This window comes from Fringilla coelebs (assembly GCF_963513975.1).
Source record: "Fringilla coelebs genome assembly, chromosome: 16".
NCBI lineage: Eukaryota > Metazoa > Chordata > Aves > Passeriformes > Fringillidae > Fringilla > Fringilla coelebs.
Genome location: NC_140042.1, coordinates 14,999,073 through 15,138,650, shown reverse-complemented (window position 1 = coordinate 15,138,650; position 139,578 = coordinate 14,999,073). Strand labels below are relative to the sequence as shown.

The window sequence follows — 139,578 nt, the reverse complement described above, 5'->3', positions numbered from 1 at the left end:
AGGCTCCGTGCGCCCCTGAGCGTCCCCGGCGCTCCCCTGAAGGCGCCGTCGTGAGGGGATAGAGGATCCGGGCGTTCCCTGCGCGGATCAGAGCCCGCGGCTGAGCCAACCTGGGCAGAAGCCGCTCGTAATTACAGCTTTAATGACCTGGCGGCACATGAAGCGAAGGTGGAGCCGGCAGGGATCAGCTCGGCGCTGCGGGCGATGTGCAGCCGCGGTTCGACGTGGGACGGGGGAGCGGGGCCGGGCCGGGCCGGGCCGGGGCCTGCACCCACCCAGCCTCGGAGTCCTGACCCACGTCCCGACCCTGCCCAAGGCCAGACTTGCCGGGTTAAGAAGCACTTTCACATCCTCCCACCCCACAGAGATGAGAGCTGGGAGCAGTTCTACTCTCCGTGCTGGGCTGCTCCCTCCCGGAGCCGCGAGGGAAAGCGGGGAGGGGGCCCCAGATGGGACCCAGCCCAGCTGGTCCGGCACACCCTGCTGGGAAGTCGGGGGTCGTTGTTCCAGCAAAAGCAGCATCATTTAAGCGACCAGTCTTGGAGGGCGATTAGTGGCTGCTAAGTGGAACACGACAGTTGCTAAAGAGGGAGAATGTTCTCTTCAGACTGTTGGACCCTCCCCAAAGGGCAGCCCAGGCTTTCTCTGTGGGGTGCTAAAATGGCAAATGTTCATGAGACCTTCTGAAGGACAATGCAGGGGCCAATAGCTGATGAAGAGCTTGGGCTTCCCTTCATCCCTCTGTAAAATGTGACTGCCAGTCATGTCAACACATTTATTTGCAGACATCTTTTCTAGAGGCTGCAGACACAGTTCTGCTGCTGTTCTTTGGGGTGGCCCCGGGAAGGAGCAGCCCCATGCTGCCCTCACTCACAGATGGGATTCCTGGTCTGGGGAAATTATGGGCTTAGTTCTCCAGCAGTGCCTGAAGAAAGCACAGAGCAGCTATCTCCAAAATCACAGGATCATGGAATCCCAAGCTGGAAGGGACCCACCAGGATCATCAAGTCCAACTGCTGGCCCTGCAATGGAATCCTGCCATGGCCACTGGGGCTGCCTTGCCCATTGTAGGGCAAAATCTCTCAGAATCCACCAGGGAATGGGAGAATTTGGGCTTAAAAGAATCCTCTGGCTCCACCATGGTGGGTGTTTCCAGTAAGATCTGTCACCAGCTATGGAGCAGTACCTGGAGTAGGAGCTTGGGCACTCGGGGACATTCTGTGCTGCACTCTGGTGCCACATGAGCTCCCCTCATGTGTCCAGGTCCTGGCCCCAGAGGTCACACGAGAGCTGCTGGGTGCCTTCATCCCTGATCTGCTCAGCCTTATGGAGTAGCAGGTGGCTCCTCAAAGCACCCAAAACAAGCTCATGTGTGGAGAGTTGGGTTCAGCTCCTTTTGCTGTGCTCAGGATTATTAATGAGTATGAGAGCACAGCAGAGGAGCCCCTGCAGCTCGTGTGGGCTTCAACATCTTCACAGCACAGACCCCAGCTCTGGCATGATAGGGAGTTCCTGGCTGGAATCATGTCACCAGCCTGACCATCTTTATTTGGAGAATAACTGTATGAAGCAAACTTTGCCCAGTTAGAAGGTTTTAAAAAGTGGATGTTTTCAGCTCATTCAGTTAGGAGTTACAATTGTGGGAAGGTTTGGGTTGGAAGGGACTGTAAAGCTCATCCCATCCCACCACTGCCATGGGCAGGGACACCTCCCACTGTCCCAGGTTGCTTGAAGCCCCATCCAGCCTGGCCTTGGGCACTGCCAGGGATCCAGGGGCAGCCACAGCTGCTCTGGGCACCCTGTGCCAGGGCCTGCCCACCCTCACAGGGAACAATTCCTTCCCAATATCCCATCCAGCCCTGCCCTCTGGCAGTGGGAGCCATTCCCTGTGTCCTGTCCCTCCATCCCTTGTCCCCAGTCCCTCTCCAGCTCTCTTGGAGCCCCTTTAGGCCCTGGCAGGGGCTCTGAGGTGTCCCTGGAGCCTTCTCCTCTCCAGGTGAGCACCCCCAGCTCTCCCAGCCTGTCAGAAATTCAATGAACTGGGATCCACATTCCCTAATTTCAGCTGGATAAACTGAGGCCCATTACTGGCAGTTCCCATCACATCTATGAGCACTGCAGAAAGACAGAGGTTTCCAGTTATTCCAGAGAAATTCCTGTTCCTGTCATTGATGATAAAGTGGATTTAACATTCAGTTGGTGCAGCAGAGGCATCAATATTGCAGTGAGCTGCATTCCTGGGAATGAAAGGTGAGAGGAATGTCACCTCCTGCTCTGCCTTGAGCAAACCTCATCACAGAAAACAATAATTTTCAAGTGTTGTTGCCCAGCTTCTCTTCGCCTGCCATGCCTCCTAAAATGACCATTCCATGGCTTTTCCTGGAGCTGTGCCCAAGATGAACCAAATGGTCACAAAATGCACAATGTCATGGGGTCTCTCACTTTGATAAGTTCTGCTCCATTTGCATATTGGAGTTAATTGTCCAATTACAGCTCCAGCCCATGCAGTTCCATCCTTCTTATTTTTCTCTCACAAACGTTGTTTGTGCTCTTGGGCCAGAGATTTGGATCATTTGTCCTTGGCCCTCAGCTAGGGAATGAATTGTTTTGTCTCCCTTCTCCGTGAAGAGAGCTCACCATCCCCTGATATGAAGCTCTGAAGTGCACACTACAGCAGCACAGAATCTGAAAAACAGAAAAGCCAAAACTCAAGGCACCATCCCCACGCCATAGACTCGCACAGCTGAGATCCAACCAGCTGTGGATCGACGTGTGTCGGCCCAGACTCGGCTCTGGATCTCTCTGTGAGCTCCCCTGGCACTGATCCCGAGCTGCTGTGCCATGGGATACCCCAGAGGGTGGGAGGTGGCCTGGAGCAGACCCAGCTGGCCAAGCCCAAGGGTACCCACCCAGGGTTGGCAGGGACTGGAGGATGCACAGGGAGAATTCCCATTGTGTTCTGGTAGTGCTGGAACCAGCAGCTCCTGCCTGAGGCAGCTCAGGTGAGAGAGAGAAAGGGTTTGCATGTTCCACATCCCAGGATCTTCCACAGCCCTCGTTTCCCAGGACACCAAGCTTGAATGAGCCTTCCCTCAGTTCTCACCTCTGTTGTGACCTCCAGACTGGCAAGTGGCTCTTTCCTGGTGCCTGCCCTCAACCCTTCCAGCTGCAGCCTGAGCATGAGGAGGTCCTGATGGCTGTCAAAGGGCAGGACAGAAAGCCATAGATCCATCATTGTTTTGGGAGGAGATCTTCCTCCTTGAGCTGTTGCAATGGAAGGTGCAAGGCAGGTGCAAGGCAATGCAATCCTTGACTAAATATATAATGTAGATATATTGTATAAGGGTGGGCAGGCCCTGGCACAGGGTGCCCAGAGCAGCTGTGGCTGCCCCTGGATCCCTGGAAATGTCCAATACCAGGCTGGACAGGGCTTGGAGCAACCTGGGACAGTGGAAGGTGGGTGCGCGTGGCAGGTGGTGGGACAAGATGAGCTTTAAAGTTCCTTCAACCCAAACCACTCCATGACTCTGTGATTATCTATGTGTGCATCTGTCACTGATCAGTGATATGTTTTTAGTGGTAGGGATCTCAAACTTTTGCAAAGATGTAGTGCTGTGTGTAGTATCTGTGTGTGCAACTCTGATGGCACTTGAGGAAACAATATGGTACAAATCCAGATTTTGCTTTCATTATCAAGAGAATGCACCTCCCACATTTTTGGGATGCAGGAAATTGGACTTGACTTTGGGAGGTACAGGGATGGCCCAGGGGAGATCCAGACTGTGTTTGTGAAGGCACATGGTCATTGCACAGCTCCAGCAGCTGTCAGCAGTGCCTGGTCTGACACCAGGCTCGTGGTTCCTCCTGCTTGCCCAGCACCACGTGCTGTCACCTGCAGTGGGACAGCTGAGGGGATGGAGATGAATGATCCTGCTGCAGGTGTGCCAGGACATGTTCAAGGTGCTCTGTTGTCTTTTTTGGTGTGGTTATGACACTCAGACCTCTCCCTGCTTGAGAGAAAGGTATCCATGCCCTCTACTCAGCGAGGGTTATCTGTTCCAAAACCCCCAGTGATCCCAGGGCCCTACACCTGTCCTTGGGACTGAGTCTGTGGTCTAAAATGGCCCCCTGGGCCCTACATCATGGGGATATGGGGGACTGGGGTGTCTCTTGGGTTGCTGGAGCTGTGGGAATGTTCACAGCACTCTGGGGGTACCAGGAATTCCCTGCAGTCCTGGGGGAATTCTCACTAGAGGAGAGTTGTCAGCATTTCCTTAGGGGAATTGGAGAGTCCTGGGAGTATCAGGGCCTTCTTGGGGGAATCTGGGACTCTGGGAGTATCAGGCATCCCCCTGGGTGTGTGGTGTCCTCAGGAGAAGTCACAGTCCCCAGTTCCTCACAAGCATTGCACAAGTGCACGGGGAGCTCGGGGATTTGGGGTACCCCAGCTGTCCTCAGTGGGGTGGAGGTGTCAGGGGAGCCCAGGGAGGGAAGGCCTCCCCTGGTCACTGGCCAGGGGGGTGGGCTCCCTGTGGCACTTGGGCAACCTTGTGGCAGGGGTGGTGACAGGGACCCTCAGGGCCTTGGAAGGACATGTCTCATCCCCCTGCAGTCCCTCTACCAACCCCACCACCCCTCAATACCCAGGCTCCCCCTTGACTTTCTACTTTCCCAGTGCTCCCCAACAGCCCCTGCTCACTCCCCCATCCCCCAAGTGACCCCCAGCCTTCCCCAGTGATGACCCAGAGGACCCTACTGCCCCCCACTTCATTCCCCACGTGCTGTCCCACCCTGAGCCACTCTTTGCTCAAGGAAAGAAAGGGATGTGGCTTTGGCAAGGGCCTGGGGTCCATGGCCTCCCTCATCTCCTTTGACTCCCTGTGTTTGCCATGGTTCCAGTCCCTACCAGAGCCATTATGAGGGGTCTGGCTGTCCCCAAACACAGTGCAGGGGCTCTGACCTGTCCCCTGCTCCTCACACACATGGGCTGGGCTGCTCTCTCATGGCTCCACGAGGGAATTGTGTCACAGCCACCCAGGTTACCCTTTGGATTGCTGGTTGAACTATTCCTATCCCCAAAGTACCTACTAAAGCCTTCAAATCATAGAATATGTCAGGTTGGAAGGGATCCACAGGGATCACTGCTCTTTAAGAGACCAGTCTTCCCAGTACAAAGTGCCCCAGGTATGTGGGGGCTGGAAGATTTCCTCAGAAAGGGCTGAAGGCAGAGGGAAGAGTGGTAAAAAGGGGTTTTGGCAGCAGTGCCTCTTCTGCCACCCTCCCTAGGCAGAGAGGTGGGATGACATAGGTGGAAGCTACGTTTTCACTGGAAGTCTGTCAGAAGGGGTTGGTAGAAAGGGTTTGGTAGAGTGAGAGAGGAGAACCAAGTGTGTGTGAGGGGCTCAGCTCTGCTCCTTGGAGCAGCCTGCTACAAAATCCCTGGGATCCAGAGTGTCTCTCTTGTCACCCCAAGGCCCACATTGTCCTTCTGCCAGGTCTCACTGAGAGGTGAGGAAAGGCCTTGGAGATCCCCAGGATCCAGCAATAATGAACTCCCATAGGAGGAGCACCTGGAATGACACGGATTAATGAGACAGTAAATGACAGAGGAGCTGAGACAATGCACAATGAAGACTCTTTTATGGAACAGACACAGCAGGTGCAGCTCTGGCCATGTTCACCCACAGAGGAAATCAGCTCCTGGCCATTAGTGGTGCCTGTGGTGCTCTTTTTTCAGGGGTGGCATGATCTCTCCAGTCTCTAAAATCCTGTCCCCCTGTGGGAAGAGAGCATGGTGAGCATTCTCTGTGGCATCCAGACTCCCCCTGCACAGCCTTCCTTCAGGGAACCTGCAACTGTCCCCACTTCCAGGCAAGAATCTCATCACAACTCACTCAGAACACTCTCATTCCCCCAACATCCCCAGAATGTTGAAATAACATCACAGCAAAATTACCTGGAGCTTGTTCTTGCTTTACCCCTTGTTTTCACTACAGAACAGTGGCCACACATTTTGAACCTGTTCTGTTTTAAAAATTACTTATAGCACTGCATAATCCCCTCCAGCAGTGATCAGTGAGTCCAACCCCACGGCCCAGAGCCCACGGAGAGCCATGGAATCCCCCAAAAATCAACCTGCTGCCCCAGTGCCACTTGTTCCAGCTCCAGCCAAGTCTTGGCCTGCTGAGCTGACCTAACTCAACTAAAAAATTAGGCTGAAGACAGAGGCCAACAGCTTGACCTTCAGCTTGTTGCTTTGAGGTTGTTTGGGATGGAATATTTTGTAATTTTATTTTAGAGCATGATTAGGAGATGTTATGCCAAAAATGGGCAGCAGCCAGAAAGGGCAGAGCTGATCTGCAGGAATATTTGCCCTCTGACTTGTTACATCAATCCGTAACAGCTCAAGCCGCCTGGAAACAGAAAAGACCAAACATTGTGACACCATGCTTTGTGAAACTTGTCCCAAGCTGAGGGGACACAACTCTTTGGGGAGACCTGAGTGTGGGGGACCTTCAGGGACAACTGGGACCAAGCAAGAACCAACATTCTCAGGGCTTAATGAGGAGAAGCAGAGCCACTCCTGTGTGATTCCAAGTGTTAATAATCACTGGGGCTTTGAACACCCATTCCCAAAGGGAATGTTTGTATTTTCCACCCAGGATGGGCAGCATCAGCCAGGCTCTGACAGCCAGGTGCTACAGACAGGTAGCACTGTAACGGGGACTGAGGACAAGATGGAAGAGCCCAAACCCACTGTCCCTGTGCTCCCACAGGACCCTTGGGAAAGCTGTCACTAGATATTTCCCAGGTGCTGCACAAAGCTCCCTGGAAACCCCTTCCTGTCTGTGTGACACAGCTGGAAGATAAAACAGGCCATGAGAGACTTACTGGGAATATCCGTGGGTTGGTCACAACCACCCCGTGCGGCACTTTCTGGAAGCAGGGGGAGAACACAGGGAAGGGGCAAAGAGAACAGTGTTACTTGGAGAAAGCACAAAGGTGTTCAAAATAGGCACCATGACCCTTCCAGGATACAAACTGTGCTAAGCAAAAGTCTTGTTAAACCTTCCACTACTTAGAGAAATACCTGAGGCTGCCACGGTCACACCTGCCAGGGAGGGCAGGGCTGGCCCCTTTCCCTCCCCATACCAACTGCCCTCGTTATTCCCAGGGCTGTTCCTGCAGGACAGGGACGATTCAGACACAGCTTTTCTGCTTGGATCACAGGAGAAGCTGTGCCATAAATCATGGAATGGTTTTGGCTGGAAGGGGCCTTAACCCTTCCACTATCCCCAGTCACTCCCAGCCCTGTCCAGCCTGGTCTTGGGCACTGCCAGGGATCCAGGGGCAGCCACAGCTGCTCTGGGCACCCTGTGCCAGGGCCTGCCCACCCTCACAGGGAACAATTCCTGATTCCCAATATCCCATCCATCCCTGCCCTCTGGCAGTGGGAGCCATTCCCCGTGTCCTGTGCCTCCATCCCTTGTCCCCAGTCCCTCTCCAGCTCTCCTGGAGCCCCTTCAGGCCCTGGCAGGGGTTCTGAGGTGTCCCTGGAGCCTTCTCCTCTCCAGGTGAGCACCCCCAGCTCTGCCAGCCTGGCTCCAGAGCAGAGGGGCTCCAGCCCTTGGGATATCTCCGTGGCCTCTTCTGAACTCTCTCCAGCAGCTCCAGGTCCTGCTGCTGTTGGCCCCACATCTGGGAGCAGCTCTGCAGCTGGGTTGTCACAAAGGTGATTCTTTAAGATGAAGTATCACACTAAATTTATATATAAGTGCTACCTCAGCAAGGCAACACAAGCGGTGAACAGGCCACGGGGAATAACCTTCATCTGCAACCAAATGTGAGCAGCACCCTCACCCACCCGCTGTGGGACCACCCCCGCTCCATCCCCCCGGCGGGCCCGCACGCACCTGGACGTGGTACTTCAGGTAGTATGTGGCGGCCCAGGCGGGGAGCAGCACCCGCAGCAGGACGAAGCGGCCGCCCTGGTAGAACTTGTGCACCTGCGGGCACAGGGGACGGTCAGGCCGGGCCAGCGGCCCAGGCGAGGCCGCGCGGTGCCCGCGTCCCGCCGCTCACCTGCTGCCGCCAGGGATCCCCGGGCAGCAGGAAGCGCTCCCAGAAGGCGCCCACGGGCCCGAGCCGCTGTGGCGGCAGGACGGGCTCCCGCGGGCTCAGCTCCTGATCCCGCAGCCAGCGGCGCCGCAGGACGCGGAGCTGCTGCACCCGCAGCTTCTCATCCTCCGCGGGGCCGCTCATGGCGCCTGAGCCCGTCCGGGCCGCTCGCTCCGCTCCGGTTCGCTCCCGTTCGGCCGCGCTCGGCTCGCTTCGCTCCGCTCCGGTTCGGCCCCGCTCGGGCGCCGTGTCCTTCGCGGCGGCGCGCGGCGGTGACGTCACGGGGCGCGCAGTTGTGACGCGCCAGGCAAGGCTGCCGAGGTGGCGGCCCTGCCGTGAGGGGAGCGCGGGGAACCCGGAGGGTCTGGGGAAAGAACAGCTCAGGGGAACTCAGCTGGGGCCGCTTCCAGTGCCTGCAGGGCACTGACGGGACAGATGGGGCAAGTGCACTTGCAACAGCATGGAGGGACAGGACACAGGGAATGGCTCCCACTGCCAGAGGGCAGGGCTGGATGGGATATTGGGAATTAGGAATTGTTCCCTGTGAGGGTGGGCAGGCCCTGGCACAGGGTGCCCAGAGCAGCTGTGGCTGCCCCTGGATCCCTGGCAGTGCCCAAGGCCAGGCTGGGCAGGGCTGGGAGCAGCCTGGGACAGTGGGAGGTGTCCCTGCCCATGGCTATTCCATGATCCCCTGGTTCCATTATTCCAATATTCTGTGATTGTGTGTTTCCATGGTTCTTATGATCCCAATGATTCATTGATCCAGTGATTCCACGTTTCCCCGATGCCAGTGCTCCATGATCCCGGTGTGTGTGTTCCCCCCCATCCCGGTGTGTGTTCCCCCCCATCCCGGTGTGTGTTCCCCCCCATCCCGGTGTGTGTTCCCCCCATCCCGGTGTGTGTTCCCCCCATCCCGGTGTGTGTGTTCCCCCCCATCCCGGTGTGTGTTCCCCCCCCATCCCGGTGTGTGTGTTCCCCCCCATCCCGGTGTGTGTGTTCCCCCCCATCCCGGTGTGTGTGTTCCCCCCCATCCCGGTGTGTGTGTTCCCCCCCATCCCGGTGTGTGTGTTCCCCCCCATCCCGGTGTGTGTGTTCCCCCCCATCCCGGTGTGTGTGTTCCCCCCCATCCCGGTGTGTGTGTTCCCCCCCATCCCGGTGTGTGTGTTCCCCCCCATCCCGGTGTGTGTGTTCCCCCCCATCCCGGTGTGTGTGTTCCCCCCCATCCCGGTGTGTGTGTTCCCCCCCATCCCGGTGTGTGTGTTCCCCCCCATCCCGGTGTGTGTTTCCCCCCCATCCCGGTGTGTGTTCCTCCCCCATCCCGGTGTGTGTTTCCCCCCCATCCCGGTGTGTGTTTCCCCCCCATCCCGGTGTGTGTTTCCCCCATCCCGGTGTGTGTTTCCCCCATCCCGGTGTGTGTTCCCCCCCATCCCGGTGTGTGTTCCTCCCCCATCCCGGTGTGTGTTCCCCCCATCCCAGTGTTTCCCGCTCCCTCCGTTCCCGCTCGGGCAGCGTGGCCCTGGCGCCCCCTTGCGGCCCGGGTAGCTCTGCGGGGGAGCCGCGGCCGTGTCCGGGGGTCGCGGGTTCGATCCCCGCTCGGGCGCTCCGGGCGCCGTGGGGCGGTGCCGCTCCGCCCTCGGGGCGGCTCCTGCTCCGGACCCGCGGCCTGCCCGGCCGAGCTCTGCCGGGCCATGGCCGAGCCGCCCCCGGGGCTGGCCCTGCGCTTCCAGCGCCGCTTCCTGGCGGCGCGGCCGCTCCGCTCGCTGCCCTGGCCGGTACGGAGGGGCCGGGCGGGGGGGAAGGTGGCACCGCGGCGTTGTTTATTTATTTTTTTTATCCTGTTCTAGGAACTCGAACAAAGCCTGCGGACTGCGCCGGACTCCGCGCTGCTGGCGGATATTCTGCACAAGGTGAGGGACGGCTCGGAGTCGCCATCACCGGGGTGTCCCAAATCCGCCGGAATTGCTCAGAAATACTCGCGGTCCCGGTGATCCGGTGTTTCGTTAGGCCCCGCAGAACCGCAGATTTCCTTCTTTGCCCGGTATTTGGGTGTTCATAGATCAAAACTGAGACCATCGTGCCAGAGCACTGATGTGGTGAATGGGATGTTTGGGATACAGGGAATGGGGGTGCTAAACTGTCCCCGCGGATGGAGATCACAAATCAGGCAGCAAACCAAAACGGAAAGAAGGAAGAGAAGAGCAAAAGGAGGAGGAGAGTAAATTGCATTCTTTCCAGTCTGTTTTCCTCTTTGCTCTATTGAAAAGTGATATTTTTGTTGCCACAAAAAGTAAGAAGTCTGTGGCCACAGTTATATAAACTCACAAACCTGTCAGAAATCATCCCATTTCAATTTCTGGCTTAGCATCTCTTGCACAAATTCCAAAGCATTTCATGGCACCCAGACCCAATTAATGGTCCTCCTTAGTGCCTTTCCTAAACCCTGCCCTGAGTAATTGGTTTCCATGGTTCTTCTCATTGTAGACAATTCTTCACCCTCTATGTGTGAAATATCCCCCTTCAGCCAAGTACAGGAGGGGCTTCCTGACTGAGCTCATCAAAAAGGTACCTCTTGCTTTTCAGTTTATTTTTCACTTGTTTTTCTCTTTTTTTTTTCCTTGAGGATACCCCATGTAATAACCAACCACAACATTCAGTGTAAATACACTGTACTAAAATGGGGCTTCGAGTGCAATTGTTTTCTCTTTCGTGACAGTGTGATGCTCAGAGCTGCCCTGTTCTCCTCCCCTACAGCTTGAATCCACAGCAGCTGAACCCCTGGATGAACTCTATGAGGCACTGGCAGATGTTCTAAAAGAAGAAGAAGAATCTACTCACTGTTACAAAAACTACTTACTGGTAAAAACTGACTCTGCACTGTTCCAAACCACATTTACTCACCCAAACACAAAGCAATAATTGGCTTTAGAAACACCCACCCTTATTGTAAAGGCAGGGTGTCTTGACCAAGGCAGGAATGATGCATCTGACTCCATGTTCTCAGTAGGCTAATTTATTACTTTATTATACTATATTATATTAAAGAATACTATACTAAAGAATACAGCAAGGATACTTACAGGATGCTAAAAAGATAATAATGGAAACTCGTGACTCTGGATCTCCAGAGTCTGACACAGCTTGGCCCTGTTTGGCCAAAGAGTGAAAACCACTCACAGCAGAACCCAATCAGGCAATCACCTTTGGTAAACAATCTCCAAACACATTCCAGAGGAGCACAACACAGGAGAAGCAAATGAGATAAGAATTGTTTTCCTTTTCCATGAGGCCTCTCTCTGCCTTTCAGCTTCCCAGGAGGAAAACCCTGGGTGAAGGAATTTTTTCAGAGAATGTGAATGCCACACACCTTGAAGCCTGGAGTGCTTCCTGCCTTTTTCCAGGTGCTCCTATTGATTGTAAACTCTCCATCATGGCCTGTGCTGATGCATCTTTGCCTCCTTGTGTCCCACAGCCCTCGGGGGACTGTGTGAGCCTCTGCGAGAGCACAGCGCTGATCTCCGGGGGCACCACGGGGCTCCTCACGTGGGAGGCTGCCCTGCACCTGGCCCAGTGGGCCCTGCAGAACCCCAGCCTCTTCAGGGGCAGGTATGGCAGCAGCAGGGCTGCACGAAAGACCTGTGATCCTGCAGGATCACACAATGCTTTAGCTGGGAAGAGACATCATTCCATGTCCAGGGACACCTCTCACTGTCCCAGGCTGCTCCAACCCCTGCCCATCCTGGCCTAGGGCACTTCCAGGGCCTGCCCACCCTGCCAGGGAACCATTCCTTCCCAATATTCCATCCAGCCCTGCCCTCTGGCAGTGGGAGCTATTCCCTGTGTCCTGTCCCTCCATCCCTTGTCCCCAGTCCCTCTCCAGCTCTCCTGGAGCCCCTTCAGGCCCTGGCAGGGGCTCTGAGGTGTCCCTGGAGCCTTCTCCTCTCCAGGTGAGCACCCCCAGCTCTGCCAGCCTGGCTCCAGAGCAGAGGGGCTCCAGCCCTCTGATACTGTGAGCTACACAACTGTAATTTAATAACAGAAATATTTGATAACAGACTGTGCACAAATAACTGAAATCACACCCTTTTTCTGCTGAGTAATTGCTGCTCTTGTCTCTTCTGCCAAACTTTAAGCCAGGAGAGGGCCTGGTTTAGGACATGGTTTGGGATCAAGCCCTTGCACTGTGCAGTCTGACCCGCTCTGTGAGGGCGGCTGTTCAGTTTTCAGTAATTTCACTAACGACCTTCCCTCCATGATGGGATTCACCAAGGATTATCTATGTTAGATGATTAGTGTGCAGCTCTGATCACAAAATTTTCACTTACTTTATAAGCAGTCAAGATGAGCAAAGAGTTTTGAGGAAATATAATTTAATAATAATTAAGCTCACGGGGGAAGGAACTGTGCTGCTCAGTGTCTGTTTCTCTCCACTGACTGAAAACTGGAGAGCCAGCTGAGGTGGAAACAACTGTGCTGCAGATGGCTAAAGCCAGGTGGGAATGCTTTGTGCCTTACAGAAATCAGCATTTCAGCTAATTATTTTTATGCTGACAATTCCACCCTCAGTTATTCCCAACTCTCCAGTTGCTTGGGACAAAGGTTAGAGTGTGGATGGTTCACTCAAAAATGATTGTAATTATCTGGAACTGATTTTACCTTTAATTATATTTAGAATGTTTTGATTTCTAACTCAATGCAGAGTCCTGATAGTACTTGTTACTCCATTACCCTCAGAACAATCCTGGAATTGGGGAGTGGGATTGGCTTCACTGGAATTGCCATCTGCAAGAGCTGCCAGCCCAGGACTTTCATATTCAGTGACTGCCACCCCCGTGTTCTCAGACAGCTGGGGGAAAACCTCCAGCTGAACGGCCTCACCCCGGAGCCTGACGTGACCTGGAGCATCCAAACAGAGTCCCAAGGACAGGAGCTGGAAGGACAGAACTGCCAAACCCCAAAAGTGATTGTTGCTGAGCTTGACTGGGGCTCAGTGACAGAAAAACAGCTGCTGGCTCTCAGAGCTGACGTTGTGATTGCAGCAGGTACTGCACCCACAGGGAGCGGGCTGGGCAGGGCTCAGTGACCCCGCAGCCTCTTGAGGAGTAACAGAATAACAGCAGCCAGCTACAGACTGTGTTTGTACTTGTCTGTGTATCAGTTCAGAGGGAGTTTTATTAAAAACCCAAACATGGAAAATCTGGTGACAGTAGGACAATGATGGTAACAGCTAGTGAGAGCAGAATGTCTCAGCTGTAGGACTTACACCCTGATTTGGAGCTTTGCAAAGAAAAACCTGAGAATCCAGGTGCAAAAATGACTTTGGCATCCCAAGTATCACAGGATGCAGTGAATGGGAGTTGTATAAAATGAAGTCACTGCATGGTAGCTAATGGCAGTGACACTGCTCAGTGCCCAAACCAGCCCCAGCTGGACTCTGAAGGCAAGAGCTGAGGGGCACTGACACCTCTCTGCTGTTTGCTGTTACTCACTGCAGCAGGCTGTGCCCTTGGCACACTGCAGCACGAGTAACTGCAGTGGTGCACACACCTGCACACCTCTGTGCAGGAGCAGCCCCCCCTGAGCATCAGCATTCTGCTCCCCTTGGAGTTCCTGACCTCTCACCACCATTTCTGCTCTCCAGGGCACGACTCCAGATGAAAACATCTGCAAGTCCTTGGCAGCAGCCTCTAACCCACTCATTTCTAACAAGGCAGGTTTGTTTTGCCAAGGGCAGTGGGAGCAGAGCACCAACTCAGTAGTTCTGCTTCCTCCCTTAGGATAGCCTTAAATAAAATATCTGACAATCCATTTACAAAAAGGAGCACTGATTTTTAGTGATGAGAACATAGCCCATAAAATGTCAATATTCTCCTACACTGTGAAGATTTTATTTCTGCTTTGGAGTTTTTATTCTGGTTTTTACTCAATTCTCAATAAATATTGTATGTTTCTTTTTTTTTTTTCCCTCTGTAGATGTGGTGTATGATCCTGAGATAATTTTAGCCCTCATTGGGATGCTACAGAAACTCTCCACCTCCAGGGCAGACAGGAAAGCTCCTGAGGTGTTCATTGCCTCCACAGTCCGAAATCCAGACACGTATCAGCTGTTCCAGGCTGAGCTGGGTGGGTGCCTGTTCCATCCAGTGTTCCATAGTTCTGCCTTTTTGTGTCTTTCCCCGTTCCTTGTTCTGTGGTAGAGAGGGGCAGGAGCATTGTCCAAGAGCAGGATCTATCCTAGAGCTGGATTTAAGAGCAGTAGCTTTTGCACATTGATTTCATCAGGAGCTTGGAACTCACCTTTGGGTACATCCTGGCTATCACAGCTCACAGCTGTGAGGGATGATTTGCAAGTCTGGTGCCAACAGGAAAGTAAAAAGAGTTTTAAGCTTAAAGGAGGGAGCCATCAGTGCTGCACTGTCAGTGATAACACCTGAGATGCAGCCTAGACCCTTATCTTATCTTACCTGTTCTTTGACCTCACTCTATTTTCACCTTTTCTCTTTTGACAAAAACCTCCAACTAGAGATTAAATAAAATAGAGATTTGGGGCTAGGATTTTTGCAATGTCTTTTCTGTTCAGCTGGTGTTCACCACCTGGACCTGATGATCCCTGTGGGTTCTTTCAGCTCAAGATATTTTGTGAAATTCTGGTTAATTCACAAAGTGACACTGAATGTGCAGCAGAGGCATTAATGGGATTTTTAAAAAAACACTCATAAGTATTTGCCTGTCAATCACAGCATGCTAAAGATCTCTTCTTACAGAACTTGTCATGCAACTTTTGCTCTTCATTTTATTAGACATAAATGTGATTCTCAGTGTTTCTCTTCACAGATAAAGTTGGGATCAGGTGGCAGGTGATCCCAGCCCACAGCAGCTGTAATTTTCTCTATGATGTGCAGCCAGATGTAACTATTCTACAGCTATTTATATAGGCTTGGCAGACAGAACTGGAATTTTGAAACCATCAGGAGATGTCTCAGCCTTGTAACAAATTATCCTCAATTCTGGAAATGATTTCCTGAGGATACAGCTGGACACATGGAGTCCTTCCTCTAATTCCCAGCATGGATCCAAGCCTGCAGCTGCCCCTGGGAAGTGACTGAACCTCAAGTAAAAGAAACCAAAAAGCTTTAATCCCACTTCACTTGGATTCTGTAGAAGACAGCAGAATTCAAGCAGGGCTTTTTTCCATCTGTATTGTGATTTGTAAGTACTGGGGGCAACCTGCAGGATCACAGGGTGAGGATCTCCCACAGACAAGGGAGCAAAGCAATGTTTCAGAGTAATCAATAGGTTTTGGTTTTAAAAGCAGCTGTAATAGTCTACTCTGGTGTTTTATGTCTGTGTATCCTTGCAGTTTGGGTTGGCTTAAAAACCCCAATAAACAGTGACCAGTACCTGTAGTTGTGTCCCAGGATAACTCTGCTGCATCTTCACTCTGCAGTGATGACAAGTCACAATTAATGTCCCTTTCTCTCACAGAAGGACTGCCACTTCATTCCCAGTGGCTGCTGGGAATCCAGGCAGGGCTGGCACTGGAAAAGGAATCACTCTCCATAGCAGTGTTCCAGGTATCCTGCAACGAGGAAGGACAGAGCTCCCCTGCTCTGAAACTTCCCATCATCCATTAATCCTTCTCCTGTTGGGCAGCATTGGTCCTGAAGCACAAAAATCAAAGTGATGCTCATTCTTCTCTTTTAGCTTCCTTTTCTCTATTAAAAACTACTTAAAATGGAATGAAAAAACTTCAACCTCCTCCTTCTGTAGCAATGGAGAGAAAACTACCTAACTTGGGACCTGAAGAATCTTCTTATTCTTCAAGCATAAGACCATGACTGCTGGGATCAAGCAGAAATAACCCCAGCCCAGGTTTTGGCTCCCTGTCCCCAAAAAGAAAGTACTCAAAGGTGTTATTTCCAGAGTAAACACAAACTGGCAGCCCACACAGGAGCTCCTTTGTCTCTGTTACACAAAATTCAAGACAAAGGTTCTGTACAGAGCTCATTTTGGATCTAAAAAGTTCTTTTATATGAGGAGGTGACCTCTCTAAAGCCTTTGGCATTACTGTTTAATTAGAGAAGTGCCTAATCCACCTCCATGTGCACAGGAATGGCCAAACCTCTGGACAGGATTTTGACAGAAAACAGGAGAAAACCACTAAAAAATTGGCAAATCAATCTATATGGATCACTCTTCAATTCATAAGCTGGAGGTTTTGCCAAATTCCTGCAGTAAAGCAACTTGACCCTATTTTCACCTTTTCTCTTTTGACAAAAGCAGACATTCAAGAGTTGCTCAGTCAGAGTTTAAAACTGCTGGTGCAGAACCCAGTCCTCACCTCCCAGCCTGAAGCAGGAGCTCTGAGGAGCAGTAAACACAGTCCAAGCCAAGTACATTCACCAATGACTGACATCTATTTTATCATCAAAAAGGCGATGAAAAAAATCTTGTAAGCATCAGGCTTGCATGTGAATACTGAGCTTAATAAAAAGCTGAAGGCTGTACCTGAGCAAGCACTCACAAAGCAAAGTGCCTTCTAAGTTATACATTTCTTCATGTATTTTGGGGTTATTTTTCCCTTTTCTGTCCATCTGCTCAAGAAGAGAGGAATTTTAAGTTCTTTCCCAAGGTAAATGGGCACATTCATTTCTGAGTACAGGGACAACACTCACTGCAAGCTCTGCTTTGCTCTAAGTGCCCAGTAAAGCTGTCACACACCAGTGCTGTGCTTCCACACCCTTGCACACATTGTCAAAAGGAAAAACAACTTGGAAACAAAATGGTTCTGTCCCAATAAAGCCACACAGGAGGATATTCAGTGCTTGGGCAATTACTGGCCATCGAATTGACCAGCTGAAATGAAACAACTCCAATTAAAAGCATCTGCCATGTGCCAAAGAAACCATACCCAAATCACCTACTAAGTGCTGACTGTACAGGAGGTGAAGCTGGTAATAATTTCTATCTGTATTCAAGGATCTTCACCAAAAAGAGCCCTTCAAACAGCACAGGTTCTCACACAACAAACAACCTGAGCACCTTCAGCATCTCCTACTCACCCAGGAAGCTGAAACTGTAAAAGAAGTGTGAGAGCCAAGAAAAGGAGTTTGAAACTGTAAGTGCAGACAATACAAAATCTTTATTGAGTTTTCCAAATCCCTGCAGCTGTAGGAATGTGTTGGACACCCTCCTGCCCCCAGTCATTCCCTGTTGCCCAGCAAGGGAAGCACGGTCTGGTCCCAGCTCTGGTCCCAGCGCAGCTGCCGGGACGCTCGCAGGTTCTCTCGGAAGCTGGCAAGTTTCCCTTCCAGGCTTGGGAAATCCAAGAAAAGCATCTGTAATTTAAAAAGCAAAACCACAGAAAAATAACTATCATGTTCCATTTCAGGCTCATTCCAGCCTCCCCAGTGTTAACCCTCAACTACAGCTGCAGTTCTGGGGTCTGGCCCCATGAAGAGAGAACAAGGACAGAATTTGAAATGCTTTTGCCAGCTTTAGGTTCACATTCAAACAGAAGTGAGGCAAACAATGTTCACCAGGCCAGGCAGGGCCTTGTGAGAATGCAAAACACACAGGTGATGTTCAGACCTGAAAAGGCTGCTCACCCAGTGGAACCTCTGGGGTTATTTCTGGGGGGAAAGAAATCAGTCAGAGTCTTTACCTTCAGCTGTTTTGCAAGTTCCTGCGAGTCCCTGAATATCAGCCCATTCTCATTGTGCTTCACCAACTCATGTAAACTGTGAAAAAAACCACCAAAGGACAACTGAGGCAAAGAGCAGGAGTGGGACATTTACAGTGTTGCCCAGTGACACCCAAAGGGACCAACCAGGGTATTTGTATCATTATGGCCCCACACCTGACATCATGGAGTTAAACAGGCAGTGTTAAACAGCTAAAGACTACTTCTCCTTTCCATGGCAGACTAAATCTACCACTCTGAACTGTACCAAAGGGCCCTCATTCTGTCTTTGTGCCACTCATCTGGACATCCATTAAAAACCAGGGCAATTATCTACTTTAAAACTAGATTTTTTTTTCCACAAGGAAAAACTGTCCAGGATCCATCATGAAATCTTCACAGGAATTTATCTTCTTTTATAAAGCTACTGTTTTCCCAAGGGACCATGAATTCCAAGAATGCCCATGCACACACTCAGCCTTTCACTGAACAGGTGTGTCTATGCAGAAGAAAGATTTTTTTAAAATTAAATATATGGAAACAATGGAATACAGGGATTATTTTAAATCAAGTGCTTGCACTAAATGCTCCCAGTTTTGTAGAAGCTAGTATTAACTTTTAAACTTAAACCAACCTTGATTTCTATCTTATTCAATTTTTAAAAAGGCAAAATACAGGAATCTCATTGAATTCCTGCAGTAGCTGCTGAACTCTGCCTTTGTAAGAATATTGTTTTATGTGATTGCCTTGAGCTGTAACAGAATAAGCTCTTACCATTCAAAATGTATTGCACACACAGGTAGACAGCAGCCAAACATATCCACCACCTTCATGGGCAAATCCAAACCACTGGAGGATTTATGGAGACACACCCCCAGGTCTGCTGAGCCTGAAATCCAACACAACACAGTCTGAACTCTCTGAAGGCAGCTCCTCTGAACTCCTGCAAACCTTTATTTTTGTGCTGCTTTGGATGGAGCAAGTGAAACTTTCAACTACCCAGACATGATTTCAAGCAATCAGGGGGAAAAAATAAAAGCACAGGATGTTTTGGGACTCAAAATTAGTTATGTTTCAGAAAAATAGTGAGTACATGTTAAATTAAAGGGGATTTTGAAGTTTTATGTATCTTAAAACAGCCTTTGTGCCTCTTAATCTGCTATAAATGGGTAAGTAAAGGAAAACCCCATCACAGTCCCATCAGTATCACTGTGACCTCATTAGTGACCTCTCCCAGCTGAAGGCAGCTCAAACAGAGGAACTGTAGTGTGATTTTACAGACATTTTGTTCATTATTTAAAAAGGACCAAATAAACAATGTTTTACAGCCACATAAATTGTCAGGCTCTTACCCTGCAGAAAGAAGATCACATTGAATATGTATTCTATAACTCCATCACTCCTATCACTCCCCCTTTGTGCTGTTGCAATGAAGATGCTGAGGGAATAACATTCCAATGACATGTAAATTTAGAATTTCAGCTACTTTTGGTTGCTCAGCCAACAACATTTTCACTTCCTTTACGGGAGTGACCCTGAAGGTAAAGTAGAACAGGCACAGGCACCTGTATTTCAGCACTGCTGGAAGAAACAAAGAGTTCCCAGAACAGGCTGAAACAGCACAGCTACTTCTTGGGAGAGCAGGGAAAAGCCAGCCAGAGGAATTCAGCAGCTTTGCTGAAATGAGTCAAATCCATGAATATCCTGTCACTAACCAGCAACATTCCTGGCTGTATTCTCCCAGTCTGCATCAGCCTCCTGCAACTGTGCTGAGTTGTTTCCCACACATCCTCAAGCCTTTTCCATCTCCCATTATTTACCAAGCAGAAGAGGGTAATCCTCAGCCTCCAGCCATGGTGTACAGATCTGGACATGCTTAAAGTGCAGCTTGTGGATCAGTCCATTGTAATAATCTTTTAGAGGTCCTTTACCTGTGTAAAACACAAAAAAAAATGTTTTATGAAAATGACTGAAAACAGTCATGTGGTCTGTGAAATACAAGCTGCTGTTGGATGAGGTGCACAAACAGGGTACAACACTTGTGGTACCCTAAAAAGACATGAAAATATTGAAGTTTCCTTGAAAGGAATGTGCACGTGGACTTCTCTCACTCAGTGTTTCAATTAGTTTCCCATCAATGCAGAATCATGGAGTTTTTAAGATTGGAAAAGCCCTCTCAGATCAAGCCCAACTGTTCCCCAGCACTGCCAGGGCCAACACTGACCCACGCCCTGAGTGCCACACCCACAGGGCTTTCAACTCCCCCAGGGATGGGGACTCCACCCAGCAGCTGTGCCAGTGCCTGAGCACCCTTCCCATGAAGGAATCCTCCCAATATCCAGTCTAAGCCTCCCCTGTCACAGCCTGGGGCTGCTTCCCCTGACATTGCTTTTGCAGCATCATCTCACCATTGGCCTTAGATTGTTTTTCATGCAGAGCTGGAGCAGCCAGGGAGGCTCTTGAAGGATGTGCCATAACTGGTGGACGGTGCAATAACTCAGCTGTAAATCACTGTCCTGATAACCAGACACAAAGGCAGCAGTCCTTCCTCTCTCCCACCAGCAACAGAAGAGTCAGCACAGAACAGAAGTGACAACTAAAGCTTCTGTTGGCACTGGGAGAATTGTAACACAAACAAACATTCTCACCTGTTATCACACACACCAAAGCTGGAAGCTCAGCTCCCTCCTCGATAAACCTCTCATAATCTGGAGGAGATAAAACACTGGTCAGAGCTGACAAATCTCAGGGTGCTTGGATGAAGAGTGGTGACAGTGCATTAATTATTGACCTTCCCACTGTAAGCAATTTCCTTACAAGCATGTATGAGTAACACAGCAGTAAATCCAGCAATGTTAACATTTACAGACTCCTCCAGAAATAAATCAGACTGTTTATGCATGAAGCATTTCTCCAACTGCTCCCCAATCAGTTGCTTCAATAGATCAATTTGGAATTGCAGCTGCAAAGTCTACAAGATAAGACAAAGTATTCCCTCCCTTCCCATTAGCAGATACCTGTGGAGAGTAGATGTAATAACTCAGAAAATAAAGCTGCAGTTTAGGAGCCAGTGAGAGATTTAACTCTCCCTGCCAACTCCTCTAATTAAATTCACTGTTGTATTTCAATTACTAATCTGAAATTAGTGCTAATTGATCAAATACAACTGCATTTTCACCTGAATATAGAAGCATTGCTCTTTAGCAAAACCCTTCTTAAATGTCCAGAAGAGGTCTCTGAAAGAGTGAGATTAATTCCTTCATACCAACCTTCTAAAGCTCTTAAAAGGACTGAGAAGTCTTCATCCTCTGAAAGAGAAGGCTTCATTAGTAACATTCCTATTTCTACTATTTTTCATTTTTGACTTTAAATAACAACTGAGATTTTCCTCACCTTCACCTACACAATTTAAATACAGACCATGTACTCAAAGGTTAAGTACATAGTTTGTATTTAAAGGTTACTATTTACTAAAATGTTCTATTAAAAATCCCCTAGTTCATTTTCATAAATAAAAGTCCATAACCATACAGTGTTTATTTATTTTCCTTGTTTGTGACAAGACAGACAAACCAGCTACAAATACTTTACATCTTTGAAGGTATCAAGTTAAAATTTTCTGGTTTCTGAAACTAAGAATTAAGTGTAAAAACTGCCCTGATTACTCAAAGATGAAGACAATTCTGTCCATGGTCACTGCCAATGGATTTGTTTCCAGTCTCTGTTCCCTTCCTCACACAGAGGAAAAAATGTACATAATTATGTAGTAAACATCATCAGAAATCATGGAACACACAAATTGGTGTGGGTTGGATGGGGCCTTAAAACTCAGCTCATCCCAGCCCCCTGCCATGGGCAGAGGCACCTTCAGGGTGCAGGGTGCTCAGTAAGGAGTAAATATTTAAGTTTCTCAATCTGTTTTACACCATGCAAGATCATATGTCTATAATGAAAGCTAAAAAAAAAACAAAGAGGAAACCTCTTTTAATCATTCTCAAAGTTGAGCTCTACAATTAAAATCCAACTTCAAATAAAATCATTCATTTGCAATATTATTTAAGTTACACAACATTTAGTTGCATCATACACACCTCGTCTTCAAACTCTCCCAGGAAAACAAAGAACAAACACAACTTCAAGTGTGACAAAGTGCAAAGAGCCCTGTTTGACCTGGAAAATAGAAGCGATTCCCAACCTGTCCAGCTGGTGCTGCTGATGAGAAGGGCGGGCCGGCCCCTGGCCTTGAGCACGCTGCCGCTGCTGCCGTCCCTCTGGGTGAAGGCCGATCTGTCGGCAGCGGGACTGACAGCTCTGTACTATGGAAACACAACTTCCTGAGCATGAGCTGACAGCTCTGTACTATGGAAACACAACTTCCTGAGCATGAGCTGACAGCTCTGTACTATGGAAACACAACTTCCTGAGCATGAGCTCACAGCCAGCAGCAGCAGGGAGCACTCTGCTCAACTGCCACCAATGCCCACACATTTGGCTTCGGATTTGCTGCTCAACTTGTGCAGAAACAGAATCATTACATGACAGAAATACCAGGACAGGGCAGGCCCTCTTTTTTTCCCTCTTTCCTGCTGCTACAGGCACAATTCCACTTTCCAGCCAAATGTTTTCCTTCACAAGTTGAGCAGAGTCAGCCTCCCTTTCCACAGTCTGTCTCACACTTACCACAGCATGGAGGCCAAAAGCACATTTATTTAATTAAACTGAGAACCTATGCTGCTTTGATTTTTTAAGATTTTCAAAGCTTTTTGATGTTTACATTCTTGACATGAACTTTCTCACACACTTTCTGTAAATAAATTATTGTTTTGCATTCTTTTATAGAGGAAGAGAAATTTGACAGACTGTTAGTTTGTCAAGTGTCATTGGAGTGGTGGCACTTTCACCCTCCAATCCACTGTCACTTTTAGAAATCTAAATATGTTGGAGTCAGAAAATAAACTTCCCTTTTTTCACCTTGAGAACAGCAGTGTGTGTGTTCCTGTTGTTTCGTGTCCTACAGTGACAAACCTACACATTCTGAGCTGGCCATTTCCAAAAACTTTCCACCATGCACTGTGGATTTCACTGTTTTTTCAGGCCTTAGTTTGGTGAAGTCAGCTCCCTGGTACATCTGCTGTAGGTTTCATCCTGCACTGCCAGAGGGAAGTGTTTAACCCTTGGCCCAAGATCCTGAAGGCTGTGCAGGGTAATTAAGGAAGGGATGCTATTAAGGAAGCATCCAAGCACTGCAGTGGGAAGCAGAGACCTGCAGAGCTGCACCCCAGACACTCAGCACAGACTGCCTCAGTGCCAACTGCTCTAGAAACAAAACACTTCTACCACCTCTGTTACCACAGCTCAATCCTCTCATTTCTTCTGGCCTCTCTACTGACAACTGAGGCACCTCAGTGCCCCCTGTGCTTGCTGGGGGTCACAATACCCCACACAAGGACTTTGGGAACAACTCCATGGGCCCTGCTTAAGGATGCAGGGGCAGCTGCACTTGCACATACCGTGGTTTGAAGGGCTCGTAGTCCTTGGCAAGTTTCATGAACAAGTCGTGTTGGAGCTCCAATGGTGTTTCCTTAAAATAAGATGCTGGTCTGTCATACAACGTTACAGCCCTGGGAGGAAATAAATGTGCAGCTTAAATAAGATACAGAGGTAACAATATGCACATGGTACAACAGCAGGCTGCAACAATGTAATCAGAAAAAAATAACCAAAGCAATACAGCAAAGTAATTCAATTTTTGACTCTTAGAACTTTCTGCATTCCTGAAGTTTACTGGAACACAGAAAGGTGGGCACAAGTAATAAAGAACCTCTTTCTTGTGTGCTTATTCTAGGGGGGCAATGCCCCTGTGAAAACTGCACACATCACTGCTCTGATTTTCAAACTTACTCCACAACTGCTCCTGAAGCCCTCAAGACAAGCTGGCAGACCAGAGTACTTGTTCAAATCCCAGGGACACCTGACCCTCTCTGGCTCCACAGGCAGCCTGCAGCAAACTTCCATGGCTCCTGGACAGCCACCTCAGCCAGGGGGGTGTTAGTCCAGAAGGAGGATGATTCCTGAATGCCCACACCACACTGGCCCATCACAAACCCAGCTGATGTGTTTCAGTGGTGATGGGTGAGCTCAGGAGAGCTGCTTTTCTAAGATCCCTCTGAATCCTCAGGGATCTCTTCTGTCATTTACTTAGCACACACACACACTAAATTGAGGCACATGACTTACTTTATCTTGAAATTCACCCAGAGATCTTTTTTCATGGCATCAGTGACACACAGGTTATAGTCAGACAAGCGCCCAAAAAGCTTTTCATACCTGACAAAAAAATGAAATATCAGTCAGAAACAACAGGCAGGCAACTGCAGCAACTGCAGCCAGTGCCCATGCTTGATGAAAGCCAAACAAAACCCAAAGAAACCCAACTGCCCCCAGAAGTGAAATTTGATTGCCAATTTTTCATGGACTCCTACTCTCCAAAGCCTTTAAAGCCTTTAACTACACATAACCAATTATATTCAGCAAGGAGCTACTCAAAGAAGAGTTGGAGTGCAAAGCAGCATCAGAGAATAAAAAACCCAGAACATAAAAAGAAATTCCAGTAACAAGATCAACATTTGCATTGGTAGGTAAAAACAACCTGCCCAGTTCCTGCAACCCCCTCCCACATGTTCAACAAAGCAGCTGCAGAACAGAAACCACACAGCAAAGCCCAGAAACCCCTCCCTGTGCCAATTAAATCCTCCCCACTGGCCTCCATTCTGAATTCACCAAGGCACATCATTTACAAAGAGCAGAAATGAGTGCACAAACCATTTTGCAATCAGGACCAGTGGGTGGCTCCTCCCGTGACTCAGGCTCATGATGCTGTACCCATAGTTGTGCCAATCAATGATGAGTTTGCTCCCCCACCACAGCCCTGCCACCCAGGCAACAGCTATACTGGGTAAGCCTGGGGGATTCTGCTCAAAAACAAAACCAAAATAGCGTCGGGCGTGACCAAGTGACAAACACAAAGCAACTACCAGAAGCAAGAAATCAAACTGAACTTGCATCACCTTAAAGGAGCTTCATGAACAGAAACTGTTTGTATTCACTTATGAACACTGGCAGGTACTTCAAATTTAACCCTTGCATCAAGATCAAAATTCCCCTCCAATAAACACACCAACATTTCCAATAAGATTTATTCTTTACTGCTACCCATGACAATGAAGTTTGAAAGCACAAGAACAGGAAGAGAAAACTTGACTTGTTAACAGACCAATCAAAGTTTAGAGCCAAAAAATACCTGCATACATGTTTACACCACTGAAAAGGCCAGCTCAGCTCTGAAATAATTAGATCATTGTCTGAGATGGCTAAAATCACCCTGTATTGTAGCACCATTGATTTGTACTGAAATTAGTCCCAACACAAAACACACCTGAAGAAGAATATAGGATGGCTGATCTATCCTCAGCAACGTGTACAGTAACTGCACTGACTGCACGAGTACCTTCAGGACATACTGCACAAGCTTTGGCCCCACTGCAAAGCGACAGAAAAACAGGTATTGGTGTTACAGCTCTCCCCACAGAAATGTGAACATCAGAACAGCCAGCTCTGCAGAGACAGGAGCAGAATAACACAAAAACGGACACACTTTACGAACGGGCTGGGTAAGTGATTGGTGCACTGTCCAAGCTGGGTGAGAGTGTCAATGTGCTTGAGGGTGGGAAGGCTCTGCAGAGGGATCTGGACAGGCTGGATCACTCCAAGGCAGACACTGAGGGGCTGGAGCATGTCCAGGGAAGGGAACAGAGCTGGGGAACAGAGCTGGAGCAGCAGGAGGGGCTGAGGGAGCTGGGAAAGGGGCTCAGCCTGGAGAAAAGGAGGCTCAGGGGGGACCTTGTGGCTCTGCACAACTCCTGACAGGGAGGGGACAGCCGGGGGGGTCGGGCTGTGCTCCAGGGAACAGGCACAGGAAATGGCTTCAAGCTGTGGCAGGGGAGGTTGAGGTTGGATATTGGAAACATTTCTTCATGGAAGGGGTGGTCAGGCACTGGCACAGCTGCGCAGGGCAGTGGGGGGTCCCCATGCCTTGGGGGATTTAAAAGCGGATGTGGCACTTGGGGACATGTTTTAGTGGCGGCCTTGGCAGTGCTGGCAGAATGATTGAACTCAATGTTCTTAGAGGGCTTTTCTGACCTTTGCGATTTTATGCTATGATCACTATAAAGCCATGTAAACATCTTGTGATCTCTACAAATTCTCATTCTGTATTTCGTATGGAAAGAAATCCTACACTCATTGAATGGTTTGGATTGGAAAGGACGTTAAGGCTTATCTCATCCCACCCCCTGCCATGGCAGGGACACCTTCCACTGTCCCAGGCTGCTCCCAGCCCCAGTGTCCAGCCTGGCCTTGGACACTGCCAGGGATCCAGAGGCAGCCACAGCTGCTCTGGACATCAGGGCTAAACACAAGGTGGGGGAGAAGGAGGCAGAATGACTGATTTCCCTATTTCACAGTGCCCGTGAACAGCACCAATGTACCGGCAGGTGTTTCACTCCAGCGGCTCCTGTTGAAAGAGAAAGGCAGACAGGGCTGGGAGCTGTGCGTGCGGCGGGGCTGGGCCCGCACACGCTGCGCGCTCTTTACGGCGCCCCGTTCCCCCCGCAGCCTCGGCTCCCCGGCCCGGCCCGCACGCACCTCGCAGCCCGCTCAGCTCCGCCACGGGCACCAGCCGGATGTTCTCGCAGCGCAGCACGTCCCGGTGCGGCCGGCTCTCTGCGGGGGGAGAGCCCGGTCAGCGGCGCGGCCGCCCCGCCCGGCCCCGCGGCCCCGGCCGCCCCTCACTCACGGAGGTAGCCCAGCAGAGCGACCTCGCGCCCGTGCCGGGCCAGCGCCAACGCGTGGTACTGCATCCGCGGGCTGCGGCCCAGGTCCCCCAGCACGGCCACGCACACCCGGCCCGCGCCGCCCGCCCGCCGCCGCCGCCAGAGCAGCAGGAGCAGCAGAGCCGCCACCGCCGCCCACAGCCCCGGCCACAGCGCCGCCGCCGCCATCTTGGAGCGCCGCTAGGCGGGAAAGGCGCCCCGCGAGCGCCCCCTGGCGGCGCGGAGGGGCCGCGCTCTGAGGGGCCCGGCCGGGCCGCGGGAGCGGCAATCACACAACGCAGAGAACAAATGGTATTTCTTCACTATAAACAGGGATAAAGATACAAACGAAGGATGTTGGTGACCAGGGACACGACTGGCTGGAGCTGTGTCAGGGCAGGTTCAGGTTGGAGATCAGGAAAGGTTCATCCCCAGAGGGTGCTGGCACTGCCCAGGCTCCCAGGGAATGGGCACAGCCCCGAGGCTGCCAGAGCTCCAGGAGTGCTTGGACAATGATCTCAGGGGTGCCCAGGGTGGGGTTGTTGGGGTGTCTGTACAGGGACAGGAGCTGGGCTGGATGATCCCTGTGAGACTCTTCCCAACCAGGAAATGTCACAATTCCACGATTCTCTCTGCAGACCTTGTGGCCGCCCATCTGAATGGTATCCCACTGTTCCAGTGTTTCTTTGCCCCCTCTGACAAAGGCAGATGTCAGATGTTGGAGTTCCAGTGCAACTCTCGGTATTGCCAAACAGCAAGTAGGCAGTAACAATGAAACCATTGTTCCCTTTTAAAACATATAACTAACTACAAGTGTGGGCAGACTGGTTCCACAACAAAATAAAGCCTGGAATGTTTGCTCAAAGGTTCTGCTCAGAATGCATATCTTTCTACTGACAAAACATGGAATCACAGAATCTTCTGAGTGGGAAGGGACCCACAGGGATGACTGAGCCCAGCTCCCGTCCCTGCACAGACCCCCCAACAACCCCACCCTGGGCATCCCTGGCAGTGCTGTCCAAGCTCTCCTGGAGCTCTGGCAGCCTCGGGGCTGTGCCCATTCCCTGGGGAGCCAAGGTTTCCTCAAGAAAAGCCCACATCCCATCCTGCTGTTACACACATCCATTCCAACCTGTAGGAGGTCTGATCTTGTGGGAATCCCTCCTTTCAATCCCTCCTATCTCACCCGACAGCTCCTTGCTTGTACCATTTTAATGCAGAATGCAAATTGTTTTTCTGTTTACTTCCTTGAGTAAAGTGCAAATACCGTGGCTGCAATGGAATGTGGGACTGATGGATTCTTGCAGGTTATCAAGCATAACACCCCAACTCCATACAACCGTATTTTCTGGCAGGTTATCAAAGTACTTAAAATTACAAGTGTTTCAGCTTTAGGGATATGGTGACTTTAGTTTATGAAGGTAGAGTTGCAATAAAAGTCCTTTTGACCTATGAAATCTTCAGAGTACTTGGCTGGAGAAAGATAAGTAAGGTGCAGTCATCACTTCTGGCTGAGGCTCTGAGAACAGGGTTGCACTTGAGAGAAATGCATTTTCAGAGACTACTGACCTCTGCCCAGAGAATTTTTCATATGTATTGAATAGCAGTTCTGTTTTACAAAAGCCTTTCCTGTCTCTTCTTCCTGACCATTTCAGAAAGTTTGGAAATGCTATTTGCACTTACCCTAGAAATAGTCTGTTTAAGCTCCATGCCCAGTCCTCCTGCCCTCGATGGACAGCTGTGAGCGCAATAAACAGGGGCAGAGCAGCCAAATTCCCTCTCACAAATGGAACCTCTCTCATCCCAGAAGTCTCCAATTCAAATTTCTCAAGCAAATCTCATGACAGCCTGCTGCTACCCTGGTTGCTCTTACAGCCACATGATATATGTAGTTGAAACCTTTTTTAAAATCCACTTTTTTTTTTTTTTTTAAATTTTTAATTTGCACTGAAAAAATAACACGGAATATTCCAGTAACAAGTATTTGCACCAATCACACCTGCACTGTGGGGTACAATCCTCACAAACTCACCATGACTCCAAAGGGCCCTGAGCACTGGCACTGTGCTATATCATGAGGGACAAATTATGGCCATTTTTAACAGCAAGGCAATCTGCTTCTTGTGTTTGTTCTCTTTTTGCTCCGTTTCTAGAGCTCAACCCCTGCCACAGTGGAGATGAAAGGAGCTGGCTGCAGAATAGCCTCAATGTGGAAGCTATTCCAGTGGCCTGAAATGCCACTGCTGGTGGCCCAGCACTGAGCCCACAGCCAGGTCTGGGGCTGCTGGGACACCCCTGGGCTTTGCCTTGGAGACGGAAAACCTTCGGGGTTTGAAGGGAGGACTGGCCCTGATGTTCCTCTAACAGTCCCCATGCTCTAAAATACTAAATTAATGTTATTGTTCAGTGCCTGCACCAGCTTTACCTCATCTAATCTCAGCTGTTTCCCATAAAATTTTCACCGAGCCTTCCAACCTTCCTGTTGGAAGGGAAAATGGCACAGGATCACAGAATCAATGATGAATTTGGATTGCAAAGGACCTTAAAGATCATCTCATTCCAACCCACTACATGAAAAGACACTTTTAATATTCCTTTTTCCTCAAATGCTCCATAACTCTGCACTTTTCTGGCAGATGCTGCCTTTTAACCTCACCAGCCACTTTTAATCTGCTTTATTCATTTTCTCCTCACCCAAAAAATCCAGGAAGGAGTGAAGGCAAAAGAAGTGACCTAGGAAATTTTTACATAACTTCCCAAAGACAGTTTCCCCTGAATGGTTTGTATTGTCTTAGACAGTTTTTCAGGCAGGTACAGGTTTAGGTTATAGAAATACATTTTTTATTCCTCCCAGGGCATAGAAGAAGAAGAAGAAGGGAAATAATCAGGAAAAGCAAAGCCAGTGTGGTTATCAGCCATATGGCTGATAACCAGAGGGAAATTTAAATCAGTAATTATTAGACACGTTTTTTTCACAACACAGAATTTTCAAATTGCAGGAAAAGGATAAAATACTTCCTAACTGCAGTCATGCCCACAATTTCAGAGCTGGACTGAACTTCAGGCTCAAGACAGAAGAATATCTGCCTTATATTCCAATATATAATTGGAATTAGTATTAGATCTAGACATCAGCATGCACACTCCTCTCATGATATTCACTCTGATAACAGAAAAAAACCACCCACTGGCTGACCTCCACTTATTGGATAAAGCAGAGATATTCTGGCTTAGAGCCTGACTTAGGCTCCAATTAGGGCTGGGGTTGTGTCTTCATACCAAAGCTCAGTGTGGTCACAAGGTGTTTTCCCAGCCCCTGCACACACATGTACTTTAGACCCTGCATTTTGGGGACATGAATGTGGTTGTGACACAACCTGGAATGGAGACTGCTTATCTTAACAACAGGTGGTTATCTCAATTAGTGGGGAAATCATGTGTTGCTGCAAAACAAACACTGGAATTCTGACATTGCCACCCTTTCCTCTGAGCAATTCTGGAAAAACAAGTCCCTTGTGCTCCACTTATACTTAATATTAATCAGGTGGAAGGAGCTGTTTAGAGAGAAAAGTAAACTGAAAAGCAATGCACTATGTGGAAAGGAGAGACCATTCCTTTTTCAAATACTGCTTTGTTTTTCATTCCAGTTTGGAAGAGGTTTCTGTGGATTTGCAAAGGTGGCTTTTGGCCCATGGATTCTACACTGCATGATGTGATTCCAGGCTCTCTTGTAAGCCATGGAAAAGACCAGGTGAGTTTGGGAACTGGGTGGAAGCCTCCCAGTGGAACTCTTAGTTCATGAAGGTCTCTGTGAAAAGGTGAAGCTGTTTGAGCAAAAGACCAAGCACAAATTTGCTACTCTACTCCTGCTTTATGTAGAGCTGAGTTTAGACCATGCAAACCACCTTTAGGCCACCCTGGAGTTCCACTGGACAGCTTGTTTCCAGCTGGAAACACAAGCAGGACACCTGCAGTTCTCCATGGCTGAATAAAACTGGAGGCATAATAACCCATTAGCTAAGATCTTTTAATGCACTGGCTTGTCCTGAGGGAGTTTTCTGGTTCATTTGTGACATAAAACTCCATTTTTCCACCTGCAAGACACCTGAGACAGCAGCACATTTGTTATCTGAAGCAGGTGTGCTTATGCTGGGAAAGCTGAGGCATAACCCACTGGCTATGGAAGCACTGGGTTCTGCTCCTGCACCGCAGCCTCAGGCTTGTGGCTCCACAGCCCTGCTGCCCAGGGTGCTTCCTTGTCACTGTCATATTTTCTGGAAAAATCCCTTCACCAGGATTTCTTCTCCTGGGAAGCTGAGAAGCCTCAGAGAGGAATGAAAACAGTAATTATCTGATTGCTTTTCCTGTGGTTGCTGCTTTGGAATGTGGTTTGGACATTGTTTACTAACTGGTCATTGTTTGATTGGTTTCATGTGAATGGTTTTAATTTAATGAGCAATCACACCCAGCTATAGGCTCTGGAGAGCCACGAGTTTTTCATTCTCATTCTTGTTAAGGCTTCTGTTTGTACCCTTTATTCTTTAGTATAGGTTTTAGTATAGCATTCTTTAATATAATATAAGTAAATAAAAGAATAAATTAGCCTTCTAAGAACTTAAGAGTCAGATTCCCAATTCCTCCTTCTTCCTGGGGACCCAGCAAATACCACAGTTCCTGTCCTTGTACCACCTCATTGATGGAATCAAGGCCTGAAGAGAGCTGGAGAGGGACTTTGACAATGTGATAAGACAAAGGGAATGCTGTATATCCAAGACCCCCCATTCCCTCCAGAAGGGAATGTGGCCTGTGGAGAACCTGCTGCATGTCTGAGGTGGGCAAAGCCGCTGCTGCAAGTGAACCACAGGCTGAGAGTGGAGGAATTTGTTTTCTTCAATACCTCAGTCCTTGAATGACTTAGTAGAGCTTTGGTACTATGGGCAACCATGGATATAATTACTACTCACTGAGTAAACCAAGCTGCTGCCTGCTCTCTCTCTGAGCAGGCTGTGTCACTCTCACCCCATTAAATTCCACTTCAGCAGTACAAACACTGATAAAAATGTGGTGATAGGACAAGAGGAATAGCTTCCCACTGCCAGAGGGCAGGGTTAGGTGGGATATTGGGAAGGAATTGTTCCCTGGCAGGGTTGGCAGGCCCTGGCACAGGGTGCCCAGAGCAGCTGTGGCTGCCCCTGGATCCCTGGCAGTGCCCAAGGCCAGGCTGGGCAGGGCTGGGAGCAGCCTGGGACAGTGGGAGCTGTCCCTACCATGGCAGGGAGGGTTGGAATGGGATGAGCATAAGGTCCCATCTAACACAAAACATTCCATGATTCTGTAAATTAGATTCACTGAAGTTAGGTTCAGGATAACCCAGAGCTGCTTCAATGTACCATCATTCCCTCAGTGTAGCTATTTTTCCCTTCTGGAAAACAGACACAGCCTTAATCCTCCGAGCGGGGGTGATGGGTCAGCAGTGGCTGGAAGGGCCGGAGGCGCTGTGACACGAGAGGGTCAGAGGGGCTGCGGAGAGACAGCCGGACCCTCGGGGCCCGGGCTGCCGGCCCGTGTCCCTGCGGGATCTGTCCCGGTTCCCGGCCGTGTCCCTGTGGGAGCTGTCCCGGTCCCCGCCCGTGTCCCTGTGGGAGCTGTCCCGGTCCCGGCCCGTGTCCCTGTGGGAGCTGTCCCGGTCCCCGCCCGTGTCCCTCTGGGATCTGTCCCGGTTCCCAGCCCGTGTCCCTGTGGGATCTGTCCCGGTTCCCGGCCCGTGTCCCTGGGGGATCTGTCCCAGCCCCGGCCCATGTCCCTGGGGAAGCTGTCCCTGTTCCCGGCCGGTATCCCTGTGGGAGCTGTCCCGGTTCCCGGCCCGTGTCCCTGGGGGATCTGTCCCGGTTCCCGGCCCGTGTCCCTGGGGGATCTGTCCCGGCCCCGGCCCGTGTCCCTGTGGGATCTGTCCCGGTTCCCGCCCGTGTCCCTGTGGGAGCTGTCCCAGCCCCGGCCCGTGTCCCTGGGGGAGCTGTCCCTGTTCCCGGCCCGTGTCCCTGGGGGATCTGTCCCGGCCCCGGCCCGTGTCCCTGTGGGATCTGTCCCGGTTCCCGGCCCGTGTCCCTGGGGGATCTGTCCCAGCCCCGGCCCGTGTCCCTGGGGAAGCTGTCCCTGTTCCCGGCCGGTAACCCTGTGGGAGCTGTCCCTGTTCCCGGCCGGTATCCCTGTGGGAGCTGTCCCGGCCCCGTTCCGACGCCCGCCCGGCCCCGGCAGCCGCTAGGGGGCGGTGCGGCCGCCCGCGGGCCGAGCGCCCGCCAAGATGGCGGCCTGTGTGACGGCGGGGGCCGCGGGTGGCGGGCCCGGCCGGGCGGGGGTCGGGGCGGGCCCGGCCCCGGGACGGGGATCGGGGCGAGCAGGGGTCGGGACGGTCCTGGTGGCCGCGTTGGCGGTGCTCGGCTCGCTGCAGGTGGCCCGCGGCGCCGGGTGAGTGTCTGGGCACCGTCTGTCCCGGGGCGCGGCTGTGCCCGGCTCCGGGGGCCCGCGGCGCCCTGAGGTCGGGCCGGTGGAGCGGGTGCCGAGCGGCACGGCCGCCCTTGAACCGCGGCGGGTCACACCGGGGACGCGGGAGAAGCGGGCCTGGGTGTCAGCGAGGCCGTGCCCACCCCGAGCTGCGCCGCTCTCATCACCCCGCCTTTGCGGCCTTGGGGCAACCGGGTGTTGTCGTTGCAGGAGCGGCCCCGGCGAGCCCCCGCTGCAGCCCTACCCGCCCGGGCAGCACGGCCCTCGGCACGGCCACCGGCACGTCAGGGACTGCCAGCCCGTCAAGTACGGAAACGTCACCCACGAAGCGTGGCCCAGCGACAACAGCACGGCCGGCCCGGTGGCTGTCACCAGGACGTTTGTCTCCTACATCCACCCGGAGGGCAGCGACCGCAAGGTGATCTACGGCCACTTCACTTTCGTGAGGAACCCCCTGAGCACCTTCTCCGTGCTGGAGCCGGGCGGTGCCGGCGGCTGCCTGGCTCAGCGCAGAGCCCCCGTGGAGGAGACTGCAAAGCTCAGGAAGTGTCTGGTGGCCCAGAACGGCGGCTACTTTAACATGACAACTGGAGAGTGCCTTGGGAATGTTGTGAGTGATGGGAGGCTGGTGAGAGACTCGGGAGGCCTGCAAAACGCTCAGTTTGGCATCCGGAAAGATGGCACCATGGTGTTCGGGTAAGAGCTGGGGGGTGTTTGCAGAATGCTCTCTAGCCTGAGGACTTTCAGGCATCGTTGGGCAGGAAGCTCATCCCAGCACTGCCTCCTTGGCCTCCCCAGTTAGAGGAGAGGTTCACTTGGAATGCTGAAGCTAGGGATGTTCTAGCTGTCCCTGGTGGAGCTATCTCGGTAGCCCTTGGCTCGTGGATGAAGAGATGCTCAGTAAGTGATGATCTTCAGCTGCTTAGGTTCCAATGTCTCCTCTCCCAGCCTGCAGTGGGGACACTGGGTGGGGTAGAAGGAGAGAGGGCTCTGTGTTCTCTGCAGAGGAGACACAGAGTGGAGTGTGTGGGCTCTGGCTGCAGTACAGTAAGGCTGGGTTTGGAAGGGACCTCAGGAGGTGCCTCATCCAGCACCCTGCTCAGCACAGGTTGGATGGAGGGCTGTTCAGGGCCATGTCTGCTTGGATTTTGAACATCTCCAAGGATGGAGACTCCACATCCTCTCTGGGCAAACCTGTGATTCAGCATATTAACACTTTTTTGGAACACTTTAAGGGTGGTGACTCCACCACTGCCCTGGGCTGCTGTGCCAGTGCTGACCACCCTTTCCATGAAGAAATTTTCCCCATATCCAACCTAAACGTCCCCTGGCACTACTTGAGGCCATTCCTTCTCAATCTGTCCCCGTTCCCTGGGAGCAGAGCCCAACCCCCACCTGGCTGTCCCCTCCTGTCAGGAGTTGTGCAAAGCCACAAGGTCCCCCCTGGGCCTCCTTTTCTCCAGGCTGAGCCCCTTCCCAGCTCCCTCAGCCTCTCCTGCTGCTCCAGCCCCTTCCCAGCTCCATTCCTTTCCCTGGACACTCTCCAGCCCCTCAGTGTCCTTTCTGTCATGAGGGGCCCGGGACTGGAGGTGCCTCAGCAGTGCCCAGCCCAGGGGATGGTCACTGCCCTGGCCCTGCTGGCCACGCTGTGCTGGTCCAGGTGTCACTGGCCTTCTTGCCCACCTGGGCATGTGACCCTCCCCAAGCAGATGGAGACAGAAGTTCTGATCACCCTCTGATGAGGAATATTTGACTGAGAGACTGTAGTGCTCTCCTGGAGTGCAGGGCCTCCAGGAGCTGCCCTTCCCCAGCAGCAGGAGGATCCTAAAAGTCCCACAAGGGTTCCCAGGACTCTTCTGCTGTTCTCAGAAGATGCAGCAGCGGCCTGGAAGTTGCATCCTCCAGCCTTCTGGTAGCTCGGTCCCAGACCTCAGGAAGGATCCCTGCAAAGGCACACTGAATGTGCCAAGCCAGGGCTTTATCCTGCAGCCATTCTGGCAGCCCTGAGTACCATGGCCTTGATTTATGTGTGAGAGAGGGGCTGGGTGGGTCAGTGACACGTCCCTTCAGCGAGAGGGCTTCTCAATTCAGCAGCAATTTCAGGGTCACTGTTGAGTCCTTAAGCTCAGCTCTGCCCTGCTGCTCCCCAGCTCTGGCAGGATGTCCCTGTTAAATGGAGCTATTGTGGTGTTTGGTGGCTTTGTGCCTTCCAAACCATGATCAGAAAAATAGTCTGGGTGTAAATAATTTTGGCTGTCAGGACAGTGGGGAATGTTGTTCACACCTTCACTCTTTGACCCTGCATGGCGGCCAGCAGGACACAGCCCAGAGCAGTTACCCCACCCTGCAAAGCTGCTGCTGCTCCCTGGGTGAATCCAGGCCTTGAAAGCTGTCTGTCCCTGCCCAAACTGTTTTGTAGTTTGATCTGTTTTCAGCCACCCTAATGTTGTCTTCTTGTTCCTTTCCCATGGGAAAAGGGAATTTGTTTGGCATGTTTTCCATTCAGCTGTTTGCAGTTACACTTTTCTACAAAGCACAAAGCTTTGTTTGTCCACCTTCACTAATACCAAACAAAAGTTGACCATCCAGCTCCCACAAGACATCAGAAAAGTCACCTTAAAACCCAAAACCTCTGGCAGAGCACAGCTGTCCAGCCCCTGCTCTCATCCTCTCAGCTGCAAACATCCCCCAGCCCAGGCTCCCACGAGGCAGGTGTTCCCCATCACCTAATTCAGCAGAGAGCAGGATCCCTCGGGAAGCACCCTGTGGTGACACACAACACCTGAGCACGGAGGTGGCAGCTGAGCTGTCCTTTTGCTGTCTGCAGGAGCAGGGGAGCCTCCTTCCCAGATGGAAGGAGCAGGTGGCAGCCTGGCTGCTGTAGCTCCAAATGCTCTCCAGAGCTGTTTGGTGTCACATTTTTGGAGAATAGAAGCTGACAGGCAGCAAGATGTTACAGCTGCTTCCACAGATCCCTGAGTATTTGGCAGTGGCTCTGCCCTTGTGTTCTGCCAGATGCTTTCTGCTCTTGTTGCTCTGGCTCAGATTCACTGGCCACATTGCTGCCATTGCTGGCCCCATTGTCTGAGGCACAGTGGCCTGGGACCATGGTTAGCTGTGAGTTTGTGCAGAAGAGCAGAGAGCAGGGACTGCTAAAGTGCTGTTTCACACTGCTTGGCCCCTGGTTTTGGATGTAGCTGTTCTTCATTCTGCCTTTTCCTGCCCTTTTCCCTGCTTCAGGAGCCTGCTGGCAGCAGGGGAGGCTTTAAGGTGGTGTGCAGTGCCTGTGGGTAACCCTGCTGCCCTCTGTTCCCAGCTACCTGTCCGAGGAGGATGTCCTGGATCAGTCCAACCCTTTTGTGCAGCTGGTGAGCGGCGTGGTTTGGCTGCTGAGGAACGGAGAGCTGTACATCAACCAGAGCCAGGCGGCCGAGTGTGGGGACACTCAGACCACAGGTAATGCTGTGGGGCCTGGCTGCAGCCTGCCCAGGGGCTGTCTGTCCCCTGGCACTCTGGGGAGAAGGGGCACTTCAGAGGTACTGTATTTGGGTTGCCCCCAGACAAAGGGAGGAACAATGAATCTGACTCCATGTTCTCAGAAGGCTAGTTAATTTTTTTATGATACTGTATTATATTAAAGAATACAGAAAGGATAGTTACAGAATGCTAAAAAGATGATAAGGAAAACTCGTGACTCTTTTCAGAGCCCCGACACAGCTTGGCCCTGATTGGCCAATGAGTGAAAACAACTCACACCAGAATACAATGAAACAATCACCTGTGGTAAACAATCTCCAGATACATTCCAGATGAGCAAAACACAGGAGAATCAAATGAGATAAGAATCGTTTCCCTTTTCTCTGAGGCTTCTCAGCTTCCCAGGAGAAAAATCCTGGGCAAAGGGATTTTTCAGAAAATGTGAATGCTACAAAGAGGTCCAACTTTCATAGGATTGTGGAATAGTTTGGGTTGGAAGGGCCTTAAAGAGCATCTTAGTCCATGCCCCTGCTGTGGGCAGGGACACCTTCCACTGTCCCAGGCTGCTCCAAGCCCCAGTGTCCAGCCTGGCCTTGGACACTGACAGGGATCCAGAGGCAGCCACAGCTTCTCTGGGCACCCTGTGCCAGGGCCTGCCCACCCTCACAACCAAAAATTCCTCTCCTGTCTAACCTGTCCAGAGAAACTCAAAGCAGCCTCTTACAGGAGTTTGAAGCCAAGGGATTGTGAATCCCCTGTGCCAGACAAAAACTTAATCAAGAGCACTTTAGTAGGGCTTGGATGAACTAGAGGAGGCAGGGCTGTGCTCTCCCTGTGTTTCAGCTCAGATGAGGCCCTTGCTGGGAGCTCTTTGGCAGACAGATGTGTCTCAGCAGCCCGTTGTGTGCCCCAGCTGAGTGTGAATTGTTCCCTGTGCTGCAGGAACCTTTGACAAGTTCATCAATGTGATCTCAGCCAGGACTGCGGTGGGACACGACCGCCAGGGCCGGCTGGTCTTGGTTCATGTGGATGGACAGACAGAGTCCAGAGGGTAAGGGCTTGGGAAGGGCTTCAGTTCCTGGGGCTGGAGGGGATCTGCAGCTGTCTGGGACACGTTTTAAGGCAGGGACTTGCAGAGCTCAGGGGAGCTAGAATAGGTTCACAGAGCCCTCCTCAGGGTGCCTGGGATGGGAGAGCTTCCCCTTCCACCACAGAGAACAGCAAGCTCCTGATCTAACAGCTTCACTGAGGGCAAATCAACAACCAACCTCTGCTTTGCAGGGTCAACCTGTGGGAAATGGCAGAATTCCTGAAGCAGCAGGGAGTCGTCAATGCTATCAACCTGGATGGTGGAGGCTCTGCCACGCTGGTCCTGAACGGGACCCTGGCCAACTACCCCTCTGAGCACTGGTAGGTGCTGCTGGCTCTGCCCAGGGCCCTGCAGCTCCTGTCAGCCTGGCCTGCCTGGCCTGCCTGGGAGGGCACAGCAAAGGCAGGTGACAGGATCTGCAGGAGAGAGCAGCTCTAGAATTTAAAGAGATTGAGTGACTCCATGAGATTGAGTGACTCCATGTTTTTTCCACTTAGTCATCCAGGATTAAAGCTGAGCTGGTTCCAGAGAGGCAGCAAAGCTGTGGCTGTGACTGAGTGGCTGATGTGGGAATCGGATAAGGCAGCAGCTCTTAGTCTGGGAGATTCAGAGCTGCACATCCATGGGAATTAGCAGAGATCTGTCAGCAGCTTATTATTATGGAAACACTGACTGGGAGACCTTGCCCTTCCTCATTGGAGGGAATCTAAAGAATATTTTGTTTTAAATTCAACCTTTTAGTCAGTTCTGACTGTAAACATGAAGGGATTTAACATTCAGTTGCCATAACTACAGAGATATAATTTATATCAAAGAAAATAACATTCAAGAAAATGTGTGCCAAAATGAGGGAATCAGGGACTGCTTTAAGGGGGACTTGCTTCTGTAATTCCATGTTTGAAATGGTCCCTATCAGGTGGGATTTATAACTCAGTTAAAACATTGACTCCAATGCAGTTTGATGTTTATATTTCCCCAGTATTAATGTTCATGTTTGGCAGTGTGGCTCAGGAGGAAATCTCTGGGTTATGTAAGGGGTGTTGGTCGCGCTGGCCAGTGCAGGGTCAGCTCAGGCTGTCCCCTCTGCTGTCCCCAGCTCCTTTGACAGCATGTGGCGCTGTCCCCGGAGCATCTCCACCGTGGTGTGCGTGCACGAGCCGGGCTGTGACCCGCCTGACTGCAGCGGCCACGGGCGCTGCGTGGCCGGGCACTGCCGCTGCGACAGCCCCTTCTGGGCGGGCCCCGCCTGTGACACCTTGGACTGCGGCCCCGCCAACTGCAGCCTGCGCGGCGTCTGCAGCGCCGGTGAGTCCCCGCGCCGGTGACACCGAGGGGCCCGGGGCGCAGGACCTGGCAGTGCATCCCTGGGGAATGTCCCGGGGAAATATGGTGCGCCAGGCACCAGCCGGGTGGGTGGGGCTGCTTTCCCTCTCCTCCAGCATCCCGGCACAGATGGTCAGAACGTGTTGCCTTTAGGAGCCAGCGCTGTGCCTCAGTTTGCTTTCGTGCTCCAGGGTTGTGCTTGGGTTTTTGTGAGGCTGCTGATGGGCAGGGCTGTGCATTATGCAGTGTGACAGCAGCTGCTTCTGGCCCTTCCCTTTACTGTTCCTTCTTCACCTGCCTCTCCTACTTCATAATTTTTACAAGTGTGCAGTTGCTGCTTTTCCATGAATCTGAACCTAGGGATTGCTGGAATGTCTGCCCCAGCTTCTGCCCCTCTGTGCCCAGCCCTGTTACCCTCTTCCTCCTGACTCCACTCTCATTCAGGTGTGCCCCAGTGCAGTGGCTGGGCAGTGCTTGGTGGGTGCAGGTGTTGCCAGTAGTGCCCCAGAGCTGGTCCCAGGAAATGCCAGCAGCAGGGATTCTGCTGCATGTGGCAGCTGGGGAGGGGGGGTGTGAACCCACCCTTTGTGTGACTGCAGGGTTTCTCTTCTGGAGATTTGCTGGCAGGGGTAAGAGGGCACCTCAAGAGGCAGAGGCTCCTAATTTCAAGTCCTTGCTGCCTGCAAGTGTTTTGTTGTTGTCAGTAATGCCTGTTCTGTGTTTGCATAGCTGGATGCCTCTGTGACGCCGGCTGGACTGGCAGCAACTGCACTGAAGGTAAATACTGACTGCTGCTCCACTGCCTCTTCACAGCCAGGGAGGGGCAGTGGGAACCACTTTCCAACAGCTGCCTGCCCGAGGCGGGAGCAGGGAAGGGAAAGGCCACCCTGTGGGCTGGGCTGCTCTTTTCTGGCAGTGTGAGTTTAATTGCAGCTGGACCATCTACAACTGGCTTGGTGTGAGACACTCGAGTCCTTGCTCCTTGTTCAGGGCACACACTCAGCTCATGGGAGCATCCCTCCACAGGGATGAGCCCTGGCTGTGTGCTGGGATTGCCCACCTCTGCCCTGGTGACATCTCTGCTTGTGTCCTGCAGCTTGTGCTCCCGGCTCCTTCGGGCAGTCCTGCAGCCAGAAGTGCCGGTGCCAGCACGGCAGCTCCTGTGACCCCGTGCACGGAGCCTGTTCCTGCCCTGCCGGCTTCTACGGCACCAGCTGTGAGCATGGTAAGGGTCTCAGCGACCTCTGGGGCTGGGGACAGTGCTGTGTGTCACCTCTGGGCCACCTCTTGGGTGCAGTTCTGCCAGGGGAGCTCAGGCCTGAACATCACCAGCTGGCTCCCAGCTCTTCTGGGCCTGCCTGTCCTACCCAAATGGGCTAAAAAGGAGAGGAAGGAGCAGAGAGGAAAGAGGAGTTTGCTTCCTCAATGGAAAATTGTGGATTCCTCTTTAGCCTCAGCCCCAAAGATCTGCATTCTTTTCCCGGAGGCCCTGAGTGACCAAAAAACATCCTCTGCTCCAGGGTGTTGCACCAGGCCCTGCTGAAGCCCGGGCTTTGGGTGATGCAGGTCAGTGGCTGTGGAGTGCTCCACAGGACTGTCCTGCCATCCCACCCTCACACTCCCTGTGCCAGTGCTGGGTGTTCTGCCTGCTGGAACCACTCCAGGTCCCCCAGCGTCTGTCTGACTGAACAATTGAATTTCATAGGGGTGTGAACTTCCTGGCTGCCTGGTTCTGTCAGTGATGCTCTGTTCCAGCCTGGGAACACTCAGCCAATCCCTTTCCAAAGATGTTGCCCAGAGCAGCTGTGGCTGCTCCATCCCTGGCAGTGTCCAAGGCTGGGTTGGACGGGTCTTGGAGCAACCTGGGATAGTGGAAGATGTCCCTGCTCATGGCAGGGATTTGGAGCAAGATGGGCTCTAAAGTCCCTTCCAACTCAAACCATTCCATGATTCTGTGATCCCAGTTCTACACAAACTTCCCTCTGAAGCACACCAAGGAGCAGCCTTGAACTCCCAGCATGGTGCTCCCAGGCTCAGCAGAGCTGAGGGAGCTGCAGCCACAGCCTGGATGGTGTCAGAGCAGGTGGAGCTTTGGCAATGACCAATCCCTTTGTGATCCCATCCCCAGAGTGTCCCCCGGGCTGGTTTGGGCCGAGCTGCCAGAGCCGCTGTGCGTGTGACCACTCGTGTCCCTGTGACCCCGAGACGGGCAGCTGCAACATCACCCACCATGGAGCACTGCAGGACCACTTACACAGAGGTATCCCACTGCAGGGGGCTGGGGCTGAGTAAAAGCTGGAAGAGCAGCTTTAGTGCATAATGGTGTTTGCTTAGTCACTAGCTCTGCTTAACCTTGCTCTTTTTTAGTGGAATTTTGCACCCTGCCCCACCTTTCTTCCCTCTTTGTTTTCCAGCTGGACAGTGTTTGGCTTCCCAGGAAAAGAGCAAAGACAAGTTCTCTCTGTCAGAGTAAGTGTTTGGTGCTCACTGTGCATCTCAGAGGCTCTCACAGAGCATGGGGGTGTTCAGTCTGCAGAAAAGGAGGGGGGGACCCTGTGGCTCTGCACAACTCCTGACAGGAGGGGACAGCCAGGGGGGTTGGGCTCTGCTCCCAGGGAACAGGGACAGGACAAGGGGAAATGGCTTGAGCTGTGCCAGGAGAGGTTCAGATTGGATATTGGGGAAATTCCTTCCCAGAAGGGTGGTCAGGCCCTGGCACAGGGTGCCTAGGGAGGTGGTAGAGTCCCCATCCCTGGAGGGGTTTAGAAGCCATGTGGATGTGGCAGTTGGGGACATGGGTTAGTGGTGGCTTTGGCAATGCTGGGACAGTGGTTGAGAGCCCTCAATGATCTTGGAGGGCTTTTCCAACCATGATTCTGTGGTTCTGTCCTGCCTGAGAGCAGGCCCACAAGCTTGGGAACACAGAGAAGGGAGGGCAGTCCTCTGCACACTTGGGCACACAGGTGAGCTGTTGGTGCTGTGATTTGTGTGTCCCACAGGAGCTCATGGCTCTCCCTGAGCTGTGCCCTGGCCCTGCTGCTGGTGCTGAGCGCCCTGGGGAACGTGGGGCTGGTGCTGCAGGGGCGGCGGCAGCAGCGGGGCCGGGACTATCGCTACCACCCCCTGAGGGACATCAACGGGGACACCCCCCACAGCCCCACCTCTGCTGCCTGGGACCACGAGGACACTCAGGAGCCCGAGGACACTCAGGAGCCAAACCAAGAGTTCCTTTAGAATCACGGATGGGATGAGGGGTTCCGCCCTGCATTGCCCCTCAGCACTGACTGGGACTGGGGCTGTTCCTATTGGGAGCCTCAGATGCTGCCTGCAGGACCTCAGCCCAGGAACTGCCCTGTTGAGGCTGTGGTTTCCTTTCCTCTGCTGCCCCAGCAGCCAGGACTGCAGCATTAGAGGATGCAGGACATCCCTTGGGTGAGGGAATTCCACAGCTGCAGCAGGAAAGGAGATGGGCTGGTTCCTTCCAGAACTTGAGGGAAACAGGTGAGGGATGCAAGTCTCAGCACCTCTGAAAGATCCCTGCTCACCTGAGCAGTGCTTTTTAAGATGCTGGTTAAACTGCCTCTAGTACAAAGCTGGGCTTAAGGGTACTAGTCAGTGTCTGCCCTTCCTTGCTAAGCTCAGATTTTAATCAGAAAAGTGACCAAAAGTTTGTTCTAAGATGTTGAAGCAGGTGCAGCACCCAGTGCCAGCAGAGCCCTCCCCTCCTGGCCGTGGTGGTGGCTCAGGGGTGACACACAGGGTTGTGACAGTCCTGTGCAGGGCTGGGGTGTTTTCTGACCAGTCCTCAGACCAGAGCAGCCCCAGAGCGTGATGAGTGCTGTGTTTTGGGGCAGCTCCTGCAGCACAGCACCAAAAAAAGCCCTCTCAGGTCCCAGGTTCCATTTGTGCATCTCTCCAGCTCCCAGGAGCCAAAGGCTCTGCCCAGCTCTGAGGGCCCCTGGCACTGGCACAGCCTGGAGCTGTCCCTGTGGGGGAGGGCACAGACAGGGACAGCCTGGCACGGCTGGCATGGACTGGGCTGCCCTGCCCCAGCTGGGCACTCCTCAGAGGGACCAGCAAGGGCTCCAGCCCAGCCAGGATCCCAAGCACCTCCTCTGGAAATCTGGAACAGATCCTTGCACAGTTCATTCACAGTGTTGGAGTTTGCTTCCCCGTGAAGGAAACCAGCCTTGGCCGAGCCCCTTGGATGCTGCAGAGGGGTGAGAGCCTGTCTGAGCCCCACACATCTTTATGCACTCACTCCCTTTTTACCTCTCCAAGTAAAGGATGTGTATTTTCTGGCCAATGTTGGCACCAAATCAGCCTGTAACCAAGAGACTCTATTTTTCTATGATTTACAGAAGTTTATTTGAAACTTGAATAAAGTCTTTTAGTGCTACCTGTCTGAAACTCAGAATTCCTGATGTGCAACTGCAGAAGGAGCTGATCCTTTCCCAGTTAACCTCAGCCACCCAGTGGAACCCTGGGGCTCTTTTATTTTTAATAACACCCACACTGCAGGATGTGCTGTTCCAGCCCACTCTGTGCTGGGAAATTAAACAAAAGATGCTGGTTCTGTAGAAAAAAGCCCAAACATTTCAGTTAAAAAGCAGGAAAAAAATGAATACAAACATTACCTCTGCTTCTGGGGGCAAAGAGAGCAGTACACAGGCTTGAATTTTCACTGCCTTGCAATTTCAACAGTTGAATCAAACAATTCCACATGTTCTCAGAGATGTTTTATTTCCCATATACCCAAAAGTACAGCTCTACCAGGACACACAGACACCATCACAGGAGGACATCTGTTATTTCAGTGCCCTGCAGTGGGATCTTATAGGAGGTTTGAGGGTTTTGGCTGAGAAAAATGAGGATTTCAGTGTATAAACCAAAGCCAGCTGCAAAGGAGTAAAAATAAGTGCTGCTAAAAAACTTAATTAATGCCCATTTAACTTAGGTGTAACTGAAATCTTGGAAGGGGGTGTTGGTGTCACTACAAGCCAGCAAATGTGACTTGACTCCAATTTCACCTTCCAAGAGAGAAATAATCAGATGTAAGGAGCATCACAAAGGTGGTGGGGGAATATTGAAGCTAATTGCATGCAGGAATCTTTGACAGCTGCTGTCAAGTAAGTCTCTAATAGCTGTTCCTTGCATTAATTGCTCACAGTACAAACATTTGGGACATTAAAGCAGCATGAGCTCATAAAATGCCTTTTGAAATGAGGGATTCCCTGCCTGGAGCAGGGTTGGCCTCAGCCCCAGCAGCTTCCCAGCCCAGTGTGGTGGACAGCTGGGCTTGCCACGTCCTACTGGGAATTTTGAGTGGATTATGGCATTTTCAGAATCTGCCAGGAAACCAAACTGGGGTTACAAATTGTTATTCACAGTTCCTGAAAGGGAACAGACAGAACCAGAGTGGCTGAGCAGAGGAGCACAGCTGCATCTCAGTCACTCAGGAGCGCCTGGCCTGCTCACCTCGGGAATTGTTTCCAACAGTGAGTTCAGGAGCTGAGGAATGACTGAGCTGAGTTCAGGAGCTGAGGAATGACTGAGCTGGAGCCATGCCTCCCTGAGAGAGCCCCAGAACCGACTCCCTGCGGGGCTGGAGCCGCCCCTGGTGCCCCGGGGCTCAGCCCTCCTCCTTCAGCGGAGACAGAGCCCATTTCACAGCAGAGAGCAGCAAAACACGGCTCAGGGCTGTGCCCTGACCGACAGCTGAGGCCATCCAGATCCATCCTCAGGCTCTGGGTTTGCCCTTCCCAGCCCTGGCCAGAGCCCAGGGAATGGGGCACACCTGGAGAACTCTGGCAACAAAGGTGTCACATCTGGCTGTGTGACCTCTGGCACAGCATCCTGCACTCCCCTGCCACCACGGGACATGGCACCAGCTCTGAGGTAGGTGTTGTGTGTTTGCATAGGGAATATCTGGACCAGGGAGAGCCCCAATTTCTTGGGAGCCACTTTTTAACCAGCAGCTCCTTCCCTGCACACAGCCCGAGCTCAGCGGCCTCGCTGCTGGGGAGGGAGCAGGGAGGGCTTTGCTGCCTCACCCAAAATGAGCCCACTGCCCAAGGTTCTGGCTTAGATTTGAGGATCCAAAATCCCTCCCAGACTCAGCTCAATGTGAAGAAAACTCTGAGTTTATTTTCACACTGATGTAGTTTGAGGGGGAAAAGGTGATGTAGAAGAATTCTGTGTCTCTGGTATCTGCAGTTCAAAAGGTCAGGTTTAGAAAGCACAGAATAGCATCCAGGCTGCTGCTCCCTTTCTCCTGTTAATATTCAGGAGAAAAAGGAAAAAAATATTGAATTATTTAAATTCAAATGGTTTCAGAGTAAATTGTCAGGTGGGATAAACCAGGCAGCCTTGCCAAGGAGAGGACACAAGCTGCTTCAGAGCCCTGTGCACGATCTCTGATGGGCAGAGGAGTGAGTGGTACTGCCAAAGGACAAGAGGAAAAACTGGGAATGGGATTATCCCCAGAGCCAGGAACACTCTGTGGAACCACCCCTGACCTCACCCTTCAGAGATCTGCCAGGGCCCAAGTTCCAGGTGCTTCACTGACAAAAGTGAAACTTCTGGTGGGCAGAAAACAGCATATCCCACACTTCAGAACAAAATTACAAAAAAAACCCCCAAAAACAGGGCAAAGGAAGAGATTCTTACCCAGAGCAAACCCAGGGAACAGGAATGCTGCCACTGCAGGATGTGAGCAACCATGTGAGAAGGGAAGGTAAAATCCTGAGACAGCACACGGGGACAGGGCTGGGTTTGCTCCTGAGGCTTTGGGAGTCTGAAACTGCTTCCAGAATTAGATTTTATTCTGGGTCAAGGATTTTCCATGAGGGATACACACATGCACTTTTGCTTCCAGAATTCCTGACCTTCCAGAGGAAAGGTGGAAATTACATTTACATTTGTCCCTCTTTCTCAGACTCCAGTTATGCTGAAATGCCAGAGACAGAAGTTTCATTTGTCTGGGAGAAACATGAAAGTCTATGGAACAACTGAGAATTGGAAATCAGAACTTCCCTGAGCTCTACATAACCAAGTTAGCTGTTCACAAGGAGAGATGCAAGGTGCACAGTGATTCCCTTGGCTCCAATCCTTAAAAAACCCTCACCAAACAACTCAAACCCATGCAAAGTTCTTAGTCCCCATTGTCCCAAATATTTTGGCTCTTTTCTCTTTTGGCAGAGCCTGGTGCTTCAAAACCAGTGATTAAAACAAAACAGGGTGGGAAGGAACAACTTCACAGATTCCTGAATAAAAACTCGGTGAGTATTTGACACCTGCTCTCATTTTTTTTTTTTTCACCTGGACAACAACATGGATAACTTTGCTCTTAGGGACAAATGTGGCATTTTTGGTGTGTAGGAAGACAGTACATCTTCATGACAACTCCTGAACTCAATCCTTGTTTCTTAATCCTAAAAAACAGTCTAAAAAAGCAGGAGACTCTCACCTCTCCTTGCAAGGAAGGTGACACAAGCCCTTACCCAATGCAGCCCTTTTGCAAGAACATCCATTGATCACAAAGATCAGGACCCAAGCAGAAAGATTGCTTGGGATTGAAGACAATCAGTTATTCCTTTCTAAAACAAAGTTCATCCCATTAAAAAAGGTGACTGTATTTAATAAATAGTCATTTCTGACATAAGTTAAAAATTAATTTAAAATAAGCTAGTATAGAATAAATAGGCTTCAGTAAGTGCTTACATACATACATGCCTCTCTGAATGGTTTCAAGTGAGCTCATGTTTAGAAGAAGCAAGTTCTGTAATACTGCCAGAAAATCTTGTGCCTTCAGGAAATCAAATATTGCTTTTCTTAGCCCTTTAGGACTGGATTCAGTTCCCATCCACTCGGGAATGGGACAGACCTACTCATTATTGCTGTAAACCTGAGTAAAAAGAAACAATAGTTTGGAAGATGCCACTCACTGCAGGCAGATTCAATGCCTGGAATTTCTAAAAAAAAAACCAAACCAACTTTTGACTTTGTTTCTCAGCAGGGTTAAAAAAATCCAACACATTTCCCAGAGCATCCTGCCAGACCAGAAGAGGTTTTTGGTTTGGCCTGGAAGTGATTTCTGAACCATCCTGCCCGCACCCAGGTGTTGGCAGTTCCTTCCAAGGCCCTGCCCCTGGAATGCCCACTTGGCTGCCCAGTGTGGAAGCAGGACCCTGTGGGCAGCCAGGACATTCCTTTAGCTTTGCCACCCAGGAATTCTCTCAAGGTCCAACAAGTAAGGCAACATCAGCCTCCTGTGAGGGAAAGAACCGATGGAAGAGCCCTTTGGAGTGGAGTGGATTCCTGCAAACTCACAGGCACCCAAAATCCACAGGTGGTGAAGGAGGCTACTGAGAAGCAGGCAGCTGACCCAAAACCCCAAAACCTGCCCTTGGAATTTCAGTTTTTGTGGTTGAAGCAGCCCCCAGAGGCCTCTCTGTGCCCAAATGGCTCAGGCCTGGAGCTCTTTGGTTTGGGGCTGGAGCAGCCCCGGGGTGCCCCTGCTGCTGGAGCCTTGGCTCTGCTATCTGGAGAGGTGGGAGCTGCTCTGGGACTGGCTGGAAGATGTGGTGACTCCACTCAGCTGGGAAAAGCCACTGGTGCAAGATTCCAGGCTGGACATGGATCCCCTGGGATGGGACAGAACAGGTGTGCTGTTAGCAAGGCTGCAATGAAGGGATTCCTCCCACACATCAGCTCCCCCTCTCTAACACAAAAACACAGCCGCTCTCTGGCCCATCATTTCCCACTTGCTCTCTAAGAATCACTGTGTCATTATGAAAAATTAACCAGAGACATTTTTTTCCCCTTTAGAGATATTTTTCCTTGTCTCTGACTATTGTTCTGGGGAAAGGGACACAGTTGGAGTCTCTGGGAGCTGGCCCCGAGGAGAAAGGAAAGCTCCAGAGCATTCCAAGTGCAGTCTTGTGAACCCAAGGGCTCCAGGCTGCTGAACACCAGAGTCTCAACTCAGCATCTCCAAAAGCAGGCTGGGCTCAGGAAGAGCCCCAAGGAAGAGCACGACTGGAGTGAGGCATTTCTGCTGCTCTGACCCCACAGGACCTGGCCAGGTCACACCTCACGCACCACCCTCAAATCTGCTCTGCCCAATGCCTCCTCCAGCTCTAGGGAAGGGCTAAGGCTTGCAGAGAGCTCAGATAACAGGAGATGGGGAGGTGCTTCTGGCACTGAAGGAGGGGCCAGGCACACCCTGCCAAGGCTAGCTGTTCGCCTGTCCAGAAGTGCTCATCCTTCTCAAGTGCCAAACAAAATCAGCTGGGAAAAAGCCCAGCTGATATTTAAATTACTCCAAAAGCAGGTTCTCAAAATATTCCCAACTAAGGTACAAACCCTCTTCAGTCAAAAATCTCCTGCTCTTCAGGCAGCTGCAAGCAAGACCCAAAGCACAAATTTCACTGGTGGGCACAGATTCAAGGGAATCTGAAAATGCCACCAATTTTGTGTCCATCCACTTGTCAGTGAAACACAGCCCCTGTGGGGGTCTCTGATATCCAAGTGTTTAACTCACACTCAGTGCAACTCGTAGTAAACCCCTTGTAAATGCCCTACCTGAAGTCCTTGGAGGCCAGCACCTCGTAGTAGTAGATGAGCTTGCACTTGTGGCTGGAGCCCTGCAGGGAGGCCAGGACATCATCCACACGGGGCAGGCTGGAGCTGGAGCAGGGCAGGGGCCCGTGCATCCTCCACTGCAGGATGTAAAAGCCAGGCCAGCGTGTGACATGGGACCCCTGCAGAGAGGGAGGGACAGCAGGTCACCACAGCTGTCTGGGGGGGAATGGCTGAATGACCCAGCACAGGTGTCATTCACCTGGCTCACCTCCCTGAGACACAGCCCTGTAGTACCAGCAGGAAAAGAAAAAAGCTTATTCAGCTTAATTTCCATTAAAATTTTAGCTTGGAGTCTCTTTCCAATGACTCACTCTAAATAAAGATTTCCCACTTTCACAGGGCATCCAGAAAATGATCACAGAACGGTTTGGGTGGGAATGGACCTTGAAGGCCATCCCATTCCACCCCCTTCCACTGTCCCAGGCTGCTCCCAGCCCTGTCCAGCCTGGCCTTGGGCACTGCCAGGGATCCAGGGGCAGCCACAGCTGCTCTGGGCACCCTGTGCCAGGGCCTGCCCACCCTCACAGGGAACAATTCCTTATTCCCAATATCCCATCCAGCCCTGCCCTCTGGCAGTGGGAGCCATTCCCTGTGTCCTGTCCCTCCATCCCTTGTCCCCAGTCCCTCTCCAGCTCTCCTGGAGCCCCTTCAGGCCCTGCCAGGGGCTCTGAGGTGTCCCTGGAGCCTTCTCCTCTCCAGGTGAGCACCCCCAGCTCTGCCAGCCTGGCTCCAGAGCAGAGGGGCTCCAGCTCTTGGGGCATCTCCCTGGGCTCCCCTGGACTCCCTGAGGTCTATTCCTACCCAGGTCCTGCTGCTGTTGGCCTCTGGGCTGGGGCAGCTCTGCAGGTGGGGTCTCACCTTAGGGGGCACAGGGAGAGAATCCCCCCTCCTGCTGCTGGCAATGACCACAGCCCCCTTCTCTAGCAATTCCTGATCTCCCACACCATCAATTCCCTCCCTGCCCAACAACTTTGGAGCTGGCAGGAGCCCAGCCCCTCTGACCTGGATGCTCTCTCCTTCCCTGCAGACCAGGGGAGATTCCACCCGGCTGTAATCCACCCCCAGCACCCAGGTCTTGTCAATGAGCTGCACATTGTCCCCTGCACCAGAGGGACTTGGTGACGTGGCTTCTTTGTGACTTGGCTCAGGAGCTCGTTTGGAGTGGAAGAGGCTGAACACCACATCTCCCTTCAGGATGTCGAAGTCCCAGGTGATGACAGATTCCCCTTCCAGGATCTCCACAAGTATCTAAGAAAGGAACAGAACAAGCCCTTTGCAGGGTCAGGTGCTCAGGTGGCAGCCCTGTGCTCCTCCCCACTCTGGGGCAAACAGACTTGGCTCACAATCCTTCAGCTGGCTGATGCTCTTGGTTCCTGAGGGGGATACACACCCCCTCCCACTCCCAACCCTATCACAGTACACCCACTCAGGTGTTTTTACCTTTTCTCCCCATATTAGAGTTGCTTGTAAATGAGTTACTTGTTCCAGGAAAACCTCAGTGGAACTGAGGCACAAAGAGCCAGCTCAGAGTGACTCCCCATCAGAGAGGCCAGGACACTGATTTGACACTGATTTGCTCCTTTTTGGGACATCCTGTTTCCTGGTGACTCCCATCAAGCAGCTCCCAGCACACACCTTCCTTTATCACCCCCATTGCTGGGAAAGGGAGCTGAACTATCACAAGGGAAACTGAGTGCCCTTTATTTCCCCCAAGAGGAGGAGGAGGGAGAGGAGGAAGAGACTGGACCTTACAGAAGATCAGGCCACAGCAGAGGTAAGAGACACTGCTGCTCAAACTGCTGTTCTTCACTCCCACATTGCAGCTGCTCCCTTGCAGGAACAGCAGCTGCTGCGAGCCCTCTGCTGCTCCCTGTGCTGGGAGCCCTTGGCTGCTCCAGCCAGCCCAGAGGGGACAAATGTCACTGTGCCAGCACCTCAAGGTGTGCTCTGTACCTCGTGTGGGGCTCCTTTGAGGACACTTGCAGAGTGGTAGATGGTTTCTGTCCACAGGCGGATGTGATCCGAGTTCTCTGGCTCGTCCTCGGTCTGGTACAGGGACTTGGGGACGAGCCCCCCCTCTGAGACAGTGCACTGCAATGGACACACAGACAAACAGGGGCTCAGGATGGTCCAGCAGTGAGCCAGGAACTCTTGCTGGCTGTCAGACACGGGCTGACCCCTCAGCTGAGCCAGAACTGCACAGTGGCTCTGAGCTCAGGGAACTACCGAGGTTTCTGTGAGCTCCCTGCAGAGAGCTGCCCTCTGCCCCTGCTCCAGATCCCAGGGCAGCACCAGCACTGCAGGGGGCAGCCCTCGGTGCCCAAATGAACTGCCCTGCGCCCACAGCAGGGCCGTGCTGGCCAGCACAGAGGCTCCACCCCTTCCAGAAGGCAGTGGAAGGCCAGGGTGGTGAGGAAATCAGTCCCAGATTGCACCTGCACAAGAGGAAGGAAAACCCACCATGCAGTCTCCTCCCAGGAAGTCTGGGATCACATCCTTGTCCACATAGTCCACCAGCCCTCCTGAGCCCTGGTAGTTATTGCCGCTGTAGATGAGGAACTTCTGCCGTGTGTTCTCATTGATAAAGGGACTGACCTGAAAGACAAAGGGCACACAGGGCATGGCTGTCACTGAGGGCAGCTGGGGACACTGGCTGAGCCATCTCCCAATGATGCTTCAGGCTCTAGCCTGGAATGTCTCAGCAGTGTGCAGAGCTTCACAGCTCTGAGGCACTTCCCAAAGAGAGAGATAACAAACTGAAAATGTTCTCCCTCTCTCCCTCTCATGACACTTTCTGCTTCATGTAAAAGCAAGTCTGCAGTCACTGCCTCACCTACACACCTCACAAGAAATGTAACAACCATGTTCTCACACTGCCAGAGCAGTCAGCAGGCACCAGGCAGAACCAGATTTATTATTTACTGCTCATTATTACTACTTATTACTCTTCAGTGTCCTACAGCATGAGATTAAAAGGTATCTGTCTTTTCCCATCTATATGAAAGCCCAACAAGTGTGGGTGGAATGGGCAATTCCAATCCAGGTTTCTCATCCTGTCCTGGTGGATGGCAGTGACAGAACCCAGTGGGCTACAGGCACCCCATGGCCTGGTTCTGCTGTGGCTCTTCAGGAGCTCCCCATAAGTTGCCTGGAGATTTTCCCTCCCTGTCTCTGCTGATGTAGCTATCTGTGACCCTGCAGAGCCCAGGTTTCACCCACCAGGGTCCAGAGCACAGGGAAGACCCGTGGTGCTCTGACGATCAGGAGCCTCCCCAGGGTCTCAGGGTAGTTGTCCTCCACCACCTCAATGATCCTGAGCAGGGCCTTCACCCCAGGCCGCCAGAGGTGCCTCATATTGAGCCCTTCCAAGTCCACCAGGCATGTCCAGGATCTAAAATAACCAGGCAGAAAAAGATCTGTCAGAACTTTAGAGTGTGGTGGCTGCTCAGTTTAGGATCCACAGTAACCCCACAGCCCGTGCAGGATCCAGGGAAGCCAACAAGAGACATGAGCAGTTCCAATAAAAGCACATTTCCATTCAGGCAGCAGACACCTGAATCCAGGTGAGCTCCAGGCAACACAGACACCCAGCCCCAAGGGCAGGAACATCTGTCACTCAGGAAGAAGGTGAAGGTATGCACCCTATTCTTAAAAAGAATGTAAAAATGCCTTTTAAATGAAGGTGGAATCTGCAGACAGGTTCCTGTATTAAAAAACCCCACAGAATTTCAAAGATGTGGATTAAAATCACCAAGACAGAAAGATTAAGTTAATCTGAGATGGGATATGAAAATGATGTAAGGAAGGATCAATACTTGCTTTCCAACAAAACTGCAGGATTTGTCTGCATTTAAGTCCAAATAAATTTATATATACATCTGTGGTCCCCATCCAGCCCATAAGACACACTGCTGTCTGCACTGTAACCCTAAGGACATCACCCCAGACCACAGCAGCATCCTCCACCGTGGCACTGAGAGTCTGCAAGGGCTCAGGAAAACCAATTATAAACCAATTATAAACCAATTATACTGACGTGATGGGGCGGCCAAAGATGTTGGTGTTTTCCTCACATCTCTTCTGTCCTTCCTCATTAATGGACAGAACCTGGAATCAAAGGCAACACAGACAGGGATTAGCCTGAGAATGGCTGAGTAACCAGGGTGGCTTGAAGATCTTATTTTTAAAAATACAGAAAGTAGAGGGCAAGGCTGGATGGGATATTGGGAAGGAATTGTTCCCTGGCAGGGTGGGCAGGCCCTGGCACAGGGTGCCCAGAGCAGCTGTGGCTGCCCTGGCAGTGTCCAAGGCCTAGCTGAGCAGGAGCCAGGTTAGACCCTGGGATGGGATGAGCTTTAAGGTCCCTTCCCACCCAAACCATCCCAGGATTCCTGATGCACCGTGACAAGACCTCCCAGCACCCTGAGGGGAAGAGGTGGCACACAAAGGCACAGCTCACGTGTCGCAGCAGGGACTCCTCTCCCAGGGCCTTCACCAAACCCTTGGTGTCCATCTGCCCGAGGCGGAGGATGTAGAGCGGCCGCCCATCTTCAAACAAAGGGGTCAGAGAGGGCAGCACTTTAGTCTCCCAGGATATCACTCTCATAGCTTTTTTAAAAGCCACATTAAATATTTGAAAAGGATAAAAATCACTGTCAAAAGCAATCCGTTCAGAGAAATTGCTTTGCACTGACTGATCTGTGCAGAGGAAATACAGTTACAGGGAAGCAGAGTGGCTACTCACAGGCACTGAACTGCTTTGTTAACTTTAAAAATGTCAAAACAGCTTTCCTCAACATCCCAGGCCACCAGTGAGGTGCCAGGGGCAGCTCCTCAGTGTGGGAATCCATAAAATCAGAGGGGTTGGGAAAGCTGCAAAAGGCCAGCCTCAGAGACAGCAGAATTGTGATTAGAGCTAAGCAGTGGCCATGAGATAGATCAGCAGAAAAATTATGTAAAAAGTTGAAAAGTAAGGAACAATGGTCTGTGTATTAAGGCTTGTCTAGACTAACTCCCTAAGCTGCAGAAAAGTCTATCTAGTGAGATATTAGGAAGTTTTAAGCTTAATACTGGAGCTCTGTGCATTGCTTTAAGGCTTACAAGCAGGTATTGTACCCAAAATAAGCAGGCATTGTTTAACCAAAGGTACCTGTGTTTATAGTGGTTGGATGGAACTACTGTCAATGTGCTTCTGCTTTGTGTGATTGGTCAAAAAACTTTTAAAGTGAGTTGTAACATTAAGTTCTTGGTCTGCTGCCTGGGATGTGAGCTGCTGGCATCTTCCCACTGTCATAACCATGTAATGAGAGTGATGCTGGAAAATCAAACAGCTCAAGGCTGTTCCTCAGCAGTCCCGTCCCGTTTGCGATTTGTACACAGCCCCTGGCTGGCAATCCTCACCTTTGTCCTGGTAGTGCCACCCCCCAGTGTAGTACTCCTGCAGCAGGGCTGGGGGTCTCCAGGACTGCAGGATGAAATCCACCTGGTACTGCTTGCGCCAGGCCAGCGACTGGCACAGCATCTCCCGCGCTTTGTCGATGTTGAAGTCGCGGGCGCGCAGGAAGCGCAGGATGTGCTCGTCCTTGGGGATCTGCCAGGAGAGAAAGCCCCGGGATCAGCCCTGGAATGTTCCCTTTGGCCTGCAGAGGAGGCTGCACAGTTGACACCATTTTTTAATCTCTTCAAACTAAGACAGCAAAGTTCCCTTCCGCCTCCCTCCCTCTGTAGCTACCCCAGCTGGAAGCAGCAGAGGGTGCCAGGAGCACAACAGCAGGGACCAGCTCACTGACTGTGGGAAGCCCTTCCCCAGTGCAATTCCCAGGAGCTCCAGCAAACCCTGGCCTGGCTGATGTTTCCCTTGGCTGGTTATCCTCAAGGAGCTCCAAAACACTGTGTGAAAGTCAGGGAGCTGCAAGTTCACCTGCCCAGGGCAAATCAGCACAGGATGGGAACAGGTAACAAACAGCCGCAGGTAATGCACTGACCACACCAGGCACTGGAGGGAATCACAAATGATGCCACCAGTAGCAATTCCAGCTCTTGTGCAGGCCCTGCTCCTGGTGTTTGAACAGGAAAGCTGCTGAGTGCTTCAAAGGCTTCCCTGCCCCCTTACACCACAATAACTCTCAATCCAAATCAACCCAAACTACAACACACCCTCTCCCAATCACTCACCCCAGCACTTGCACTAATCCAAACATCACAGGCACAAAAGCTTTCCCAAGCAAGTCTGCAGAATGGCTAATTCCAACCTCCTTCCAGATCTGGCATGTTCTCTTTAGCTGAAGAATCAAAGAAAGCTTGGCAGGAGTGCCAAGCAGCAGGAATTAACAACAAACCTGATGGATTCCACAGAAGTGCCAAATCTGACTAAGAGCCTGTCAGCTGCAAATCCAACTGGATTAGAGCTGCATGTGCTGCTGGAGTCACAGTCCCTCACTCACTTTCTCCAAAAGTGCTTGGCCTCATTCTCTACAAGTTTCCATAAAAAATCCAGCTCTGTGGATTGTCTCTTCCAGAGTATCCATGTTGTGCTAGCACAACCCAAGCACTCCCAGCCCTGCTGGGACACAAACCCCCATGTTCAGGAGTCAAAGCTCCTTTATTTGTCCACTGCCATGCTCAGGGAAACAGCTGGGTAGAAAGCAAGGCTGGCAGCTGTGTCAGGAGGGAGCAATCTTGGATTCACAAGCAAGAGATGATAAGAATTTGCTCATCTAAAGAAGGGGCAGAGTTGAGGCAGCCTAAACCAATCTTAAAGCACCTTAGGAGCAGGGGGGAGGTTAACACTGGTTCTAACAGTGCATCTGTGTGTCCTGGAGAAGAGAGAGCAGCCATCCCAAAGATGATCTCGGGAGTATTTAGAGGAATTCAGTATGACAGCAAGTTTAAAGCCAGCAGAGTGTTCATCAGATAATTCAGGTTTGTGTTCCTGCTGCTCAGAGGCAGCTGCCACTCACCAGACCCAGCCCAGACACCCACAACAGCTCCTGGATCTCTGCAGCAGAGGGGATGGCTGGTGGAAGGTTTGATATTTTCCTGTTTCAAACCTCCCCTGTGCAGGGCTCCAGGCAAGAGGCAAATCCAGCACTTCTGTTTGGACCAAAGGCAGGAAGCTCCAAGAAGACTCATTCCACAGCAGAATTAGTCTTTTATCCTTGTCCAACCAAAGCAGTAACTCCCACATGCAAGAAAATGAAGGTTTCATTTCAGCCTGCTTTTGTATTCCCTGGTAAAACTGCTGCACTCTCCTGCATGGTGCAAAGCCTTGAAGAGAGCTTGAAGTTGCTGCAATTTTAACACCACTTACAGTTTGTTCCTTCAACTCCTCAGATTTTTAAAGAAACAACGTATCTGATTGTAAAGGTAATGTCTGCTTTGGAAGGAATGGGGAAAAGATAGTGAAATAGGACAGAGGACAAAAATAAGAAGGGCCATTTTCCAAGAAACAGGAGATCTATTTTTTGATAATTTCTGACAGAGGAATAAGGCCATCTCTGCTCTGAATTAAAAGAACAGATTGTCACAGCAAGGTAAGAGACTCTCCAGGGACAACCCCAGCTTTGCAGGATAAGCTCCTGATTTTGGCCTGCTCTGTCAGGGACTCAGGAGAAGCAGCTGAGCAGTCAGGGGGGTCAATCTGAAGTTTCAGTAGCCAGCACCTCCCCTCCTGTGTGCCCACATCCTCCTGGGGACACGGCCCAGCAAGGCCACCCAAAGGCCTGGGGCAGCTCCACTGTCCCTGGAGCTCTCAGGATTCAGCTGCACTTCCCAGGGCTCCAGCACAGCTCAGGGGACTGAGGGGCTGCCACTCCCTGCCCAGCTCCAAGCACCCAAGGGGCAGCTCTTCCACATTTGCCTTATGTGCTCTCACTTTTTCCTTCTCCAGCTTGATCCCCCAGCCTCTGACATGGAGGAGGCACAACCAACCTGCGGGTTGATACTTTTCAACCTAAACAAAGGTTTAGGGGGTGCCTGCTCCAGCTGAAAACAGGATCCTGAAAACAGCAGGGACAAAGCCTCCCTGTCTCTGGGATGTCCTCCCATCCAGAACCTACTAGGTGACAGATCTACCCCAGCAGAGCCCACACCACCTCACTGTTCAGGGCTCCATGAAAAGCCTCCTGTCCTGTCTGAGAGCTCACTCACACCTGGGGACTGATCCCTGCCCGTCCAGTGCCTCTCATCTGACAGGAGGCTGGATCACAGGCAGACACAGATCAAAAGCAGTTTCCAGCAGAGCCCCTTTTGCTGGTGAAGCTGTTCCTGCTCACACAGCTCACTCACCACCCTGGCTGGCTGGGGGGCCCAGCCCCAGCTCCTTCCTCAGGAGCAGAGCATCACAGTGACACAAGAGCAGCTGCCAGGGAGGTGTCACAGCCCTTCAAGGGCCCTTTGCTGCATCAGCTGTGTATATATACAATATACTATATATCACACATCTGTTCCTGGAGTCTACCTGCCTCCAGCAGCCCCCACCCTTCTGTCCAAGTTATCCAAGCTGCTGTTGATGCCACTGTACACCAGTGCCCTTGGCCAGCTCTGGCAGATGTTTGGGAGTGGGAATTTATCAGCTCTTGCAATTCAACAGCACTGCTGGTGTCTGGAGCTTATCAGCTGCTGGGAGCCTCTCACACTGCCCCAACACCTCCTGTTCTCTTCAGAGTGAGGTTTGCTGGGAGCTCTTTCTCCATCCACATTCCTGGGTACCAACAAAACCCACATGCCTGCTCACACACAAGGGAACTTCAGGAGTTCTACAGCAGCAGAACAATAGCACTATATCTTTTGTTACATTTTATTTCTACAGAGGTGATTCACATTCACTTTTCCAAGAAAAAACAGCATTCTAAATCATGTTCAGACTCCCTGTACTCAGATGAGACATGCTCAGCTCTGAGACATACAGCACAGCATGCAGGACTGGCAAAGCTCCTTGTAAGCAGCAGTCTCTTTTGGAAAGACCAGGTAAAGGAAAAAGAATGAAAATCTTCAAACAAAACCAGGAATGCAGAGTAGCTCACCTAACCCATCCTGACTGACTGAGCTGATTCCTGCTAAGCCAGGAAGCTTTTACTGTTGAAACCTCATCCAACTGTTCTCTGCTTACAAGCAGGGTCACTTGCTCCTCTTCCCAAGCATCTTTAGCTACTCAGCCCACCCAGCTACTCTCTCTGGTGCTATCCTTGGTCCTTCTTTCCCTCCCTCCTAATCCCTCTCCATCAGGAAATCTGGAGTTAAACCCCTCTTGAGGCACTCAAGTTGCTCTAGACCCTTTCTTTTCCCAGCCACCTATCAGTTACCCTGCTGGTCTGACAGAGACTTTCCTTTAACCAAAAGGAGCCCAGGGCATTCCAGCAGAGCAGACACACACCTGTCCCATGCTGCTTCTCAGGGAAAAAGCAGAGAACCATGGAATTTCCTTGAGCAGGAAGGGACCCACAAGGAACATCCAGTCCAACCCCTGACCCTGCACAGACCCCCCAACAATCCCACCCTGTGCCTGAGGGCAGTGTCCAAGCACTCCTGGAGCTCTGGCAGCCTCGGAGCTGTGCCCATTCTCTGGGGAACCTGGGCAGTGCCAGCACCCTCTGGGGGAAGAGCCTTTCCTGATCTCCAACCTAAACCTGCCCTGGCACAGCTCCAGCCAGTCCTGTCCCTGGTCACAGAGCAGAGATCAGAGCTGCCCCTCTAATCCCCCTCAGGAGGAGCTGCAGCCCCAGTGAGCTCTGTGCTCCATCTCCTCTCCTCCAGCTGAACAGGCCAAGTGCCCTCAGCTGCTCCTCCTATGGCCTCCCCTTGAGACCCTTCCCCACCCTCATGTTCCTCCTTTGGACACTTTCTGACAGCTTCAGATCCTTCTGATACTGTGGTGTCCAGGACTAGAGGAGAGCCCACTGTGGCACAGAGCAGGGCAGGACAGTGCCCTCAGTGACCCTTTGGGCTGCCACGGCTGGCTCCTGCTCAGCTCAACATCCCCCAGGACCCCCAGACCCCTTCCCGTGGTGTCGCACTGCAGCCTCTCATTCCCCAGTGTGTCTGTGCACTCAGGGCTCCCCATCCTAGCTGGGGATCCCCCTGGGTGCCCCTCTGTGCCCTACCCACCTTTCCCTTGTGAGTCTCCTGGAGCCACTGGCGCAGGCGGATCAGGCAGCTCTCCTGCAGCGGGGTGAGCTGGCCCAGGTAGCGCTCGATGTAATCAGCGTCCAGTTTGTCAGCTGCAGGGGAAACAACAGCTCAGAGCAGACAGGCACAGCCAGCAGGGAGGGGAGCAGCTCTTTCTACACACTGGCCTCCCTATGGTTTGCATGGGATGCTCAGAAGCCTCATCCCAGCAGCCTGAGGGAGGGATGGAGGGACCCTCTCCTGGTGACTGGGGCACGAGGCAGCATGTGCTGTAGCACAGCTGGATCAATCCACCTGGCTCTGGCTCTGATATTCCATTCAGCTCTGAATTGCTCCAGCAGGAGCTTTAAAAGATCTATCATGAACTCTGGCACTCAGCTCACCAACCACTCCAAGACCTGGGCACTTCCATCTCCACATGTCCTAAATCTCATGCACAACTGCAGTGACAAGTGGCTTGCTGGGAAACCAAGCCATTATTCTGCCCAGGGACACCAGAGACTAAGGGAGAACAACAGCACATTTCTGACAGCCAGGGAGGACTCTGGCAGGAGGAGAAGTCCTGTGCACACCAAGCAGCTCAATGCTCCTCCAGCTCAGAGACAAAGGACAAGGGGCTGGTGACTGCCAGCACCGAGGGACAGAGGGATGTGACAGAGGCATGTGTCACCCAGGGCTGGCAGCTGCCAGCCAGCAGAACAGGGCAGCTGGGGGGAGCTGAGGCAGCAGCTGAGGTAGAAGACACAGGGAGCAAGGCTGGGGACAACTCAGAGCTGGCTCTTTGTCAGGCACAAGGTTCCAGTAGATGCCATCACCTACAGAAGGTGGCCTGGACAACCACAGGATAAGCAGGAAAACAAAGAAGTTGCATTTGGAAGTGAGACATCCCTGGGGAGCAGGCCGAGGGGAGCTAATCCTGTCCTGAGCAGGAATATGGGCAGAAAAATGAGGGCTACTCTCCTCTTCTGCTAGCTGGGACCCACCACTCTGAGGACAACATTCATCTCAAACATTTCTCCTAATCAGCTTCTCTGGGGATTCCCATCTTTTTCCAGAAAAGCTCCCAGAGAATGTCAGGTGAGAGCAGAACTACTGATATTTCCAAATTCCAAGCTTTTTGCCTAGTTACACTCAGCAAAACAAGTGCTGCCTTTCTTTCTCAGGAATGATAACAACTGTTTCTATTACAACAACTCTGGTTTCAAAGGTCCCTCCTATTTCTTTTTGCCAGAGAAGTATTTTATTTAGTCTAGAAAATATAATCAGACCAACACAAGGAAAGATGAAGTTTGTTTCAGGCAATTTGTGGGAAAAATGCATTAGGAGACATTCCTCAAGTTTGTCTTAGCCTGATACAGGGCCAAAAACCATCCAAACCTGTCCTCAAGAATATTAATTTTGGAACAGATAAAATATTTAATTCCAGCTTACTGAAGACACCTTCTCTAGTTTCAGGTATAAAATACCTTAAAGGGCTGATCAAACCTGATTTTTTTCTAAGCTCCATAACATACTGCCTGCACAGCTTTTTTGCTTTAGGGAGAAAAAAGTTCCATTGTTTATTTTCCTTGAAAAAAGAAAATAGCTTTCCCTCCTCCTCCTCCCCCACACTCTAGACGAAAAACCTGATGCCAAGAGAAGCTAAAAGAAGCTCCTGGGTCAGTGCTACTGAGTGAGTGCTGCAGTGCCTACCGTCAGGGCTGGCAGCCTCTGGGGGCGGGCAGGGGCTGCCGGGCGGCTCCCTGCTGGTGCCAGCAGCCCCCGATTCCAGCAGGGTGGCACCGGGGGCCCGTCCCACCGCCGGGGCTCGCTCCTCCTCCTCCTCCGCTGCGGGAGGGCTCCAGCGCGGGATGAACGTGATCCCTTGGGAGATCAGCTCCTTCAGGTAGTGCTCAATCACCTCTTTGCCCTGAAGGGGAGAACTCTCATTAGGAAAAAGCCTCCTCCAGAGCCAGCAAGGCACTGGAGTTTCCTCAGGACAGATCATGAATGCTGCTAAGGATAAACAGAGGGGAAATCTCTCCTTCCATCCCCATGATCCTGTCAAAAACCTCCAGTATCAAAGCTCCCTGTGAATGATGAATTACAATAATGGCCAGGCAAATCCCAGTTATGGATGCAGCTGCCTTTCTAACACTTTTACCCCATCCTCCTGCTCCCAAACCCAATTAGCTGCTCTGTTCCTCTGCACCCAGAGCCACTGTCCCAAGGCCAAGCTCTGGTGACACAGAGGGTGTATTTCACCCAGGACTTCCCCTTCCTGCACAAGAAGAGTGTCCTCAGTGTCCAACAGCCCTGCACTCAGAGCACCCAGAGCCCTGCTCCTCTGGCACAGCCTGCTCCATCCCTGCACAGCCACATCCCAGCCAGCTCTGCTCTGTGCTCTTTGTACACTGGCTTTGCCTTCCTTTGCCCAACTGAGGGACTTCAGAGCCATAAGCAAGGGCACAAAGCCCCACTGGGTGTGTTTACAGAAAGGCAAAGAGAGGGCCTGGGGTGCTCAGGCAGCCAGGGAAGCCCACCTTACCCGTTTGATGTTGGAGGTGTACTGCTTCATGGCAATTTTTTCCACGGTGCTTTCAAAGCCAAAAAAGGATTTGATGTCGAGAGAGGCTGACTGCTCAAAGCAGGTCCACTCCTCATTCTCAGGGTGAACCTGCAGCCAGGGGAACACAACACACAGGAGGGATGGGGGCAGATGGCTCATGGCCCTGGTGCTTCGCTGGCTGTTCAACCTCCACAGCCACAGAGAGGGGGCAGAGGAGGCACTGCCACACCTGGAGTCACCAGCCAGGTTCATTCCCCTTTGTGAACTGGACATCCAGACTTTTCCTAACCCAACATTCTTCATGTGCACAAGGAAATCAAGATTTAAACCCAGCCCTTCCTCAGCAGACCTGAACTGTAGCAAAAGCTGCACAAAAATAGCAGTGGAACTGCCCATTTCCAGCCATCATGTCAAGGCCTCCTTATGGAAAGACAGGCATGGCCTTGTGGAACATGCAATTAAAACTCCTACACCTGCAAAGAAGAAAATTGCAAACCAGGTTTCTTTTTTAGTTTTGGATGGGAGACTCAGCCACTAACATCAGCCTTCTCCCCAAAACACTGGGGGCATGGCAGAGCAGGGAGTTTCCCCACTCTTCAACTCAACACACACCTTTCCCTTATTTCCCCTCTGTTGCTCTATACATGGTAGAATCCTTCCCTCTTTTAAACTTAACCCTTTCCTGAGAAGGCTCTGCCTTCTCTCTGCAGGTGCTGCTCTTCACAAACTGACAGGAAAGAAAAACAACTCCAGCCCCCACACCAAGATACCATAAAAGACAAATTCCCTGGGGAGATATTAAGTAACTGCAGGAGCAGGATCATATTTCTCCAAGTTGCCTCAGAGAGGGCTGCAGAAAAGGAAAGATGAGAATAAACCTGCTTCCGGTGCACTCTGGCAGGGAAAAGGGAACTGGTAAAAATAGAGCAGGGAACCATCTTGAGGATGCAGCCAGCAGCTCCCACCCTGTTCCCCTCAAAGCCCAGATGCTGACGTTTCCTTCCTAAGGACACAGCCAAAATCAGCAAGTGTAACAATCTCAGAGCTGACCTGGGAGCATTTCAGACCTGTCAGGGCCTTTGATGATGATGAAAGTTTAATTTACATCAGTTTTTAGGCAATTTTTAGGTGGCCTTATGCAGCCACCAAGGGATCTCTGGCCCAGGAACAAGCTCACCATCCAAAATGTTCACAGCTTTTCCACTCCTCCTCTTCCTGAAGCTCCTCACAGCCTGTTTACTCCCAAGAAGCTGAGCTGCTGTCCAGCTGCCAAAAGGGCAGGTAAGTAACAGGAGCTGGACATTTGTACAAGGAAAGACAAGCAGGATTTGATTGCTTCCAGAAAGACCTGAGCTATTTCATGGTGGCTGGGCCCTCAGAGCACCACTGCAGTGAAACAGCACAGGAACAGCCACAGAGGGAGATAGCCCCAGCCACAAACAAGGCTCAAGTCCTTTCTCCAAATTTTAGAGCATGAAAATAATGACAAACGAGGTGCTAAAACTTTCACTTATTTGTGGGCAAAATAAATTGTCAGGCTTCGCTCAGGCCCTTATAATAATGAACAATAAGGGTTTAATTCTAGATATCCAGAGTTATAGACATGCCCAAGCTCTAGATGTTTTTGTCAGCCTGAATTTCAATCAAAAAGCAACTGAGGGAACACCAGCAGTTCTGGAGTACCAATTCTGTTTTCCAGTTCACTCTAAGCAGGGAATCAAAATCAACCTGAAGAAGTTTCTCAAGCCTTATGAAACCACAGAATGGTTTGGATGGACACACAGAATCACTAGGTTGGAAGAGACCTTTAAGATCATCAAGACCCTAAAGCCCATCCAGTCCCACCCCCTGCCATGGCAGGAACAACTTCCACTATCCCAGGCTGCTCCAAGCCCTGCCCAGCCTGGCCTTGGACATTGCCAGGGATCCAGGGGCAGCCACAGCTGCTCTGGGCACCCTGTGCCAGGGCCTGCCCACCCTCACAAGGAAGAATTCCTTCCTAATGTCCAGTTTGTCTGTGGGAAGCCATTCCTCTTGGGTCTTGTCTCTCCAAAGCAATTGAACAATCCCACACCCAGGACCCAAGAGCCTTTTCAGCTCCAGAGTCTCTAATCCCAGCCCAGTGTTTCAGGGGTACTCAGACCCATCCAGGCACCTTCCCCCAGTGTGTGAGTGCACAGTTTCCCCCTCCCAGCACAGCCAGCCCCAGCTCTCACTGAGTAGCTGCAGGTCTCCCTGACCACCACCCGGTTGGCAAAGGTCTCGTTGTGGGCCTCGATGCGCAGCGTTCTCTCTCTCCAGTTCACCGTGTTCTTCTGGATGAAGAAGACATGCTCTACCCCTGCAATCTGAACAGGAGGGGGAAACACAGAGAGACAAGAGTAATTTTAAGAGCCTTTATCTATCTGAGCCAGCCAACAGAATGCAGGCCTCTCTGCTCCCAAAGTTCCACCTGCCTTCTTCAGCAGCCTGGGAGCATCCACGTTCAGCTTGCAGCTCCGCTCAATGACGTGGATGGCTCCGTCCTCACTCCTGGATTCGTGCAGGATTTCACTCCCCAGGAAGACTGGGATCTCTGGGCACGTAGGAAAGCGTTTTTCGTAGGCCTAGAAGTGAAAATAAAGTAAATTTCAGCTTCTGGGTAAATCAATTTTAACTCTTTCTGAATTAAATAATTCCCTTACAGTGAAAGTCCAACAAAACAGAGCCCCCTGAACCCCGGAGCTTTCCTCAGTTTTCTCAGAGGTGAAGTTAAAGCAGAGTAGGTACCAGCAGGGACAGCACCATGTCAGTCACCAGCCAAACATGTCCTAACATAACTTTTCCTTCACACCTGAAGTAGAAACAGAATCCTCTTGTTGAAGAACACTAGGAAGGGAATCATCACTTCAACATCAGGAAGCTCCTAACTAGCAAAAGCAAACAGAGCTCTGCTGATTTCTGCTGGCTAAAGACTGGAATATTATAATCTCTGGGTCAATACTGTCTGTATGAAGCCTTAAAACGTGATGTGCCAAACAATTCTTGTTGCCCTAAACTATCAAGGGTAAGACCACCAATTACTGGCTACTCACTTTGCCTCAATTTATCCATTTCTAAAACAACTCTGTCCTGGCTCTGAAATGTTCCCTGTTCTATTAGCACATCCCTGTGAAAAGCCCTTTCTCCAAAGCTTCTTTAGCAGCCCTAGCAGAAATCCACTCTTCCCTGGCACTTGCAGAGAAGTTAACTTGCACTTACTTACAGTACTTACTGCTGCTGCTCCTTCCCTAACTTCTTCATCTCTTACTATATTCTAAGATGTTTGCAGGATGGAATGTTTTCCTTGGATTTCTGAAAAACCTCTTGCATGTTGTGCTGCTGTTGCAAATATGTGGTAGCTGCACAAGCTGTCCAGAACTCCACTGCAGCTGTTCCAGGAAGAGAACCTGTGCTCTCCTTCCACTGGACTCTCAGAGCTCCACATTTCCATCCTAAGATGTTTCTGCCACCTTTCCAAGGCAATTCCTCCAGAAACTGCTGTCATCTTCCCACCTTCCAGGAGACACCACCATTTTGTACAGCATAGAAAAATAAAAGCATCCATGAGTTCTCTGTCCCAAAAGCAAACACTGATGTGCTGATGCTGGAGCCGGGCTGGGCTGTCAGCTCCCCGTTAGCACAGCCATGCAAAGCCTGGATGCCCCTGCACAGATTCATGTCCCTGCTCCCAAAATAGCCCAGGCACTTAAGGACACATTCCAGATCTCCTGCTCCCAGACCTCTGGACGGGAAAGGAGCTATTTCAGATTATCATGTTGCTCCAGTATCAGGAGGGAAGTGCAGGCAGCTGCCAGCTGGAGTCCTGGCCAGAACTGAGCACGCAGGTTTGAAACCCTGCTCCCCCAGTCCCTCAGCAACATCCTGCTTGCTTTGTCACATTTCTTAGAGAACTTTTCCCATGTTCTTCTACCTGTGCTTTTCACTCCTCATCACAGCAATAACAAAACCAGTTTAGATAAATCCAGAATTCCCGTGGTGACTGTTTCCAACACAGACCCACCTGGCTCCAGCCAAGAGAAGCACACTCACTGCTTTGAGCAGCTTAATTTGTTAGGATGGGAGTTCATGGATCTGTGTCAGGCATTGCCACAGGACACTCCCAGCCATCCTCTCCTGATGCCCTTTGCTCCAGGGCCACCTGCACACCTCAGTACCTCCTCTCCTCCCTGCACTCACCAGCCCATTCACCTGCTCAGGCAGAGTCAACACTCCCTATCTGTGCTTCCACCTGCCCTGTCCCAACCCTCCACACTCCAAACCACCATCCAGGGCTACACTGAGGCCACACCTTCACCTTGCTGGTCTCTTCTGTCCCACACACACAAAATGGATCCCTTCAGGCCACCCATTTAAAGTTACTGCAGTCCCAAGTGGTTGGGCACTGAATGCTGAGAGCACCTTCAGAGGCCACTGGGATACCAGAATATTTAGCAACTGGTTTTGGGCAGATTGTCCCATGTCACTTCATACATGTGCCCTCAACACACTTGCAAGAAGTGTCACTGAAAGCCCTTCCCTGAGAGAATGCTGCCCCAATTAACTCCACAGCAAGGGTGGACAGTTTGATAGGACAATGGGAAAGGGTTTTAAATTAAAAGAGGACACACTTAAATCAGATGTTAGGAAGAAATTCTTCCCTGTGGGGGTGTTGAGGGCCTGGCACAGAGTGCCCAGAGCAGCTGTGGCTGCCCCTGGATCCCTGGAAGTGTCCAAGGCCAGGTTGGACAGGGCTTGGAGCAGCCTGGGACAGCAAAAGGTGTTATATCACCAGGGGGGTGGGTGGGACTGGATGGGCTTTTAAAGTCTCTTTGCACCCAAATTATTCTGTGGTTCTGCCCTTTCAGGGGTGCAGCTGTGCCAGGAACATTTGAGGGAATTCCCAGACAAACAAGAGCTGTTCTAGTGGGACCAGGACCCTCCAAAGGCCTCCCTTGAACAGGTGAACTTACAGGTGAACTTACACTTCACCTGTAAGTGCCCCCTCACCATGGAGGGAGCACAGGAGCCACTCTGAAACCACCACTGAATCCAGGCGCCTGTGGCTCCCACCTGAAGGTAAACCACGGGATCTCAACTCCCAGCTGCCTCTTTCTCCACTAACTATGGACTTGATCCAGCTGGAAACAGACTCCCTAATAAACTGTCATTAGATCCAGCAAAATTAAGACCAGGACTAAGAGTGCAGCCACTTTTTCAGACAGCTAAACAACATCTGGAGCAGGAAGAGAGGCCAGGGCAGAGGCACATGGCAGGGCACAGCCTGGTGATATAACTGTGACACGAGCCCAAACACACTGCCTAAATAGGGGGAACACTGCCATATTTGACAAAGAATCCATATCCACATCGATATTAAGTCCTTTGCTAATCTTCTTTGCACAACAGCTCTAAAAATACAGCAGGGAAGATGCCTGAGATCACATGAAGGACAGCTGAAGCCCCACGCTGCAGTCACAGCAAAGCTGTTCCCAGAGCACCCAGACTTTCCATCCCTGCAGCCTGAGCTGAGCAGGAGAGCAGCCCATTCCTGCACCCAGCAGAATCCTCTTACCAAAATCCTCCTCTCTGTGCAACAGCCCATTGCTGCAACAGGGAAACTGAGGGAGCTTATAAAGACACAGAAACAATTTTTTTTCAAGCCATCACAAGGCTGTTACGTCTCCTCCTCTGGGATTCTGCAGAGTCCAAGGTGGACAACAGAACATCCCAGGGAAATGAAAGGCACAGAGTATTTAGTATGAATTGCTTTAATGCTTTGGTTGCCTGCACTTGCTCTTTCAGCTCCTTCCTGCAGGAACTCTGCACTGAGCAGGATACAGGAACTAGGATTTGTCTCTCCCTTCTGTGCCTCTCCTTTCCCAGAAGGAACAACAGCAGTGTTGTACCAGCACTGGGTGTTAAAGCTCTGCTGTGGGACTGCACTTCACACTAACACTGGGGGGACTAAAGTCTCCAACAGAATCAGATATACATCAAAAACATATATAATAAAATTAATGGTGCCATGAAGCTACTCTCTCCCTCCCTTCCTGTAAACCCCACTGGGATTAACACCTCATACCCAAACCAACCATTCCACAAGAGCTGCTGGCTCAGGACCAGTGTCCTTCCCTAAATCAAGTTGGTTTTCCCCAGATTTCTGACAAAAGAATTGTTGCAAAAATCAGTGCTTTTGTTGTAATGGACTGTGGCCAACAGTTCAAAGAGTCATTTAAATCTCTGCAGTCCTGAAACTGAAATTACACATTCAATTTCACAAGAGAGCTGAGTGAAGACAGAGGGACCTGGAATCTGTTTGACCTCATCAAGATCGTTTAGATCTTAGAACTATAACCAATTATTTTTGGGTGCATCTAAATGTAAAAAAAAATTAAGCATTTAGATACAGTTCATTGGAAAAAATTCAACAAAGAAGAAATTAAATGGAAGAAAAAGTGAAACAATTTCTAGCTGAAAAATTAAAACATGCAGGAAAGTTAAAGATCTCAAAGGTTCAATAGTGTCAGATTTTCCTTTCACACTTTAGAGAGCCCAAACTAGGATAAGGATTTTTCCAGCTGGTTACAGTGACCTCTGCATCCCAACAAAGACCCCTTAGTGCCCCTGAAGCTGACAAATGACAAGGAGCAATCACTAACAGTGATACAGCTGACTGTGAAATCAGCAGAGTGCTCTGACCAAGCTTTTGCCCTGTGATCTCCTGGGAAATACATCCAAGTGGTTTTACCTGCTCTGGTAAATATCCATCCCAAATGGATGATGCACCAACACTGAAAAGTGAAAATCAGCTTGTGAGAGGAGTGCTTGAGAACAATGCAAGAAGCCACGCTTGGAAGTGTTCTGAACTGCTGGCTAAATACTCAGGAACCAGTACAAACCCCACATCTGTGAGAAGACAGTACTCCAAAGGTCAGCCAGATGCCAAACAAGAACAAATTATACCAAACCACAAGTGTCAAACTCCAAAAGTGCCATTCTAAAGCCTCACAGCCAGAGAGAAAAGAGGAAATTACCTTCCTTTACACCCCTCACTCCACCTGCTCAGCCCCTTCCCCTGCAGAGCAGGGCCCTCTGCAAGCCCTGCACACTCCCAGGTGTCAGAGATCCTGAGTGCCAGAGTGCTCCTGGCCTCCACTTCAGGAGCTGTGTCCCTGCTGTTCCTGCAGGAGCCACAGGACATGGCCAGCAGGCAGGATCTCTCTAACAGCTCCTCCTGTTTCTCCTTGGCAGGGTTTTCTAGGAAGTGACCTTGAAATCAATTTACACCACAGAGACCTCAGGAATGCACAACAACAGGGACCTGGAACCACTGAATTACTGCAGGAAACAAAACACCTCAGCAGCCAAACCCCCTGCACACCTCGAGGCAGCTCCCTCCAGCCTGCTGGGTCCTGAGTGCTTCCCATGTTCTTCCAGAGGCAGCTCCTGTGAGATGGGATCTCCAAGAGTACCGGGGAGGGGGGAGAATTGCTTTGTGTGGAGCACAAAGAAACTGCATTGTGATGATGTAGACAGAATTTATAGTCAATATTACCTGATGTAGACAGAATTTATAGTCAATATTTCACAAATATGTGACAAGGAGAAGACTTCATCCTTGTGCTAAAACACTTCAAATTTTCATGACCAGGCAATGTTTAAATCTGTATCAATTAATGAGATTCCTCATGGTCGTGTTACAGCCATGTGCAGGTTGCCAGGAAAAAGGAACTCCTGTGTTCAGAGGAAGGGAAGTGAGGAGGAGGTACAATACCAGGTTTTGAGCTGAAGATGCCCAGATCATCATCCCTTTGAAAAGAGATGATGAGAAGCAAGATGAAGACACTTCATCACTTTTAAGTAGGAAGTGGATGTCTTTGGAGCAGCTTTTGAGCAGCTTTAATGATACAAAAATATTCCTCTGCAGATTCAGGCCTTCTAGGAAAAAACCAATTTCATCCTGCAGTTCCTCCCACTGCTTGGTCTCAGTGCTGAAAGGAACCACAGAGTCTGCACACACCAGACACAATAATCCACGTGCTTTGAACAGATCAGATACCAGCTTCCCACTAGCCACAAAGTAAGATAAAATATACAAGGAACAATGTGGGAGGGACAAAATGCATATTTAGGGTAGAGAAAGGCACTGATTCAGGGAAAAGAGAACTTCATTTCAAGGAGGTGCAGAGTATGCACAGCAAAAGTGTTTGGGGCCCAAGGGAAAAAAGAAACACTTCTGCTGGCCAGAGGAAAAAGATTTGCCAGCGAGAAGTGCATGGGACAACAGCACCCAAGCTACAAACATTGACCCAGTGTTATCTCTGCCTGGACTACAGCCAAGAATTTGCCTCATTCCTTCAGATTTTGGTGAAAGAAACAATTCAGGGAGCAGCAGCATCTATTGCAATAGAGGCACAACACAGCAAAGCTCCTAAAGCCAGGCCCTGCCCTGCAGCTGCACAAAGCCCTCCCAGGAAGCCACCAACGTGCCTGACCTCCTGTCTGAGGAGGAACAATATCCCATTCAAGCTGTCCTGCTGCAGCCTTCTCTCTCCTCTGCTGGGAGAAGGAACTCTGTGTGGAGCAGTTGGGGTCACCAACAGCACAAGGCTTTGGCCCTTACAAAAACCTGGGGAAGTGACACCTTATCCAGGAACCACTGCTTATCACAGCCCAGTGTGGAGAGAGAGAAACCAAAATGGGAAGGCAAGGAAGCAGAGATCTGGTGTGACTAACACCTGAAAGAGCAAAACACAGCAGTCAAGTGTCACATCACACATTTACTGCTTGATGATTCACCCCAAAATCAAACAGGCTGGCTCACAAACTAATGGCTACTCAGAAGGACACTCTGTCATTGCCAGAAGCTGCTGTGAGAATTTATACAAAATGGCCATGATTCAGGGTCAAACTTGGGAAGGTCACTGTGCTCAGCAGTTAAACAAACTGTAATTATGATTCTAAATTTTACCACCTGTTTTAGTCCCTGCTGAAGAATTTATAGTTTATCTTCTGCACCTACACATTCAGTAGGGAAGGGTCTTTTGGTCACTACTAGAAGATGAGATAAAGGTGATACAGCAGAGCTGGAGGTGTCTCCCTGTGCTGTGCCTCTGCACTGGGGCTCCCTTCAGAGCTCAGCCATCCCTGCACCAGCCAGATTAAGCTTGAGACACAACCCATTCTTCAAGGAAATAATCTCCATGCTGCAGCTGGAGAAGGTGAGTAAACCTTACAAACCCTTGGAACTGGTGTAAACCTTCTCCAGTCACACATGGTCAGCACTATCCTGCCCAGCAAATGGAGTCTGAGCAGTGGCAAAGCTCTCAGAGACCTCTGCCATCCCACAAAACACACTGAGGGTGACGTGCAGATGTTGCCAGCAGTTCCTCCATCAGTGCCTCCCAGAAAGCAGCTCTTCCATCCTCCAGCAGCTGGGACAAACAGCACTCACCAAACACTTTCTGCTCACTTGAGGGGAAACATCCCCCACCACAGTCCCAGGAGCAATGTCAGCTCTTTCCCAGCTATGGCTCCCTCTCAACCTGCTTCATGCCAAGGGAGGAGGTGGCAGGGCCTGGGGCTGAGCCCCCAGTGCAGAGCCAGCCCAGCTGACACACACAGCATCACTCCCAGCTCCTGGTGCCAAATGCTGCTCAGCAGGAAGATGAGGGGATATTTTTAGTGTATCTTGACAGCAGAGTTTCAAGCCTTCAAGTCACACTGAAGCATCATGTCTTGAGTCAACACTAGATTATCTCTAAGTGCATAAAATGTTAACCCAATAGCTTCTGGCAGTCACAGCAAACTCACCTTCTAAACATGGCAAAAAGTAGGGAGGAGGGAACCTGCCTTCTTTATATCTGGCACAGCCCATGGCTGCAGGCAGATCATGCACATCCAAGGAGGAATTGTCAAGTTTTATATACTCAACAATCTATATATCAATAAAAATCTGTAACATATACCTGTAACATACAACAATCAATAAGAAATAAATAAACAAAATATACAAATAAACAAATCCTGTTTTGCAGGGATTTCCTAATTTCTGAACTGCTTAGGCTATTACCAAGACATTTCATGTCATGTGTGGCATGGGTTGACCACCAAAGAACACCTGTTTTGAAGCATTTTTCCCCCTTGCACATTGATTTTCTCTCCATCTCCAGGGCCCTGCCACCCAGCAACAGCATTTCAGGCAGTACCTAAAAGCTGTGCCATTACCTGCACCACAGCAGCTGCAAGAGAGCTCCCAGGCACTGGACACACAGCAAAGCTCTTCCCTGTGCCACCTGCAGCCACCCCCAGAGAGGGCAGCAGGATCCTCCCCCTGGCACTCCTGCAGCTGCTGCACTGAGAGCTCCTCTCCAACCTCCCTGGCTGCTCCACAGCCCTCTGTGCCTTCACTGCTGCTCCTGAGGATTCCAGCTGCCAGGAGCTCTCTGCTTCCCTGCAGCAAATGCTCTCCTGGCTCCAGAGCTCACACTTGAAAGCAAAGGCTATGAGCCAGCATCAAATATTTTAGTTAAGATTCTACTTTTCTTTATTTAAAACCAGGCTGTGACAATACCATGATAGTGACAACAACTTGGAGCCCCAGATGGGGCCATTCCAGCCTGGAACTACAACTTGGCATTCAGGAACCCCCAAAGTGTCCTCTGTGGTGCATCAGTGCCATGGCACTGTAGGTGACCTGACAATCTGCAGCACTTTGAGGCCTGGCTGGGCTGTGGAGACACACATTGAACTGTCACTCTGGACAAACCCACAGAGCTGATGTGACCCCTGCTAGACATCAGCCTGCCTGTGCATTGCACAGCTCTCACAGTATGTGTCTGTTCCCAGCACACCCCGAGCTGTTTGGGTGTTAAGTAGCAAAAGGGGCTCAGAGGTTCTGTTGAAGGAGCATCACTTCATCAGCCAGTGAAAAATCAAAGCCTTTAAGACACCACAGCATTAGGGAGGAGAGCACACCCAGCACACCAGGATTTAAGCAGTCTCTTTATACATTCAATCTGCTAAAGGCAACAGGAAGAAGTCATTACATAAAGCTTCTTAAAAATCTAAAAACTTTAACACAATGCATGTTGATGCTGAAAAGGAAAATAAGTTTGAAAAAGTGTATGGAAAGCAGTTTTTGCTGTCAGGACCTGACCTCCAGCATGCAGAGCTTCTTCTCCTCCAGCTAAGCCTGACAGCCAAAACAGCAAGGAGCTGTTTTCAATTAGCCTGCATCTACAAACCTAAAACTGGTGACAAAAGAACGTTAGGATGGTTGTGAAATGAGTGATGCATTTGAATTTTAGTTGTCCTGGATGGTGACTCTTGCACGTAACCCTGGGCCAGCTCCTCAGTGGCTGGAAAGGAGCAAAAGCTTTGCCAGTGAGCAAAGAGTGCAGAGAAGGCTGAGGGACAGCAGTGAGAACCTCTGCCAAATCCAGTGAGAATCACTGGGACTGCTCCTGAGAGCCAGGCACAAGAGAAAGACATCTCACACTGGGACCATGGATGTTCGCTTTTCATGGGCATGACCCTGGGTACAGGATGAGAGAGTAGAGATGGTGGAGAAGGAATATTTCTGCTGCTTACTCCATGAGAAGTTCTGACTTTAAATAAACTTACAGCTTTTTTAGCCTGAATTAAACTTGTCACTCAGCTTGTTAGAACCTCTGACACTCAAACTATACTGAGCTGAAACAGAACCATCCACTGGTAATTTTCTACTTCATCTTACCTGTGAAATAAAAAGCTGCAGATCAACTAAATGTAAAGAACATTGGAGACTACAAATCTGGAGATGGACTTTGGATGAGGGCATAGAGTGACAGGACAAAGGGGAATGATTTCACCCTGCCACAGGGCAGAGTTAGACGGGGGGAAATTGTTCCCTGGCAGGGTGGGCAGGCCCTGGCACAGGGTGCCCAGAGAAGCTGTGGCTGCCCCTGGACATGTCCAAGGTCAGGCTGGACGGGGCTTGGAGCCACCTGGGATGGTGGAAGGTGTCCCTGCCATGGCAGGGGGTGGGAAGGGCTTTAAGGTCCCCTCAACCCAAACTGTTCTGTGATTCAAAGAACACTGAATCATCACTAAAACCAGAAGAGTCAGGGAGCTGCTTGGAAGTGCAGGCCAGGAGCTCAGATGTTGCAGCTTTCACTTGCAGAGCCAGGCAGGGGGCTCCTGAGCTGCCACAGGTCTGTCAGAGACTCTGAGCGATGCTGGAGATGAGAAATACCCCCACACCAAAGAGGCACCACCAAGCAGCCACCCCCAGCCAAATTCTGGCTGCAGGAGCAGGACTGCCCTGGCCTGATGAGCAGCACTCAGGCAGCACAGAAGCTCACACCAAGGCTCCCCATGTGTGTGTCCAAGAGCTCGGGCTCCCAGCTGCACAGATATGTGTCAGCACACGCCCTGGGCAGCACCAAGAAATGAGGTCAAGCAGAAAGCAGCACTGACTCACATCAGGCACATGTGGGGCTCAAGCACAAAATACAACTGCACAGGCAATGGGAGCTGATGCTCCTGCAAACCTCCCAGTGCCTGATCTTTGTTCTTTTTTCCCCAAAACATGGCTTATTTTTATATAGTAGTGCACAAAGATCCCTCTCTTTTAGCAGAAGCCATAAACTGCTCTTAGCAGTGAGAGCTGAACACAAAGTGCATTGTGGCAAGGGGAGCAAATCATTGACAAGTGCTGTCAGAGATTTCTCATCTGCACCACTAATGCAGCAACTGAAATTATCCATCACATACAGAAGACCCTGTAGGGTCTCTGGGGGTTATTCCCAACCTGTAGCTTTAGACACCTGACCCTATAAATCCCCTAAAGTGTGTGAAAATGGTCAATGTCAACCTTGAGTGTGAAGGGCTGAGGCAAAAACAAAAACAACTACTAAAAACAACAGGAACGCAACTCCCTGCCACGTTCAAAGCTGAAGCCCTCCAGCCCCAGCTATCTCATCTAACCTAATAATTCATTGCAAATAACATTAAATATGCAGTATCTCTCTCTGGGCCATTTCCTGCATGTTGGACTTACTCACCCAAACCAAATTCTCCTCCCCAATACATCACAGAAGGCTCACAAATATTTGCAACACTCATATGTGGAAGAGGTACCTCTCCTGGGTTTTTCATTCATTATAACATTTTTAAAAAGTCCCTTTTAGCTTTCCAGCTACAACAGAAAGAAGATGAAAAGTAAGTTTATACTTGGGAATTTTCTTGGCTGTAAGATAAAATTAGAAGACATGCAATGTCAAATCTACTGATCTAATTGAAGGGAAGACAAGATGAGGCCCAGAGAGGCTTGGACAATCCATTGGAACAGCTCCATTTAAAAGAGGACACAGACGAAAAAGATAAAATAGAAAGGAAAATCATGACAAGATAACAAAGCCTAACAGAAGTCAAGGTTCTTTTCAAGTATAAGGTATAAAGGTGTCAGGCACTGAATATGTGTTTGAAGAGCATAATACTTTTGATCCATTAATGTGAATCCAAGTTAGGAACAAAGCAGGCGGAAATGGCTACAGCGACCTTGGACGGGTGTGGAAAAAACACCCTTTGCTTAAATCTGTTTGAGAAAGAAGGACAAGAAAAAAGGAAAAACTTCAGAACTCCCAAATGACAAGAAAAGACTTGTTAAGCTGATTCCCTTTTACTTCCTCAGATGCACAGGACTGGCAAAGAGAGCAAGGAGGGGGATGTTCTTCCAAGGACTTGGAACACAGTCAAATCTCCTGTCTGCAAATGCTCCAACCCAAGCTGCAGGGGCATTAGCAAAGGGCAGAGTGTAAATCCAGAGACAATTACCCTGACACAGGTAACAAAGGTATCACAGGAAAAGCCCCAGCTCATCCCTGAGCACAGCCTCAGGCACACACATGGCCTCTGCACAAGCCCAAGGAGGAGAACTCCTGTTCCGGGGGATGGGCTCCACAAAGGGCCTGGGATGTGTTTGCTTGCCAAATTTGGCTGTGACAACCCTATTTCTCAAACTCTCCTATGTGAGCAAAGCACACCCACTACTTTCTAGGGTCCAAACACGGGAGGTTCTGAGGGAAAAATACTTTTCCCAACTTACTTCCTGTGTTCTGTTCAGGCTGTGTTGTAAGGGATGACCCTTCCCAGTGAGGAATTAAGCACAAGTGTATCAGGCTGAAGGGTGCCCAGAGATCTGTAAAACATTGGGGGTGTCTTGAGGTCACCCTGCAACCTCTGCTTTCCTATCACAGCCTGAGACCTCGGCACTCCAAAGGTTCCCACACAGCATTTGAGGAGAAAAGATGAAAGCAGCTGAATCTCAGTGCTGAGGAAGCTGCTGTCAGATTTATGGTGAAGGAGATTAACAGCAATGCCACGTGCTGAGGAGCAAAACAGCTTCACTGCACACCCACTCTTCCCTGCAAAACTTCCAGCAACTGACAGCTGGTACCTGACAGCTCCGTGAGATCCACGCTGCCTCCACACAAACGGGAGCAATGAACGGTGGCACTGAATGGTGGCAGCCAGCTCTGCACCCAGCCCAGCCTGCACCGACCACCACGAGACTGGAATGCTGCTTGACAACAGCAGATCCTGCTGGGAACACTGGATTTTCACAGGACATCGTGGGGGGAGCTAAGGGGTCTATACTGTGCTCCCTACTCCACAGCACAGTCTGCTGCATGACCCTGGAAAAGGAATTTGTTCATAAGAGGACTGACAACTTTGCTAAGATTTGCTGAACAATAAAGGATGACATTTACAACCCCAGCCCTCAATTCCCAGGGATTTTTAAGTTCTGTTATGCTGAAAAACTGAAAGCAAATAAAATTAAACCACTGCAGAATTAAACCTACCAGCCCTTGGCCTTTAGGCATGTGCTAACAGGCTTACAAAGGATTTGTCTCAAGGCAGTCCTCCTCAATTAGCAGCCAATCGACTGAGGAGCATCTGGTGGTAGCTTTATCCTGGTAATAGACACAACAGGAAATGTGGAGAGGTGTGCAGGAGCAAAGGCTCCCAGGATCTTCATCGAAGGTACTGGTGTCTTATTCTCACACAGGATGCACTGAGAGAGCAAAGAGCACAGCCAGGAAAGTTCCACTGCCACAAACATCAGCCCCAGACTGGTCAGGCCAATTCTGTGGCACGCTACTGGCTTAGCTGTGAACAGACTTGGCCAGTCTGGGGAAGACTGGGGGAAAAAGGGGTGGATTTGGGAGGGAGCTCAACTCTCAGCAAAAGCGGTGCTCATCCCGATGATCAGAGAGCAAAGTGAGCAGCAACCACTCTCAGCTGCTGCTGCCTTTGGAGTCCTCTGTTCACAATGAGGAACAATGTCAAGAGGAACTCAATAGAGGCTGTCACATCAGCTGTCTGCAACAGCTGCAGCTTCCCATCTTCATTCTGGGTTCCCATAAACTAAAGGAACTGGGAACAGGCAATGGAGGAAGCAGCAGGTTAAAGTGGCAAACACCAAGCCTGGGGATCCCTTCAGCTGACTGAAATGCCCAGCAGATTACAAAACAAAACCTTGCAAGACTCCATAAGCAAGCTCCTCTAGCAACACCCAAATGCTGCCCTCAAAATGCAGCAGCAAACCTTTGAGAGGGGTATTTGACTCACACCTAATTGTGACAAAGTCCAGAATATTGAAAAGAAACTCTGCCTAAATCAGCTCCCATGGTCAACATCAGCCTTCTGCATCACCAGTGAATGAACTTCAGTGACAGCCCTCAAACCCCCTGTGGAAATCACAAGATTTGGAGAGAGGTCTCCTGACAGTTCAATCACAGAGTGGATGGGGAAGAACAATACAGAAGACTTTTTCCAAAGATTTCCAGCCTTTAATCAAATCAAAGAGCTCAGTATTACTCAGAATACAGTCGTAGATACATCCATACTACAGTGCTGATTGGGATCACATCTGGGCAGATTTTGAACAGAGTGGCATTTGGTGATATGGCAAAGAAGGGGTCTGGCCACAAACTGACCCTGCCTAACAATGTCATTTTTTTTTCCTTCCTTGTCAAAGAATAATTACATAAGGTTGGATTTTCTTGTTTGTTTGGGGTTTTTTTTTTTCCCTTCTAACAACTAAGCTGCCATTCTTAATACTGAGATACTGATCCTTATTTTACTTGGAAAATTGGAGGAGGGGAGCTGAGGCTCTGTCCCTACAGTAGGACTGTCACAGACATGCAGCCAAACCCACAGTCCCCCACCTCCCACTGGCCCTCAGCAGCTGGAGCAGGGAAAGTGCTGAGTGTTACTCACTGCCATGACGAGCTCAAAAGGGTATTTGTAGACTCGAACTGGGGACTGGTATTTCTGCACCATTTTTACCACACACCTGCAATAGAGAGAAATTGGAACATTTTAGATCCCCCACACCAAGCAGTGCAATACATGCTAGGTGATTTTTACAGACCTTACTAGATGTTGTAGCTCTTTTTTACAAATAGAGAGGAGATTTATTAGGTAGAATATCTTGCCTAGTAAGTGGCAGAGACAGAGGCAAGTCTCTGCAGTCCCAGTCCAGAGCTGTGCCCAGCATCTTGTGCTGCTTGCCAGCACTACTGCAATAAATTCAACTTGGAGCTCCAACAAAACTCACAATAATTAAAGCACAGTACAGAGATGTAAAGCCAGAATGAACTGTACTCTGGAGAAGGAGCCTGTCTTAGGGGCCTTACAGAGCCTACACAGCAATTCTACCCCCTATCCCCCTTCCCTACATTATATCTGTAATCATTAGGGCAAAATCTTTTTCACTGAAAGCTTCCACAGCTTTCCATACCTCGGTGTTTTAAATGCTTTTGTGCACAAAGTAGGATTCAGTTGTTTTAGCTCACTGAAAGGAAAAGGAAGCAGCATGCTGAAAGAACATGCCTGATGCTAAGCTGGCAATCACATCCCACTGCCTGGATGCCCACTGTTCCAGCTGAACTGAGGCAAGAACTGCAGGGAGCAGGAACAATCCTGTCCTCAGCATTTCCCTGCTCCCAGCCACCTCTCACCGTCCTCATCAGGATTCCTCCCTCAGACTCTCCTGCCCGTGTTTTAACCCTCAAACATGCACCAGTAACCAGCATCTCAAGGGAAGTGCACAGATCATTATAAAAAGCATTATTAGGTTGTTTTCTGCAAATCCTTTGGGAATTCCTTTGTACTGCTCCTGCCAATGCCATCCATGAACAGCAGCACACAAAAGGCTGGGTGGCTGGTTGGAGGCACTGTGCTCATTCCACCCCACTCAAATTCCACTGCTGAGCAGACACAGCCCTCGGCAGCGTGACGCAGTGGAGCGCTGAACTCAGTCAGAGCACTCAGACAACTTATCCCTGACATTTTCAGCCCAAAACCCGAGGTGAAACATGAATAGGCAATAGATTCTCCCTCAAAAATTGCTGCAAAATGCCATCACACTGTAAAATCTATGCAAGGGCGAAGGAAAAAGGACTTGGAAAGTTTGAGTACCTGAGAATGGGGGATTTTTGGAGAAGTAGGGCCCAGTGATCAGACAGTTCCTGTGCAGAGGATCACATTACCCAAACAGCTAAGGTCAGCACTCACTGGATCTCTCAATCTCACTGGTGCTAAAAACCAGTCCATGCCAAGCCAGTCAATGCAGAGAGAAGCTCCCAGCAGAGCATCCAACCCAGAGTGCAGCGAGAGGAGCAGGACAAGCACATCCCAGGAAGCCCAGGCTGCTATCAGGTATCAGACACCCGAGCCAAGAGGCACAGGACAGGGCACCTTAGAACATGACCTGTAACATGATTAGGCTGGGCAAGGACCCTCCCATGAGCACAAACAGAGCAGCCTCCTCAAGCACATTGAGCTGGGATCTTGCTTATTCTGACCTCACCTCCTACACCAGGAATCCCTGCACCTCAGCAGGAGAAGGTCAGAAACCTCCACAGCCCAAAGGCTCAAGACAGACCAGTCTAGACTCACCCACAGAGGCACCAGCCACAGAGCAGTGGGATGGCACAAGCTGTAGCTCAGCAGCCATAACTGTGCTGCCTGGACAGAGCCACTGCTCCCAGCAGCTGCTGGACCTGACTGCCACAGGTTTATTGCCTCTGTGCTCCTCCAGCTGAGGGAAGGCTGGAGAAAAGAGCAGTGACTATTACACCCACAGGAAGGTGTGGAAAAATGAGAGCTGATAACTCACACCTGCCCTAGAAATCTTTCATACCTCGTGAGAGTGCAGTGGCAGCAGACCTTCTATGCCCTCTCCTCCAAACAGAGCTGTAAGATGGTCATTGTGCTTCTCAAAGCAACAGGGACTTCTGCTGTAAGTCCTGGAAAAAAGGGAAAAACCATCAGAAAAAGGCAGTGAAAGGTGGCTACTTGGCACACCCAGCTGAAGATGATGATTAGCCTTGATAAGGACAAAGAGTCCCAGGTGTTACCATTGGGCATCTGGGCCATGTTAGCTCAAGAGTGCTTCAGCACCAAAGACAGATGTGTTTTTAAATTCACCTTGTGTTCCACTCAAATTATAAACAGGTATGTTCAACCACCAGAAAGAAACTACCCAACCAGAGAGTTTGTGTGCTCCTCTAACATCCTTCCAGCTCTACAGTGGCCCAGGCTCCCTGCTCAACTTCCTATTTGCATCTGGCTAAAAAAAAACACATTAGGGAAGATAACTCAGGGGAAGAGCAGTGACCCACTGAACTGCAGCATGACCACTGAGAAACCCCAATCCATAGGGAGAGGCACACCTGGAGCATCCAGAAAAGAGGTTCAACACCAGCTGGCCAAGCCCAGAGTAGTTGATAAAAGCTCAGAGCTTGGAGTCATCAATGCATTAAAGCAAACAAATCTGGCTACTAACAACCATCCCAAGCAGGTATTAAAAGTATGTCAGTTCTTGCACAGCTGAACACAGCAAACAGCAGCAGCCACCAAATTTCACAAAGCATCCTGTGACACACTGTGCCAACAGCACAGAGCCCTGGGAGCCTCAGCTCCCTGGGCACCCCTTTTGCTCCAGCCCACACAGCAATTCCTCTGTGAACCAAGCAGAGAGAGCTCATTACAAGCTTGGGATCCACCTGCTGGGTGCTCCAGGGAAGGAGGTGGGAGGAGGAGGGATATGGACCCCTGATGGCACTTGCTGTAACTCTGGGAGCATTCCAGAGAAATGGATTCTGAAGAAGCAGCGGTGCACCACCAGTGTGCAAAGCTCCCCCAACACAGGAGCCAGGCCTACACATCACTACACACAGCAAAGGGACAGGCAGTGACAGTGACTGGGTGTTTCCTTCTCATCCAGCATCAGCCACTGTGCACCTGAGGGATTTTCCATATGCTTGACTTCTATTCTACTATTTGTAGGAGCAGCTTACTCGACAGAATACAGCCAGATGGTTGGAAAGCAGAAACTGAGTGTATAAATTAAATACACAGAAATCCCTGAATCAAACCCCCTGCCCCTGCTTCTCAGCCAGGCACAGAACTCACTCAGCTCCTTCCACACTGGAGCTGCCTGTTGGATGTGGAACTGGCAGCAAATGACTTTATTAACTTCTCCCACCTGTGGTGGCTGCTTTTCATCTCGAAGAGAACTGAGCAGGTTTTTTTGTTTTGTTTTTGACAAAGAACTGCTGAAAATAGCAGGATTCTTGACTTCCTCAAATACCATTGCACCATGTGAAAGCCAGCTGTGGCACCCAGCTAAGCTGATATTTCCAGTTAGAAAAGGGGGACTCCACAGGGCTGCATTCTTTCCTCCTGCCTTCTAGAGAAAGGTGGAGAGAAAGGTGTGTGACATTTCCTCTGCCTGGGGCCCCTTTCACTTGGGGAGATACTGTAATTGATGCTTCACACACAGAATAACAACACAGTACCAAGCTGTAGGATATTTATTAGAGCTTTTTCACCTAAGAACTTAAGAACAAGTCGCTTGAAGCTTGATATAAGGAAGGCTCAAGGCAGAATACTTCCAGAGTAAACCTTTACCAGTTTTTAGAAGCAGACATCTGCTCAGGCAGGGCTTAATCCTGCCCCTGAGAAACACCTCTGGAGCAGGAGAAGCAGCATGGAGGGTGCAGGTCACTGTGCTGAGGTAGAGCCTGGGCACTGCTCCTACACCTGGCAGAGGTACCTGGAGTCCTGGCGTGGATCAAAACCAAAGACAAGCAACACAAACACCCAAACAACAACATTTATACATTTCTGACCACATAATAAGGAAGTCTTTTTGACTGAAGGGAAGAGGGAAATGGAACAGTGTCCAGCACTCTGCTCTCAGAGCTGTTTCTCTTCCATGTGTGTATCACAACAAGCTCCATGCCCAATATTTCCACACATCCATCTCATAAGGTAATTTCCTCACCAAAGAATCACCATGGAATGTTTATGCACAGCAATACGTTAACTCCTTGATATTTGCCAGCCTGCAGCAGGAGATAAGCATTCCTGAAGTAAACCCCGCATTCTTCACCTTACTACTCCACAGGAAGTCATACCACATCCCTTTATCCATCCAGTGTAGGAAACAGTTCAATTCTCAAACACAATTTAAGAGCGGGAGACACAGAATCGTGGAATGGTCTGGGTTGGAAGGGACCTTAAAGCCTATCCTGTTTCCCCCCCTGAAATGGACAGGGACATGTTCCACTATCCCAGCCTGCTCCAAGCCCAATCCTACCTGGCCTTGAACACTTCCAGGGATGGGGCAGCCACAGCTCCTCTGGGCAGCCTGTGCAAGGGCCTCATCACCTTCCACCCCTTGTCCCCAGTCCCTCTCCAGCTCTCCTGGAGCCCCTTTAGGCCCTGCAGGGTGCTCTGAGGTGACCCTGGAGCCTTCTCTTCTCCAGGTGAGAACCCCAGGCTGGCTCCAGAGGAGAGGAACTCCAGTACTTGAGGCATCTCCATGGGTTCCTCTGGACCCACTTCAAAAAGTTCACATCCTTCTTCTGCCAAGGACCCCATGCTTCAGTTTAACACGTAAATCAAGAGCAGAGCCAGGCAGAAGCTCACTCGACAGTACAACAAAGCATCAGCAAACTGTTTCAGCATGCCTTGAGTTAAGTCTGCAGCTGTATTTTCCTTTAACAGAGGCTGGCTGTCATCAGCCCCACCAGACAAGTGGTGCCATCAACACAAGCACCTTCTCTCCACCTACAGACCAATTGTACTGCTTGGAGGAGTTTAGCCAAGTGACCCAGAGAATATACTTGGTTCACCTTGAAGCTGACTTGAAAACACGGAATCACAGAATGGTTTGGAGGGGACCTTAAACCCCATCTCATTCTAGCCCCTGCCAAGGGCTAGTTCTAGCCCCACCACCCCAGGTTGCTCCAAACACGGTCCGGCCTGGCCTTGGGCACTTCCAGAGATGAGGTAGGAACAGCCTCTCTGGGCAACCTGTTAAATCCATCAATGGATAACAGCCATTGATTAGGGTCACTCTTTGAGTTTATAAATACTTCAGGGCGAGTTTCAGGGTGGATCTGTTGAACCCCGAGCCCCGGGGAGCTCGGCGTGCCCGGCTCTCCGGAGCCGCTGGGGCTGGTGCCGGGGTCCCACTCGCAGCCCCCTCCATGCACGGCCCTCCGGGAGCGAGGGCCCTCCGCCTGCCGCGCTCCCCCGGCACCACAGACCCGGCAACTTCAGAACCGCTGTATTTCGTCCTTAGACCCCAAGGGATCCCCCGCCACCCCGAGCCCACCGCGCGGGTCCTCATCGGCTCGTCCCCTGATCCCAGGATTAAGACTAAAATTTCCCCGTGTCCGAAGGAGAGCGGCTCCCGGCGCCCCCACACCCACCCACCGCCCCCGCTCCGCCGCCTCACGACGAGCCCGGCCAGACACGCGAGGCAGGAAAAGCCTCACACCCACCTCCTCTCCCGCCCCTCCCTCACACGGCGGCCCCGAGAGACCCCCGGAGAGCGCTGCCCACCGCGGCCGCCTCCCATATCCCACACCCAGATTCCCGAGCCCGTTCCCGGTTCCCCTCCCGCCCGTCCCGTTCCCCCTCACCGCGGGCGCGGCGCAGCCCGGCCGGACCCATCCCGCTCTCGGCGGCTCCCGCGGCTGCGACGGCCCCGCCCCCTGCCGGCCCCGCCCCCCGCGCGGCCCCGCCCCCGCAGGGCGCTGTCCATTGTGCTGCGGGGGCGCGGGCAGGCCCCGCCCCCCTCACGTGCGGCCCCCCCGCGCCCCCCGCCGCCATCTCGCTGAGGGGCGGGCGGGTCGCGGCCGTGAGGGGACTGCGCTCCCCGATGTCCCGCCTGACGCTGCCCTCTGGCAGTGGGAAGCCGTTCCCCCTTGGCCTGTCGTTCCATCCCAAGTCCCTCTCCAGATCTCTTGCAGCCCCTTTAGGCACTGGAAAGGGCTCTGAAGTCTCCGCGAAGCCTTCTCCAGGTGAACACCCCCAGCTCCCTCAGGCTGTCCCCACAGCAGAGCTGCTCCATCCCTCTCGTCATCTTGCTGCCTCCCCTGGACTCGCTCCGGCAGCTCCTTGTCCTTCTGAGGACTCCGGACCCGGCACGTGTCCAAGTGGGGTCTCGTGGGCAGAAAAGGAGAATAACGAGGGCTGTGTGTGGAGATGGGCTCACCCCATCCCACAGAGGGGTCACAGCAACCACCCTGCCAGAGCTCCAGGAGTGCTCGGACAACGCTCTCAGGCACAGGGTGGGATTGTTGGAGTGTCCTGTGCAGGGCTGTGTTGGACTGGATGATCCTGATGGGACCCTTTCAGTTCAGGATATTCCCTGTTTTTATGATTCTCCCCCAGCTGGCACCTGCCCTTGAGGAGGAGGAACCTTCTTGGGTCAGGGCAGGAGGAGGCAGAGCCACAGCTCCCAAACACAATCTAATCCTGCTCATCCCAGGGTAGATCAGAGCAAAGGGACCTGCTCACCTCAGCCCTTTACTCTAGCACTGCACTTTATTTTTTGATTTACTACATGATTTATTACACACCTGTGAACCCATTCCTTGAGCAAATATTCCCCAAACTGTACTGTGTGATGAGGTAGAAGGGGATCACCCAGACAAGTGACATTGAGAAGGACACTGGGAGACATCCTCACCTCTCAGCTTCCCCTCTCCCACCAGCTCTGGAAGCCTGTGCAGTGTTTGGTGAATCCTGGGGGCTTTGCAGCTCAGCGTGAGTGGTCCCTGTTTGTCAGGCCATGTGCTGGGCAGTTGTCACCATTCAGGGACAGTCCTTGGGGACGTGGCTCTGTGGAGGAAATGATGCCAACACTGCCTTTTTTGGGGTGTCAAAGAGTGCCTGGGCAGCTGGTCCTGAGGTGGGAGAGGTGTGTGGCACCAAAAGTGGTGGAGGAGAGGGATGTGGGACACTGGCTGGGGAATGTTTTGCACCTTTAGAGCCTCCTTTCAGGTTCTCCCTAAGGACCAGCTGCCCCTTTGCCTGCTGATATTGAAGTAACATCACATTTACTGCCGCTTTGTCTTTTCCTGCCTCCTTATCACTTCCAGCTGTGGAGTGTCCCCTTATCTGGGCAGGCATTTCAGGAAGCTGCAGTGCTATTTCTGATCAGCAATATTTCCTGAAATGTTCTGCTATCTCAGACTGAGGACACCAGCCTGACAGTGCTCAAAAACAACCATTGACCATCAAATGTCAGAGCTCCCAGGGCTGCAGCCTGTGGAGCCAGAGCACTTTTCCTGAAGACCTTTGCAGCACAACTTGGCATCAAAAGCCACAAAGTTACTCAAGGCCTACAACATCTAATTTATATAGATATATTCAGAATAAACCCAAAATGTATTTCTTTATAAATAAATATTCTGAATTTCCCATCACAGTGCAACTTTCTCTTTTAAAGAAGTTGTATGTCTCTTCTGTTCCTCATTTACTGCTAAATTTCCTCAGAGAAAACAGAAGAAAAAATGAAGCACTATTTCCATCTTCTTGCTACGGAATTTACACCAGCCTGTAACTACTCTGTGCCCTAATTGTGGCTGCTTCCCTTTTGTTCAGGTCATAAAAGCTGGATGAGATTTTGGTGGGTCCCAATCCATATTTTTCTCTGCTGTGCAGCCCTGACTATAATTCCTATTTTCCAACATTGTTTTCTCCTGCTGCCAGAAGGTCACCTTGGCATTTTCCAGTGGCAGTAGGCTGCCTTTTCCCCTGACACAGGCCAACTCTCCAGGGCATTCCCAAGAGCCCTGACTATCCTCCCAGCTACCAGGACTGGGTGTTTACCTCAAGGGCTGGCACTGACCCTCAGGTTTTTCTCATGGGAGCTCCTCAGAAAGAAGTTCTCACCCCCCAGCAGCCCAGCCCAGGAACTCCTGCAGTTAGAAAGGAGAATGTCTTCCAGGAAGGACAGCTGGTCTGGAGATATCATTCAGCCCCCACTTCCCCCATTACAAGGGCATTTCACTTCAAATTCTGCTTTTGTCTCAACTTCTCTTCCTCATCTGGTGGCATAAATTAAAAAACTCAACAGCAATTCAAATGCATTGGCATGTCATGTGCAGGAAAAAAGGTTGTAGGGATTGTTCATGGTATTGTTATTCCTATTTACCTCATGAAGAAAGCAGCTGAAAAAAGTTGTAAATGAGGTCTGTGGCAAAGCTGCAATCAGCAAGGGCAGGAAGTTCAGTGGTTTGTGATGGAGGTGCTGTGGTAACTCGGCCCTGAGCAGGGGGAGGATCCCTGAGGGAAAGGAAAAAGCAAAGGCAGCTTCACACCTCCAGCCCAGCCCTTCCTGCAGTGTCACTCTGAGGAGCTGCTGTCCAACAACGCTTAGAAAATCAGCGCTGCTTAAACATTAAAGGCTTGCTTTAAAAATTCAGCAGTAAAGTTCACCTGCCTTTTAGAGCCCATTTAAGCAGTGTGGAGGTGAATTCCACTCTCTAAACGTGGGCTGCAGTCCAGGGGTCACAGTGGAGCTGAGAGGAAGAGGCTCCCCACACAGCCTGCAGCGCTGGGATAGGCACAGCAGCCTCCTACCCTGCACTGTTCTGGGCTGGAGCTCACCTCTGCCACCTCCACACCTCGGTAAAGACACCTTTTGAGCACTTCATCTCGCTCTGTTTCACTAGAGCTGAGCAAAAGCTGGATCTGCTGTTCTGAGAGCCAGGAAAAGCTGAACCATGGAGGCTTTCTTGACTGAAAGCAGAGCAGCAGTACCCAACGCCACAGCACTCACTGACCCCCTCGTGCCAGGAGGTTGTCCCACATCCCGTGGATCCCTTCGGGCTTTTTGGTGCAAACCTGAGATGAAATGTGCTACCCAAGGTCACCCAGCAAGGTGGCAGAGATGAAACCGGAGAGCAGCAGGCTGAGATTGGGTTCCTTTCCCCGTGGGACTGCAGATGAACAGTGTGCTAATGGCTCTGTTACATTCACCTTCCAAGACAATGCCGGAGCTCCCTGCCCCGCCTTCCCTGCTCCAGCAGCTTTTGAAATGGATGTTCCAATCTTGGTTTGGTTTGTTTTGTCAGGCAGAGGGGCTCCCACCCTCTGACCTACCGGCAGCTAAGAACTGAATTTCTGCTTTGTATAAGAGAAATACAAAATAAACCCATCGCATCACTAATATCACATCACTTCCAGCTCAACAGCTGATCCTGCTCTTTAAATGCATCTTTTTGAGTTTATCACCTGCAGTGTGTTGACATGCCCTCTTAACGGGGGTCTCTCTGCATTTTGGCTCATAAAATATTTGCCATATTCCAGCTTATTATGGAATCATGGAAACACAGAATGGTTTGGGCTGGAAGGGACCTTAAAGCTCATCCAGTTCCATGCCCTGCCACGGGCAGGGACACCTTCCATCATCCCAGGCTGCTCCAAGCCCCAGTGTCCAACCTGGCCTTGGGCACTTGCAGGGCTGGGGCAGCCACAGCTTCTTTGTGCCAGGGCCCCACCACCCTCACAGGGAAGTCTTTCCTGATATCTAATCTATACCTGCTCTCTGTCACTGTGAAGAATTCTCCTTTGTCCTGTTACTACATGTTCGTGTAAAAACTCCCCCTCCATCTTTGGTGTAGGATCCCTCCAGGATCTGGAAGGCCAGTCAGGAAGATCTAATACCATTCAGGTCTCATTTTTATCACAAATACTCCTTCTCATTTCTGTGCAGTCATTCTGGGACCCTCCAAGGCACATTCTCTGAGACAAACACAGCACATTGTGACAGCAGCACATCTCCACAACCTTACAAGCAAGCCAAAAGTATTGCAAATTAACCCAGAATTCAGCTCTCTTGCAGAGTGCTAGACAGGCCCTGTATGAATAAAGAAGACCCTATTTAAATAACTTCTCTTTCTGTGCTGTTTGTTCCTTTATGCATTTCCCCTTTTGCCTCTTGGTAGTTCTGTGAGGAGATGTCACCCTGTGCCTTGCTGAGTTCTGCCTGATTCCCCTTGCCTGGGAGTAAAGCCTGACACAAGTTTGTTATTCTGGGTCACCAAAATCAGTGTCACCCCCAGGAGCACAGCTCTTGTCAGAGCTTAGCTCTGAGCACTGCTCTGCAGAGGTGGTGTTGGAACAGCAGGGTTAACAGAGAGGGAAGTCAGCTGGGCTTGGAGCAAAGGCACAGGAATATGGTAAATTCAAAGGAAGTACTGAAACCAGCTGAGAAACATGAAAGCTTTGGGAAGCATGCAATGCTTGACCCTTGTTCGACTTGAGGCTCTCCAGTGGCTGCTGGGAACATGGAGGATTTCCTTTCCAGAACCAGTGAGCTGAAAGCACAGAGCTGTTGGGGCTATTTAAAAGGTTGAGAACTTCACAGCTCTTTTGGAAACAGACAGTTCAGGAGACCCCAAATACAATGGCTTGGAGCAGCATGCCCTTCTTTCACCCCTTGCCAGGTACCAGCACCAACCACACAATGCATATTTTATCCAAACCCTCACCCACTGTGATGCTTTAATACTAAATCTTCTTTCTTGGGACCTTAAATACACATCTATGGAATAACACAGACTGTGGAAGCAGCATCAAGAGTTTCTCTTTCAGGCCATGTAACTGGTCCCTGCTGGTCCCTGCTGGGTCTGGGCCTTTCCAGCACTCAAGGAGGTGGAGTTCAGAACTCATATTTTGAGAAAAGTATTCCATGACTGTCAGAGATGCTACTGAAACTTCTGTGGATTTCCACAACAGATTGTTGATTTTCTGATTAAGTGCAGCCTAAACACGTGTGTTTTCCCCATAACTTTGCCCTTTTCTCCCAGGTGTCTCAAGTGACATTGGGTATATGAAATAACACAGCACAACCCAAGACCTGCTCCTTCCCAAAATCCTGTTTGTGCTGTTCCCTGACAAGTGTGACAAGCAGTGGCTGGAGACATCTCCCTAGGATGTCACCTCCAGCCAAACGCTTTTGGAGAGACCCTGCCAGGAGCAGATTGGGATCTGCTGGTTAACCCCAGGGGAACTGGAGGTGTTTTTCCAGAGCCAGGGTACACCAGACTGGTGAGACTGGATTTTGCTGTGTGTGCCTCTTACCTGTCTGTGTAACACAGGAGATGAGAACAAAGCTCTAGGGCCAAACCCACAGGTAACACCAGGATTTGCTATCATTCCATCACAGCAGAGAGCACTGGGGAATGAGCTATTAAACAAGATATCCCAAAATGAATATTTTCTCCTTCCTGGGAATATTCTTTGTAAGCAGTCCAAAGGGTTATGTCTCCTTTTAAAAGAAGTCCTTTAATTTATATTCTGAGGTATGCACTCCCAAGATTTAATTTACCCCAAGCTATGAAATTAAGCTTACCCAAAATTTCAGACTGGTTATTTATGTGATGTATTCCACCACACACTTGCTGGTTTAGCAGTGCAGTGATACCTTGAGTGCAGGAGATACTGGTGAGGGTCATGATTTTGCCTAAGCCTTTAATTTAGACAATAAAGGATCCGCATTCTTTGAACCCCCACAAAGAAGATTTGAAGTAATCTTAACAAATTATTTGTAAAAGCCAGATTGTATCCCATTTTCCTGCAACTTCTCAATGCATCTCCCCAGGAGCTGCCAAAATAAGAGGGAGGAAAAATGGTCTCAGGCTGTGTGTTTGTCTGCGAGATGCTGAACACAGCAGCTGCAATCAGAACCCAGAGAGCAAACTCCTTGTGAGGAGTGTTTCCATTTTATTTTCCAGACCTCTGCCCATCTCAGATCTGATCCCCATGCACTGCTGTCCCAGTCTTGCATCATGTGGATCTCAGTTCCCAGTGACACCAGGACCTTTACTGAGCTATGTTCACTATGCCCACTATGTCCCGCCCTGCGTTCCAGGGAGGGCTCGCTGTCCACACTGTGACCGCAGCACCCTGCTGCCTGTCCTGCTCTCTGGCCAGCAACTGCCTGAGCTGCTGCTTCCCACTCCAAGCACTGCAGCTGGGATAAGCTATACAAAAAGAATAAAAAGAGAAGTACCTATCCCAAGACAACTAGGACACTAGGGATTAAGCTGCTTTGATTACAGTCACTAAATAGACTTTGGTTTTTCATCTGAAATACCAAAAGGGATCTGTTGGAGACCCCTGAGTCCCTCAGGTACATTCATGCTACCCAGAATACAAGCTCTAAAAGGCTGCCACAGAAATCCAGGCCTCTGTAGCCTCATGAGAATATTTTTCCTATAAAGCTGCAAAACCGTGAGCAAAAAGCCTTGTATGATAACTCGGAGGTAGACGCGCAGGGGAGGTTGCTGAAAAAGTCTTGGATAGTTAGGAAGAATGATTCTTGTGTCAGAAAGCTTGTTCTCAGTCTGCTTGGCCTGGAAGCTGAGGTGCCTGGGGGGTGTCTTTCCCATCTCCCATGGGATGGATGGCTGTGGTTTGGAGCACCACCAAGCCGTGGGATATTTATGTCGACTTCTTAGGCAGTTCTGTTGGGCTTGGTGGCTGTGGTTGGTCACTCTTGGTCTGGCCTGCAGGAGGGGGCCACGTGGTCTTCTGATGAAGGTGGCTGGAAAGGAGAAACATGCCTTAGGTAGTTTGGGAGAAGGTCACAGAGGGTAATGTGAAGACAGCACTCGTTATTTAGGAAAGAAGAGGAAGCCACAGATCTTGCCTGGTTAGACTGCAGGCCGCCTGTTTTGTCTGAAAATGCTTTTCATAACCTTGAAATTACCATTTGCAAATGGGTACTTTGTACCTAAACAAAAAACTGTGCTGGCAGATCTTCAGGTTGAGTTAAGCTAAGAAAGCAGTAGGAGATATTTAGGTCTCAAAGTGCCCTTTCAGATAACTTTAGGAAATAGCTCTGTTAAATACAAGCAGTTTAAGAAGTTTCAGGGAAATTTAACAGTTTAAGGTCCAAACAAAGCCATGTCATCCTGCTTTCCTTGTCTGGAGCTTCACAGCATCTCGATATCACAGCATAAAAAAATTAACATATTCAGTGATGCTTTTTCCCTTGCACAGAGTGCACTATAAAAATGCTGGCTAGACAAGCCACAGAACCACAAATTCCCATCTGGCCTGAAGGAAAACCAGCATTTTATAAAGCAAAAGAGAAATCCAGGAATTCACATCATGCAGGGCGGGAAGTCTCTTTCTAGGAATTTCACAGTATTTCTCTGTCATGGCCATCTGGAGGCCTCTCCTAGACTGATCAAAAGTCGTCAAGCAACAGTTTTGGTTAAAAAACCCCAACAAAACAAACAGGAATTTTTAGTATTTGTGTTGTCCAAATTACAGACCACGGCAGTTTTGACACCTACTCATTGTAATTTGGGATTCCTTCAGCAGGCAGGCACTGGTCCCTGTCCCATGGCAGAGCTGCAGATGGAAGCACAGAGCCAAGTGTTAGTGCAGAGAACATGCCCAATGCTGCTGCATTATGATAATGCACATTTAAATGGGGCAGGAGCTCAGAAAATGCTGACAGCACTCATAAACCAGAGGTGCTCCTGAAAGGCTGCAATTATTTCCTTTGTGTCTTGTGCTTTGAGACAAAGCCAGTGTTGGGCTGTGGCCACACTGAGCTGGTGAATAGCATCAAGGAACAAGGACTGGGCACCTGTGTGGGGCTGTGCATTCACCTGGATGTGAACTGAGGAGGTCAGACACTCATTTTGTGGGGGAAGAGACAAGCAGGGTCAAATAATTGCCACCAAGAAATGTCTATGGCTTATGGACCAGCTCAGAGTCCCAGACTGGGAAAGCTAATCCAGACTCCCATGGAAATGGATGCCTGTTCCCTGGTTTGCTCACACATGTGAGGAAAAGGGAGCATGGCTGGTTTTCACTCCAAGGAAACGGGGAGGTGACTGTTCCCTTCTGCTAGCATTGCTGTAATGGTACCTGGATGGCAGAAGGAAAGTTTGGATCCTGGGTTTAAAGCTGTTTGGAAACTGGACAGGATCCAGCAAGAGAAGCCCCAGGCCTGCAGGGAGAGGCTGGGGAGGGCTGAGGGATCTGGGCTTGTTTAGCCTGGCAAAGAGGAGGCCAAGAGGCAACTTCACCACCCCCACTACTACGGCAGGGGCAATTAAAGGCTGTGGAGCTGAGCTGTTTTTGGCAGTGCTGCCAGTGTAAGTGGGGACAGTGGCCACAGGCTGCCCCTGGGGGAGCTCGGGCTGGGTGCTGGGAAGATCTCTGTCACAGAGCAGTGAGGGAACACCATCCAGGAAGGCTGTGGATCTCCATCCTGGCTGGCTAAACCCCTGCTAAACTGCAGATCCCCTCTACTGGGATGGCCCTACCTGGAGCAGAAGATCTGATCTCCAGCAATCCCTTTCAACCAGCATTTCAGTGATTCTGTGAAACCCTCCTCCTGCCTGTTAGGGTTTTTCCCCTGGATAAACACCTTTCCTCTGGCCCTGGGCACAAGACTTTGACTCCATACCCTGCGAGTCTGCATTGCAGATTCACAGATGAGTCACATGGATGCAGGGTAATTACATCTCAGTGAGCATGAGAGGATGAAGGAGGCTCAACTGGTATGGAAAAATATGGAAGGTGCTGGAAACTGCCAATAACACTGGCAGAGATCCCCGAGACTTGCTGGGATTCAGCTGTCTGCAGTTAATTTGGTGCTTACCGTCCTTGTTGGAGAGGATTGGTGCTAACAGTTCTTTAGCTTCTGAGAGCAAAAGGTCAACAAGATCTGAAGGTGGAAGAGATGTGTCTGAGACTGCATCTGTTTTATCCTCTTCTGTTTCATGGTTGACGCTTATAAATACGGAAAGTGCCATCAATACTTCTATCAGAGAATGGGCATTGACAATCCTGGCCAGCCTCTCAGGAAGGATCTGCTACATAAATTCTGTGTGTTTGGGGGGTTGCATCTCCATCCCTCCGCATTCAAGTGTCTGTTAGACACACTTGCATTGCTTTGTTACAGAAAAATAGCAAAGTATTCTTTAGAATTTGTCAAAAGCATTTCCCCCACATTATATTAGAAATAACCAACTTGGAAACTTAAAAACTGATTTCCATCCCTCTTAAAAACTGGCTTTTAAAGGGACTGGTCATTATCAATGGGACAGTGACTTCTCAATGATTTAATCAGTTAAAAACACACATAGAGTTGTGATACATTTATGCCCAAGTGATATGAGATAGGCTCAGGTTGGAGGGGAGTCCAGAAGCCTAAGCTCTGTTTCTGCAGCCATTCATGCAGCTGAGAGTCTGGAGAGCTCCTTGCTTACACTTTGTCTACTCTAACTGCTGATAAAAAAGGATGTGGTCCTGAAGCCAAAACCTGGTTTATGTTTGGAAAAGCAGGTGGATCAAAACTCTGCTGCTCTGAAACAACCTGCTTGGGGTCTCTGCTGACAAGAGCAATTTAACCCAAGCTGAGTTTCAGCTCCTCACTCCCAAAAAAAGCCTGAACAGAGGCCCAAGTCCCCCAGTACCCACCCACCAGCAGCCTACAGATCATCTTTCTCCCATGGTTTCACTTCCAAAGTGAAAGTATGTTTGGAAACTCTGGGTAGGTTACGTGTGAAGCACCTTCCCCAGAGAAAGGTCAGAAAAGGACATTTCATGTTGCTGTTCACCATTCCCAGAAGCCATCTCCTACCTTTTCTCATCTGGTAAACGACTGTGTGTGCTCAGGACCTTGTAAATGTTCTGTCATGCAACAGAAAAAAAAAAAAAAAAGGTTTCAAACTTGTAGGAATGAATAATTCCTGAGAACAAACCCCATGGGTTTTTCCTGATGATCAGATTTAATATGACAGTAATCAGCTTCTGCTTATTCATTGCCCTTGAAGCAAATATCTCAAGGCCTTTTGCAGCTCAGGCAGCATTCATGAATTTACAGACACATCTGAATTCTGCATTTTAATATCACTGCTAAAATGTATGAAATGCAACACAAAAATCCTCTTCCAAGGAATAATTTTGCAGGCTGCATTTTAGTGATCATTGCTGCCAGCAACCCCTGGCTCCTGGGTTGGACCTGCACGTGTAAGCTCTCATTACCATGCACTTCTCCAACACTGCTGAGGGGTGGAGAGAAAAAGAAGACATTTTGCTCCAGTGCTCAAAATCTTGTGATGTTTGACCCTGGGGTCAAGTGAGATATATTTCCAAAGCCTGACCCCAAACTGCACAGGCTCTAGCACATAGTGCTGAAGCTCTGGAGGCATTTAATTCTGTCTCTGGAGCAGAGGACACAGCATCTACATTTCCTTTTGCTCCACTGTTTCTGCTTGATTTCAAGAGTTCTTGGGACAGGCCCACCAGTAGCCATAGCAGACACACTGACTACTAATGCTTCCCATGCTGGCCAGTTTATTAATTACACATACATGTGGGGAATGAAGTGGAAAACCTGCCAATTGAAAGACTAAACTGTGAGATTTTGCAGGAAGTCCAGGGGGAAAAGCACCGGAGGAGCAAAGCCACTCTCCAGGTTCCTATTTATAGAGCTATAGCAAGGGAAGGTGAGCAGGGGTGATTTTGACAGCCTCAGCACAGGGAGCCAGGAAGAGCAGAGCCACCAGCAAAACCTGCACCGTGGAGTTTGCATTGCTCCCAGGGGTATGAGGAGATCTGAGCTCATTCCCTGCTTCCTCCTAACCAACAGACAGTGACTTTTTTGGGTAAGAGAGGAAAAAAAAAACCCTCTTGCTTATGGAGCAGGAAGCTGATTGGACTTGCAAAACCACCCTGAAGGAAAGAGGCCGTGGTGATGCTGCAGCAGCAGGGCAGGTCCACACCTCACCTGCACAAACAGGAGCAGTTTCCTATTGCAGATCTCCAGGCGCTTCCGTGAGACTTCAGATTTTCGTAGCTGGCCATCAGCCAGGGACAGCTGCCTCTTCAGCTCCAGGATGTCCTCCTGAGGCAGGGACACAGGAGGAGGAGAAAGGGGGTGGTGATGCTCCAGCCTTGGCTTTTGGAAACAACAGTTTGTGGCATTTGCTACAAGCAAGAGCAGTGTTGATTGGGAAGGGACAGTGGAAATTATGCAAATTCTAACACAGATCCAGAGACTGTGTTGGCCTTGTGGTCCCACACAGCAAATATTTCAATTTCTCCTGTGTAAATAGAGGGAAGGTAACCTTAGTTGTGGCTGCCCCATCCCTGGAAGTGTCCAAGGCCAGGCTGGATGAGGCTTGGAACAACCTGGGATAGTGGAAGGTGTCCCTGCCCATGGCAGGAGGTTGGAATGAGATGAGCTTTATGATCTCTTCTGGCCCAAATCATTCCATGACTCTATGAACCCACAGAAGAAGAGTCTGAAGGGTTGTGGGTTTTTCCAGGGGGTTGCATTACCTCTATTTCAGAGACGTGCTTTGCTTTTTTCCCTGCCAGCTGCATCTTCAGTTCTGCAATTTCAGCCTCCAGCAGGTGGATCACTTCCTCGTAGTCCTGCTCGGCGCTGTGGGCCTGTCTCTGCACCACCTCGGCCATCTGCAGTTTGCTGTGCAGGCTCCGGTTCTCCGACAGGAACCCCAGCGCCTTCTGCAAGCACCAGGGACTTCTGATGAACACACCATGTCCCCCTCAGCTGCCAAGCCCCAAACCCACCCCAGCACCCCAGAAATCCCCTCACTAACTTGGTTCAGCCTCTGAAGCTCATCCTCCATCGACTTCTTGCTGCTCTCCACTTCTCTCAGGAGAGACTGTGGGAAATATTTTCACCAGATTAGAAGCAACAAATGACAGGATATTTTCTAGAATGCCCCCACCCACCACAAGATTATTTTACAGAAGTTCTGTGCACTTTGCCCCCCACAGGGAGAGCTTTTAGAGCTGTGACCTGCAGAATTCCACCTGGACACAGCTGAGGTGCTCGCAGCCAGGTGAGGGTGAGAGGACAGGTGCTGCTTCTGTTAATCACACACTGGAATTCTTAATGAGAGCTGCTTTTAAAATATATTAGCTCCCTGCTGAGAAGGGACTGCATGCTTTGAGTACAAATAAGTTTTCCTTTGAGGCTGAGAGTGAGAAAGAGGCAATTAAGGAGAGTGAAGGGTGAGAGGCTCCTGTGTGACGAGGAATGCACAGAATGCAAACTGGTGACTTCTCCAGAGGGTACAGGCCACCCCATTACCCCCAGAGAGCTACAGCAGAACACCCCAGCCAAGAAATCTGCTCTGAGGGGAGGCTCCACCTTCAGCCTGCGGACTTCGTGCCGCAGATCCCTCATCTCCAGCTGCAGCTGCTCCAGGTCCTCGCTCCCATTGCAGTTGAGAGAGTCAAAGGTCTGCAAGGAGAGGGACAGACTCATCACACATTGAATCAAAGTCGCCTAAAAAAGGAGTCAGCATTTTTATGCAATAGCTCAAAAGGCACATTAAATAATTCAGCTCCAGGATGGTTCATTTTGCCCCACAGAATTTTACTCTCTGATCCCCATCATTGCTGATATAGCTGAGCTAGAGTGAATATTCACACTGTGAACCAAAGGAAATTACTTAGAATTGATTAATTATGGCTATTTCTCCTTCTGCATAACTGCCAGGCTGCCTCTTCATATTATCCCATAGATATTGTTATTTCCTTATTAAAAATGAGAAGTTTGAGGTCTTTTATAGAAATTCCTATTAAAAAATGATAAATGAATAGTTCTGCCTTGTCTTTCTAACTCTAGAACAACCAGAAGATGGTAATTTAGCTTTTCCCATCTCAGAATTTCATGTATTACATGTAGAAGATCTGTGGATTCAATGTAGCAGAGCTTTGGGGTGACTCACAGGGGAGTGAAAAGCTGATGTATCCAGCAAATTGGCCACTTCGTGCTGAGTGAAGAGCACAGAGCTGGAATCCAGACCAGCCTCGTCCAGCTCCTCCTGCATCAGATCCCTGAGTGCTTGGAGAACATCTGTGAGAAACAAGCAGTTTTTACCAGGCTAAAAGAAAAAAATGCTGTGGGTTAGGAGAAAATGCCACTGATTTTGGGGCCATCCACTGGTGCCAAACAGGGTTTAGAGATGCCAGACAGGTTTCTCTCATGAACCTCCTATTGTCAGCAATCCCATCAAGCTTAAATGAGTTGTTGACAGCATTTATCAGACTCCTGTTTCTTATCCAGGTGAAAAAGTGACATTTTTAAAACCCAGAAAACTCCAGATATTTTCACAGGGGACTTTTCACGACTGTGATTCTGAAAGTTTTAAAATTTTAAGCTAAACCCACATTTCCCTGACCAAAGGCACCTGCTGACCATTTCTCACGTTGCTGATTTAAACAAAAACACATCTCAGTGAGTTCAGTACTTAGAAAAGGTGCTAAACTTACAAGTCTGAAAATCCACATTAATTTTGCTTTCAGACATGAAGGAAGGCACAGCAGAAGGGGCTGCGTGGGACAAGTGGGAACCATCAGAGAGGTGGCACCAGGGTCCCAGAGCTTCCAGTCACAGAATCACAGAAACATGGAATGGTTTGGGCACAAAAGGACTATAAAGATGATCTTATTCCAACCCCCTGCCATGGCAGGGACACCTCCCACTGTCTCAGGTGGATCCATACCCTGTCCAGCCTGGCCTGGGACACTGCCAGGGATCCAGGGGCAGCCACAGCTGCTCTGGGCACCCTGTGCCAGGGCCTGCCCACCCTGCCAGGGAACAATTCCTGATTCCCAATATCTCATCCAGCCCTGCCCTCTGGCAGTGGGAGCCATTCCCTGTGTCCTGTGCCTCCATCCCTTGTCCCCAGTCCCCCTCCAGTTCTCCTGGAGCCCTTTCAGGCCCTGCAAGGGGCTCTGAGGTGTCCCCCAAGCTGGAGACAGCTCTGCAGGTGGGGTCTCACCTGAGGGGGCAGAATCCCCCCTCCTGCTGCCCATACCAGGGCTCAGCCCAGCACAGGGGTGGGGGTTCTGGGTGCTCACAGCCAGGGCATGTCCAGCTCTCATCTCCCAACACCCCAAATCCTCTCCCAGGACTGCTTTCCATCCCTTCCAACCCAGCTTGGATTTGTGCTTGCAACTGCCCTGACCCAGGTGCAGAACATGCACTTGGCCTTGTTGAACTTCATGAGGTTCACTTGGTCCTACCCTGCAGCCTGTCCTGGATGGTTCCTGGGCTGCAGTAGGAGCCAGAATCTCTCTGCAACAGCAGCACATTTGCTAAATCCCCCCAATCATCCTTTTTTTTCTGTTTCCACAAACTACAACTCCAGTCAGCCATAGGAGAGGGCCGTGGTTCTGTGTCCCATCCCTCCCTCTGCACAAAACATTGATCCAGATGCCTTGTGACTGCTCTCTCTGCTGGGGACATTGCTGATGGTTTTGGATTTTTGCTGAAAGCCTTCTGGGGAGCAGACCCTGTGGGCCAGCCAGGCTCTGGAAGGCCACAGAAAGCAGAACTTTCATTTTCTGCATCTCCTCTGGCCAGCTCCTGCTAGGAAAGCTGGGATTTTAAGGAAAGTAAACTCTTGCACCAACTTTCTTTTAGTCTGAATTTACCCATGATAGGACAATGGGAATGGCTTTAAACTGACGGGCAGTAGGTTTAGATTGGATGTTAGGAATAAATTCTTCCCTGTGAGGGCAGTGAGGCCCTGGCACAGGTTTCACAGTGAAGCTCTGGCTGATCCTTCCCTGGAAGTGTCCTCTTTGACAGGGCTTGGAGCAGCCTGGGATGGTGGAAGGTGACTGGTGGAACGAGATGAATTTTGAGGTCCCTTCCAACCCAACCCATTCCTGGATTCCATGACTCTACAGAATACCTTCTTTTGTGTTTGTGATTTCCCCTCTTTATAGGCTCCACCCCTACTCAGGCAGGTATCTCACCAGCCTCTTCTGTCCCTTTTTCCCTTTTTAGCTGCCAGTGAAGAAATGTCAGATCCCCCTGGGCAGAGCTCCTGCTCACCTCCATAGGCCACAGTCCCTTGCGAGTCCGTGGTCAGGCTTTGCCGGAGCTGCCTCTTCTTCTCCTCAGTCACATCCAGACCAAGGTACTGCAGAACCTTGAGCAGAAACAAGGAGCCTTTAAAAAGAAAAATACTGGAAAAGCAATCCTTTGGGATAAGCACTGGGAAGACACTTGGTGCTGGGTTTCTCCAGGCAGCATCTCGCAAAGGAACAGGATTGGAATGGATTTGCAGTCTCTCCTTTGCTGCACGTGTACAGAAATGTCTGTTCCTGCACACAGGTTCACATCCCTCCAAGAACATTTTATCTGCAATCAGATTTGCAGCTCCAATGAGTTTTCAGGACTTTTATCAAAAGCAAGTGGAGTTTCAGCAAGACTCAGCTGGCAAGAGCTCAGCCTCTCCTTTCTCTTACTGCCCAGAAATTGTGTTTGGGACCAGGAAGATAAAAGCTATTAACAGAGTGTTTCTCATGGAGAGAGGAGACATTCAAACATTTTGCTCCTGCACTGCATGTTTTGGTCTCTCATTACTCCTAATGCCCTAACTTCTACTGATATTTATCAGTTCAACCTCAGGGCAGCACACAGAAGCAGATAAGCCCGTGCAAGCCCCAGTTCCCTGCTGGCAGCAGCAACTGAAAGCTTTTAAAAGACAAAGCCGAGCTCAGCAGACTCTGGGAAAGAGCCCGAGTGGAACGCTCCCCTGTGCCAGGCTGTACTCACAGATCCTGCTCACAGCAGCTCCCAGAAATTCCCTGGGAAGGCGCTGGGGAGGGATCCTCGCTCAATTCCCAGCACCAAGTCCCTGGGATCCCTCTGCTGTCCCGTTCGAGTCCCACCTCCCGCTCCTCTGCCCGCCCCCCCTGAGCGAGGCGCTGCTGCAGGCTCTCTGACTGTGGGATGCTGGCGGGGTTGGCCGCCCCAAAGCCACCTGGGGTTGTGCCAGTCGGTGTCACCCCCCAGCTAACACAGCTCTGAAAAGCTGCGCTCCTGCCAGCCGAGAGGAGCTGCTTTGTCCCCGCGAGGAGCAGAGGTCGCTGGGCCAATGCCGCCCCGGATCCGCTTTAGGTGAGCTCAGAGAACGGCTCCGCTGCGCTGCCGTCGGGTGGCAGCAGATGTTCGTCACATCGCCACCTCCGTGGCGTCCCCGGCCCCGCACAAAGGGCTCTGTCCCCACATCTCCCCTCAAACGCCGCAAGAACCCAAGGTGCCAGACTGGGACACGGCACCCTGCCCCTCCCCAGGGTCTCGGTGAGCATATGGGCAGCTCTCCTCCATGTCCACGGAATGTGTTCTCCACAAAATGATGGAAGAATCGGCGGTTCTGGATGGCTCCTCCATGAGATAACTCCTGTCTCAGCCTTCCCTCCTGCACACCAGGCTGCCTGAGGTCACCCTAGCAGTGACAGCAGCACCAAAAGTTTGGAGGGCACAACCTTAGCCAATGGCATGATGTCCAAGGGAGGTGCAGCTGCCAGGAAAAGACTTCTGGAGCTTCATGGAGCACCAAGAAACAGCCAAGATGAGCCAAGGGATGTTTAAATGCCCCTTTGGACACAGTCAGGATGTTTCACCCTCTTTACTTCCAGAGGTTTGACTCAACCTCCAGCAAGCTCACCTGAAGATGAACTATTTCCTGCACAGTGCACAAGGAGGAGACCTTGCTTTGGGGAGAGGGACCCTGCCACTTACCAGTTCCAATTTTCCATCCTTGAGCCGGATATGGGGATCCAGTGCTACTTTAGGTTTGGTGCCTGAAGCTGCTTTGTAGTTAGAAGCTGAAGCAGGTGCTGAAAAATCAAAACCAAATATTAACGAGGAAGCATTTGGGTAGAGGTGCCTGCAAAGCAAAACTCAGATCTCTTGTTGCATGAAATATAAAGTGTGTGCAGCAGGGCAAAAATCCATGTCCAGGATTTACTAAAACCAGCTCTGGAAGGCTGGACAAGGCCTCTCTTGGAAGGATTGGATACCGGGGCAAATCCTTCTGAAAGTGGGCTTCTGTATGGTTTAAAGTGAGATGTTTCATCAGGGACAAAGGACTGCAAAAAATTTCCAGCACTTTGGAAATCTCCAATCTCAGAGTTTTGTGGAGTCTTGGAGTTATGTGAGAAAAGTGAATTTAAATCTGCCTGGTTCTTGTCTACTCTGATTAAACAAAACAGAAAGAATTCCTGACACCCATGGGAATGAATAAATTAAAAGTGATGTGGAAAAGCACCACTCTGAGAATTTTTCCCTCCCTAAGACTGCAAAAAGCTTTGAAGCCTTTTCCCCTCAGCTGGGCAGGCAGGGTTTTTGGGTAGGAGGAGCCACATGTGTTGTGAGGCAGGCACAGAGGCAGAGAGAGGCAGAGGCAGCAGCTGCTGAACCGGTGAAAAGCTGTCATGAGCTGGAGGATCCAGCTGCCAACAGCTGGCTCAGCATTGCCAGCACAGCTGCACAGCTGAAAAGATCCAGGGCACAAGCCCTGCCCTTCCATCCCTGGAGGGAACCCCACCTTTTCCATTATGATTCACCCTTGCCTGTAAGGAACCATGATAGCCCTGGGAAGAGGGCTGCAGGAGGTGTTACCTGCTCCTGAAGAATCCAACCAGACTCCAGAAGGGTGCAGGGGGTCTGTGCCTGCCCCTGCCCACCTTCAAACCATCAGCCCAGGTGACAAGATTCCTTCTCATGCCAGCCCGGGGAGCAATTCCTGTTGCTGGGTCTGGATAACATCACAGGGTGCCCTGTTTTGCCAGGTCCCACAGCTCCTCTGGAATCCCTGTGGCATTTCTCCCTCACCTCACCCTCCTGGCCATCGGGGCAGGGCCCAGGTGCCAGGAGAAGGCAGTGAGCAGCAGAGGAGCTGCATAATCCTCCTAATCCAGGCATCCATCTGCTCTGCTAAGGCCAGCAGCTGGGAAGCAGCAAGAGGCAGCAAATGGGTTTGCTGGATCAGCCACCACCATTTCCCTCTCCAAGTTCAAGGGCAGAGCCATTACCCTTGGAGCCATGGCTAATCAGGATTAGCTCCATGTGCCTTTGCTGTCAGCTCTGGACACAGCCACATCCAGGGCATCCATCAGGCACCCAGAGAGAGGCACTGCCTGGCCCAGGCTCCCAGCCTGGCTGTTCTTTCAGAGCCAGGTGTCTGTCTCCTTGGATGACAACACTGACACAAAGCCTCCTTGGCATCCCACATTCAAATCCTGCAGTGATCAAATCCCCAGCTAAGTCAGGCCATGGGTGGGTCACTGCTGCTACTGGGTTGCTCTGCCCCCAGCACCAGGACTGGCTGTCCATGGTGGCCACCTGAGAGTGTCCCTGGCACCTGCAGGGCACTCAGGACAGGGAGGGCACAGCTCATCCCAAACCCAGGGCCTCTCCAGGGGAGCATGGAAGGCAGAGCTGAAGCTGCTGAGCTTGCCCAGGGTGAGCCAGGCATCCCTGGGAGCAGCTGCTCCATCTGCTGCTGGTCCCAGGTCTGGACTAAACACAGTTTAGCTCCAGGACTTGCTCTTAGCCTTCCAGAGGGGAATTGCAGCAAGGCCCAGGGATTTGTAAGCAGAGCCAATGTCCCAGGGAAGGAAGGGCTGTTGGATTTGAGGCTGCAAAAATGGTGGGTAGCACTTGTTCAGGATTTGTTGGGAAAGTCCATCTTTCTCTCAGGGCGGGAGTAACCTTCCTATCACAGGGGTATGGGGTGCCTTGGTGGAGCTTGTCTCCCTGGGCTCTGGGCGTTATTGAGGTTTCCTCAAGAGTATTAAGGGATTTGGGAAGCTGCAGGGTGATTCAGGCTCACCCCTGTTGCTGCCACACTGTTGGATGAACAGAGTGGTTCTCTCCACAAAAGGTGGAGAGCTCAGGAGACCCAGAGTATAGAGATGAAACACAGAATGGAAAAATAAGCAAAAACTGAAGCTTGGATATAGAGAGAAATCTGATTTATTTAACATCTCTAAGCCATTTCCCAGTTTGGCCAATTGAGGGCATCCTCAAAGCCTGTTCAGAGCCCAGGGTTGCTGTGTACATGCCTACCTGTGCATCCCTACCTGTGCATCCCTACCTGTACATCCCTACCTGTGCATCCCTACCTGTGCATCCCTAGCTGTACATCCCTACCTGACTGCTTTTATGCTGTGTCTCCAAGACCCCCCATTCCCCCAGAAGGGAATGTGGCCTGTGGAGAACCTGCTGCATATCTGAGGTGGGCAAAGCCACTGCTGCAAGTGAACCACAGGCTGAGAGTGGAGGAATTTGTCTCTTGTGAATACCTCAGCCCCCAAATGCCTTAGTAAAGAGTTTTGCTACTATGGGCAAACATGGATATAATTACTACTCACTGAGTAAACCAAGCTGCTGCCTGCCCTCTCTCTGAGCAGGCTGAGTGTCACTCTCACCCCATTAAATTCCACTCCAGCAGTACAAACACTGATAAAAATGTGGTGATAGGACAGGAGGAATGGCTCCCCACTGCCAGAGGGCAGGGTTAGATGGGATATTGGGAAGGAATTGCTCCCTGTGAGGGTGGGCAGGCCCTGGCACAGGGTGCCCAGAGCAGCTGTGGCTGCCCCTGGATCCCTGGCAGTGCCCAAGGCCAGGCTGGGCAGGGCTTGGAGTGACCTGGGATAGTGGGAGCTGTCCCTGCCCGTGGCAGGGGGTGGGATGGGCTGGGCTTTAAAGTCCCCCCCAAGGCAATCCATTCTGTGATTCTGTGATTCTGTAATTTCCTCAGCTCTGAGGAGCCACAGCTGTTTGTCACCCACACAAAGGGAATGGTTGAGCAGGACTCACCTGAGACTGTGAGCTCTGGTGGACAAATGTCCGGAGACAAAGAAGGCACAGGAAAAGGATTTTCACGTCTATTCTAGAAAAACAAGACAAAATGGCACAGACAGTTGCTAAGAAGAATTTGTTGGTGTAAATAATGAGCAGGAGATCGAGTTCAAGGCAGAGCCATGAGGGCACCACATACATCCCTTGTGCAGGTGGGCCTAAAGAGATTCTAGGGGTTTCTCTGGGAGCACCTGGCACAGGCTAAGCCATCCCAAAACCTCTGGTCACACACAAACAGCTCTGTCCTTACTGTAACTGTGCTTGAGTGCTGGGGCTGGTTTTGACCTTGCCTGGGTTCTCCACAGAGGTTCTCCCTGAAGCTCTGCATCCAATCCAGCAGGGAGGTCCCAAGTCTGACCACAGCCAGGTATAATATTTACCCCAAACCCATAATTATCCCAGTGAGCAGGGCAGGAAGCTGAGATCAGTTCACACCTTTCTTGTGTGCTATGTCATGGCTGAAAGCACAAGGAAGAGGGAAAAATAATCCGAGGGTGAGCACCACCGAGAGAGCTGTGACACAGCTGGGGACTTGGGTGCCAAGAGGGCACAGGACTGGGGTGAGGACATACAGGCAGGCAGCACACCTGCCTGGGCACTCTTTCCCTGGTGTGGAAGTCCACACCTCATCAGAAGTTCCATCTTTCAGCAGCAAAGTGAGGAAAGGAGCCATTTCAGTCCAGCCAACAGTGGAATTTCATACAAATGCACAGCATCACACAAGCTGGGGGTGAGGGGTCCAGCCACAGCACCCAGCCACGGCTCCAGGGGCTCTGGTGCATTTCCAGGGCACCTCTCCAGCCTGGTGCACCCCAAGGCAACACATATGTGACATGCATGTAAGTCTGTGTCCCCACAGGTCTGGAAAGCAAGGTGTTTTGTGAATGGTCTTGTATGAAAGGAACACCCAGCCAGCCTCTTTTGAAGGAAATTTGTATGGAAGAGAGCAGAAAGGAAACCCAGCATGGCACCAGTCCAGGAGGGGAGTGACAAATGCACAGAATGGAGCTGCAGACCCTGAGGGTTGTGTGGTTAAACCCTGTCCAGCCATTCACAGCTCCAGCATTTCTCTGCAAACACAAAGTGGAGCTTGGCTTTGCAGGAGGAATGAGCCTGGCTTATCATTAGAGTAGTCAGGAGCAGGAATGGGCTGTGCAGGAATGCTGGGGATTCATCCTCATCAGAGGGCATGAAGAATAAAGAGTTGTGCCTGCCTTTGGCTAGGAGCCTAGATCAAACTGACTCCAGAGATCCCTTCCAGCCCTATGACTGGTGCTGAATGAGATGCAGGTTGCTATCCACAGAAAGGCTTTGTTTTTTTTTTAAACCTGAGACTCTTGAAACAGGTCTGAATGCAGGCCCTGGAGATGAAACTCCTGTCATTACCTCCACAGATCCATCTCTGTCTCAAACCCAAGAGAGAAGAAATTATTTCAGATTTAAAACATCTGCCTGCAGGTAAATACATCAACAGTACAGACTTCCCACTGGATTTCCAGAAGTATTACTAGGGACTCCCTGAAGAAGAGTTCTCTGATCAAGGAAAGATCCCAGGATTGGTATCTGTCTCCAGGATTGGTATCATATCTCTTTAGAGATGAATTTCCACCTACCTCTGGGGACCTCACGTGGACCTTCAGCCTGCAGGAGCTCAGGCCATTTCCCACAGCCTTTGGAGGTGGGGATGGGCTGTTGCTGTGCACTGACAGCCCAGGATGTAACCGTCCCCTCCCAGGGATAAAGGCCACTTCTGTGCTTCCCTCGGGTCTTCAACAAACAGCAAACACACAACATCTTATTAACAAAACAAAAGGCACAGATTTGCAGAGCTCCTGTGCTTGTGGTTCTCTCTCCAGGATAACCTCACCTAAGCCTGAGTAGCCTGCACCAGTGCAGCTGGATCTCCACCAGCTGCACTCCATTGAATCATGGAATGGTTAAGGTTGGGAAAGACCCCTCAGATCATTGAGTTCCACCATTTCCTGGGTGCTGCTAAGGCCACCACTGACCCACGTCCCCACGTGCCACATCTCCATGGCTTTTGAACGCTTCTAGGTGATTCCAACACTGCCCTGGGCAGCCTGTGCCAAGGGCTTTACAATCCTTTCCATGAAGAAGTTGTTCCTAATATCCAATCTAAACATCCCCTGGCACTACTTGAGGCTGTTTCCTCTTGTCCTGTCACTTGTTAAGTGGGAAAAAAGCCCAATCCCCACCTGGCTCCACCCTCTTGTACAGATCCATAAGGTCTCTCCTGAGTCTCCTTTTTTTCCCTTTTTTAAACTTCAGTTCTGTATCAAAGCTCTGCTGGGCAGTGACAGGAGATACTCATGAGGCCCAGAACATCAGGAAGGTCTGGATTACACTTCAGGATGATCCATGCCTTCAAGATTTCCTGATGTGACCACCTTAAAGAATCATTTAAGGCTAATAGTGCCCTTGAAGCCAAACCTTGGTAGGAAGCATTCTGCCAAAGACTCAGCAGCACCTGACGATGACAGGAAATACTTTCTGTGCCTACCTGAATTTGGCTTTTTCAATTATTTTTCTGGCCTCCTCATGTGTGCAGCCCACCAGAGAATCTCTGTTGATAGCGATGAGTTGGTCTCCAGGTCGGAGCCGACCGTCCTAAACAAACAGGGAGAAAGACACAGCATTGAGAAGGGACATCTCTGCCCAAAGCCTTCTCCTGCAGCACAAATCCTCACTAGTCCATGCAATTATCCATCTACTCTTAGAAAAGCTGCTGCAGAACAGCCACAGCCTCTAGGAAAGGTCCCCATGGCAGAGCTCCTGAAGGTCTCCACACCAACTTACTTTGTAACAGTCCCCATCTGGCAAAAGCTCTTGCACATAAATCATGGGCCCGTCAGGCCTGTTGGATCCACCACTGATTGTCAGCCCCAAGCCAGAGGAGTTTGCTACAGAAATGCTCTGGATTCCTGAGTCAATGGAGTAGCTGCAAGGGAGAGAAGTCAGCAGGTGACTCAAGGTGATCTGGGTTATCTTCTCATATCACTGAACAAACTGCCTGGATTTATTTCCATGTGTGATCCTTCTACCTCCTCCCAGCCTTTTATTTGCATCCTTTCTTTCACCCACCATTGGAAAAGGGAAGTGAGGCCTCCTCTTCTTTGGCAGACATTGTTCAGTGTTATTAAAGTGACTGCTTCTCCTAATCCCCAATAGGGCAATACTTGTTTAGAGAAGAAACTAAAGATTTAACCAGAATATATTTGGCATTCCTGGTTTTATAGGCAAAAGCACACAACACAGTTGTTGCTTGAATCGAACTAAATCACCAGACAGCAATTTACAGATGGATCAGCTATCAAGCAGTTTTTAGGAAAAATCAAAGTGAAGCTCAGGATACACAGCTGGGTGTTTCTTAACCAGGATTTGGACCCAAAATCATGCAAAATGCCCTAAGAAATGAGCATCCTTACAGCAACAGCCACCACACTGTGAGCTGCTGCTGTGGCAGGTGGCTTGCCCAGATGAGGATGGAAAGGAGCAGCAAACAGGCTGGAGCCTTCTCTCCAAGAGCTGCTGGACAGGACTCAACAGGCCACCAAGGCCACCAAGGCCTGGCCACAGCAGTGGCTCTGAGCTCAGCAGGGAGGTCTGGCAGTAGCAGAGTTGTGGGAGCAGAGATTTCACACTGAGCTCCCATGGGCAGCACTGCAACAGGGGATTGGGGAAGGATTTGGTGGTGCATAAGGATCAGCAAGTCTTTTCCTCCAAATTAGATGGGTGCAGCTGGCTTTTTGCTTTTCAGTTTATTTCCACAGCAGCCACTGCCCAAAGAGTCTGCACTGGCTCCTCGTGTTACAGCTTCAGACACAACAGCAGCTGTGCATCCCATGCCCCACAGTGACACCAGCACATGCTCCCAAGCAATGCCATCCCTGCTAGTCAGGCACTCCAGTGGAAGGGGTGAATGGGCCATAGTCTTATGAAAAAACATTGCTTTAAGGTGAACAATGTTAGGGAAATGAAGTAATGAAATACAGCATTAAAGTGCTCTGTTCAACCCAGAACCTCAGACACGGACTGGGGAGATTGCATCGCACCCAGCTCCCATTGCTCACGGGAGGGGCAGCACCCCAGGTGATGCCACAGGGAGAAGTCACAGCCTGGGGACAACCTGTGGGGAGCAGAAGGGGTGGCAGCCACATGCATGAAAAGACCCATGGCCCAAATTACATCTCACAGCTGACCACCAATGCTCAGGTGAAACCAGTGGTCTGTGATTCCAGACCTCTGGGGCCTGGCAGCAGCATGGACACAAGCAGAACATGGCAGAGCATGGCAAGGAGGCCACCAAGCCAGGCCCCTCTTGCCTAAATGCCCATTTTCCTGCCCATGGTGGGATGGGGGTGGGAATGAGATGATCTCTGAAGTTCCATCCCACCCAACCCATTCTGGATTCTATACCTCAGCCTGGAGGGGAATTAACAGCACAGTAAGGATGGCTTGTCCAAAGCAGCTGCCAAGTAGATGATCTGGTGTCTCCTCTGTGTGGGTCTCTCACTCCATAGAAGCAGCTTAAACCTCTGGTGCCAAATATTTGTCCTCTGCAAATCCCTAATAAGCTGGTATTTAGCAAGAGGATTTACTGGTTCTGCAGTGAGGGCTGATTCTCTTTACCAGTGCCTCGTCTTGTTTGTGCTGGCAAAGGAGGGGAGCTGTGAGCCCTGGGGACAAATGGTGCCCATTCCATGACTGTGAACACCCTCCAAGCTGTCCCTCTGCAGAAGGGCCCTGGAGAAGAGACTGCAGAAAAACCAGCTCGGCCTGTCCAAACCTCTGACCCTGCGGAATGTGCCAGGGCAGATGGCCACATGAAAACACACTCTGGGAGATGCTCTGGCCACCAAAGGATGAGGTGACTGCAGGCTGATGACCCCAAAGCAAAGGGCATCAGGGATGTTTGCATGGAGAGATGCTCGTGAGAGGTGCCAGGAGCAGGGCAATAGGAGAGAAGCTCCAAAAACAGCTCCTGAAAGCAGCACCAGCCTTGCAGGAACACTCTGCTCATGGTTTACAAGGTGATGTGCAGGGCCCTCTCAGCTGGCTGGAAACCATGGGGAGGAAGAGTGTGGAAACCCAGGGCACCAGGAATATTTCTCTGTCTGCTCTGGGGTGCCCTGACCCCCAGGGGAGCACTGACTTTGACCCTCATTCATGGAGGAAGTTTCCTAGACTTCAAGACAGACTGGAATCCACAAAAGTGTGAAATAGATTATAGAGAGCAGTGTAGGTGTGTCACTGGGTGAGAAATTGAGGGTTTGGGATTTTTAGTGTGTTGTGGATGGAAGCAAGATGGAGGGCACAGGGTGTCATCCTAGGCTTCTTCCTCATGCTTCTTCTTCCTTCTTCTTCAGGGGTTTGGGTGGCATTTTGTAATTGGGCAGAAAAGTCTGCATTGTGGGCTCTGTGGGATCAGTTATTGGGTTAAAAGGGAAAATAATCCAGGTGTCAGCTCTTAATTGGACAGTTTAGTCTTAAAAGACCTTGGTACAAGAGATTGTTGGCCATTTTGTGCCTTCTAATGAAAAGCTGCCCCACTCACAGCACTGAGACTGATTCACTGATAAGAAATAATAAACACTTGAGTCTGAACATGAATTACTGTCTCAAGTGCCTTCAGTCCAGAGTCAGAAAACCTGAAAACTGGTACCCCCACTGAGGAGGAGCTGCAGACATATTGATTGTCTCAACTGGGAACCTTTTCACCCCCACTGGAACAAACTCCCCAGGAACAGCCAAGATGCCCCCACCACATCCAGAAGATGCTGTGGCCTCTGAACCGTTGTGGTGATAGAAGACTAGAGAGGTCACAAAGATGAAAAAAACTGTTCAAGAAGCACTGGAATTCTGTACTGGGTGTAGCCTCTGACATTTGGCGGTGTGCTGCTGCCCCGGTGGGCCGGGCTGGCGGGATCTGTACGTACTGTGCGTGAGGAGCGTGCGCCAGGCTCCCCAGGAAGGGGCCGTGCGGGTTGGCCGGGCTCAGCAGCAGCGGGCTCTGCGAGCGCGAGGACGAGCCCGAGGAGGTGCTCTCCAGGTACCGACCTGAACAGCAAAGGCAGAGTCAGTCCAGGGCACACAAACACTCCAACATCGCCCTCCCCCCTGCTCTGCTGCTCAGAGATGGTGCTGCACTCCTGGATTCTTGGGGAAAGCCATGTGGTGGTTAAACACATCAGGATAGGGCTGAAGGAGAGGAAACATTCAGCCTCCTTGGCACAATTCCAGCGTGGGATTGCCCCCCCTCTGCCAACCCTACACACCTCTGCCATAGGGGAAGGGCCAGCAGCTGTCTGGTGGGATGCCAAGCTGCAGGGAAAGCTTTCTTCCCCAGGCACACATGGCTTTTTGTGCTGGCATCTTGCTTAGGTCAACCTTGTTGCATCTCATTAAACATTTCCCATTTGCAAATGAAAAATAATGATCTTGAAATGAATTATTGCTGAAACGCCTTGAAATCTGGAGCAAAAATGTACAGCTGCCTTTACAGATGGAGTCACCTGCCCAGCACATCAGTTAGGCAGAATGTGGGGATCAGGGCAGTGGTTATGACCCAGTTCAAGTCTCCCCTGATCACCCCGTGGCAGCACTGGCCACGCTCTTGGCATGCACCAAGGGTGTGCAATAAGGACAAGCTTTCCTCAAACCTCCACCCCAATACCTGCTCAGATCCAACCACAGCTCCTTCAGAATGACACTGGGATAAAGGAAACTCTCTCTGCAGAGAGAGAGGCTTTCAGTTCCCTGCTGAGCTACTCACTGCCACCGTGCAGGACCGGCGAGCTCCGTGCTGAGCCCGTGTTGCTCTGGGAGCCAAACTTCTCCAGCAGCTCAGAGAACTCTCTCCTGCAAACAAAACCATGGTGCAGTCAGCTGCTGCTGAGAACTCCCCCCTCATGATTATATGGCAAGAGAGCCTCTGATGGCAGGGACTGGGTACCAAGGCTGCAGGGCCAGTGCTCTCCAGCTGTGGGGAGCTGACAAAGCTTCCTCATGCACACGGGGAACACCCTGCTTTCAAGAGCTTGTGCAAGGCTTCAGGTCTATAATCAATCTCATGGCAGCTTTCCTGTGATGGGCTGGAGCTCCAGAGTGCTCCTTCCCTGCCCTGGAGTGTGTTCAGGGCCAGAGGAGCTGGGAAGGGACATATCCTTAAAGGTCTTTTCCAATCTTAATGATCCTATGATTCTATGGACAGGCTCTGTGCTGAGAACACATTCCTGAGAGAGGGCAGGATGAACACTGGAGCCCTGCCTTGCATCCTGCCTTGTACCCCTCCTCAGGGACCCTCCTGGGAATGGTTTCACCCCCAACTATAAGGATCAAAGGTTTTGCAAACGCACCACACAAATTAAACCCTGACAGAAGGAGCTGTAACTGTGCAAACATAACACAAAAATTCTTGGCCTATTTGTGACTCCTTCTAGGACACTTAAATACAGGTTATTCTCTGTTATTTCTCCTCTTTTCCTGGACAGAAAGCAGATCTTGTAGCTCTTGCTGGAGTAAGGAGGGAGATGGCTTTTGGGGCACCTGCAGAAGCATCAGCCCACTCTCCCAACCCATCCCTGATGATGTTCTCCACGAACATCACAAGCTATACCCTTGGAGCATGACACCTCAACAAAGACCTGCATGCAATCTCACCCCCAAAATCCTCTGGAAAGTGATCTCCATGCCCAGGCACCAGATGCTTTATTCCAGGTTGAGTTTGACCACCGTGTGTTGAGCCCTTGATGAGCTGGAGCTCCCTGTACACCACAGGTGATTTTCTTCATGACCTTTTTTTTGTGTTTTTGAACTCCATTAAGAATTACCATCGTCCACATTTACCAGCTCCTGCCTCATTTCTGTAACCTTTCTTTGAGTTGCTGTGAGCCCCTCACATCCTTTCAGATGAGGAGGCATGGAAAGGAATCACATCTTCATCATGCTCATGTTCAGCAGCCTTCCCATCCAGCCCTGCCACGCTGCTCTCACGTTGTCCCTCTGCAATGGGGGGTGTTCTCTCCCTTCCTAACCCAACCCCACCTGAAGGACCCGACCTTTTGGCAGAGAGATCCTCAAGGATGACTAATTTCTTACACATGCCAGTTAATAAGCATCCAGGCAGTGGGACAGACCCTGAAAATGTTGTTTCAGTGGCCACAGTAACACCATTAGATGTGGTCTTTGAAGGCAGGAGGGAATCCCCATGGGAAGGTGCCTTCCTGATGTCATAGCCCCAGGAAAAGGCTGGTTATGAGTGGCTCCCTCTCAGGCTTGACAGTCAGACAAGCTCAAGAGGTGAACCTGTAGGAACCCAGCCACAGCAAAGTTCCCTGAGCGAGGAGACTGCTGTGACACACTCGCAGACGCTGCGTCATCTGCGTTCCTCACCAGGACAGATGTTGGGTGTTATTGGCTAGATTAGAGTCAACAATATTAAATGATGAATGAATCATCAGCTCCTCAGGTTCCTGCTGGAAATGCTCTCAGTAATTTACATCTTCCCAGTCACAACCAGCTCATTAACAAACTTCAAAGACCAGCGCATGCCTTATCTAATATTGCCATCAAATTTATGCCTTATTCATTCCATTTAATGCTAATTTAAAACCCAAGTGTCACACAATGCTCAGTGACATGCCTTGGTGAATCCCAATATTTGCATCCATACTATTGTCTTTATCAACCAAACCCATGACCTTAAAAAAAAACATTATTTTTTTCAGAAACCCCACATCCCACAGAGCTCTTTTGGCTTTCATCTCTTGGGCACAAACTTCCCAGGAACATCCAAGATGCCACCAAGGACCTCCAGATGTTGTGTCCTCCCAGTCATGGTGGTGATAAAACAGTAGGGGGGACAAAAGGATGATCAAAGCCATTCTCCAAGCACTGGAATTCTTTATTGGATCTACCCCTCAGACAGTGGCAGGCATTTTTGGTGGCCCACCAAGGGACAGCTGTGTGGGGCCAGCCCTGTGTGACCTGCACTTACTGTGCATGAGAAGAAGGCAATTTCACAATGTAAGGCACCAAAATATGTAAATTATTAGGAAAATGTCTCCACTGAAATGTTGTCAGGCACTGGAACAGGCTGCTCAGGGAAGTGGTGGAATCACTAGAAGTATTCAAAAACCATGTGGATGTGACTCTTGAGGACATGGCTTAATGAGGACATGGTTTAATGCTGGTCTTGGCAGTGGTAGGTTAAGGGTTGGACTCAAGGGTCTCAGAGGGTTTTCCAACCTAAATGATTCCACAAGCTCTGGGAAAGCAGAAGGACAAGTCAGCCCCTGGTTGGCTGGATCCCTGAGCTGAGCCTTGGGTGGATCTCAGCAGAATTATCCCAGTTTCCCAGTACAGCCTCTGTATTTCTGCAGCTGACTCACACCAGTTTCACTGGCAGCTCACACAGCCATGGCCTTACCCCCCTCACCCCTGCAGGGGCAGGTCCAACACGCTGGAATCTCACATATTATTCCCAGTGGTTACCAAGCCACCAGCACTTAGGTTTTGTTTTGGGCTGGGTATTTCTGTGGTCACCTATTGTTCCATTTTCCTCAGATAATAATCCAGCAGAGCACAGAGGAGGTTATAAATGCCAAACAATGGCTGAAATACTCTTAGTCAATGCAAATGCAACTCGTGCAGCAGCTCTGTGACCCTGCAAACCCTGTCACCAACCCGTGCTGCCAAACTCTGTCATAAGCGAGGACATGCATGGGCTCAGCACTCCTTGTTGTTGTTTATTTTGTGTCCTGAAATTCATCCACAAAGGAGGTTTATCATTATTTTCTCAGGAGCCTGAATGAGCTGTGAGACTGGGTCCAGCCCAGGGACAATGTGACCAAATGCCACCATCCCAGCTCCGGCTTTGTTGGTCAGTGCTGCCAGCCCCAGTTCCACCAGGGACACAAACACATGACTAACTTGAGGCACACATCCCAGCAGAAAGTAAAGCACTTTCTGGTGCCAGTCTCGTGGGAATTAATTTTGTGCTCAGTGCTGTGTTTGGAGGAGCTGGACGCGGGCAGACAATGCCCAAACATTGCCGATTAATGAACGAGCGCTGAAGGAATGCCAGCAGCCCTTGCTTTGTGCTTTCAGACACCAAGAGGCTTCAGAAGATGTCTTTAATATTTAAAATTTGACCCTTACTAAAACATTGTGAATTGTCAGGTGCCTGCAGGACTAAAATGCCCAGCTTGATTAAAAAACAACAACCGTGGCGTTGTGTGAGGTGGAAAGTTCATTTTAACAAGCCCTTCTCCAGTTTTTTTCATTAGGATGCAAACATTTGAGGTCTGGAGGATGCTTGCAATAGAGCTTGGCCCTGGACAGCCTTCAGCCAGCCCCAGGGTGGGATGGGGGGGTCTGCCAGCAGCAGCCAGCTCCAGGATGACTTTGCTATAGATTAAGCAGCAGGGGGTCAATCTCCCCGCAGAAAATTGTTGTTTTATCTCATAATGCCTCTTTGTCCTGCCCTTTTGTTCCTGGAAGAACAAAGGGTGAATCCTACATCAAAGGTTACACAGCGTCTGGAAACCTCAGCTCTGCACCACAGCTGGGAGAGAAAGTGGAGCCTGTGACATCAGAAATTACTGGTTTGCCTCAAAAAAAAAACAAACCTGCAGGTGAGTGGGAGCCATGAACCCAGAGCACTCCAAAAGCGTCACAAAGGCAGATTTTCTCACACAGCCCCAGTGGAATTAGGGCATCCCCAGCCAGCCCAGAGCTGACACCCAGCTGTGTGGGGAGGTCACACCCTGGAGGGGAGGGATGGGGCATCCAGAGAGACCTGGACAGCCTGGAGAGGGGGAACCCTCAAAACTCATAAAGCAAAACTCATAAAGCACAACAAGGCCAAGTGCCTGGGTCAGGGCAATTCCAAGCCCCAGTCCAGGCTGGGCAGAGAAGGAATCAAAAGCAGCCCTGGAGAAGGATTTGGGCTGTTGGAGGGTGAGAGCTGGACCTGCCCCAGCCATGAGCCCCCAGAACCCCCCCTGGGCTGGGCTGAGCCCCAGTGTGGGCAGCAGCAGGGGGGATTCTGCTCTCTCAGGTGAGACCCCACCTGCAGAGCTGCCCCAGCCCTGGGGCCAACAGCAGCAGGACCTGGAGCTGCTGGAGAGAGCCCAGGGGAGCCCAGGGAGATGCCCCAAGGGCTGGAGCCCCTCTGGAGCCAGGATGGCAGAGCTGGGGGTGCTCACCTGGAGAGGAGAAGGCTCCAGGGACACCTCAGAGCCCCTGCCAGGGCCTAAAGGGGCTCCAGGAGAGCTGGAGAGGGACTGGGGACAAGGGATGGAGGGACAGGACACAGGGAATGGCTCCCACTGCCAGAGGGCAGGGCTGGATGGGATATTGGGAAGGAATTGTTCCCTGTGAGGGTGGGCAGGCCCTGGCACAGGGTGCCCAGAGCAGCTGTGGCTGCCCCTGGATCCCTGGCAGTGCCCAAGGCCAGGCTGGGCAGGGCTGGGAGCAGCCTGGGACAGTGGAAGGTGTCCCTGCCATGGCAGGGGTGGGATGGGATGAGATTTGAGGCCCCCTCCAACCCAAATCATTCAATGCCTTCCCTCTCTGGGGGTGGGATGGAAGCAGTGCCAGGCACAGGTGCACCCCACTGCTCTGGGGAAGGCTGGCTGCTGTTCCCAAAGCACAGCCTTTGTCCCTGGCACACCCAGCCTTGCTGGGTCAGCCCCAGCCCTCCCAGTTTAGCACCGAGTGCTCAGAACAGCAGAGCCGTGGGCTGAGCTGTCCCTGTCACACTCAGGGCTGGCAGGGCAGGAGGGACTGTCCTGCATCTACCCCAGGCCAGGCAGCAGCTCCTGCCCCAGCCCCTCTGCTGGGAGAAACAGGGTGGGCACAGTGACCTGGGAACCGATTCTGCCCCTTTACCTGGGCTCAGGGTCAGCTCTGGGCCCCTCACTAGGCAGATATGGAGGGGCTGGAGGGGCTCCAGGGAAGGGAACAGAGCTGGGGAAGGGCTCAGGGAGCTGGGAAGGGGCTCAGCCCGGAGAAAAGGAGGCTCAGGGGGGACCTTGTGGCTCTGCACAAGTCCTGACAGGAGGGGACAGCCAGGGGATCAGGCTCTGCTCCAGGGAACAGGGACAGGACAAGGGGAACAGCCCCAGGCTGTGCCAGGCAGGGTCAGGTTGGACACCAGGAGGAATTTCTCCATGGAAAGGTGCTCAGGCCTTGGAAATGGCTGCCCAGAGCAGCGGGGTCCCCACCCCTGGAGGTGTCCAAGGAACAACTGGACATGGCACCCCATGCTCCAGGCTGGGAGATCAGTCAGAGGCTGGACTCAAAGATCCTTTCCACCCTCAGAGATCCTGTGGGTCTGATCCTGCTCCATAGTGCAGGGCACTTGCACAGAAGCAGCCTTTCCTTCCTGCTGCTTGTGTGAGCCCTGCTAATCCAACAGCCCTGTTCCTGGGATGCTGGGGATGCCTCTCATGTGGAGACACAAGGAATTGAGTGTTTTATCCTGCCAGGAGTCAGAGGTGCAGCACAAACTGGCTCCTCCCAGTGATAAACCTGACAGACCAGGCCCATATCTGTGCAATGCAGAGAAACAAGGAACTATTGTAACTTTCAGGCTGAGAATGAATAAACAATAATTATGACTATGCAATAAAATTATCCTCATTAGCTGAAGGTGAGCATAGACTAAAATCAGATTTAAGCATCACCTAAACCTGGTGAGTCGAGCTCCAAATCTGAATCCTCTGCTTCAAGCCCTGGCATTACTGCTGCTCTCTGCAGCCCAGCTGATGCGACAGGCCCAAAACATGCATCTGATACATGCCAGAGACTGAGTTCCATGAAAAGCACAGGTAATTTGGGCCTATAATTAACTCCAGAGACAAATAATAGCGTTTATGACTCAAATTCACCCAAGGGCAACCACAACAAAATGCTACTCAGCTGAGTCATTGGGAAAATTGGCAGGAGGGCTGGATCCAAACCCAGAGCCATGATGTTCCCTCCTCCAGAGTGCTTTGAGTGCTCTGGGTGAGGAAGGATCTGAAAATAAACTGAATTTTCTCTGCCCCGTGTCCTCCTCAGCTTTCAGGTCTTTGCTGGGCAGGGGGAAGGGGGGAAGCTGTCCCCAGCTGATGGCATGGCACCTCCCCAGGCATCACCCCCAGAGCTGATGGCCCCTTTCCACCCGGCTGGCTGCTCACCCACACCCAAGGACAGGCTTAAAAGATAGCAGGGCATCAATAAAAGACAAAAGTAAGTGGAAAAGAAAAAGTGGAGAGCAGAAAAATCCTTCCCCACGTTCCCACAGCCCTTAATCCTGGCGATATGTATTCATGTATTAAACAGTTTGAGAGATGATTATGTAAGTGAAATCTCTGCAAATCTTTTGGAAAAAAGGAATAAATAAACTGATTACTTCCCCGCTCTCCCTCTGGCTAACCTTTTGCAGATTTAACAGATAACCAGCAGTGAACGGAGGCCAAATAAATCGCTTGAAGTTTCATTGCCCTGCCGGCCTGCCCCAGCGCCCTGCAGGAGCAGGGGGAGCCGGAGCCACGCCCGCGAGTGCTCCAGGAAACATCTGCTGCAATTCGGGATGTGGGCAGCTGCAGGAACGGCTTGGAACAGAGCACGGGGGAGGCAGAAAGCCTGTACTGGGGGCTGTGGCTGAGAAATCGAGTGTTTCAGAGCCAGTCGTGCTGCTGCTGGGCACAGGGATGCCAGCCAAGCTGTGGGATCCCGTCCCTCCTGCTGGCAGAGTGTGAGATGCCCGCTGGCACTCTGCCCCGCCAAAGGGACTGCTGTGACCCAGAGCTGCATCCTGAGCATCCCTACTTGGAGCAGACGATCCCTGCTGACCTACTTGCTTCACCCAGCACTTCCTCAGAGCTGCTGAAGGACTTGCACTTAATGTAATAACAGGAGATGCCATTTCCCCTGGAAGAGAGTGGCTAGGAGCAGCCCGTCATTAATAGCAAATAATTCTTGCAGCAGTGTATTGCTGTGTCAGAATTAGTCTCACGCCTGTCATTAGAGCACTCTCACTGCTCTGCCAAGGCAGGAAGGCTGCACAGCAGCTGATGGATAAGGAATGCATCCATCATTAATCATCCATCATCTCCACACTAACGGGATCTGGGTGTGCTCAGCAGGGACTCTGACCTGAGGCACCCACGGGCAGAGCACAGCCTGCCTGCCCACAGCCACGCTCTGCCAAATCCCACCCTCATTCCTCTGCTCTCTGCAGCACCTCAGCTCCCCCAGCCCCTGTTTCTGGCAGGGAAGAGGATGTGCCAGCACATTGTGCCAGATCTCCGTGGGATAGCAGCAAAGACCCCACTAATCCATACCTGGGTTCCCACAGCTCTGGCCCCTCTCATGGCACCATCATTGTCCCACACAGCTTAAACCCAGTCAAGACAAGACTGAACTCTTTCCTTCTCCTTCCAAACACTCTGAGTCTCTCTAGAGAGAGCAAGGTTTTCCAGGGAGCAACAAGGGGACAGGTTTCAGGGAGAAACTTCTCATCCTCCCTGAGAAGGAGGAAACCTCTGGGAAAGGAAGACCTTAACTCAATGTGTCTGATACACGCCAGATACTCACCCATGCTCAAGGACAGACTTAAAAGATAGCAGGGCATCAATAAAAGACAAAACTAAATGGAAAAAAAGAAGTGGAGAGCAGAAAAATCCTTCCTCACGTTCCCAGAAAGGAAAGGGAAGATCCTGCTGTCCTTGCACATCCTCATCCAGTGCTCTGTGCAGGATGTGCTGAAACACCACACAGCAGAGCTGAGGCAGCTGTGCCACCCACAGCCAAGACTGGAGCAGCCCTGGTCCTCCCTGGGGAAGCACCTGTGGAATTCTGCTCAGTGCTGGGATGTCCCACAGACCCCCCAGGCAGGGCTGGAGCTGGGAGCCACCAAGGGAAGCTTTGCTTCCTTTAGTTAATTACAGCTCCACTGAATTCCCAGCAGTGCACAGTGACCAGAGACCCCTGCCACCTCTGCCTCCCCCGTGGGCTTTGAGCCTGATTTGCCCCAGGGCTGTCCAGCTGTGGTGCCCAGGAGTGCCCCAGGTCCCTCCCCAGTGTCCCCCTGACCTGGCGTCGTCGTCGCGGGCGATCAGGAGGCGCATGTGGCTGGTGGCTGATGCTGTCCTCAGGATGTCCACGGCCCTGGAACACAAGGACCATGGCAGGTCAATCCCAGCTCCCACAGCTGGCACAGACCCCTGACCTGGGCAAACCCTGCCAGCAGCCCAGCTCTGGCTGCATGCCCCTGGCAGCAAGGCGGTTTTCCCACCTCTGCAGTGAGTGAGAAATCCCCAATAGCAAAACCCAGAAGAGAGCAGAGCAAATCCTCCTGCACAGCCCAGGGCAGGGGGCTGGAATGAGGATCCAGGGATAACATCCCTTCCAACCCACACCATTCCAGGATTCTGTAATTCCCAGCCTGGGGAAGATTCCATCCCAGGGACAGCCATTTTCTGGGTCAAAATTCAAGTACCCCTGGCAGCCAGGACAGCTGCTGGGAGCCAGGCACAGCCTCCCACAGCCACAGAGCTGTTCTCATGGCAGCACCAAGCCCAGCTGCTCTGGGGCTCTGGCAGCAGGACCAGCTCCTCGTGCTGCTCCCCGTCCAGCCTCGGCACCTGGTGCAGGAACGCAGGGCAGGCAGCAGGATAGCACACGGGAAAGGAGAGCCCCAAAGTGCTGGTGCTCCTGTGGAGCTGGGAATGATTCTCCTGGTGAGGAGCTGAGGGGCTGGATCATGGCTCCAGAAGCAGCTGGAGCAGCACTGTCAGGCTCAGGCACCAGCTGATCTCCTGTGCTGGGAAGCTGCAGCAGATGGAGTGGAGGTGCCAGGAGCTGTGTAAAACCCAGCTTTTTGGGGAAATGTCTGAGCATCTCAGATACAATTTGGTCTCTCTGGTCTATTTTTATGTTGAATCTTTCTGTCTGATAATTTTCAAGTTGGCTCTTGGAAACAGCACCCAGAATTATGCCCTGGTGTCCTCCACACAACCCACAGCCTAAGCCACTTCACAGAATCCCACAAAAGCAACAGGAATGGGAAATTTCCATTTGGACACGGTACCTCTCGCTTGTAACCCCAATTAGGGAATCTCCATTGACCTCCAGGATCTGGTCTCCTGGCTGCAGGCGCCCTAGAAAAGAAAACTAATGGATAGAAACTGTGGAAAATACAGCTTGAAGGGACTGGGAGAGGCTGGGCAGTTCCCCCAGTGCCCAGAGACAGGATGAGAAATGCATGGGCTGCTCTGGAGACGCTCGTCCGACCTGTTTTTCCAGATGGCCATAAATGAATTTCTGCAACTTCCCAGAACAGCCCGTGCCAATGTCCCAGCACTTCCTCTGCTCTAGGAAGTTGCAAAAGTAAATGCTGAAAACTGCAATAAAACTTTTGCTTAATTCACTTTGAGGTCAAGTGGTTCAGTTTGAGGTCAGGTAGAAAAGCATGAGAGGCACTTCCACCTGTTCTGGATTTATTTTCCTTTATTGGATGGAAAAATGATGTAACAGCTAGGGGAAAAAAAGATCTTTTTAGCTGAAGTTGTAAAAGGTGAGCTCTGCAGACCCCTAATACCTACTTAGTTGAACATGTTCAGAATTAAATCAGTGACCAAGAGCAGAGCTGAGTTTGCAAAAGGGTCTCTGGCCATTTTGGGGCCACAGGGAGGTGGGAAAGGACAGGAGAGTTCTTGTGTGGCAGAGATGGGTTGTGCTCACACACACTAAGCAGTAGAACAGATGCTGAGGAGCCAGTCCAAGGCTGCTGTCAGATGTCAGAACAACAGCCACGCTAAAAAAATACCCCCAACCACTGGAAAATCTCCAAGCAAGCACCCAAAATATCTAATCAGGGATGAAACAAATGTGTGAAATAAATGCCCTCAGTCTGGGCTGCTCTCAGACCTCAAGGCACTCTGCCCCGTGCTCCACTCACCATCTGCATAAGCAACACCCCCTGGAAGGATCCTCTTGACATAAACTCCATATTCTTCTCCAGTGAGCTCCTTGATGCCACCAATGACCTTGATGCCTGCAGGAAGAGCACAGCCCATGGCACAAAGGCAGGAGAATCAGAGCAGGCACAGGCCAGGCCTGAGGGGGCAGCCCCAACCCAAAATTCATGGAATCATGGAATGGTTTGGGTTGAAGGGACCTGAAAGCCCATCCAGTGTCACCCCCTGCCATGGGCAGGGACATTCCACCGTCCCAGGCTGCTCCCAGCCCTGCCCAGCCTGGCCTTGGGCACTGCCAGGGATCCAGGGGCAGCCACAGCTGCTCTGGGCACCCTGTGCCAGGGCCTGCCCACCCTGCCAGGGAACAATTCCTAATTCCCAATATCCCATCCAGCCCTGCCCTCTGGCAGTGGGAGCCATTCCCTGTGTCCTGTCCCTCCATCCCTTGTCCCCAGTCCCTCTCCAGCTCTCCTGGAGCCCCTTCAGGCCCTGGCAGGGGCTCTGAGGTGTCCCTGGAGCCTTCTCCTCTCCAGGTGAGCACCCCCAGCTCTGCCAGCCTGGCTCCAGAGCAGAGGGGCTCCAGCCCTTGGGGCACCTCCCTGGACTCTCTCCAGCAGCTCCAAGTTCGTCCCTGATGGGAAAGGATCTGCTCCTGCTGCAGATCAAATCATTCCTGCTGACAAGTGCTTCCCACAGGAGATTCCTTCCCTGGGCACACCTGGACAAGCTCCAGGGCTTGGGGACATCTCTGCTCCCCTGCAGGCCCCGGCAGCCCCTGGGCTGTGACCCCGATGGCAGAGCCACCCCAGGAGCGGCCGCCCGCGCAGAGCCGGGCCCGGGGGCAGCAGCTGGGGCAGGGGCAGGGAGGGGACCCCAGCTCTGTGGGACCCCAGCTCTGTGTGAACCCAGCTCCCTGTGTGACCCCAGCTCCCTGTGTGACCCCAGCTCTGTGTGTGACCCCTGGCACAGCCCAGCCCGGGTACCCTGCAGCTCCTTGGCACCGGGCTCTGCTCCCCAGAGCCACCACCGAGCCCGTCCCTACGGCCACCCTGAGCTGGCTGGCAGGAAAAGGTCCAGGAGACTTATTTATCCAGGGCTCATTAAGCCCCACTTGGAAGATCCAGGCTATGGAGAGAAGGATTACAAAGCCTGGCTTTAATGAACAAATCTCTGCCCAGAGCTCTGGTGGGGCATTTTGCTGCTGAGGCAGGAGGGCTGGCTGCGGACGGGCAGTGCCACCAGGGCAGTGCCACCAGGGCAGTGCCACCAGGGCAGAGCCAGCCCAGCCCTGGCCCAGCTGCTGAGGGCTGCTCTGAGCCCTGCAAGCTCCTGGGCTGTGGGAACAAGGCCCAGCTGCTGCCCTAAAACCTGGGAACCGTCTGGGAACAGGCAGGAGGGAGGAGGATCCATGGTGGGCATTACTCAGCACACAGCACCACTTCCATCCCTGCTTCCCTTCCTTTGGTAACCCAGCTCTGCTCTCAGGCCCCTCACAGCTCTCATCTGCCTCCAGGGAAAGACTTCGTGTCTCAAGTCACCTTTAGATTAAATTAGATTAAAACTAAATTATTACACTGTCCCATAAAGACATTTACATTTCTATATGCACCAATTGCTGCTTTTCCCAAGCTCCAAATCCCAGCTCTGTATGAGTGCTGGAGTTTATTCACTGTGCTTAATGCATTAACCCTTGTGAGGAGCTGTGTTAGTGCTGGAACAGGGAACTCACAGTAGAACACCTCAGGAATGGGTACTCATATCTTCTAATTTATAATGGTATAATACTATATCATAATATTATTGTAATTGATAATATTTTATAGTGAATGATAAAAGAAATTAACTCAAATTAGAAATATTGTTGCCCCCAAAAAAGTATCCATAAGCAGCATGAGCCTCACCAAGGTGTGGGTCAGGTCAGGCACCTGGGCACAAAAGTGGGGAGGAGATGCTGCAGCCATGAAAGGGAAAACCTGCCCATGGCAGGGATGCTGAGCAGGACATTCCTCTGCTCCCTGTGGAGCCAGGGGATCTCTGCTGGGCTGGGCAGACACAGCCCAGGGAACAGGGGCACCCCAGGATGGGCTTGAGAAACCCCTGCAGAGGCAAAGCCCCATCGGTTCCCTGGATGGAACAGAGCCTGGAAGTCCAGCCCAAGGCTGGACATGACTGAGGAGCTCATCCTACATCTTTCTTCACCCCTAACACAAAGGAATTAGGAAGGAAGAAGCACATCAGACAAATAATATAAAAAAGTGCACCTTGCTGAGGCCCAGCCACAACATCCCCCAGCAGGCCAGTGTGTGCTGAGATATCAAATCAATAATGACTCATTTCCCTTTTGTGCCTGCAAATCAATTGTAATAATGCCTTAATATAGCTGAGGTATCCCAAATCCTCCTTCATCCCCAACGATGTCAGGAGAAAATCCGATCTTGTTATTAAAATCACTGATTACTCACAGTATTGCTCCAGACACACTCAAACTTGGGTGGGGGAGGAAAAATCCCCGAGTTTTAACTCCCTTGTTGGGAAAGCAGCTGGATGCTGCCGAGCTCTGCCCACTGCTCACACCCATCACCTCACCAAGAAGGTGCTCTGGGTGCCAGTCCTGCTCCCAAAATCCACTGGAGAGTGGGCAGAGGGGAGGAGGAGGAGGATGAGGGAGGGCTCACCCCTTCCAGGGCTCAGACCACTCCAGGGGACAGCAGCTGATGGATGGCAGCAAACCTGGATCATCCAGGACTGTGGTGGCAGCATTCCTGGGCTGATAATTCTTTACATCTTTTATAAACATTTACTTCAATCAGATTTCTATTTGGGACCCAGTGTAGGTAAATAACGGCTCTTTAATTATCACAGCATCAAAGTCCCAGTATAATGCTTATTAAGTCATACTTAGGGCCAGATAATCTAGCCTATTTTGGATCCCTCTATTTAATCTTTCCTCTCTGGCAAAGGTCCTGGAGCTGATGCCCATGTCCCTGCTTTTTTCTCTTTTGCAGAACAAAGTTTGCCAGGAAAACTCCAGATGGACTTAGAGGTAAGACTGGCCAAGTCTGTGTTTTCTTTAGGCTCTTAACGATCCTATAAATTTCTCCAGCACCCTCAAGCTTCTCTGGCGCCTCTAATCCCACTCCCACTAATGCCAGAGTCACAGTTCTCAGGCTATAATCTCACCTGCTCCTGGATCCACACAGGTCAGGGGGTGTCCTGGCTAATCTGGTTGTTTAGTCCAACTGGGATCATCCTGACCCCACTGCCTGCCAGGCTGGGCACAGAGAGGGGCAGCCTGCTCCCTGCCTAAGCTGGCAATGTTCAATTACATTTCCCTTAATCCCTCTGTTGATCTTGCAGCCCCCGCCAGCTTTTTCTGTCTGGAGGAAGGGACAGATTGGAGGTGAATCACTCACTGCCCTGTCCTAAGCAGATGAAGGTCAAGATAATGGGATCTCAGTGTTTCTGAGAAATGCTCCTTAATCAGCACTTCCCTTTGATGGCTATTCTTTAATTCGAGGTTCAGGTTAGAGGAGCTGCCAGGTAACCCCTTTGAACTTCTGCTGAGGTTCACATGTGGGTTTCCACCTAAAGCCACAGAGCAACAGACCCGCGGCCAAACGCTGACCTGGCACCCAGCAGTGATCCTGCTCCAAAGGAACTGCTGGGATAACACCTCATCCTACCTGGGAAACTGCTGGGATGACACCTGCATCCTACCCAGGAAACTGCTGGGATAACCCTGCATCCTACCCAGGAAACTGCTGGGATAACCCTGCATCCTACCCAAGAAACTGCTGGGATAACCCTGCATTCATCTTGAGAAACTGCTGGGATAACCCTGCATCCTACCCAGGAAACTGCTGGGATAACCCTGCATCCTGCCTGGGAAACTGCTGGGATAACCCTGCATTCCACCTGGGAAACTGCTGGGATAACCCTGCATCCTACCTGGGAAACTGCTGGGATAACCCTGCATTCCACCTGGGAAACTGCTGGGATAACCCTGCATCCCACCTGGGAAACTGCTGGGATAACCCTGCATCCTACCCAAGAAACTGCTGGGATAACCCTGCATTCATCTTGAGAAACTGCTGGGATAACCCTGCATTCCAGCTGGGAAACTGCTGGGATAACCCTGCACCCTACCTGGGAAACTGCTGGGATAACCCTGCATCCTACCTGGGAAACTGCTGGGATAACCCTGCATTCAGCTTGAGAAACTGCTGGGATAACCCTGCATTCCAGCTGGGAAACTGCTGGGATAACCCTGAATCCTACCCAGGAAACTGCTGGGATAACCCTGCATCCCACCTGGGAAACTGCTGGGATAACCCTGAATCCTACCCAGGAAACTGCTGGGATAACCCTGCATCCTACCCAGGAAACTGCTGGGATAACCCTGCATTCCAGCTGGGAAACTGCTGGGATAACCCTGCATCCTACCTGGGAAACTGCTGGGATAACCCTGCATCCCACCTGGGAAACTGCTGGGATAACCCTGCATCCCACCTGGGAAACTGCTGGGATAACCCTGCATTCCACCTGGGAAACTGCTGGGATAACCCTGCATCCTACCCAGGAAACTGCTGGGATAACCCTGCATCCCACCTGGGAAACTGCTGGGATAACCCTGCATTCAGCTTGAGAAACTGCTGGGACAACCCTGCATTCATCTTGAGAAACTGCTGGGATAACCCTGCATCCTACCCGGGAAACTGCTGGGATAACCCTGCATCCTACCCGGGAAACTGCTGGGATAACCCTGCATCCCACCTGGGAAACTGCTGGGATAACCCTGCATCCTATCTGGGAAACTGCTGGGATAACCCTGCATCCCACCTGGGAAACTGCTGGGATAACCCTGCATCCTACCCAGGAAACTGCTGGGATAACCCTGCATTCAGCTTGAGAAACTCACTTTCTTTTCCCAGATAAACCCACCTCTGGCAGACACAGGGATTCTGTAAGCACCACTTATCAGGGAGGGATGATTAAGCTGCCAGAGAACAGGGCTGGATGGGATATTGGGAAGGAATTGTTCCCTGGCACAGGGTGCCCAGAGCCGCTGTGGCTGCCCCTGGATCCCTGGCAGTGCCCAAGGCCAGGCTGGATGGGGTTTGGAGTGACCTGGGATAGTGGAAGGTGTCCCTGCCCATGGCAGGGGGTGCAGTGAGATGAGACTTCGAGGTCCCTTCCAACCCAAACCATTCCATGATTTCTGGAGGATGGTTGCTTGTCCTGAGTGCTTCAAGCCTCACAGGAGAGGATGAAGCCAGCAGCTGAGGGCATCAGGAAATCCACATTATTGTAGCTTCCTCCAGCACATCACAATTTGCTTTGTAGGTTCTGTTAGACCCTGCAAAGACCCTCTGGCCCAGACTGGGGGAAAGGAGAGGAGCTGGAACCCAGGGAAGTGGCTCACAAAGGGCTGCCACATCTGTCACTTCTTCCAGAGGTCAGTGATGGCCCCATCAGGCTTTTCTGGGCCTCCTCCTTTAATGAGCTAATCTAACCCAGCAGCTGAAATCCCATCAACTCAACCGAATCCACCTCTGGAGATTAAAATATCATATTCACCAAGTAAAGTAATTTCTCTGAGCTCCCATGAACCTCATGAATGTGGGAAGAGTCAGCAAAGCTGTCCCCCTGCAGAGCTGGAAACAGCCAATAATGAATCCATAACTCATCTCAGGTCTCAGGAAACCTGAGCTCGTTTCTCTGGTGACTCCTCGGGAGTTGTCCCAAATGGACATTCAGGGGTCTCGCCAAGAGCTCCCAGCTGCTCTGTGGGAGGCTGGGCTGCACTCACAATTAAGGATTAGGGGAGAGGCTGTGAAATCCTGATGCAGGATCACAGATTTTTATAAAGTCCATGGCAGAGCACCACTGGATACAGAGAGGTCAGAGGAATGCTCTGCTGGATCCCTCTGGGTTGAGCGACATGAACCTGGGAGTTTGTCACGTTCTGATGGATGTGACCTTCTCCTTTCCCTTCTCTTCCGTGCTTTGAAGTTCAGAGTGCTGTGGAAGGACACCTGACTCACTCAGTGCTCATTCCCTTCCCCGTGGGCCAAACTTTCCAAAGCCAGCTCATGCATCCCAGTCCATCCCAGGAGCACTGCAGGAAGCACCTTCCATCCCCCATTGGGATGGCTTGCCAGGGGAAAAGTCTGCAGAGGGGCAGGGGAGTGCTAGAGATGCTGTTTTTCTATTTATTTAGCATTTTAATTGATTTAATCAAAAAAATTCTGAAAGGTCCCTCTTCCTCATCCTGCTGAGGGAAGGGGTTGTGGGCCTGTGCTCCTGCACAGCTCCCAGCACTGGCTGCTCACCACCACCATGGAATTAGTTGGGATTTTGACATTCCTTTAATGTCACAGCTGCAAAAGGTGCAGAAGATGCTCAACACAGGCAGGTACGAGACACAAGATGCAGTGGGACACCGGGCTGCACACAGGGAGGCACAGCCTGCCCCAGGCTCTGGGGGCTGGGGGGCTGTTTGAGGCACAGCCCAGCCCCTGGTACTGACCCCGGGCAGTCCCTGGTACTGACCCAGCTCAGCACCTGGTACTGACCCAGCCCAGTCCAGGGTACTCACCCTGGGTAGCCCCTGGTACTCACCCAGGGCAGTCCCTGGTACTCACCCAGGGCAGTCCCTGGTACTGACCCAGCTCAGCCCCTGGTACTACCCAGCCCAGTCCAGGGTACTCACCCAGTTCAGTCCCTGGTACTCACCCAGCCCAGCCCAGCCCCTGGTACTGACCCCAGTCAGTCCCTGGTACTCACCCAGCCCAGCCCCTGGTACTCACCCCAGGCAGTCCCTGGTACTCACCCAGGGCAGTCCCTGGTACTCACCCAGCCCAGTCCCTGGTACTGACCCAGCTCAGTCCCTGGTACTCACCCAGCCCAGCTCCTGGTACTCACCCAGCCCAGTCCCTGGTACTGACCCAGCTCAGTCCCTGGTACTCACCCTGGGCAGTCCCTGGTACTCACACAGCTCAGCCTCTGGTACTGACCCAGCCCAGCCCCTGGTACTCACCCAGGACAGTCCCTGGTACTCACCCAGCCCAGCCCCTGGTACTCACCCAGGACAGTCCCTGGTACTCCCCCAGCCCAGCCCCTGGTTCTGACCCAGCCCAGTCCCTGGTACTCACCCAGCCCGTTTGCACACTCGTAGAAGTCGAAGCAGTGCACGGTTCGGTCCATCCCGTACGGTCCCATGAGCGTCCTGGGGAGACAAGAGGAGCAGCTGGCTGTCATGGGCCAAAAAGGACAGAGGCACCGGTGCCCAGCCAGCACCCACTGAGGCACATTGTCCCTCCCAGCCCAGCAGGCACTGCTGACACCCAGGGACAGCCCCACTGCTGCACCCACACGGGCAAAACTCAGCCCTCAGCCAGGCCCCCCCCAAGCTCTGCACAGATAAATGAGAGAATATGTGCAGGGCTGAGCATCATCCTCCCCACCCAGCAAATCTGCTGGACCTGTCTGTGCTTCATTACCCCAGATTATCAGGGCTGGACAGCTGTGCAGCTCCTGGGAAATGAGATCAGAGCTCGGAGCTGTGCTCTGGAATAAAGCACTTTCACAAACACAGCCTGTAATGAACACAATCCACTCTCAAGGTTTTTAGTGCAGGCAGAGGGTCTGGAAAAGGGGATGCAAGAGCTGCTTCCAGTCCTGCCTGGTCTGGTGGGAGCCTCTCATCACAAGCCAGTGCAGGTGGAAGAGCCTCACCCACCTGAGATTCCCCTGAGCCGAGTAACTCCCCAAAACACCCCACAGCCTCCCCCTAAACACCTCAGGCAAGGTCCCTGATGAATGACCCCAAAAACGCCCTGCCCCAACCACAGATGCCAGACTCCAAACCTGGAACCAGCAGCACTTCTCCTTGGGCTCCTCAGGGTGGATGAGCCCTGATCTGAGAAACCCAGGTAGGAAACCAGGGCTGGGGAGGCACCAAAGCACTCCCCAGCATTGAGTGCCAGGAGACAAGGTGTTTCCCAATCGATATCTGGCCCCAGATCTGAACACGGATGAGGAGGAACAGCAGCGTGGGAAACAAGAGGCTGCTCCAAATCCAGCAGGATGCAGGATAAGAATAACCTGCAGGGACTTACCAGGAGTCCAAAATAAAACTCAAAATATCGAGCTGTCCAGCAAAGCCAGTAACTTCCACCTCTAAGATTGGGACTAGAAGCGCTTTCTCCGTGTTAAAAATGCCTCTCCTTGCTATCCTTGGACCATACTGAGGACTGAGCAAACAACTGGCCACATCTGGCTATTGAAAAATGGAGCTCGAAGGCATCCCAGGGAGGCAGAGCAGCCCAGGCTGGTTCAGGATTTTCAGGGTATCTCGAGTAAATCACCGAGGAAATTCCCCGGGCGAGCCCGGCTCAGGGCGGGCGGGGAGGCGGCAGTTCCAGCGGAGCAGATGCCTCCTTGATACGATCAGCTCTTATCATCATCATCATCATCCCCTGCCATCAACTCTTATCACCATCCCCGCTCCGAGGCACGGCCGCCGAGCAGCCCCGAGCCCTGCGAACGCCACCGAAGCACAAACCCCGAGTCCTGCGCTCCTCCTGCCGTCCTGCCTCCCGAGCCCGCTCCCGGGGAAGCCGCAGGGCACAGCCTGGGCTGGGAGGGGGAGCCCCGGGATCCCCGGGCCCCCTCCCCGTTACCTGCTGATGATGATGGCTCCCTTGTACAGCACAGACACCGCGGGCATCTTGCCGGCGGTGCCAGCCCGGCCCTGCCCGGCGCCGGCCGCTCCGATTTGGCAGGAATCCGTTAAAGTGATGGGGGGAAAGAAATGGGAATTAAAAAAAAAAAAAAAAAAAAAAAAAAAAGGGGGAGGTCGGAGGGCATCACGTGGTCTCCCCGTATGCATGTTAATTCCTCCCAACATTAACACAGATCAGCTCAAAACATCCCCAACTTTAGATTAAAGCTGACGCAAGCCGGAGCCGGCGCGGCCCCTCCAGCGCCTTCCCGAGGCGCGGGGCCGGAGCCGGGCTGGCCCCTCATCCTCGGCACAAGGCACAAGATTTATTGGGAACGGCCCCTCCGGGGATGGAGGGCGGTGTTCGGTGTGGGACGGGTGCAGTCACCCTCCCTAAAGGGTTAAAATCCATAGCAAAGCTCTGGAAGCAGGAACAGACTGTGGCACTTAGGGGGTTTAGGGCTGATGTTGATTTTTTTTTCTTTTAGCATCTTTTCCAGCCCACAGGATTTTCTTCTTAATGCAGGACAAGTTCAGCTGTCCCTGTCTGCTGGGAGGTCAGAAGCCTGACTTGCCTCTGAGCAGCCCCTTCCAGAGAATTCCCAGAATCACCGGGTTGGAAGAGACCTCAAAGGTCATCGAGTCCAACCCAGCCCCAACACCTCAGCTAAACCCTGGCACCCAGTGCCACATCCAGGCTTTTTTAAACACATCCAGGGATGGGGACTCCACCACCTCCCAGGGCAGAACATTCCAGAACTTTATCACCCTGTCTGTAAAATCTTTTTACTAATATCCAACTTATCCCTTGGTGCAGCTTGAGACTGTGTCCTCCATCCCTGTCTTGGTGCCACCACCCAGCTGGAGAAGCAGCAGCACCCCTGTCTTGTGGGATGGAGGGAATGGAGGGATGAAATAAAATTATCCAAGGCTTGCCAGTGAATGGGAATGGACCAGCAGAGCCCACCTTGGGGCTTGGCAGGAGCAGGAGGGGGGAGAGGTCTGGTGACCTTTCCTGAGAAGGGAAATGTACTCCCTGGAGCCTCAGGAGTCCTGCACCCCAACCAGCTCTGGAGGACAGCTGAGGTCACAGGGGAGCTGCTGGCCCTGCCTGCCCCATGGCTGTGCTCCCTGTGCTGTTCCCAGGTCCCAGCAGGCTCCTGGCCAGCCCCATTAGTGGCCCTTGCCCTCGTTAGCAGAGCTCTGACTGCAGCCACTGTGGCCATGCCTGCCTGGCACTGCCACCCCGTGCCAAACCATCCCTTGAGTCCAAGCTCCTGGATGTTGCTGTTCCCACGTTTGAACAACTTTGATTTTATCAGCTGGAGCTTCCCCCATGGCCTCGTGTGAAGCCTCACTGGGCAAAGTGCTCCAAAATAATGACAAATTGGAAAAGTTCTCCTGCATTTTGTCTTCTTTTTTTTTTCATTGTCTTCACCTGAGGACATTCAGATGACATATAAAACCTGGATATATTTGATCTTTAGGTGGCCAAAACTTTCCAAAAAATTTAATTATCTAGCTAAAAATGCTAATGCATTGCCCCACAATTACTGCCTGATCCATGGGCCAGAGCCTTGGCTGGGATAAATCAGGATGCTGAAGGGAAGGGATTGCACAAGCACTGGAGGCAATGGCAGTGGGATAAAGTTGAAGCACTGGCACAGGGTGCCCAGAGAAGCTGTGGCTGCCCCATCCCTGGAAATCTCCAAAGGCAGGTTGGAAGGGGTCCATTCCCACCACAGGGAGTGAATGAGATGATCTTTAGGGTCCCTTCCCACTGAAGCCATTCTGTGGCTCTGTGATAAGGTTCCTTCTCCCAGTTTCAGAGGGGCTGCAGAAAAGCTCACTGGAGTCAGGCCGAGCCAAAAGTTGCAGGAAAATGGGGAAATTTTCCTGCCTGGCACTTCAGTAATTCACCCACCCTGATTTCTGCATCTCAGGGAACAGTTTCTACCCTCAGGGTTAGAGAGATGAGTTTGGGGCTCCACATTTCTGACGTGAAGTCCTTCAGCTGCCCCAGGCTGGGACTCCTGGTCCTCCCCACTGGGTGGGATGTTGCAATAAACCACAGGCTTGTCCACAAGCTGGTAAAAGAAATGAAAAGCAAACCCAAGAGGCCCTCAGGGAAGAGAAGCAATGCTCAGCTTCCAGCTTTCTCTCCAAACACTCAGATCCTCAATTCCATCCTCCAAAACACACACCAACCCTGGCAAAAGCATCGGGCACTGCTGCTGCTCCCGTTCATTAACACCTCTCTGATCAGAGGAAGTTCCAACAGAAACAATTCAGAGGATTTTCAGTGGTTTAAAACTTGGAATCACATTCAGGGAGGATTCATAAGACCCCCTATGATCTACCCAAGGGTGCCAGGCCTAATTTGTATCACAGTGTTGAAGGCAAACATCCTGTGCTGTGTGTTCCAGATCCTTATGGAGCCACTCCAAGGTAATCCAGGATTCTTCTCCCAGGGTGAGACTACAGATTTTTCATCAGATGTTAGCTTTTTAAATGAGAGAATAGAGGAATTAAGAACAATTGAAATGAGAATTAATGAATTAAGAACAAAGTTACCCCACGGGGCTGGACAGCAGATAAACCTGTTTCACTTGTTTGTCCACTTTTTCATTGACTGCTAGAAAAATGGGTTTAAAACTCATTGAAATTTTTTTCCCAATGGAAAAATTATTTCTTCTTGAAAAATATATTTTTAATAGAAGTTGAGTGAAACTGTATGTCAGCTTTACTTAACACTACCATTTATAAGCAGGGATGGGTGAAACTGTAAATAGAATCAAAATGAGTCTTGGAGCAGGAGCACAGGGGTAAAAACGCTGGGTCAGCACAAGGCAGGTGCATTTCCAGTATATTTTTCTGGGAGAGCACGAAGAGGAAAGTGTGGGAGAGTGAAACTGGGAGCGCTGGGAGAGGCACAGAAACCAGTGCCAAGAGGAAGCAGTGGAGAAGGTGCTGGTGCTGGGTTTGGGTTTCAGAAAGAAAAGAGGGGAAGAGAATGGCTGAAACAAGTAGAACCAATGGTAAAGTCATGATAAAAATGAACTCGGGTCTGCCCTTGTCCTTCCTACCCAGCCAAGGAGCAAACAGAGCTGGGAACAGCTGGGCCCCAAGGGGAGTGATGGGTTTGATGTCACTGTTGGCATCACACGGTCCAGCAGCAAATGCAAATCCCATGGGAAGGCACCAGCCAGGGCTCCTCTCTCAGGAAACACACTTCCATTTGGAACTGAGGGCTCAGGGAGGTCTCCCCCAGCCACACAGCCCTCCCCAGCCCAGCTGCTCAGGCAGCCCAAAATGTCATTGCAGTCCATATCCAGCTGTGCCCAAAAATTGTTGTCTTGAACCAAGACAGGGGGTCACCTCCAGGCCATGCTGGGGCCACACAAGAAATGGAACCATCATCTCCATTATTAATCTGAATTAATCTGAATCATCCCAGTTTTTCCAGCCCCAACACTGAGGCTAAACCCAGGAACCAGGAGAGGGGAGCAGCTGAGCCCAGGCATGGCCAGAACCCATGGGGATGCCTAACCTGGCCAGATCCCACAGCAGCATCCTGGGTGATTCCAGAGATCCAGGCAGGACCACATCATCCCACAGAGGGGACAGCCCCAGGGAGCACCCTGAGCTTGGCCAGGCAGAGGCACAAGGATGGGGAAGGGGAGAAGAGGAAGGGGAAAAGGGGACAAGGGGAAAAGGGGAAAAGGGGAAGGGGAGGAGGGGAAAAGGGGAAGGGGAACGTGGGAAAAGGGGAAAAGGGGAAAAGGGGAAAGGGAAAATGGGAAAAGGGGAAGGAGAAGGAGAAAGGGGGAGGAGAAGGGGGAAAGGGGAGGAGGGGAAGGGGAAAATGGGAAGATGGGAAGATGGGAAAAGGGGAAAAGGGGAAAAGGGGAAAAGGGGAAAAGGGGAAAAGGGGAAAAGGGGAAAAGGGGAAAAGGGGAAAAGGGGAAAAGGGGAAGGAGAAGGAGAAGGAGAAAGGGGAAGGAGAAGGGGAAAAGAGGAAGGAGAAGGAGAAGGAGAAGGAGAAGGAGAAGGAGAAGGAGAAGGAGAAGGAGAAGGAGAAGGAGAAGGAGAAGGAGAAGGAGAAGGAGAAGGAGAAGGAGAAAGGGGAAGGAGAAAGGGGAAGGAGAAGAGGAAAAGGGGAAGAGGGGAAAATGGGAAAAGGGGAGGGGAAGGAGAAAAGGGGAAGAGGCGAAGAGGGGAAAAGGGGAAAAGGGGAAGGAGAAGGAGAAAAGGGGAAGAGAGGAAAATGGGAAGAGGGGAAAAGGAGAAGGGGAAGGAGAAGGAGAAGAGGGGAAAAGGGGAAAAGGGGAAAAGGGGAAGGGGAAAAGGGGAGGCTGTGCTGACAGCAGCACCCGAGCCCGCAGGGAGCCTCTGTGCCCAGCTGAGCAGAGGAGCAGAGTCCAAGCAGGTTTGTGTGGGTGGGGATTAGAGGTGGAAAGACATCCTGCAGTGGAAGTGAGATCTGTCTGAGGCCTTTTGGCTCCGGAAAGCAGCATTAAGGAGGTGGGAGGTGGGAGGGCTCGCCCCAGCAGGGCACTGGGTCACGGTCTCTGCCATCCTCCCACCACGCCGGGAGCAGCACGGGCTGCCCAGGCAGCAGCAGGAACTTTGGATCATTATTGAGTGAGTTCCCTTCATGACACAACAAAATCAGTGTAGGCTGCAGAGGCTTTTACATCTGATTAGAAATTGGAAAATTGCAACTGTGCTGCTTGCAGGATCAGCTACAAAGCGTTGGGGATAAATCAAAAAACCAATCAGCTGGGAAGGAGCTGGGAAGGAGCTGCCCACGGTGCAGCCCACGGTGTTCTCATAATAACACCCATGGAGTCACTTCAGATGAGCTCAGGAGATCAGAGATGCTCACAGGCAAGTCTGAACAGAAGAGAGAACAAACAATCATGGAACACCAGGTTGGAAGGGGCCTGGAGGAGCGCTTGGTGCATCCTTTCTCATCAAAAGCACAGTCTAGGCAAGACAGCCCAGCACCCTGCCCAGCTGAACCTTGAAAGTATCCAGCACTGGGGGATGCACCACGTCCCTGGGGAAGTGATTCCAAAGGCTGATTGTTGCCATTGTGAAAAGTTTTCCTCTCATTGCCAGCTGGAACCACCCCAACAGTAACTTGCACCCAAGGGAACCACAGCAGGCAGGTGATGGAAGCAGGCAGGTCCTACAGGGAGCACTCAGGGATGGGCAATCCTGTGCTCCCATCCCAGCCCTGGGCTCGGCATCTCCCTGGGTGCAGGAGGGCAGAGGGTGGCAGCAGCTGCAGCCAGCCCTGCAGGGGTGAGGCTGCTCCTCCAAGCCTGTGGTCCTCATCCCCACGGGCAGGGCTGCCCCTGGGCACTTTCCTCCTCCCAAGGACCTTGTGGGCCCCAGTGCTCCTTCAATCCCTTCCTCTGACCCCTCCAGAGGTCACAGGGTGGTTCCTGGGGAGTGTTTCACCCTGATGGTGTCACCCTCGCTCCCACCCAAGCCAAGCCTGACAATGGACAGGTGAGGAGTATTTGATGGCTGGGCTGTTTTCCCCTGCTTGCTCCCTCCCTCTGCTGCAGGAGGGCGGCTCCACCTGAGGCTGAGGCACATTCTCACTCCTCAGAGAGGAAAGCCCCTTCTCCCAGGACATCTGCACCAGCCACCAAGACCTTGGGCAGACAGAGAAGCCCCTCGCTGCTGGCCAGGCTTTCCTGCTCTTCAGCCCCTTTTATCACCCTCCCCTAAACTCCATCCCTGTTTCCATCATCCTTCCCAGCCAGTGGATTCCTGCAGCGTGAGGGGTTCATCCCAACAAACCTCTGCTGTCTGAAAGTCAGATCTCTGCTGCCCATCCCCTTCACCCCCAGGGAGAGAGGGGCTTGCAGAAGGCAGCTGATGCCACCTGACAATTATGCATCAAGCCAAGAGTGGTGGAGCATTTTCTGGGGGTCCTTCTTGTTCAGGGGGAAGATGGTCAGTGCATGGGCACCTGCCTGGCAGAGCTGCTCCTGGAGTCTGCTGGGGCTTGATTAAACCACAGCAAGGGTTGCAGTTCTCTTCCAATGGATATCAACACACAGCCCTTCCTGTGCTGTTCCAAAAGGTTTTGGTTGGGAAAAGGCAAAAAGAACCTCTTCAATTAGCCTGTCTTGCAGTAATTAGGAGAGATTGCTTAAGGTAGAAGGGAGGTCAGGCTTGGTCTGCCCAGAAGTTTTTAGGAAAGGCATTTATGCCAGAGCCCAGCTGAGCTGAACATCCCCCAACATCTGCTCCAGCCCAACCCTTGGATGTACCCCCTGAGATGGGGATTAACACAGACACAGTCACATGGGAAGGCTCAAACAGGGCCTTCATTTCCACTGCAGCAGCTCCAAGGTGTGCTAACATTAACATCTCTCCCACGAGGAAGCCCTTCTCCTCCTCCTCCCCTTCCCATCAGGTGAGTGATCTGCTGCTCACCTGGGGACTGGTCCCATGGCCCCTGTTTGGGTGTCAACTGCTCTGAAGGGTTAACAGGATTAGAAATCATCCTGCCTGCCTAAATCCCCTGGGCTGTGGGATTGCACTGGTTATAAACTTATTAACAGGGGCTGGTGGGGGCTGCAGGACCTGCTCTGCTGGCCTGGCCACCCTCTGTCCACTCCACACTGATGGGAGAAATCCTGAAACCTCAGCAGGAAAATTCACCCACATGAGTCCATAAAAGTAGAGATGGAAAGAGAGAAGTGTGGGAAATGGCTGGGTATGGAAAGATGGGAAAATCACATATTTTTGAGAAAGATTTCAGAACATGTTGCTGAACTGGAAGTGCAGCTCTTGGGAAGAGCTTTGAGCCATCCTTGAGCTGTGAACACCCCCGTGCTCCAATCCAGGCCCTGGCACAAGCCACAAACAGGCAGCAATAATAATTCCAAGAGGATTGGTGGAAGTGCAGGCCAGTCTCGCACCCAGCCACGCCTGGTGAGGAGCAGGCAGAGGCTCCAAACCCCCGGAGCACCCCGAGCATGGTCCGGCCACGAGCCCTGCCCGGCCCCGGCGGCGCCTCCAGGGCTGTTCATTCCCTGCCGCCTCTGGCCGAGCTCCTGCACAGAGGCCACCACTGAAAAACTTGCTGAGAGCTTCCAGCAGCCACTCTGCAGGAGAGCCACCGGCACCACCACCGGGAGAAGCCGGGGGTGAGGGATGAGGGATGAGGGATGAGCCGCTGCTCCGGCCGCGGCTGCCACCACCCCCCGCCCTGATGCTGCCGGGTGAGGTTCTGCCGACGGCTCGCGTTTATTTATCAAATTCCTATTTCAAACTCCAAAATTAATCTTTTAATCAGCGGCAGAGCGGGGTCATCCTTATCGGAGAGCCCGGGAGGTGTTATCTCCCCGCCATCTGCTCGCCATCCTCCGCCGCGTCCCGGCGGAGCCGGCAGACAGCCGGACACCAGCCAGCACAGCTGGCAGCCGCCACACGTGGGGGACCCCTCTCCTCCCAAACCAAACACGGCCCAGTGGACAAAGCTGAGGGAGGGGTCGAGCCAAAATTCCAGCATATGAGCAGATTTGTGAGGTGGAAAATGGGGTTTGAGCATTTCTGCCTCGCAGGGGCAGGGCACCAAGGCTTAGCAGCCCGGTGGAGCCAGGGACGGCCATGGGCCCCCGGTGAGGTGACGGGGCTGCTCCCAAACCCACCCCACGGCCCCACAGCATCAGCACCCAGCCGGCAGCGCCGCCCCAGCACCGCCACGCCGTCACGCCTGTCCTGCATCACCTCCTTCCCACCGGCAGCTGATTCTGCCCTTTCCGCACCCAAAAGCAGCCGGGCAGCATCAGCGCAGCCTCTCAAGGCACCGGCTCGGTCTCAGTGACCCCGGGCTGCTGCCCTCGCCGTCCTGCACCCCCGGGGGCAGCGCCCCGCAGCCCCCAGCCCTCGCTCCAATGACCTACTTCAGCCGCAGGTGGATCATGTCCGGGCAGGGCCAGGGATCGGCCCCGGCCGCCTTCGGCGTGCCCCGGCCCGTCGGTCTCGGCTGGGCAGAAGCCCGGGTCTGGCCGGCCCGAGAAAGGCTCCGCCGAAGCTCAGGGTGGTCCGAGACCCCAGCGGGGCCCAGGCCGGCTCTGGCTCCGGCCCACTGACCCCCAGTTAATCGGCTAAAGCCGCACGCTCTGAACCCTGGCCCCGGGCAGAGCCGCGCTCCCGCCGGCTCTCGGTGCCCTACATAGACATCTGCAGCCGCCCTCACCTCCCGTCCCCTCCGCGCCCTCCCCGCGCCCCGCCGGGCCCCGCTCCGCTCCCACCGCGCTCCGGCACCGGCAGCGGGGCACAGCGCCCTTCTGGGGGCTGCTGTCAGAGGGGGAGCCCGCACCAGGACTGCAGCAGCAGCAGCAACACAACTACTCGCAGGGGCTGCGGGTGCTTCCCCAGCTGCTGCCTGGAACATAAATCCCCTTTGGCAGCCCTGGCTGATCCCGGCCTCACCTGAGCGCTGCCCCTGCGGGTGCCGCGGGACCCCCATCGGACCCTGCCCCACCATGAACCGAAAGTGAACCCAATCAAACAAAGCCCGCCGAAAGCCGCGGGGTCACCGAGCCCAGCATCCTCCCTAACGCCCCCCTGCAGAGCGGATCCAAGGCTCCGGGGGATGCCCGCTCCCGCTCCCGGTGCCGGTGCCGGTGCGGCGGCATCCCGCCCCGCTCACCAGTAAATGAGGGAGAGCCCATCGAAGCGCTCCAGGGCCCGGCCAGGGGGCTGCAGGTGGGACATCATCGGGGCAGCCGCGGCCGGCTCCGGCTGCCCGGGGCCATGGGCTCCGAGTGCCCGCGGCTGCGGGGCGGCCGCCGCGGCTCCCTGGCACGGCTCCCCGCCGCAGCGGCTGCACCTAATCCCGGCCGGGCGGGCGAGCATGTGATCGCCCCTCTGACGCCCCCCAGCTAAACCCTGCGGGACAGAGCGGGACAGAGCCGGACAGAGCGGGACAGAGCGGGACAGAGCCGGACAGAGCGGGACAGAGCCGGACAGAGCGGCCGGGCCCGCACCCGCGGAGGGGCTGGGTCGAACCAGCGGGGCTGGGCCACACCCGGCCTGGGAGCCACGGCGACCACGGGACCCCCACGGCAGCCAGCAAAGGGTCCCATCACCCGTGTGCCACCGTCCCCCTCTCCCTGTCCACCGCGGGCCTGATTCCATAATCCGAGCATTTATTTTGGCACAAGGACCCCTTCAGCCCCCACCACGAGCCTCTCCTTCACCCTGCACTTGCAGTGGCTGCTAGTGATGGTTATAATCATTAATGATGGTTATAATCATTAATGATGGTTGTAATCCATGGTTAACCTGCTGCCACAAACTATTTAAAGAAAATTGTAGGCGTCTCTGACCTGCACTAAGCCTGGGCTGTGGCAGCACTCAGGCCTCCCCCCTTCCCTGGCCACTGCATGATAATATTTTATATTAAAAAATATTTATATATATATATATGTTATTTAATATGGGGCACAAGTGTTGCATTTGAGTATTTTTCCCTCTTGTTTAAAGTTTTCTTATCCTACCCCAGCAACTAAATTATCCTTTAGATTATAAGGAAAGCCCTGGGAGTGACCGCTGGTGGGCAGATGGAAACTGTTTGAAGTGGGGTATTATCCTGGAATGTGAATTATCCCAGAGCAATGAAGCCACAGCCAGCCCAGTCATGCTTGTCCACATCCAGCTGTGGGTGGGATGGATGGACAGACTGCAGGATGGACAGACAGGCCCTGATTTAGGGAGATGGAAAAGTCCCAAATGAGCATCAAGCCCCTGCATTTTGTGTATTTAATTTCTCCCTCTCCCCATCAGTTATGATCCCAGGGCAGCAGCCAGGGCTGGCTGGGACCTGGGGATTAGGTGAGACCTGGGGATTATGAAATGCATCTGTCTGTGTCCGGGGTGGCCTGGGAAAGCCACCAGCCTCCCCAGGGCCGGGTCCTGTGCTCATCGCTCCCCTCAGCTCCAGGTAATGCTGGGACAGGAAATCATGGAATACCCTGAGTGGGAAGGGTCCATTGGGATCATCCAGGGCAGCTCCTGGCCCTGCACAGACCCCACCAACCCCACCCTGTCCATCCCTGGCAGCTCTGTTCAAGCTCTCCTGGAGCTCTGGCAGCCTCGGGGCTGTGCCCATTCCCTGGGGAGCCTGGGCAGTGCCAGCACCCTCTGGGGAAGAACCTTCCCTGATATCCAACCTAAACCTGCCCTGGCACAGCTTTATGTCACTGCTCCAGGGTGGGGACCAGCAGAGGAGAGCTCTGAGCAGCAGAGGCAGTGGTGACCTGTCTGAGCAGCCCCTGCTCCCCATCCTGCCGGGCCTGCCAGGGCTGGGAGCTCAGAGCGCCCGTGTGACACCGATGGGGACACCCGGCTCCCTGGGCTGAGCGCAGCCGCCCCAGCCCCTGTCACCCA

General features: G+C 51.5%; 6 protein-coding genes across 7 annotated transcripts; 2 read left to right on the top strand and 4 right to left on the bottom strand.

Moving 5' to 3' along the window:
- Positions 1-5,619: 5,619 nt before the first annotated feature.
- NDUFB6 (NADH:ubiquinone oxidoreductase subunit B6) lies at positions 5,620-8,390 on the bottom strand. The gene is made up of 4 exons (XM_084216402.1): positions 8,083-8,390; positions 7,914-8,006; positions 6,892-6,936; positions 5,620-5,776 (listed from the first exon to the last, which is right to left on the bottom strand). The coding sequence occupies exons 1-4, from the start codon at positions 8,260-8,262 to the stop codon at positions 5,708-5,710; spliced, it is 387 nt and encodes a 128-aa protein (XP_084072528.1). The 5' UTR covers positions 8,263-8,390; the 3' UTR covers positions 5,620-5,707.
- Positions 8,391-9,761: 1,371 nt separating this feature from the next.
- EEF2KMT (eukaryotic elongation factor 2 lysine methyltransferase) lies at positions 9,762-15,759 on the top strand. Of its 2 annotated transcripts, XR_014616543.1 has the most exons (9): positions 9,762-9,890; positions 9,963-10,025; positions 10,600-10,680; positions 10,870-10,974; positions 11,588-11,721; positions 12,850-13,157; positions 14,089-14,238; positions 14,950-15,324; positions 15,601-15,759. XR_014616543.1 is itself a non-coding variant. In XM_084216516.1 (8 exons), exons 1-8 carry the CDS (start codon positions 9,807-9,809, stop codon positions 15,048-15,050), a joined length of 1,026 nt encoding a protein of 341 aa, XP_084072642.1. In that variant the 5' UTR covers positions 9,762-9,806; the 3' UTR covers positions 15,051-15,507. The 2 variants fall into 2 exon arrangements, 1 of the variants encoding a protein (XP_084072642.1); XM_084216516.1 differs by lacking the exon at positions 15,601-15,759 and having other exon boundaries at positions 14,950-15,507.
- Positions 15,760-17,283: 1,524 nt separating this feature from the next.
- Positions 17,284-26,824, bottom strand: ALG1 (ALG1 chitobiosyldiphosphodolichol beta-mannosyltransferase). The gene is made up of 13 exons (XM_084216644.1): positions 26,652-26,824; positions 26,501-26,578; positions 25,233-25,336; positions 24,620-24,768; positions 24,035-24,124; positions 23,308-23,418; positions 21,993-22,108; positions 21,067-21,105; positions 20,446-20,505; positions 19,618-19,728; positions 18,572-18,686; positions 17,780-17,855; positions 17,284-17,453 (listed from the first exon to the last, which is right to left on the bottom strand). The coding sequence occupies exons 1-13, from the start codon at positions 26,713-26,715 to the stop codon at positions 17,319-17,321; spliced, it is 1,248 nt and encodes a 415-aa protein (XP_084072770.1). The 5' UTR covers positions 26,716-26,824; the 3' UTR covers positions 17,284-17,318.
- Positions 26,825-32,968: 6,144 nt separating this feature from the next.
- On the top strand, positions 32,969-43,451 carry NAGPA (N-acetylglucosamine-1-phosphodiester alpha-N-acetylglucosaminidase; the record flags this gene model as incomplete). The annotated part of the gene is made up of 11 exons (XM_084216601.1): positions 32,969-33,132; positions 33,379-33,864; positions 36,485-36,624; positions 37,588-37,696; positions 37,927-38,055; positions 38,832-39,040; positions 39,788-39,835; positions 40,155-40,283; positions 41,187-41,318; positions 41,473-41,527; positions 42,058-43,451. The coding sequence occupies 11 exons, from the start codon at positions 32,969-32,971 to the stop codon at positions 42,290-42,292; spliced, it is 1,836 nt and encodes a 611-aa protein (XP_084072727.1). The 3' UTR covers positions 42,293-43,451.
- Positions 43,452-43,459: 8 nt separating this feature from the next.
- On the bottom strand, positions 43,460-83,436 carry SEC14L5 (SEC14 like lipid binding 5). Its single transcript, XM_084216883.1, has 17 exons — positions 83,387-83,436; positions 79,591-79,696; positions 77,664-77,739; positions 63,833-63,982; positions 63,593-63,724; positions 61,356-61,484; positions 60,521-60,737; positions 58,808-58,920; positions 54,104-54,293; positions 53,163-53,251; positions 52,740-52,810; positions 51,923-52,094; positions 51,164-51,298; positions 50,657-50,794; positions 49,706-49,951; positions 48,644-48,822; positions 43,460-47,703 (listed from the first exon to the last, which is right to left on the bottom strand). Exons 3-17 carry the CDS (start codon positions 77,724-77,726, stop codon positions 47,598-47,600), a joined length of 2,130 nt encoding a protein of 709 aa, XP_084073009.1. The 5' UTR covers positions 77,727-77,739; positions 79,591-79,696; positions 83,387-83,436; the 3' UTR covers positions 43,460-47,597.
- A 6,767-nt stretch (positions 83,437-90,203) lies between these two features.
- LOC311160029 (syntaxin-binding protein 4-like) lies at positions 90,204-137,907 on the bottom strand (the record flags this gene model as incomplete). Its single annotated transcript, XM_084216476.1, has 22 exons — positions 90,204-90,306; positions 91,064-91,121; positions 92,386-92,516; positions 93,370-93,419; positions 94,519-94,635; positions 95,073-95,261; positions 95,357-95,422; positions 95,914-96,006; positions 96,497-96,624; positions 98,614-98,710; positions 100,309-100,406; positions 103,396-103,468; positions 105,051-105,204; positions 105,959-106,065; positions 106,255-106,396; positions 109,395-109,515; positions 110,231-110,316; positions 118,543-118,617; positions 119,540-119,609; positions 120,410-120,505; positions 127,583-127,656; positions 137,840-137,907. 22 exons carry the CDS (start codon positions 137,905-137,907, stop codon positions 90,204-90,206), a joined length of 2,196 nt encoding a protein of 731 aa, XP_084072602.1.
- Between the last annotated feature and the right edge of the window lie 1,671 nt (positions 137,908-139,578).

Coding starts and splice junctions, on each gene's coding strand:
- NDUFB6 (XM_084216402.1), bottom strand. CDS start 8,262: ATGAGCGGCCCCGCGGAGGATGAGAAGCTGCGGGTGCAGCAGCTCCGC. Junction 8,007..8,082: donor GGGATCCCTGGCGGCAGCAG/GTGAGCGGCGGG, acceptor CTGTGCCCGCAG/GTGCACAAGTTCTACCAGGG. Junction 6,937..7,913: donor ACCTGAAGTACCACGTCCAG/GTGCGTGCGGGC, acceptor CCCTGCTTCCAG/AAAGTGCCGCACGGGGTGGT.
- EEF2KMT (XM_084216516.1), top strand. CDS start 9,807: ATGGCCGAGCCGCCCCCGGGGCTGGCCCTGCGCTTCCAGCGCCGCTTC. Junction 10,975..11,587: donor GTTACAAAAACTACTTACTG/GTAAAAACTGAC, acceptor TGTGTCCCACAG/CCCTCGGGGGACTGTGTGAG. Junction 13,158..14,088: donor TGACGTTGTGATTGCAGCAG/GTACTGCACCCA, acceptor TTCCCTCTGTAG/ATGTGGTGTATGATCCTGAG.
- ALG1 (XM_084216644.1), bottom strand. CDS start 26,715: ATGCAGTACCACGCGTTGGCGCTGGCCCGGCACGGGCGCGAGGTCGCT. Junction 26,579..26,651: donor CGCTCTGCTGGGCTACCTCC/GTGAGTGAGGGG, acceptor CTCCCCCCGCAG/AGAGCCGGCCGCACCGGGAC. Junction 21,106..21,992: donor CAGCAGCACCAGCTGGACAG/GTTGGGAATCGC, acceptor CTTCTCTTTCAG/AGGATGAAGACTTCTCAGTC.
- SEC14L5 (XM_084216883.1), bottom strand. CDS start 77,726: ATGGTGCAGAAATACCAGTCCCCAGTTCGAGTCTACAAATACCCTTTT. Junction 60,738..61,355: donor ACACCTCCAACATCAAACGG/GTAAGGTGGGCT, acceptor TCTCCCCTTCAG/GGCAAAGAGGTGATTGAGCA. Junction 52,811..53,162: donor AGGAGTCCCTGCTGCGACAC/GTGAGCTGTGCC, acceptor CTTTGATTCCAG/GTTCTGTCCATTAATGAGGA.